The 144,179-nt window shown below is 39.5% G+C and overlaps 3 protein-coding genes and 1 long non-coding RNA gene across 7 annotated transcripts in view; 1 reads left to right on the top strand and 3 right to left on the bottom strand.

The window, feature by feature from the left end:
• The first annotated feature begins 20,334 nt into the window (after positions 1 to 20,334).
• LOC118766687 lies at positions 20,335 to 45,031 on the top strand. Its single transcript, XM_036510281.1, has 3 exons — positions 20,335 to 20,780; positions 29,589 to 29,729; positions 44,694 to 45,031. The coding sequence occupies exons 1-3, from the start codon at positions 20,735 to 20,737 to the stop codon at positions 44,939 to 44,941; spliced, it is 435 nt and encodes a 144-aa protein (XP_036366174.1). The 5' UTR covers positions 20,335 to 20,734; the 3' UTR covers positions 44,942 to 45,031.
• A 6,868-nt stretch (positions 45,032 to 51,899) lies between these two features.
• On the bottom strand, positions 51,900 to 52,826 carry LOC118766686. The gene is made up of 2 exons (XR_005002606.1): positions 52,369 to 52,826; positions 51,900 to 52,129 (listed from the first exon to the last, which is right to left on the bottom strand). It is a non-coding gene; the product is annotated as an uncharacterized LOC118766686 (long non-coding RNA).
• Positions 52,827 to 55,398: 2,572 nt separating this feature from the next.
• LOC115220847 (type 1 phosphatidylinositol 4,5-bisphosphate 4-phosphatase) lies at positions 55,399 to 115,352 on the bottom strand. The gene is made up of 8 exons (XM_029791026.2): positions 115,196 to 115,352; positions 70,393 to 70,595; positions 67,734 to 67,840; positions 63,708 to 63,804; positions 60,905 to 60,954; positions 59,733 to 59,823; positions 58,585 to 58,639; positions 55,399 to 55,775 (listed from the first exon to the last, which is right to left on the bottom strand). Exons 1-8 carry the CDS (start codon positions 115,296 to 115,298, stop codon positions 55,690 to 55,692), a joined length of 792 nt encoding a protein of 263 aa, XP_029646886.1. The 5' UTR covers positions 115,299 to 115,352; the 3' UTR covers positions 55,399 to 55,689.
• Positions 115,353 to 142,624: 27,272 nt separating this feature from the next.
• The window catches only part of LOC115220766 (pyruvate dehydrogenase (acetyl-transferring) kinase, mitochondrial), a 139,079-nt gene continuing 137,524 nt past the window's right edge, over positions 142,625 to 144,179 (bottom strand). For all 4 annotated transcript variants that reach the window (XM_036510280.1, XM_029790907.2, XM_036510279.1 and 1 more), the window contains exon 12: positions 142,625 to 144,179. This exon is cut by the window's right edge and continues 643 nt beyond it. The gene's annotated coding sequence lies outside the window, so the exon portion shown is untranslated.

Genomic DNA, 144,179 nt, shown 5'->3' with positions numbered 1-144,179 from the left:
GTAGATTTGATTGTGTACTTAACAAGTTTGCTCTCATAACTAAGTGGTTTCTTTTACTGTAACATCGAATTACCCAATGCCTGGTAAGGAAAACTGGATTGCTGGGAACTTTAAGGAAGACTGTCAGGTACATACATACAAAAAAAAGGTTGTGGTAAGAAGCTTGCTTTCCAATCTCATGATTCTGGGTTCAACCACTGCATGGCACCTTGGGATGGCCAAAGACTTGTAAGTGGATTTAATAGACAGAAACTAAGAGAAGCCTGTTGCAAATGCGTGTTTGTTCCCACCACATCTACTTGACAACTGGTGTGGGTGTCTTAATGTCCCCATAACTTAGCACTTCAGCAAAAGACACTGATAGAATAAGTACCAGACTTTTACGAAAAATATAGAGTCTCGTGACTACAGTGGTTGATGATTGTGGAAGTGTTGAAAGTGGAGACAGTGGAGATTTGCTGGTCATTTTGTCAGGATGACAGAATGGAGTGTTACATGGTGGGAATGCAGAGAATGATGGTGTTCAGCTGGATGAAGAGAATGAACATGCAGAGTGAGAAAGGTCTGGGTGATGTTGCAAGAGACAGAAATAAATGGAGTAGGAACAAGTCACGATTTGTCAACAGCATGAGTATGCCATGACACGAGAGAGTCACTGGGATTTGTTAAACATTCTTCGAGGCAATGCCCAAGTATGGCCACTGTCTAATGACTGAAACAAGTTGAAGATTAAAGATGACCAGCTACCCGCGGAAAAAATGCAATTTACCAATTGAAAATGATTTTTTTTTTTCTTTTTAATAATTATTGAAAACAACATACAAGATGAAGAGAACAATGCAATTGCAATTCATATTTTATTGGTTGTCGGCCCTGTTAGTTTTGCTAGAGCCTAATCCTGAGCCTATGGATTTTGTACCATTTAAATGCAAATCAAAAATTAAATTGACATTTCTATCAGTTACAAAAGTTATATCATTCCATCAACACGTGGACACTGGTTGCCCTCGTTCATACTTTAGATTTGAATTTTTATCACTTTTTATTTTGAACTCAACAAAGAAAGACTTGCTGTCGAAATATCATTTAACCAATAGCAATCACATCGTGCTCTTTGTCTTCTCTATTATTATTATTATTCTGCTATGGTCAAGTTTGCCTTTCATCCTTTCAGGGTCAGTAAATTAAGTACCATTTGAGTACTGGGGGTCAATGTAATCGACTGTTCCTCTACCCCCAAATTTCAGGTCTTATGCCTATAATAGAATGGATTATTATTTTGCCATTCATCCTTTTGGGGTTGATAAGTTAAGTGCCAGTGAAACACAGGGGTCAGTGTAGCCAACTCGTCCCCTCCCTTGAAATTTCAGACCTTGTGCCTTTAGTAAAAAGGGGTGTTATTAAAGCAGTAAACTAGCAAAATGCATGGCAGCATTATGCTCATCTTTGTGGTCTGAGTTCGAATTCTGCCATGGTCAACTTTTGCCTTTTATCCTTTTGGGGTCAATGAAACAAGTTTCGGTTGAGTGTTGGGATCACTATAATTGACTTACCTCCTCCTCCAAAATGTCAGGCCTTGTGCCTTACGGTAGAAAGGGTTATTTAAAAAATGTGTTTAGCATTGGTGTACATTGTTTACTTGTGCCAGTCATTTGAGTACGACCAAGCTGGGGCACCACCTTTAAAGAATTTTAGTCAAATGAGTACTTATTTTTTAAAAGCTGGTACTTATTCTATCAGTGTGTTTTGTTGAACTGCTAGGTCATGGGCACATAAAAACACCAGTTGTCAAAAAGTAGTGAGGTGCAAAAACACATATTGGGCCTTGTGGAGGCAAAATGGCCGGGTTCCTTTTGAGTGTTGGGTCTCACGGAGACAATGACCAAAACCTTTGCCATTGTGTCATGCTTGAGAAGACCCGCCAAGCCAAGCAAAATCACAATCATGGCATTAAGAAGGGCCTCCAGCTGTAGAAAACCAGACTGGAGTCTGGTGCAGCCTTCCAGCATGGACAACGGATGGTAAATGATGATGATGATGATGATAGCTACCTGGCTCAGTTGGTTGAGCATCAGACTTTAATAATTGTTGCAAACATGACCATGTGTTTATGGGTTCATTCTCACCCACCATGGGGACACTGTTGACTGGCGTCTTCTGCTACCATCACAGGTGGATCAATACTTTGTGAGAATAATTTGATTGGTGGAAACTGGAGGAAGCCTTGTGTGTGTTTGTTTTACCTCTTGTCTTGGTATCAAGTGTCAGTGTGATGCAAATGACCAAGTATATGGAACTATGTTCAGCCCTTCAGTTTGTGGTTCAAAAGATTAAGGAAAATATTAGAAATGATGATAGGGATGGGTTCATACTGGTTTGGTGAGCCTCATCCCCAGTGCAAGGTGCTTATCTTATGGATCTCAGAATGTAAGGTTGGATAAAGTGCCGCTAAGCATTTTGCTTGGTATGCTATAAATTCTACCAGTATGATCTTGAGCTCAGATTCACAGCCTCCCACTTCAGACCGTGGTTGGTGAAGAGATCATGCTGAGGCCTATAGGAGCAGCATCTAATCCATGCAAACGTGGAAGTGTCAAAAAATGACGATGTGTGTGTATTTATCTTTAATGACCTGTAATTTAGTTTCTTGAATAAAGATTGATAAAGTAACTTTCTTTTCTAAGCACCAGGGTCAGTATGATCAACTAAACCCTTAAATGTGCTGCCACAGTCCAGTGGCTGAAACCTGTTCAAAAATTGTTAAAACTATAGAAATAAGGTGGATAATGAAGATTGGAAAAGATTTCACAAATGATGTACTTGAGGTATGTATTTTTAAGATTTTATATTTTACAAGCTGTCCAACTAACTGCAATTTAAATTATCGTTACTATTGTGTTAACCCATTTTCCATGCTTATTGAGGCAGGTTTTCTTGGGCTGGATGCCCTTCCGAGTGCCAATCCTCACTTTTTTAAGTTGGTATTTCCCCATAGCCAAACATGCTTTGCAGAATATTGGAAATGAATGACACTGCTTGTATAACAGGAAAACACAGTGTGAAGATGGGGAGACAAGCATGCATACATACACAAATATTACAGGCTTCATTCAGTTTCCAGTTATCTAGTCCACTTATAAGGCTTTGGTTGCCAAGGATCAGATCAGTTTTCATTTATCATAAGCAAATTTCATACTCAAGATCTTTGGCGATATACAGTGAGATATATATAAGCAAGACTGTGGTCATGGCCGATGTTGCTGTCAGGTCAATGCATCCATGCCAGTGGCACATAAAAGTCACCCACAACACTTCTGAAGTGGTTGGCGTTAGGAAGGTCATCCAGCTGTAGAAACTTTACCAAATCAGATTGGAACCTGGAGCAGTTTACCAGTTTTCAGTCAAACCATCCAACCCATGCCAGCATGGAAAACAGTTGTTAAATGATGATACTAAAATATCTAATTTGAAACAAAGTTTATTTATTTATTTAACTCTTTAGCATTCAAACTGGCCAGATCTGGCCCCTTACACCAGCCCTGCATTGTCATTCAAAAAAGTCACCTCATACAATCTCTCAGTTAAAATAATGCACGGTTAAGACTAAGTTTTACTTTTGACAAAATAAGGTGAATGCTAAGGGGTTAACCCTTTCGTTACCAACCCGGTTCTGGCTCTTGAGTACAAATGTCTTGTTTTCATAAGTTCTGAATTAAAACCTTCCACCAAACCTTAGTCACAGTTTATATTCCTAACACTATCTGAATGATAACTAAGTTATTTTACTAAATTCTTTGTTATATTTAAAGTAATTGAAAGAAACACAGAGCATCTCAAAATAAATACAGTAATGAAAGGGTTAAAGCATTTTATTCAAACTTACAATTTTTGCAGATTCAATCAAGATTTTCTAAAGCAGTTTTACATCCTAAATTCAGGGTCTGCATCAGGCAGGTTTGTAACCCTTTAAAATGGAAGATAAGAAAGTTCATTTTCGGCACTTGATGCTTTGGGAACCAGACAAAAATTGCTGCAGCTTGGCTGAGATGTGTTACCCCACCCTCCATATTGCTCCTTCGGATTTCCACTTATTCAGGTCTCTGCATAATAGTCTTAATGGTAAACATTTCAATTCCTTGGATGGTATAACATGATACCTTGATGAATTCTTTGCTATGAAACCACCTCAAATCTAGGAAGAGGGTATTTTCAAGTTAAAGGAAAGATGGAGACACATTGTGCAACAAAATGGTTCATATTTGGTTGATTAAAAATGTAATCGCATGTATTTATTGACCTTTTTCTTTCCTTTAAAAATCGGCACGAACTTTCCGGACAACCCAGTACATGTTAACTTGGGTAGCATAGATACATGTGTGTGGACGTATGCATGTACAAATACATGGGTTTGTATGAGCTAGAAAATATGTGTATGGGTATGTGTGTATATATGTATGCATATGTGTTTGTGCATGTGTATATATATATCAGGGATGTGCCACCTAGGTAGGTTATGCCTGCCTTGAATAAAATAGATTAATAGCAACATTTTCCTCTCATGGTAAAATATGCACCAAATTCAATAAAATTATGAAGGTTTGTCTGATTACTATGCATTAAATGCAAAATATTTTATTTGTTTCTTTGTAGATTAGGTGGCCATAATTCGCCCCTACTTTTCAATCTCAGTATTTAAACTACGCATAGTACTGCTGTAGTGCACGAGCTGCGTACACTTCTACAACACCGTTTTCTTTACGTGTTATGAAAGCAGAAATAGATCTGCCTTTTACTCAGTTGTGTGCCGTGTTTTACTACATAAAGGTTGCCAACTGCCTACCCTGAGTAATTACTGACAGCACATGCATGATGTATGTGTGTATATATATATATATATTTCTCATTTCAGTCATTTGAATGTAGTTGTGCTGGGGCACTGCCTTTAGTTGAACAAATGGACCCCCAGGACATAGTACTTATTCTATTGGCCTTTTTTACCGAACCGCTAGGTTACAGGGACATAAACACACCAGCATTGGTTGTCGATGGTCGGGGGACCAACACAGACACACAAATGCATACATATACGACAGGCTTCTTTCAGTTTCCATCTACCAAATCTACTCACAAGGTTTTGGTTAACCCAAGGCTATAGTAGAAGACATTTGCCCAAGGTGTCATGCAGTGGGACTGAACCCAGAATCATGTGGTTGGGAAGCAAGGTTCTTACCACACAGCCACTGTGTATGTATATTTTTTGTTTGAGTTTATGTAGGGAAGTAAATATGTGAGCTAGCATGATCTCTCCCCCTCCTCCCCTCCCAAAATATAAATATAAAAAAGTACATTTCTATCAACAAACATTCCAGGTCTAACCTCTTTTTCTTTTCTATCTCCTCTGCTATCATACCCTTTTTATCACCTAATCTCAGCTTTAACAGAAAATTACTGAAGCTTCTCTTTATAAAATCAAGTTGATTCAGTGTTAAGAGAATTTGAATTATATTTTCCACCACAGGTCAACAATTCAAATGGAACTAACATGAGGACACTTGCAAGCCCTTCATAAATAAATCCTTGAACACCCCACCACCTCCCAACTTCACTCTCAGTCGTCTTGTTTTTACCATTCCTATTTTCTAGCATCTCTGATTCGTCAAGTCTCCTTCACTCTCGCACTTATTAACAAACCCCAACCCCACCCCAAGCATGCCCACAGCTCAACACAACCTGAAGAGCAATTTGACAACTGCCTCCCATAAATACGAGAAAGTTCTCCAGAAAAGTTAACAAAGAACTTACTAGATCAACAAACCAAACTGTGAAATAAAATTATCATCATCATTTAACGTCCGTTCTCCATGCTAGCATGGGTTGGACGGTTCAACTGGGGTCTGGGAAGCCAGAAGGCTTCATCAGGCCCAGTCAAATCTGGCAGTGTTTCTACAGCTGGATGCCCTTCCTAACGCCAACCATTCTGAGAGTGTAGTGGGTGCTTTTTACGTGCCACCTGCACGGGTACCAGGCGAGGCTGGCAAACGGCCACGATCGGATGGCGCTTTTTATGTGCCACCGGCACGGGGGCCAGGCGAGGATGGTAAAATTAAATTAATTAGAACTACCAGTGAAGTCGTTCTTTTCCCTTTTCAAATATACCCAACTGTACCAAGTATTTCACACATTTTCCAATACACACACGTGTGTGACATTGTGTTTGCCCCCACCTCAGTTTAACCGATGTTGGTTTGTTTACTTCCACCATTCGAGCGAACTCTTCAAGCCGCTGCTCCAGTATGGCTACAGTCCAATGACCGAAACAAGTAAAAGTAATATAGGCATTCTTTCGATATGAGTCCCATTTACGTCACGTGTATTTGTTTACATTTGAAGAAGAAAGACATCGTCACTTTCTGTAAAATTTTTTTTTTTTTTTACATATGTGGGGGGAAGGGTATCTTTTTTTTCTTCAGAAATGTAAATAAAACCCACGTGGGTTTATAAGTGACAGTTATGTTACTAGTAACGAATGATCGCCGTAATATATTGTACCCCGAGTCACAGGAGTGTGAAATGCTTAGCGGTATTTCGTCTGCCGCTACGTTCTGAGTTCAAATTCCGCCGAGGTCGACTTTGCTTTTCATCCTTTCGGGGTCGATTAAATAAGTACCAGTTACGCACTGGGTCGATGTAATCGACTTAATACCTATGTCTGTCCTTGTTTGTCCCCTCTGTTTAGCCCCTTGTGGGTAATAAAGAAATAGGTATGTGAGTCGGGATGAAAAGTGCTGCTAATTGCTCTCTGGCCTATAACAGCTGCAGTAAAGTTTCAACGCCAGACTATGATAGTTAAACAGTCAGCCATGTTGGTAAGGATGAGAGCTTTTCGTTGGGACAGGTTTAACGGCAAAATGTCAACTTAAGAGCACTTGATTTATCAGACCAAATAAATTGAATCAGATGGTAAACACCTGTCCAGTAAGGGGACCTAATTGTCAACGTGGTGTTTGCATAAACTTATCGTTAAGGAAACAAAGTGTAGACGTAATATAGATTTAAATGTCTCCCGTTGTTCTAAGGTCAACAGTAATTGGTAAACAACTTAGGTTTTTCTAATTAGTGCTACACCAAGTTAAATTAACTGTAAATATTTCTATCATGATAAAGGGAGATGACCCGAAACTATTGGACTTATCTCCCTTGAATCTCTCTCCCAAAACGGGAACGATTTCATTTTTATATTTGTCGACTAAGTTAATCGATCAGTCGCTTTATTTCGTCTCCGTCCTTTCATCGCTTTATGTGACCTTATCAATCATATGCCCTCTCTACCCCAGGTGACAGACGAACCTAGACGATTGATCGATCGACCAAATGATAAATCACAATTGATTGGGGGATTAATGATGATAATAAAGAATGAAATAGATCGAGTTTGCGATCTATTATAATTATTCTTCCAAGATACTACCAAACAGATATCATCTTCATCGTTTTTAACATCCATTTTCTCATGCTGATATGAATCAGATGGGTCTTATTAAAGTAGATTTTCTATGGCTAGGTGCCCTTCCTGTCGCTAAACCTCACCCGTTTCCAAACCAGATAATATTTCCCTATAGCCAGACATACTGGAAATGAATGACGTTCATTTAAAACAAGGTCAAGACAACGACTAAACATACATAAACATGAATTGTATGTGCCATACTGGGCCACATAAAAGGCACCCTTGCTGGTTCCATGTAAAGAAACACCCAGTACACTTTGTAAAGTGGTTGGTGTTATGAAGGGTATCTGGCTGTACAAAAGAGGTCAAATGAGACTTGAACACCTAGTACAGCTCTCCTGGCCCTTGCCAGCTCTAAACAAACCATCGAACCGTTGCTGGCATGGAAAATGGACGTTAATTGATGATGGTGGTGGTGATGATGATACAATGGGCTTCTTTCAGTTTCCTCTCTTCTAAATCCACTCACAGTGTTTTGATCAGTCTAGGGCTACAATAGAAGACACTTGCCCAATGTGCCACACACACACAGGCACTAAACTTGAAACCATATGGTTGGGGAGCAAACCTCTTAACCACACAAGCACATAATAATAATAAATGATGATGATAATAACAATAACAACGTTTATATATATATCATCATCTTTTAACATCTGTTTTCCATGCTGGCATGGGTTAGATGGTTTGAATGATAATTGGTAAGCTAGGTAGCTACTCAAGGTTCCAATCTGATTTGGCATGGTTTCTACTGCTGGATTCCCTTCCTAATGCCAACCACTCCAAGAGTGTAGTGGATGCTTTTTTATGTACCAGGTACACAGCACCAGCCACAACTAGGATCTCTGGTTTCACAGGTCTTCTCAAAGCATGGTATATCGCGAAAGATATATATATATATTCACAGTCCAGTCCAGTGTTTTAAATCTGGGTTTTGTCCCTGTTAATGGAGTTGGCTGGATCTACCTCAATGCCATAGCAACCAAGGTAGGCAGATGCAGCCCACCCCAACCTTTGGGCTGCCTGGTGCCCATTCTCCCTTGCCATCATGAGGATTTTTTTAGGCTGGAATTTCTATGGGGAGCATACCCTTGCTTACCTCCAACCTCAGTTTCTAGACATGAGTGGTCCTGAGACCAAGGCCTCGACCACAATTTTTAAGAAATGTGGTAGAAAACTAGCTCAGGAAGGCAGGGACACTACTCCCAGAGACCCCTTTCAGATCCCCCCTCCCATTGTTTTTAATTAATCAGGCACAATTTCATAGCTTAGAGATTCTGATGACGTACATATATATTTTTAGAATGACATTGCAGAATGTGTGAGAGGCAGGATCTGACTGGTTTGAACATAAAATATGGTCAGTTTAAATGCTAATCTGCCTCCAGACGCCTCTAAATTGATGTTCGTTCAAGCCTAGGACATTGTTTATTTATTTGAATATACTAGTTCCATCATGACCCGTGTTTGAATTGATTACAGGTCAGTTCACTGTGAGGAAAGGTTACTGAGAAAATATATCCAAAGAATCTCACCATTAATAGTTAAAAATTATTTTATTGTTAAAAAATTGTGACCTTTCCCTGTGGTGAATTGATGACGGTGAACTTACCAGACATGTTTTGAATTCTATGAACTTTGTGTGTGTTTTTTTTTATCTGTTGTTGTTTAACCCTGGGTCAGCTCTGTCTGAGCATTCCTGCAACAACTATTCTGTCTCTATAGAGCGGAGGCATGTGGGTCAGTGGTTAGGGAGTTGAACTCCGAATTGTAAGACTGAGGTTTCAATTTCTGGACCAAGTGATTCTTTGTGTTCTTGAGCAAAAAAGACTTCATTTCATGTTGCTCCAGTCTGCTCAGCATCTAAAAGTGAGTTTATCCTGCAGTGGACTAGCATCCTGTCCAGAGTGGGGTATTATATGCCACAGAAACCAAGGAACTGGCCCTGTGAGTCTATGTAACTGGGAGAGGATCTTTATCTTTTATACATCATTCTCTCTCTCTCTCTCTCTCTCTCTATATATATATATATATATATATATATATATATATATAGGCGCAGGAGTGGCTGTGTGGTAAGTAGCTTGTTTACCAACCACATGGTTCCGGGTTCAGTCCCATTGTGTGGCACCTTGGGCAAGTGTCTTCTACTATAGCCTCGGGCCGACCAAAGCCTTGTGAGTGGATTTGGTAGACGGAAACTGAAAGAAGCCCGTCGTATATATGTATATATATGTATGTTTGTGTGTCTGTGTTTGTCCCCCTAGCATTGCTTGACAACCGATGCTGGTCTGTTTATGTCCCCATCACTTAGCGGTTCAGCAAAAGAGACCGATAGAATAAGTACTGGGCTTACAAAGAATAAGTCCCGGGGTCGAGTTGCTCGATTAAAGGCGATGCACCAGCATGGCCGCAGTCAAAATGACTGAAACAAGTAAAAGAGAGAAAAAGGAGAAAGATATATATATATATATTTTACTCTTATTTGTTTCAGTCATTTAACTGCAGCCATGCTAAAGCACTATCTTTAGTCGAACAAATATACCCCAGGACTTATTCTTTGTAAGCCTAGTACTTATTCTATCAGTCTCTTTTGCCAAAAGTTATGGAGATGTAAACACACCAATATTGGTTGTCAAGCTATGGTGGGGGGACAAACACAGACATACACACACACACACGTATATATATATATATATTCGATGGACTTCTTTCTATTTTCATAAACCAAAACCATTCACAAAGCTTTGATCAGCCCAAGACTATAGTAGAAGAGACTTGCCCAAAGTGCCATGCAGTGGGACTGAACCCAGAACCATGTGGTTGGGAAGCAAGCTTCTTACCACACACTCACAGACACATCTGTATGATGTGCAGTGTTGTTGTGTAATTGTCTCAAATATTTTGACCATCATTGTCCTACCCATTGTGTCAGTTCAGTTCTATTTTGACCGTCATTGCTCTACCAATCTATTATTATTTTTCTACCTTTTCTGCCAGTCCACCGTCATTTTGTTTGTCATTTTTCCATTTATTATGTCAGTTATATCCAAAGATTCAGTTTAAATTAAAAACGAGCTAATTATTGTTTTAGTCCAACAGTATACGAAACAAATGAAAACCCGACAAACAGGTAATTCTGTATCATTGTTTGTGTATGTATGGTAAACGACTTGATCTAGTTGATCAGTTTGTCTACCTGGGAAGCACTATTAATAGATATAGCAATTTGGATGATGAAATTCCATATAGAATTAGGAAAGCAAGTGTTGCTTTCGGAAGGCTAGAAAAGCGCCTCTGGAGTTGGCGAGACATGCAGACAGACAAAGATAAAGGTGTACAAGGCATGTGTGCTCCCTTCTCTTCTCTATGCCTGCGAGACGTGGGTCACATATCGATACCACCTTAAACAACTGGAACGTTTCCATCAGATGTGTCTCAGACGGATCTATGGCATTCAGTGGAAAGACCGCATCAGTGATCTTGAAATATTGGAAGGCTCTCGGTGTGAGAGTATAGAAGCTCTTGTGTTAAAGCAAAGGCTCAGATGGAGTGGTCATCTGGTCAGGATGAAGGATTCAAGGATGCCAAAACAACTCTTTAATGGAGAGTTAGCTAAAGGAGAACGACCTCCACATAAACCAAAATTAAGGTATAAGGACTTGCTGAAGGCTTCCTTAAGAGACGCTTGCATCTCTCCTGACACATGGGAAGGCATAGCTATTGATCGTAGCAGGTGAAGAAGGATTGTGCATGAGGAGACAGCCACTTTTGAGGAAGTCTCGAGTTGCACATGAGAAAGTAAGGAGGGATGTCAGGAAGGGCATTGCTGTTACACTTCCTGATGGGACGGGTCTTCCTATGATGCTGACATGCAGTGTCTGTGCAAGACCCTGCCTCAGTAAAGCTGGACTCAAGAGTCATCTTCGTAGTCTTAAAGCGAGACAGATGAGTGACAACCTGGCCACTGGTGGTGGTGTAACACATCATACTAATCATATCTGTCGGGCTTGTGGAAGAGAGTGTAATTTGGCAGGAGGACTTAAACGACATGCAAAGGTACATGAAGCCCAGTTACAACTACAGCCGGCTATTACCTGTAAAGGTTTTAGTTGCCAATTCTGTACAAGACATTGTAAATCTTTAGCTGGGCTAAAAAGTCACATTCGATCACAGCACCAGTAACAGTTAAGCTTCATGCAATGGCCATACTCGATAACAAGGGGGCAGCCATAATAATGTATATATATATAGGTAATGTATGTGTATTTTGCATATGTGGGTAAAACCCAAAATATTGTTTTCACTGATTGTTATTGTTGGTTAGCCCTGAGATAGCTCAGAGTCAGCAGGCTTGTGATCACAAGCAGTTTAGCCATGACCATCACAGCTTTTTTTTATGGAATCTGTCTAATGTGATCTTGTTTTTTTATAAAAAGTATTTGATTTGATAAAGATTCATGTGGCTGCTATTTCTTGTAGGCTGAGTAATCCTGTTGAGGCATCCATTGTTATTAGTACTTTGTTGTTGTGAAGGATATATTTTTTTTACTTTTCTGCTATGGCTTGGTCAGAGACAGAGGAGTAACCATGGCATTTGCAGAGTCTTTGAGACTGGGGTAGGGTAGAGCCAGGAGAGTCCACAGCCCTCCAGATACAGTCCCTTAAAGGTTTTCAGCTCAGTTTCTGTTGTTAATGAGGGGAAAGGCAAAATGTAAGGGTTTTGCATATGTTCTGTGATGTGAGGATCAGAGGGTTGAGGTACTCTGAATTACTGGAGAGTGTACTACAGTGAGTTTCGATGTTGTTTGTGATAAGGGTACATGAAACAATAGTGAGACACTCTTAGTAATGCTGAAAAGAAAGAGGCAAAGAAAAACTGCTATGAGAGATTGTTGAATGACACAGATACAAGGGTGAGAACAGGCTTAATCAAAGCAGAATCAAAGATGAGAGTGGCCCTAACTGAAGCAGAATCAAAGGAAGGAATAGCCATTAAATTTGACAGCAGTGTGAATAAGAATGCAATTAAGGGTATGAAGACAATGAAGGCAGCTGGCTAATATTTCCTTCAAACTTTGCTTTTGTTATATTTATTCAAATCCCGAAGAATCCCCCTTGACACATGGCTCTGATGCTCCCCCACTACTCCTGCTTATGGACATAAATGCACATATTGTCAGCCACCAAGGGACATGCTCAGGTGGCTAAGGTCAAGCAAATGTATGATATTGAGCAGAATATTTGCTATAACAATATTCCTGCTTGAGCAACTTGGTGCTGAATCTGTGTGAAATGTGATGGAAAATAGGTCAGTTTCAAAACGTTGATGTCCGGGTCACAAAAGCAAAGTTTGAAAGGAATAGTAGTCATTTCCTTCGATTTCTAGAGAGAAGCAAATAGGAAATAACACTGACCAAAGACAAAAGAAATTAAAATTTTGTTAGTGTGATTGTTGAAATGCTGAAAATATAGTCACTCACATGGTCAGTGAAACATGACTGAGAGATATGATGACCGACATAGCAGTATCTTTGTCATGAAAGACAAAGATGAGGCATGAAAAACAGGAAACTAAACAGGCATCAAATTAATGGACCAGGTTAAATGATGACGACGATTATAATGATGTAATTAGTATCCAAGTGGCAAAATCAAATCAAATTACATTGAAATGGAAAATGTAGTTGTGATCCACGTACTGGTGGCACGTAAAAAGCACCATCCTAATGTGGCCGATGCCAGCGCTGCCTCGACTGGCTTCTGTGCTGGTGGCACGTAAAAAGCACCATCTGATCGTGGTCGATCCAGCCCCCTCTGGCCCCTATGCTGGTGGTATGTAAAAAAGCACCCACTACTCTCTCGGAGTGGTTGGTGTTAGGAAGGGCATCCAGCTCTAGAAACACTGCCAGATCAGACTGGAGCCTGGTGCAGCCTCCTGGCTTCCCAGACTGCGGTCAAACCATCCAACCCATGCCAGCATGGAAAACGGACGTTAAACGATGATGATGTGTGACATGAAAAACAAAGAATGAGGCAAAACTGAAGTACAAAATTAATATTGTGTTGAAAGAAAAATTGTCAATGTTTCTGACTGACTTCTCATTAAAACAGGAAATGGAAAAAAAAATCACTTTGGAAATGTAATATAAAGATTATTAATAGAGTAGTGTTTCAAACATAGGGAGTAAAGCGGTTTGAAAGACTTCAAGTGAGAGTAGTGATTGATAAACAAAACCTTTTTCAGTTTGTAGACATGGGAGTTTAACATCTGAAAACAACAGACAAGGGGGATAACTCTAATGAAATCAGTTGATTGAAATTTTTGGTCAAAACAGAGTGGAACAAATAGGTGAAAGCAGTAGACGTATTTTAGTCCTGTTAGAACTTCATCAGCAAAGTGTATTCTTTCTGTCTGTCTGTCTATCTTCCTATTTACCTATCTATCTTCCTATTTACCTATCTATCTTTCTATTTACCTATCTCTCTTTCTATTTACCTGTCTGTCTATCTACTGCTCTATCTGTTTATTTATATTTCTGTCTGTCAACCTGTTTGTCTTTCTGTCTACCTAGCTATCAATCTTTGTGTGTTTGTACGTATCATCACCATTTTCATGTCTACTTTCCATGCTTGGATGGACCAGATGGTGGAAGATTTTCTAAGACGTGATGTTCTTCATGGTGCCGACCCACACGGGTTTCCAACTTAAGTTAATATTTTCCCATGGCCAACACATTTTCAGTACCCTTTTCCAATGATGTAATCTTCCCATATTCCTCACTTTTAATCTAAATACATGCAGTGTCAGGCCAGATTGATTTAGTTCTGGGTGGTAGTTTCACGTGGGTGTCTACTTAAAACAGCACCACCCTACAATAAGTGAACACAATACACACAGGTGGTATATATTCAGATTTATCATTTATAAGTGCATTTAGTATCTAAAAAGAACTTTACATCCTGAGTTCAAATGCTGTCAGGGTAGACTTTGCCTTTCATCCTTTTGGGGTCAATGAAACAAAGAAACCAGTTAAACACGGGTTGATGTAATTGACTTACTTATTCCAGAAAAATTGCTGGCATTGTGCCAAAATTTGAAACCAATATTTAACTTTAAAAATGTGCAGGTGTATCTATCACTTCCACCATCCACCAGCCAGGCTTTTTTCTTTTTTCTTTTCTTTTTTTTCTCCACAGTAGTTCTATAAAAATTTTCCTCTGCCCTCTGCAGCAGGGGCTAGTGCTTGCCCACTTTGTGAAGCCCTGGTTTATATTGTCCCCAAATATTCAGCCAACTGATCTTATAGCATTTTCTCACTTGTATATAGTTATTGTAAAGTTATAAATATATATATATCATCATCATCATCATCATCATCATTTAGCGTCCGTTTTCCATGCTAGCATGGGTTGGACGGTTCTACTGGGGTCTGTGAAGCCAGAAGGCTTCATCAGGCCCAGTCAAATCTGGCAGTGTTTCTACGGCTGGATGCCCTTCCTAACGCCAACCACTCTGTGAGTGTAGTGGGTGCTTTTTACGTGCCACCCGCACTGGTGCCAGACAGAGCTGGCAAACGGCCACGAACGGATGGTGCTTTTTATGTGCCACCGGCACGAGGGTCAGGCGAGGCTGGCAACGGACACGAAACGGGGCGGTGCTGGCAACGGTCGCGAAACGGAAAGTTCTCTTACATGCCACCGGCACTGGTAACACATCTGCAATTTCCATTGATCGATTTCCATTGATCGATTTCGATTCTGATCCTCACTTGCCTCAATGGGTCTTCACAAGCAGAGTTTCGACATGCCACCGGCACTGGTAGCACATCCGCAATTTCCATTGATCGATTTCGATTCTGATCCTCACTTGCCTCAACACGTCTTCACAAGTAGAGTTTTGTGTCCCAAGAAGGGAAGGTATGCATACGTAGGCTGGCTCCATCCCATGTAGAAGGCCACGGGTTGTGGACTCACTTGTCCTGCCGGGTCTTCTCGCGCACAGCACACTTCCAGAGGTCTCGGTCTCTAGTCATTTCCTCAGTGAGACCTAAAGTTCGAAGGTCGTGCTTCACCACCTCGTCCCAGGTTTTCCTGGGTCTGCCTCTTCCACAGGTTCCCTCAACCGCTAGGGTGTGGCACTTTTTCACACAACTATCTTCATCCATTCTCGCCACATGACCATACCAGCGCAAACGTCTCTCTTGCACACCACAACTGATGCTTCTTAGGTTCAGCTTTTCTCTCAAGGTACTTACACTCTGCCAAGTGTGAGTACCGGCATTACACATCCATCGGAGCATACTGGCTTCATTTCTAGCGAGCTTACGCATATCCTCAGTAGTCACGGCCCATGTTTCACTGCCATGTAGCATGGCTGTTCGTACACACGCATCATACAGTCTGCCTTTCACTCTGTGCGAGAGGCCTTTTGTCACCAGCAGAGGTAAGAGCTCTCTGAACTTTGCCCAAGCTATTCTTACTCTAGCAGTTACACTTTCAGCACACCCGCCCCCGCTGCTGACTTGGTCACCTAGGTAACGGAAACTATCAACTATTTCTAGTTTTTCTCCCTGGAAAGTGACGGAAGTTGGTCTCAGAGCATTTTCAGTGTTTATTGTTCCTGAGCATCTGCCACATACAAAAACCATCTTCCTAGTTAGCCTTCCTTTGACATTGCTGCATCTCTTATGTGTCCATAGCTTACACTTGGTGCATCTTATAGAGTTTCTACCTACACCTTTTCTACAGATCGAGCAGGGCCATCTACCTGAAGGTTTTGTGATTTGTCTACCTTCCTACTGATTACGACTTTGGTTTTAGCTAGATTGACTCTGAGGCCCTTCGATTCTAATCCTTGTTTCCACACCTGAAACTTCTCCTCCAGTTCTGATAGCGACTCAGCAATTAGAGCAAGGTCATCAGCATAGAGGAGCTCCCAAGGGCATCCTGTCTTGAATTCCTCCGTTATTGCCTGGAGGACTATGATAAATAGGAGGGGGCTGAGTACTGAGCCTTGGTGGACCCCTACCTCTACCCGGAATTCTTCACTGTACTCATTTCCAACCCTCACCCTACTAGCGGCGTCCCTATACATGGCCCGCACAGCTCTCACTAACCATTCATCTATCCCTAGTTTTCTCATTGCCCACCAGATAAGGGATCGGGGGACCCTGTCGAAGGCTTTCTCCATGTCAACAAAAGCCAGGTACAGGGGCTTATCTTTGGCTAGGTATTTCTCCTGCAGCTGCCTTACCAGGAATATAGCATCAGTAGTACTTTTCCCTGGCACAAACCCAACTGCATCTCATCTAAACTAACTCTCTCTCTAATTAGTTGGGCTATGACCCTCTCCGTAACCTTCATCACCTGGTCCAACAGCTTGATACCTCTGTAGTTATTTGTATCTAGGGCATCACCTTTACCTTTGTAGCAGTTGACTATTATACTGCTACACCAGTCATTGGGTATGACCCCTTTGTGTATCACCTGATTAACTATATGGGTGACTAGGCTATAGCCGACACTACCAGACATTTTGAGCATCTCTGCAGTGATTCCTGATGGGCCTGGGGCTTTCCCTGTCTTCATGCTTCTAATTGCCTTAGCTACCACAGAACTATCAACTCGGATAGCTGGTCCCTCTGTTGGGTCAACATTCGGCAGACTCTCTTTATCCCATTCATTTTCTTCATTCAGCAACCTTTCATAGTGGCATCTCCAAACCTCTCTCTTCGCATCCTCATTTAGCGCAAGTGAACCATCTTCCATGCGAACACACTTCTCTCCTACCACATCACGATTCTCTCTCACACACTGTCTTGCAACACGAAACACCTCCAGTCTTTGGTCCTCACGGCGCAGAACATTGGCAAATCTTTTCTTATCTGCTTCCCCTCTGGCTAAATAAACCTGTCTCCTAGCTTCTCTTTTGGCAGTCTGATACAATTCCCTGCTACCCCCATTTTTCCAGACCTTCCAAGCCTGTCTCTTTTCTCTAATAGCCCTGTCTACAATATTGTTCCACCACCACGTTATTCTAGGTCGAGAGGGGACTTTGCACCAGCCACAGATCTGGTCAGTGGCTCTCAGCAGGTTGTTCCTTAGAAACGTCCAGCTGTCTTCTACCCCCTGTGATGCTCTATCCCCTTCTACTTCGTCAGAGGCTTCAATATATCTGAAATAGATATATGTATATCTGAAATATATATATATATATATATTATATATATATATATATATATATTATATATATATATATATATGTATATATCCTTAAATCCTTAAAAATGTTTCAGGCCAAAGGCTGCGGCCATGCTGGGGCACCACTGCTGAAATATATATATGTATATATCTGAAATATATATATATGTGTGTGTGTGTATGTATGTATATATATATATATATATGTGTGTGTGTGTATCTGAGATATATATATGTTTATTATATATATATATATATATTATTGTGTGTGTGTGTGTGTGTGTGTGTATATATATATATCACGTGACCGACCAGACCATCAGGTGTTGTTACACATCGCTGGTCACAATGCGTTCGCATTGTTTTAGCCTTTGACGCCACCCTGCAGGCTAAGCGAGCAGGCCAACAGAAGAAAGAGTGGGAGAAAGAGTACAGCAGGGATCACCACCATCCCCTGCCGGAGCCTTGTGGAGCTTTTAGGTGTTTTCGCTCAATAAACACTCACAACGCCCAGTCTGGGAATCGAAACCGCGAGTCCGCTGCCCTAACCACTGGGCCATATATATATATATATATCATGGCACTCTGTCAGTTTCGACAATGAGTGTTCTAGTTGATCCAATCAACGGAACAGCCCGCTCATGAAATTAACATGCAAGTGGCTGAGCATTCCTCAGACACATGTACCCTTACTGTAGTTCTTGGGGAGATTCAGAGTGTGACAAGACTGGCCCTTTGAAATACAGGTACACCAGAATCAGGAGGAAAGAGTACAGCAAGGTTCACCACCACCTGCTGGAGTGTTGTGGAGCTTTAGGTGCTTCTGCTGAGTTCACAACGCCCGGTCAGGGAATCAAAATCAGGATCCTACAACCACGAGTCTGCTACCCTAACCGCTGGGCCTTTACACCTCCTCTATATATATATATATATATACTAGCAGTATCGCCTGGCGTTGCTCGGGTTTGTAAGGGAAATAACTATATAAGCATTTTTAGAGAGTTATAGCCAAAAAATAGCAAAAAAATGCATTAAAAATGGAAAAAAAATTATGGTAAATTTTTCTTTAAATCGTTGACTCATCGTAGACATTTTCTGTTTTGGTGTCTTCAAGCCATGAAGTCGTTGTTCTAAAAGAACGCTGGTCTCCTTGACAACGCTTTACGACGTTGATTTCCTTACACTCCCTTCCCCACAGCTTCACGAGGGAGGAAAGAAGGGGGAGAAGCAATACAGGTGCAGGTGCGAGCATGGACGCCAACTCCGCCGCCATCGACACATGAAAAAATATGCATTAAAATGGAAAAAAATGATGTTAAATTATTTTTTAAATCGTAGACTCATCGTAGACGTGTGCTAATACCCAGACGGGCTCGATATGAATCACGACTATAAGATACCCGAATTTGGTTAAACTGCACCACAAAATGTGGGAGTAGTTAGAAATCTAAATCGTAGGAGACAGACACTCACACAACTACAGTTTTATATATATAGATATATATAATAATAAGGCGGCGAGCTGGCAGAACCGTTAGCACGCCGGACGAAATGCGTGGCCGTATTCCGTCTGTCGTTACGTTCCGAGTTCAAATTCCACCGAGGTCAACTTTGCCTTTCATCCTTTCGGGGTCTATAAATTAAGTACCAGTTACGCACTGGGGGTCAATGTAATCGACTTAATCCCTTTGTCTGTCCTTGTTTGTCCCCTCTGTGTCTAGCCCCTTGTGGGTAGTAAAGAAATATATATATAATAATAAAAGGGAGTAAATTCAAACTTACAGGGAAAAATTAGATTTAGAATTAAATCTAATTTCACGATATAAATATAAATTAAATTAGAGATAAAACCACTATTAGGCAAATCAAACAGTAAAAAACATAAAAATAAAATAAATGATGATGATGATGATGATGATAATATACAAAATATATAAAATTTAAAAATTTAAATTATTTAAAATTAAAATTATTAATTTATATTTATAAATTTTAATATTTTATTTATATATATATATATAACTATCAAAAAGTATTAAAAAGTTTAATATAAGATAAAAAGTAATAAATGATTTAAATTTTTAATTTTATATTTTATATATTTTGTATATTATATTAATTATTTTTATTTTTATATTTTGGTTTATGTTTTTCACTGTTTGATTTGCCTAATAGTGGTTTTATCTCTAATTTAATTTATGGCCTAGTGGTTAGGGCAGCGGACTCGCGGTCGCAGGATCGCGGTTTCGATTCCCAGACCGGGCGTTGTGTGTGTTTATTGAGTGAAAACACCTAAAAGCTCCACGAGGCTCCGGCAGGGGGTGATGATCCCTGCAGTACTCTTTCACCACAACTTTCTCTCACTCTTACTTCTGTTGGCCTGCTCGCTTAGCTAGTGGGATGGCGTCATTCGAAGACTAAAACAATGCGAACGCATTGTGACCAGCGATGTGTAACAACATCTGATGGTCTGGTCGGTCACATGATCACGTGATATATATATATATACACAGGCACACACACACACACACAGTTAGGTTCCTACATATTTCATTTATTTTATTCTTTTTATGAGAATCCTTTTTCTGAAAAGTTCACCTACTTTGACAGAAAATCTTTATTGATTCATCTCAACTGGATTTGAAACAACAGGAAAAACAACAATAATAATAATGAGAATAGCAAAAATAAACAAAGAAAAACAAAAGCAAAACCAAACCACGCCTGCAGAACAAGAACACACTTAAGAAACCTTATTCACACAGTAGTTAGACAGGTGTGTGTAAGCACAGGTTGGAATGCTGCTCTCAACTGGATTTCTTAGTCTCTATTGACACAGCAGTTGTCCAAAATACAAATAAAATCTTTTTTTAAACAAAAAAAGCTAACTTGTTTCTGCTTTCCTGTTTGTCTTTTCTACCCAACTTCAGTTAAAGCAGGGTCAGCGTTCTGTCAGGAGAACAAATTTTTATTCAAATTCTGACCACCAACAACATCAAGAGACTCTGGCATATACCGTTAACCATGGCTGTCGTCTTAACTTTCCTTCTTCTCATTCTGGCTTCAGCAGGTAAGACAAAACTTCTTCTTCTTCTTCACCTTTTTCTTCACCTTCTTCTTCTTTACCTTTTTCCTCCTTTTTCTTCTTTCCTTCTCCTTTTTCTTACCTCCTCCTCCACCTACTTCTTCTTCTTCACTTTTTTCACTTTACCTTCTTCTTTCCTTCTTTTTCACCTTTTTTCCTCCTTTTTCTTACCTCCTCCTCCACCTTCTTCTTCTTCTTCTTCTTCACCTTCTTCTTCTTCTTCTTCACCTTTTTCACCTTCTTCTTTACCTTCTTCTTTCTTCTTTTTCACCTTTTTTCCTCCTTTTTCTTCTTTCCTTCTCCTTTTTCTTACCTCCTCCACTTCTTCTTCACCTTCTTTTTCTTCACCTTCTTCTTTCCTTCTTTTTCACCTTCTTCTTTCCTCCTTTTTCTTACCTCCTCCTCCACCTTCTTCTTTTTCTTCACCTTCTTCTTTCCTTCTTTTTCACCTTCTTCTTTACCTTCTTTTTTTCACCTTTTTTCCTCCTTTTTCTTTTCTACCTCCTCCTCCACCTTCTTCTTCTTCACCTTTTTCACCTTCTTCTTTACCTTCTTCTTTCCTTCTTTTTCACCTTTTTTCCTCCTTTTTCTTCTTTCCTTCTCCTTTTTCTTACCTCCTCCTCCACCTGCTTCTTCTTCTTCTTCACCTTCTTCTTCTTCTTCTTCACCTTCTTCTTCTTCTTCTTCACCTTTTTCACCTTCTTCTTCTTCTTCTTCACCTTTTTCACCTTCTTCTTCTTTACCTTCTTCTTTCCTTCTTTTTCACCTTTTTTCCTCCTTTTTCTTCTTTCCTTCTCCTTTTTCTTACCTCCTCCTCCACCTTCTTCTTCTTCTTCACCTTTTTCACCTTCTTCTTCTTTACCTTCTTCTTTCCTTCTTTTTCACCTTTTTCCTCCTTTTTCTTCTTTCCTTCTCCTTTTTCTTACCTCCTCCACCTTCTTCTTCTTCTTCTTCTTCTTGCAAGTTGTCTCTTCACCAGTTTTAGCCAATTTGCACTTTATTGTCTGAACTGACCTGTTCCAAAAAGTTCTCCCCAAAACAACTTTACTTTTCTTCTGTATCAGGAATCAGTTCCTGATGTTTGCTCTCCTTCTATATCCTCAAAAACATCTTCTATTTAACAGAAACAATCTGTTCTGTTCAAAACCTTTGCATCTAGCATCATGTCTTTTCAGTTTGGCCTTTAATGCTGACACCCTTTCTGGCAATTCTTTGTGTACTGTTTGTTTTCCCTTTTCTTCTAACCTGTCTATTCAATTTTCTGATTACAACCTCATTCTTGAGCTCTCCTCTCATTCTTGAGCTCTCCTCTCATTCTTCAGCTCTCCTCTCATTCTCCAGCTCTCCTCTCATTCTCCAGCTCTCCTCTCATTCTCCAGCTCTCCCTCTATTCTCAGCTCTCTCTCATTCCCAGATCTCCTCTCATTCTTCAGCTCTCCTCTCATTCTCCAGCTCTCCTCTCATTCTCCAGCTCTCCTCTCATTCTTCAGCTCTCCTCTCATTCTTCAGCTCTCCTCTCATTCCCAGATCTCCTCTCATTTTCACCTCTCCTCTCATTCTTCAGCTCTCCTCTCATTCTTCAGCTCTCCTCTATTCTCCAGCTCTCCTCTCATCTCTCAGCTCTCCTCTCATTCTCCAGCTCTCCTCTCATTCTCCAGCTCTCCTCTCATTCTTCAGCTCTCCTCTCATTCTCCAGCTCTCCTCTCATTCTCCAGCTCTCCTCTCATTCTCCAGCTCTCCTCTCATTCTTCAGCTCTCCTCTCATTCTCCAGCTCTCCTCTCATTCTCCAGCTCTCCTCTCATTCTTCAGCTCTTCTCTCATTCTCCAGCTCTCCTCTCATTCTTCAGCTCTCCTCTCATTCTCCAGCTCTCCTCTCATTCTTCAGCTCTCCTCTCATTCTCCAGCTCTCCTCTCATTCTTCAGCTCTCCTCTCATTCTCCAGCTCTCCTCTCATTCTCCAGCTCTCCTCTCATTCTTCAGCTCTCCTCTCATTCTTCAGCTCTCCTCTCATTCTCCAGCTCTCCTCTCATTCTCCAGCTCTCCTCTCATTCTTCAGCTCTCCTCTCATTCTGCAGCTCTCCTCTCATTCTCCAGCTCTCCTCTCATTCTCCAGCTCTCCTCTCATTCTCCAGCTCTCCTCTCATTCTTCAACTCTCCTCTCATTCTTCAGCTCTCCTCTCATTCTCCAGCTCTCCTCTCATTCTCCAGCTCTCCTCTCATTATCCTATTCAGTTGTCGCAGTTCTTTCTGTGTCTTTTCCAACTTCATTCATATTCTCTTCCTCCAGTTTGGTTCGTTCTCTTCATTCCCCTTCTTTTCTTCAACAGTCTTTCACTTGTATTCTATTATGTCAGCTACAACATTAGCAACAGCAACAATGAGCTTGTTTCTCTCACTAATATTCACTATTTTAACCAAACTCAAAATGTCGTTTATTTTTCCTATGGCTCTCTTTACCTTTCCCCTGTCCATATATTTATAGCGAATCTTCCATGCATGAAGTGGATTCGATCCACCATAGCCAAATTTAAATTAACACTGCTACAGAACTTTTCCCACGATGGAACAGTGATTTTTCTCTGACAGCAGTTTTACATCTTCCAGATGCCTTTAGCTAGGCTGAAATAATGTCTTCACCACTTGACCCTTTCTGACCTCTTCTACTTCACCAAAAGCTAGAATAGAGACAACAAGAACACCAACTAAATCTATTGCTCTCAACGATATATCTGTCCTTCTAGATAGCTATGTAAGCCAGCACATCCCAAGCAATAATCAGTTAGTCACCAGCCAGGTGATGACTCAACCAAGTTTGTCACAGTTGTGAGGACTCAACGAAGTCTGGCTGACCAGCTAAAACATTGGTCAGAGGGAGAGATGAAGTTTACTGTCAGCAATGTCCCACAACCCTTCAGCTCTCACTAGCTCTAATTCTGTTCTCTTACAACATCATTCTATCTCTCTCTGTATGTACTACTAAACAATGAAGAGAACCCAAGCTCAAACATTCTACCGCATCTAACTTTCGCATGCTTTTGGATTTAACATAACCTGCCCGTCGAGGTGAGGTATTGTAACGTAATGGTAAATAAATATTTCCTTAAAACTTCATGCACTTTGTTCTCTCGCATCTTACAACATGCAAACATAATAACAAATTATTATCGTCACACCAACTGCCTCCACCAACATCATCATAACATTGTTGACCAATTAAAATAATAATAATAATAATAATAATAATAATAATAAACATTGTGTACAGTGCTCAGGTGCACTACAACTCATCTAAAGTGCATATATAATCAGGTGTAGTTTCGACGGATTTCGGGAAGCATGAGGGCCTTAAAGGATGCAGTGTCATGGCAGTCAACAACTGACTCAGGCAGTTTATTCCAATTAATTTCTACCATTACATATTTAACATTTGATGGTACTTCATTGCTCCCATCATCACACCTTGCAATATTTCTATAAAACTCCTCTTTACCATTCAAGTCATGTGCAACATTTACTCTCTCTTGTCCAACCAGATCATCTTCTCTATCTACTTCATCAACCTTCTCAGGCATATAATGATTTCCTTGTTTTTCATTGTCTTTATCTCTTACCCCCTTCGTTACCGTTTTCTGCCACTGTTGTTTCACACTCTTCTTGTTCATTTTAATTCTTCTCCAAATTTCTCCATCATCATCATTGTTCGACCGTGGTCGAGACAATGGAATTTACTATGTTACGCCAGACTTCACGGTCCATCATAGCATTACGGAGGTCCTGTTGCTGGATGCCTGCATCCCTGGAGATTACATCAGGGTAGGAGAGTGTGCGCCCTCTGGTATTGTCAGTAGATGGCTTCCAGAGGAGAAGAGTAGAAATTACTTCTTTTTCAGCTCTACAACAATGTCCAGCAAACTGGACTCTCCTACCTTTCACAAGAGATGACACAGGTGGTAATTTCCCATACCTCCAACCCTGCAATCAAAGCACTTATATGAATTGCCCTTGTTTGCTCCATCAATTGCTGGGCAGAAGCTTCAAAGACTCCCTTTTTATCCCATTTTTTCCTTTCATTCATTACATGAAACCCTTTTTTTACTTGGGTTACTTCAAAGCCATCATTTAATCTTAAGTCTTGTTTATCTCTTTCCCCTGTTACATTTTGCTCTTTCTGCACTTTTGACTTTGATTCTGGTCCTCATCAATGGCTTGATGACAACCTGCTGGAGCTTGATCCTTGCCTGCCATGTGTGCAACACCTTCCCTCTTCACAGTTCCAGTCCCATTCGTGCAGTTGTGATTGTAACTTGAATTTGACATCACTCATTGGGAGGTAGCATTTATAAGGTTGTACAATCACCAGTATTCTTATCATGACACCATCACTAATTGGGTTTCTGACCAAGGTTCAGAGTCCACACCTACCCTCATATACACTCAGTTGGATGGCCATTGACTCCCATGAATTCATCCATCCTTTGATGGGTCTTCTCTTTCTTCCTGCAAGGTATCCAACTACCACCTGCCTCACCAAGGTGTCCAGGGTGTCCAACTACCACCCTCCACAACAAGGTATCCAACTACCATCTTGCTCACCAAAGTGTCTTGGGTGTCCATCTACCACCCTTCTGAACAAAGTGTCCAGGGTGTCCATTACCACCCTCCTCACCAAGGTGTTCAGGGTATCCAACTACCACCCTGCTCACCATGGTGTTCGGGACATCCAATTACCACCCTGCTCATCAAAGTGTCCAGAGTGTCCAATTACCTGCCTCCTCACCAAGGAATTCAGGGTGTCCAACTACCACCCTGCTCACCAAACATGCCCAGTGGGTTTACTGGTTTAGATGCAGATTACCTGACCACTAGTATGTTTTTAAACCTAATTACAGCATATATTCACCAACACAGGAAGCTTGCAAGATATTCCCTCCAAACCAATGCATTATTATTAAGTGAGAGAACAGCTTATGCCAGAAAATTGACACTAAGGTACAAATATAACAAAGCCCAATATACCCATCATGACTATCCATCCAATCACAGCCATATGTGTGTGACATGCTGACCCTCATATCTAGATAAAAAGTGCATAATTTTGCAGGTGGGGGCTAGTTAGAAAATCCCTGAATAAGAGTTGTTTAATGATGATGAATAAAACACCCATATTTCCAGATATGAATTATTCAGACTCCAAAGAATTTCTCTCAACATATGGCTATGATGCTCCCCACTACTTCTGCTCATGATCAGAGATGCACATATCGTCAGCCACCAACGGACATGTCCAACCAGTTATGGTCAAGCAACTTACAAGCAAATTTGTGGTATTGAGTAGAATATTTGTTGTAGCCCATCTTTTACACCAAGACAAAACATGCATTTGTTAATACTCTCAATCAGAGAAGATCAGAAGCCATGAGAGCCACTGCCTGGTTTGGCATCAAAGCAATTATAATTATCGTTTGTCTCAGGTTCAGTCTTATTCCTGGTTGGGATTATGTGGATAGCAAGTTACTACCTATAACCTTGGGTATCCACAAGTTTTGAGCAGTCTTTCAAGTGCTTAGGATCCTCCTGATAATCCTTGCTGTCCCAACAGACAGACTTTCTCTAGGAGCTCTTCCGAACATTCTATTTCAATTTCCTTCAGCCATTTATTTATATCTTGGTTTACTGTTCCCAGTGCACCAATTATTATAGGCACAACCTTTACTCTTCATATCTTCCAAATTCTTCCAATTCCAAATTTTAAGAGACTATTTTTTTTTCCTTCCACTTTATGATCCTGGAATCAAACGGGCCTGATGGGTCGATAAGTAAGCAACTTTGCTTTTCCTTATCTACACTTGTTATATCTGGTCTATTATTTTCTAATTTCTTGTGCGTCTGAATAGCAAAGTCCCACAAAATCTTACATATCTCCGATTCTAGTGCTCCTTCAAATTGGTGATTCTACCATGTGTTTCCAGCTTCAAATCACCATTTCTGGCACAGTTTCCTGTGTAAAACTTTTGCAACCTGGTCATGCTTCTATTTCTTATATTCTTCCCATAGCAACTTGGAGCATTCTGCCACAATGTGTGTGCCACTGTCTCATTCCAAGTTCCACAGGCTCTACATTTTTCTGACATATTCTCTCCATATATATTTTTTCGCAAGTTGTTTGTTTTTATCGCTTGATCTTGGGTTGCTACAATTAGGCTCTCTGTTTCTTTTTATAATTGTCCCTTTTTTTAATGAAGCCCAGGATTTTGTTCCACATATGTCTTCAGTGACTCTCCAAAATTGGCCATCCAGAAGTCTCTCTTCAATCTTTCGGACTTGCTCTCTTTGTATTCGTTCTTCTCCTTTTCTCCTATTACGCTCTTCATCACCTGTTCTTTCTTAACACCTGTACATATTCTTCTACTGTTATTAAGCCTCTTCCACCCTGGCCTCTCCTCAAGTATAGCCTGTTGATATCAGATTTCGGATGGTAGGCTCAATACATCATCAACAACTTGCTAGTTTTCCTGTCAAGTTTCTTTATTTCGTTTCTGGTCTTCTATAATTCCAACTCTATATCTGATTAAGAGTACGGCTCTTGAATTTATTACTTCAATGAGATTTTTGGAATATTATTATTATTGAGTGAGAGAGCAGTGCATGCCATCAAAGTGACTTTGGAGTAAAATATACAAAGCCCAGTACACCTATCATGACTACACATCTGATAAGGGTACACCTGGCACATGCATCACAACTATATGTGCATAACATTGTGATCTCATATCAAGATAAGCAGTGCATGACCTTGGAGGTGGGCCCCTCTTATTTTTATTATTATTATCATTAGCAGTATTTCGACTGTCTTTATGTTCTGAGTTCAAATTCCATTGAGGTTGACTTTGCCTTTTATCCTATTGGGGTCGATTAAATAAGTACCACTTACACATTGGGGTCAATGTAATCGACTTAATCCCTTTGCCTGTCTTTATTTTAGCCCCTTATGGGCAATAAAGAAATAAATTATTATTATTATTATTATTATTATTATATTATTATTATTATTATTATTATTATTGAGGTATTGGCAATAAAATTGTAGAATTTTATGATTCTGCAAAGAAAGAGGCTTGGTTGGAAATGCCATTATGAAAGGCTTCCAAACATGGAGAATGAATAGGAGAAGGAAGGTCTGCCAAATGTTGACCCAACTGAGGGACCAGCTATCCGAATTGACAGTAGCTTAGCAGATAATACAATTAAGGACATGAAGACAGGGAAAGCCCCGGTCCATCAGGAATCTCCACTGAGATGCTTCAAATATCTGGTGGAATAGGATATGGCTTAGTTAATGAGGTTGTCCGTGAGAGAGTCATGCCCAATGATTGGTGTAGCAATATTACAATCAACTGCAAAGGTGACACCTTAGACAGGAATAATTACAGAGACATCAAACTGCTGGACCAGGTGATGAAAGTCACAGAAAGGGTCATAGCTCAATTAATTATAGAGTGAGTTAATGTAGATGAAATGCCAGGCAGGAGCACGACTGATGCTATATTCCTGGTGCAGCCATTCAGTTTAACAACCCTGTTCAAACTGCCCAAACTGCCCATTCATAAGGTAGAGGGTTCAATTCCTGGCATCACATTGTGCAAGTCACTTCATTCCACATCACTCCAATTCACTCAACTGGTAAAAAGGAGCTTTACCAGTAATTCGAAAGGACCAGCCTTTGTCACATTCTGTGTGACATTGAATCTCCCTGAGAACTATGTTAAGGGCATGCATGTCTGTGGAGTACTCAGCCACTTGCACATTAATTTCATGAGCAGACTGATCCCTTGATTGAATCAAGTGGTACACTTGTCATAACTCAGTTGAAGGGGTCATTGTAATTTGTATGCCACAGGAAAGAACCACCAAAGAGATTGCTCAAGCCAAACCAATCTGAAGGAGACCTAGAGGTAGATCAAAACCAAGACAGTCAGGTCAGATGTGTAGTGGGGTATACACCACTGCAGCACTTTGTTGTTTTTACCATTGGTAGGTACATTACCAGGTCCACCTAGGTGACCCAACAAACAGAGTCCTAGTTAGTCCCCCATCTCCACAAGATACAAAGGGGTGCTGAAAAGTTTCTGGCTTTGGGTAAAAGAAAATACAGGAGGATCAGTTAATTACGATTTTATTTCATGTACCCCACCCTCTCAGATTCACACACTTACTGCAGCGGTCCTTCAGTTTTTCTCAGCCCAGTAAAAGAACTTGGAAGGTTGGGCCCCCAACTAGGGCCTTTCACAAAACCCCTAAAGTCAAGAACTTTTCAGCTTCCACTCATACCTGCTCCTCCTCTGCCATGACCCTGTGGCATGAGGTCAACCAGAACAAGCCATCAGCCCAGCTGGATCCTCAGTGAAGGGAACATCATGGTAAGGAGGATCTAACTCAGAAAATCGAGCAACATGGCCAAGCAGTCTGAGCTGGTGCTTCCAGATCATACAAATGAGAAATTGGTCAGATAATATCCATTAGTCTTGGTTGGTCATGCTGGGAATTCAAACAAACTGTAATGACAGTTGCTTATGGTAGGACCCTATGATGAAGGTCCCTGAGGACTTTATCCCCAGACCCTCCCAGGTAAAGCAAGCAGAGTAGATGGATGGATGGATTACAATCAGATTTTAACTGTGGACAATCTTTTTGTTAATTCCTTAGCAATAGTAATAGTTGAAGCGGTTCCTCAAATCTTCTGCTAGTACTCGTGTGTGTGCATATTAATTTGTCTATGTTTACCTACTTTACAGAATGCCGTGAAATGTGTTATAACTGCCAGTACACGATCACCTCAACCAAACAAGGTATAGAGTGTAGCGATCACTTCAATGAAACATCTAAAATGTACCGATGTCAATATTCTTGTCTCATAAGAACTTTGAGAAACACAGGTAAGTTAAAAGGGATTCTCATTCATTTCATCTAATATAATAAATGCGAATGTCAGTGTATCACACTTTTTCAACTTTACTCCAAGAGGCTGCAGCTCAACATATCAATGGTATAATTAAATTATACCATATAGAAAAAAATTAGATATACAATAAAAACATATACCAATAATTAAGTAAATTATAAGATAATGAATAAAAATATATAATTGGTAAGTATATATATACCAATTGAATTGATAAAATGTTGGTTCTTCTCTAATTTACATACACACACACACACACACATATATATATATATATATTATATATATATATATATATATATATATATATACATATATATATAAAATTAGAAAAAAACACCTTTTATCAATTCAAAATGAACAATTAAATTACACCATCTAGAAAATTACATATAATAGAAATATTAAAATTAAAATAACAATAAAATGTCAAAGATTAAGTAAATTGCAAAAAATAATAATAAAAACGTATATAATATTTTAATTTTAATTTTTCTATTATATGTAATTTTCTAGATGGTGTAATTTAATTGTTCATTTTGAATTGATAAAAGGTGGTTTTTCTAATTTTTTATATATATATATTGTATTGTGTGAAATTTGATTTAGTATTTCTAAATTTAATTTTTTTTCCTTGTAAGTTTGGATTTTATTCCCTCAAATAATATTTATATATATATATATTATATATATATATATATATATATAAACTCACTCTTCCTTTTTCTGAGCTGAGATTTGAAAACCGAATCTAAGGAATCTCGTTTGTCTGATCCGCCACTGGCCAAACAGGTGTGAAAGAAATTTCTTTGTCCTGTCAAAAAGTGATGGATGGATTTTCCTATGATCTGAGCTGTGTCATTTAAGGTTCAAGTGGCCAGGAGGCAACCTACATAGCTAGAAATTACTTCTGTGGTATGTCTGTCCTAACTGTAATGACCATTATAAATAGAGTCAGACATACAACAGGGGGCAGATAACCATCCACCGGCAATCTGTCAAGGGACTGCAGATAGCCATCACCAGGCAAATGGTCAAGAGACAAGCAGACAGCCAGCAGTTAACTTCCGCCAATTGAGCAGCCAACATAAAACCACATATCCAACATGAATGACCAAACACATTAGCAGTCAAAGAACATAAACAGACACGACCGAATGACCAATGCACACCCAGACACAAAACAGGCCATGGTGGCCATGTATAAAGAGCACCCATTACACTTTTGGAGTGCTTGGCATTAGGAAGGGCATCCAGTTATAGAAACCATGCCAAGTCAGACTGGAACCCGGTAGTACAGCTCCCCAGCTTACCAGTTCCAACTTAACTGCCTGACTCATGCCAGCATGAAAAACGGATGCTAAATGATGATGATGATGATGAAGGGGGTTAGTCAATTAAGTTGACTACAATATTTGACTAGTAAATGTATTTTATCAACCTTTGGAGCAAAGTTGGCATTGGTTGGTTTTGAACTCAGAACATCAAAAGCCATGGCAAATGCTGCAAGGCTTTTTTTCTCAACACTAATGATCTTTCGTACCAGATTTCCATCCTTTAACCCTTTAGTATTTAAACTGGCCATATCCGGCCAAAATAGCTAATCTGTTTTATGTTCAAACTGACCAGATCCAGGCTCTCACACTTACCCTACAATGCTATTCTACATTAAGTAATTGCACCAGCAAGATCTTGAAGATATGAGATAATGCATGATTAATTCAAATCAATGGGAATCAATAGGCATTATGTTTGATAGAATAATCAGAACACTAAAGGGTTAATGGTATGGAAACCAAGAAGGGAGAAAAGAATAGATATACTATGGGAAGGAGAGAAAGCTGTAGAGGGAGAGAAAAAAAGAGACAGAATGAAATAGAGAGGGTCAGTGTGAGGGGGAGGAAAGTGGGAGAATACAAGGTACAGAACAGGAGCAGGATAAGATGACTGAGTGTGTTTGTATGTGTGTGTCTGTTAGTGTATGTGTGTATGTCTGTGTGTTTGTGTTTGTCTGTGTATATGTTTGCAAGTGTGTTTGTATGTGTCCTCTGTGTGTGTGTGTGTGCATGCATACGTGTGCAATAGTCTGTCTCCACCAACAGAGACAGTGTTTGCACTGGAAGGTTTCACTCACAATGGTGACCTCCTTATTGATTGAAATCCCATTTCTTTCTATGGACACAGTTTGGCTAAACATCACCAACTTAGATCATTGTTTAATAACAACAACCACATTAGGAAGATTCTTGAGGAGATCAAATACTTTGATGTTAAGGATTAGCTTATCCAGGACAATCTCCAAACTTAGTTGTCTGTCTGTCTGTCAGTCATCACCAGGTGTTGACTTAGGAAATTGCTGGAATATGTTGGTGCCTGGTGTCATAGGAAGGATGTCTGTCTTTGGTAGCAATTCCTTTTCTTATGGAATCTATGACTAAGGTGGAAGGGAGGGAGGGAGGTGGGGAATACTGGGATTAGGGGGCAATGAAGGGAAAGGAAGGGGTTGGGGAGAGACGACAGTGGAAGAGAGGGAAGTGTTTCAGGGAGTGAGTAGTATTGGGAAGAGTGATAGAGAGGTGAAGGGACACAGGAAAGGGGAGGTATTTTGGTGTGAGAGAGATGCTTTGAGGAGGAGTGATGGTAAAAGGAGGCTGGAGATGTGCAGCGTTGGCAAGCGGATGGGTGGGTGTGTGGGAGTGAAGTAAAGAATGTTTGAACTGAAGTGTTTGATCTAGAGCTTCTGTCAGAGCCCAATCCCTCCCACCTCCCCATATGTCTTTATTCTCAAAATACCATTGTTTGGTAGACAAATGTATGCCAGGGTCTGTCCCAACTTTGATGATGTTAACTTGTATACACATCAGTGAGCATACACAAGAGCTCTCACCAGCAACAGCATGTATACACAAGAGCTTTCACCAGCAACAGTGTGTATACACAAGAGCTCTCACCAGCAACAGCATGTATACACAAGACTTCTCACCAGCAACAGCATGTATACACAAGAGCTCTCACCAGCAACAGCATGTATACACAAGAGCTCTCACCAGCAACAGCGTGTATACACAAGAGCTCTCACCAGCAACAGCGTGTATACACAAGAGCTCTCACCAGCAACAGTGTGTATACACAAGAGCTCTCACCAGCAAGTGTGTATTCACACAAGAGCTCTCACCAGCAACAGCATGTATACACAAGACTTCTCACCAGCAACAGCATGTATACACAAGAACTCTCACCAGCAACAGCGTGTATACACAAGAGCTCTCACCAGCAACAGCATGTATACACAAGAACTCTCACCAGCAACAGCGTGTATACACAAGAGCTCTCACCAGCAACAGCATGTATACACAAGAGCTCTCACCAGCAACAGCATGTATACACAAGAACTCTCACCAGCAACAGCATGTATACACAAGAACTCTTACCAGCAACAGCGTGTATACACAAGAGCTCTCACCAGCAACAGCGTGTATACACAAGAGCTCTCACCAGCAACAGCGTGTATACACAAGACTTCTCACCAGCAACAGCATGTATACACAAGACTTCTCACCAGCAACAGCATGTATACACAAGAACTCTCACCAGCAACAGCGTGTATACACAAGAGCTCTCACCAGCAACAGCGTGTATACACAAGAGCTCTCACCAGCAACAGCATGTATACACAAGACTTCTCACCAGCAACAGCATGTATACACAAGAGCTCTCACCAGCAACAGCATGTATACACAAGACTTCTCACCAGCAACAGCATGTATACACAAGAGCTCTCACCAGCAACAGCATGTATACACAAGACTTCTCACCAGCAACAGCATGTATACACAAGAGCTCTCACCAGCAACAGCATGTATACACAAGAGCTCTCACCAGCAACAGCATGTATACACAAGACTTCTCACCAGCAACAGCATGTATACACAAGAACTCTCACCAGCAACAGCGTGTATACACAAGAGCTCTCACCAGCAACAGCATGTATACACAAGAGCTCTCACCAGCAACAGCATGTATACACAAGAACTCTCACCAGCAACAGCGTGTATACACAAGAGCTCTCACCAGCAACAGCGTGTATACACAAGAGCTCTCACCAGCAACAGTGTGTATACACAAGAGCTCTCACCAGCAACAGCAACAGCATGTATAACAAGAACTCTCACCAGCAACAGCATGTATACACAAGAACTCTCACCAGCAACAGTGTGTATACACAAGAGCTCTCACCAGCAACAGCATGTATACACAAGAACTCTCACCAGCAACAGCATGTATACACAAGAGCTCTCACCAGCAACAGCATGTATACACAAGACCTCTCACCAGCAACAGTGTGTATACACAAGAGCTCTCACCAGCAACAGCGTGTATACACAAGAGCTCTCACCAGCAACAGCATGTATACACAAGACTTCTCACCAGCAACAGCGTGTAACACAAGAGCTCTCACCAGCAACAGCATGTATACACAAGACTTCTCACCAGCAACAGCGTGTATACACAAGAACTCTCACCAGCAACAGCGTGTATACACAAGAGCTCTCACCAGCAACAGCATGTATACACAAGAGCTCTCACCAGCAACAGCGTGTATACACAAGAGCTCTCACCAGCAACAGCGTGTATACACAAGAGCTCTCACCAGCAACAGCGTGTATACACAAGACTTCTCACCAGCAACAGCATGTATACACAAGAGCTCTCACCAGCAACAGCATGTATACACAAGAGCTCTCACCAGCAACAGCGTGTATACACAAGAGCTCTCACCAGCAACAGCGTGTATACACAAGAGCTCTCACCAGCAACAGCATGTATACACAAGACTTCTCACCAGCAACAGCATGTATACACAAGAGCTCTCACCAGCAACAGCATGTATACACAAGACTTCTCACCAGCAACAGCATGTATACACAAGAGCTCTCACCAGCAACAGCATGTATACACAAGAGCTCTCACCAGCAACAGCATGTATACACAAGACTTCTCACCAGCAACAGCATGTATACACAAGAAGAACTCTCACCAGCAACAGCATGTATACACAAGCCTTCTCACCAGCAACAGCATGTATACACAAGAGCTCTCACCAGCAACAGCATGTATACACAAGAGCTCTCACCAGCAACAGCATGTATACACAAGACTTCTCACCAGCAACAGCATGTATACACAAGAACTCTCACCAGCAACAGCGTGTATACACAAGAGCTCTCACCAGCAACAGCATGTATACACAAGAGCTCTCACCAGCAACAGCATGTATACACAAGAACTCTCACCAGCAACAGCGTGTATACACAAGAGCTCTCACCAGCAACAGCGTGTATACACAAGAGCTCTCACCAGCAACAGTGTGTATACACAAGAGCTCTCACCAGCAACAGCATGTATACACAAGAACTCTCACAGCAACAGCATGTATACACAAGAACTCTCACCAGAACAGTGTGTATACACAAGAGCTCTCACCAGCAACAGCATGTATACACAAGAACTCTCACCAGCAACAGCATGTATACACAAGAGCTCTCACCAGCAACAGCATGTATACACAAGAACTCTCACCAGCAACAGTGTGTATACACAAGAGCTCTCACCAGCAACAGCGTGTATACACAAGAGCTCTCACCAGCAACAGCATGTATACACAAGACTTCTCACCAGCAACAGCGTGTATACACAAGAGCTCTCACCAGCAACAGCATGTATACACAAGACTTCTCACCAGCAACAGCGTGTATACACAAGAACTCTCACCAGCAACAGCGTGTATACACAAGAGCTCTCACCAGCAACAGCATGTATACACAAGAGCTCTCACCAGCAACAGCGTGTATACACAAGAGCTCTCACCAGCAACAGCGTGTATACACAAGAGCTCTCACCAGCAACAGCATGTATACACAAGACTTCTCACCAGCAACAGCATGTATACACAAGAGCTCTCACCAGCAACAGCATGTATACACAAGAGCTCTCACCAGCAACAGCATGTATACACAAGAACTCTCACCAGCAACAGCATGTATACACAAGAACTCTCACCAGCAACAGCGTGTATACACAAGAGCTCTCACCAGCAACAGCATGTATACACAAGACTTCTCACCAGCAACAGCGTGTATACACAAGAGCTCTCACCAGCAACAGCATGTATACACAAGACTTCTCACCAGCAACAGCATGTATACACAAGAGCTCTCACCAGCAACAGCATGTATACACAAGAGCTCTCACCAGCAACAGCATGTATACACAAGAGCTCTCACCAGCAACAGCATGTATACACAAGAACTCTCACCAGCAACAGCGTGTATACACAAGAGCTCTCACCAGCAACAGCGTGTATACACAAGAGCTCTCACCAGCAACAGCGTGTATACACAAGAGCTCTCACCAGCAACAGCATGTATACACAAGACTTCTCACCAGCAACAGCATGTATACACAAGAACTCTCACCAGCAACAGCGTGTATACACAAGAGCTCTCACCAGCAACAGCATGTATACACAAGACTTCTCACCAGCAACAGCATGTATACACAAGAACTCTCACCAGCAACAGCGTGTATACACAAGAGCTCTCACCAGCAACAGCATGTATACACAAGAGCTCTCACCAGCAACAGCATGTATACACAAGAACTCTCACCAGCAACAACATGTATACACAAGAGCTCTCACCAGCAACAGCATGTATACACAAGAACTCTCACCAGCAACAACATGTATACACAAGACTTCTCACCAGCAACAGCATGTATACACAAGAACTCTCACCAGCAACAGCGTGTATACACAAGAGCTCTCACCAGCAACAGCATGTATACACAAGAGCTCTCACCAGCAACAGCATGTATACACAAGAACTCTCACCAGCAACAGCGTGTATACACAAGAGCTCTCACCAGCAACAGCGTGTATACACAAGAGCTCTCACCAGCAACAGCATGTATACACAAGACTTCTCACCAGCAACAGCATGTATACACAAGAACTCTCACCAGCAACAGCGTGTATACACAAGAGCTCTCACCAGCAACAGCATGTATACACAAGAGCTCTCACCAGCAACAGCATGTATACACAAGAACTCTCACCAGCAACAGCATGTATACACAAGAACTCTCACAGCACAACAGCGTGTATACACAAGAGCTCTCACCAGCAACAGCGTGTATACACAAGAGCTCTCACCAGCAACAGCGTGTATACACAAGACTTCTCACCAGCAACAGCATGTATACACAAGACTTCTCACCAGCAACAGCATGTATACACAAGAGCTCTCACCAGCAACAGCGTGTATACACAAGAGCTCTCACCAGCAACAGCGTGTATACACAAGAGCTCTCACCAGCAACAGCATGTATACACAAGACTTCTCACCAGCAACAGCATGTATACACAAGAGCTCTCACCAGCAACAGCATGTATACACAAGACTTCTCACCAGCAACAGCATGTATACACAAGAGCTCTCACCAGCAACAGCAGGTATACACAAGAGCTCTCACCAGCAACAGCATGTATACACAAGACTTCTCACCAGCAACAGCATGTATACACAAGAACTCTCACCAGCAACAGCGTGTATACACAAGAGCTCTCACCAGCAACAGCATGTATACACAAGAGCTCTCACCAGCAACAGCATGTATACACAAGAACTCTCACCAGCAACAGCGTGTATACACAAGAGCTCTCACCAGCAACAGCGTGTATACACAAGAGCTCTCACCAGCAACAGTGTGTATACACAAGAGCTCTCACCAGCAACAGTGTGTATACACAAGAGCTCTCACCAGCAACAGCATGTATACACAAGAACTCTCACCAGCAACAGCATGTATACACAAGAACTCTCACCAGCAACAGTGTGTATACACAAGAGCTCTCACCAGCAACAGCATGTATACACAAGAACTCTCACCAGCAACAGCATGTATACACAAGAGCTCTCACCAGCAACAGCATGTATACACAAGAACTCTCACCAGCAACAGTGTGTATACATAAGAGCTCTCACCAGCAACAGCGTGTATACACAAGAGCTCTCACCAGCAACAGCATGTATACACAAGACTTCTCACCAGCAACAGCGTGTATACACAAGAGCTCTCACCAGCAACAGCATGTATACACAAGACTTCTCACCAGCAACAGCGTGTATACACAAGAACTCTCACCAGCAACAGCGTGTATACACAAGAGCTCTCACCAGCAACAGCATGTATACACAAGAGCTCTCACCCGCAACAGCGTGTATACACAAGAGCTCTCACCAGCAACAGCGTGTATACACAAGAGCTCTCACCAGCAACAGCGTGTATACACAAGAGCTCTCACCAGCAACAGCATGTATACACAAGAGCTCTCACCAGCAACAGCATGTATACACAAGAGCTCTCACCAGCAACAGCATGTATACACAAGACTTCTCACCAGCAACAGCATGTATACACAAGAACTCTCACCAGCAACAGCGTGTATACACAAGAGCTCTCACCAGCAACAGCATGTATACACAAGACTTCTCACCAGCAACAGCGTGTATACACAAGAGCTCTCACCAGCAACAGCATGTATACACAAGACTTCTCACCAGCAACAGCATGTATACACAAGAGCTCTCACCAGCAACAGCATGTATACACAAGAGCTCTCACCAGCAACAGCATGTATACACAAGACTTCTCACCAGCAACAGCATGTATACACAAGAACTCTCACCAGCAACAGCGTGTATACACAAGAGCTCTCACCAGCAACAGCGTGTATACACAAGAGCTCTCACCAGCAACAGCGTGTATACACAAGAGCTCTCACCAGCAACAGCATGTATACACAAGACTTCTCACCAGCAACAGCATGTATACACAAGAACTCTCACCAGCAACAGCGTGTATACACAAGAGCTCTCACCAGCAACAGCATGTATACACAAGACTTCTCACTAGCAACAGCATGTATACACAAGAACTCTCACCAGCAACAGCGTGTATACACAAGAGCTCTCACCAGCAACAGCATGTATACACAAGAGCTCTCACCAGCAACAGCATGTATACACAAGAACTCTCACCAGCAACAACATGTATACACAAGAGCTCTCACCAGCAACAGCATGTATACACAAGAACTCTCACCAGCAACAACATGTACACAAGACTTCTCACCAGCAACAGCATGTATACACAAGAACTCTCACCAGCAACAGCGTGTATACACAAGAGCTCTCACCAGCAACAGCATGTATACACAAGAGCTCTCACACCAGCAACAGCATGTATACACAAGAACTCTCACCAGCAACAGCGTGTATACACAAGAGCTCTCACCAGCAACAGCGTGTATACACAAGAGCTCTCACCAGCAACAGCATGTATACACAAGACTTCTCACCAGCAACAGCATGTATACACAAGAACTCTCACCAGCAACAGCGTGTATACACAAGAGCTCTCACCAGCAACAGCATGTATACACAAGACTTCTCACCAGCAACAGCGTGTATACACAAGAGCTCTCACCAGCAACAGCATGTATACTCAAGACTTCTCACCAGCAACAGCATGTATACACAAGAACTCTCACCAGCAACAGCGTGTATACACAAGAGCTCTCACCAGCAACAGCATGTATACACAAGAGCTCTCACCAGCAACAGCATGTATACACAAGAACTCTCACCAGCAACAACATGTATACACAAGAGCTCTCACCAGCAACAGCATGTATACACAAGAACTCTCACCAGCAACAGCATGTATACACAAGACTTCTCACCAGCAACAGCATGTATACACAAGAGCTCTCACCAGCAACAGCATGTATACACAAGAGCTCTCACCAGCAACAGCATGTATACACAAGAACTCTCACCAGCAACAACATGTATACACAAGACTTCTCACCAGCAACAGCATGTATACACAAGAGCACTCACCAGCAACAGCATGTATACACAAGAACTCTCACCAGCAACAGCGTGTATACACAAGAACTCTCACCAGCAACAACATGTATACACAAGAGCTCTCACCAGCAACAGTGTGTATACACAAGAGCACTCACCAGCAACAGCATGTATACACAAGAACTCTCACCAGCAACAGCGTGTATACACAAGAGCTCTCACCAGCAACAGTGTGTATACACAAGAGCTCTCACCAGCAACAGCATGTATACACAAGAGCACTCACCAGCAACAGCATGTATACACAAGACTTCTCACCAGCAACAGCATGTATACACAAGAGCTCTCACCAGCAACAGTGTGTATACACAAGAGCTCTCACCAGCAACAACATGTATACACAAGAGCTCTCACCAGCAACAGTGTGTATACACAAGAGCTCTCACCAGCAACAGTGTGTATACACAAGAGCTCTCACCAGCAACAGCATGTATACACAAGAGCACTCACCAGCAACAGTGTGTATACACAAGAGCTCTCACCAGCAACAGCATGTATACACAAGAGCTCTCACCAGCAACAGTGTGTATACACAAGAGCTCTCACCAGCAACAGCATGTATACACAAGAGCTCTCACCAGCAACAGTGTGTATACACAAGAGCTCTCACCAGCAACAGTGTGTATACACAAGAGCTCTCACCAGCAACAGTGTGTATACACAAGAGCTCTCACCAGCAACAGTGTGTATACACAAGAGCTCTCACCAGCAACAGCATGTATACACAAGAGCTCTCACCAGCAACAGTGTGTATACACAAGAGCTCTCACCAGCAACAGTGTGTATACACAAGACTTCTCTCCAGCAACAGCATGTATACACAAGAGCTCTCACCAGCAACAGCATGTATACACAAGAGCTCTCACCAGCAACAGCATGTATACACAAGAGCTTTCACCAGCAACAGTGTGTATACACAAGACTTCTCACCAGCAACAGCATGTATACACAAGAGCTCTCACCAGCAACAGTGTGTATACACAAGAGCTCTCACCAGCAACAACATGTATACACAAGAGCTCTCACCAGCAACAGCATGTATACACAAGAGCTCTCACCAGCAACAGTGTGTATACACAAGAGCTCTCACCAGCAACAGCATGTATACACAAGAGCTCTCACCAGCAACAACATGTATACACAAGAGCTCTCACCAGCAACAACATGTATACACAAGAGCTCTCACCAGCAACAGCATGTATACACAAGAGCTTTCACCAGCAACAGCATGTATACACAAGACTTCTCACCAGCAACAGCATGTATACACAAGAGCTCTCACCAGCAACAACATGTATACACAAGAGCTTTCACCAGCAACAGTGTGTATACACAAGAGCTCTCACCAGCAACAGCATGTATACACAAGACTTCTCACCAGCAACAGCATGTATACACAAGACTTCTCACCAGCAACAGCGTGTATACACAAGAGCTCCCACCAGCAACAGTGTGTATACACAAGAGCTCTCACCAGCAACAGCATGTATACACAAGAGCTCTCACCAGCAACAACATGTATACACAAGAGCTCTCACCAGCAACAGCATGTATACACAAGACTTCTCACCAGCAACAGCATGTATACACAAGACTTCTCACCAGCAACAGTGTGTATACACAAGAACTCTCACCAGCAACAGCGTGTATACACAAGAGCTCTCACCAGCAACAGCATGTATACACAAGAGCTCTCACCAGCAACAGTGTGTATACACAAGAGCTCTCACCAGCAACAACATGTATACACAAGACTTCTCACCAGCAACAGCATGTATACACAAGACTTCTCACCAGCAACAGCGTGTATACACAAGAGCTCCCACCAGCAACAGTGTGTATACACAAGAGCTCTCACCAGCAACAGCATGTATACACAAGAGCTCTCACCAGCAACAACATGTATACACAAGAGCTCTCACCAGCAACAGCATGTATACACAAGACTTCTCACCAGCAACAGCATGTATACACAAGACTTCTCACCAGCAACAGCGTGTATACACAAGAGCTCCCACCAGCAACAGCGTGTATACACAAGAGCTCTCACCAGCAACAGCATGTATACACAAGAGCTCTCACCAGCAACAACATGTATACACAAGAGCTCTCACCAGCAACAGCATGTATACACAAGACTTCTCACCAGCAACAGCATGTATACACAAGACTTCTCACCAGCAACAGTGTGTATACACAAGAGCTCTCACCAGCAACAACATGTATACACAAGAGCTCTCACCAGCAACAGCATGTATACACAAGAGCTCTCACCAGCAACAGCAGTATACACAAGAGCTCTCACCAGCAACCAGCGTATACACAAGAGCTCTCACCAGCAACAGTGTGTATACACAAGCTCTCACCAGCAACAACATGTATACACAAGAGCTCTCACCAGCAACAGCATGTATACACAAGAGCTCTCACCAGCAACAGTGTGTATACACAAGAGCTCTCACCAGCAACAACATGTATACACAAGAGCTCTCACCAGCAACAGCATGTATACACAAGAGCTCTCACCAGCAACAGTGTGTATACACAAGAGTTCTCACCAGCAACAACATGTATACACAAGAGCTCTCACCAGCAACAGCATGTATACACAAGAGCTCTCACCAGCAACAGTGTGTATACACAAGAGCTCTCACCAGCAACAGTATGTATACACAAGAGCTCTCACCAGCAACAGCATGTATACACAAGAGCTCTCACCAGCAACAACATGTATACACAAGAGCTCTCACCAGCAACAGCGTGTATACACAAGAGCTCTCACCAGCAACAGCATGTATACACAAGAGCTCTCACCAGCAACAGCGTGTATACACAAGAGCTCTCACCAGCAACAACATGTATACACAAGAGCTCTCACCAGCAACAGCGTGTATACACAAGAGCTCTCACCAGCAACAGCATGTATACACAAGAGCTCTCACCAGCAACAGCGTGTATACACAAGAGCTCTCACCAGCAACAGCGTGTATACACAAGAGCTCCCACCAGCAACAGCATGTATACACAAGAGCTCTCACCAGCAACAGCATGTATACACAAGAGCTCTCACCAGCAACAGCATGTATACACAAGAGCTCTCACCAGCAACAGCATGTATACACAAGACTTCTCACCAGCAACAGCGTGTATACACAAGAACTCTCACCAGCAACAGCGTGTATACACAAGAGCTCTCACCAGCAACAGCGTGTATACACAAGAGCTCTCACCAGAAACAGTGTGTATACACAAGAGCTCTCACCAGCAACAGTGTGTATACACAAGAGCTCTCACCAGCAACAGTGTGTATTCACACAAGAGCTCCCACCAGCAACAGCATGTATACACAAGAGCTCTCACCAGCAACAGCGTGTATACACAAGAGCTCTCACCAGCAACAGCATGTATACACAAGAGCTCTCACCAGCAACAGCATGTATACACAAGAGCTCTCACCAGCAACAGCATGTATACACAAGAGCTCTCACCAGCAACAGCGTGTATACACAAGAGCTCTCACCAGCAACAGCGTGTATACACAAGAACTCTCACCAGCAACAGCGTGTATACACAAGAGCTCTCACCAGCAACAGCGTGTATACACAAGAGCTCTCACCAGAAACAGCGTGTATACACAAGAGCTCTCACCAGCAACAGCATGTATACACAAGAGCTCTCACCAGCAACAGCATGTATACACAAGAGCTCTCACCAGCAACAGCATGTATACAGAAGAGCTCTCACCAGCAACAGCGTGTATACACAAGTGCTCTCACCAGCAACAGCATGTATACACAAGAGCTCTCACCAGCAACAGCATGTATACACAAGAACTCTCACCAGCAACAGCGTGTATACACAAGAGCTCTCACCAGCAACAGCATGTATACACAAGAGCTCTCACCAGCAACAGTGCATTATTATGAGCTCTCGCCAGTGACGGCGTGTATACACAAGTGCTCTCACCAACAAAAGAGTTATCAGTATATCTATATAGTGTAAAAATGTAATGCAAACATGTTTAAATATCACTATCTTTCCAAAGCCTGCACTATTTCACATGGGACTTCAGATCCTCCAGTTATTTTGGTGCACAAGTTGCTCCAGGTTGTTTGAATTTTAATCTCACAAGAGGCACAACTGAACATGCTATTTGTTCTGAGGTGTACAACCCCCTTAGTGCCTCCACCGTATTTTCTGCTGCTTAATCCCCACCCATCCTTTTCTTTGTTTCCTTGGCAACGTAGTTAGTGGGACGATTTCATCTTTTACCCTTTCAATGTATTTTTCTTTCTTCCTGTAAAAATATCCTAATACTAGCTGTTGAACCCAGCATTGCTTGCGTTTTCCAGGTTGAAGTTAAGCTCACTTCTGACCTTGTATTGAAATCATCTACGTTCCCCGTGCCTATTGTTACCCATCAATTTTGTTGAAATTTTACATGTAGAAAAATAACATTGTTATGAGAATTTCCATTCAAACACCCAATTGAGCTCACAGAAATCGATGCCAACTGAGCATTGAATTTTTGAAAGATTCCAGCCTTATTTGAAGTTCAGAACATGTGATCTACCTATGTGCCAAAAATCATTAAAATCGGTTGGATGGTGTGGGAGGAGTTAGAGTAGCCCCAAACACATACACACAGACAGACACTATTACACATTTATGTAGATAGATATACCTTCACAATGTTAAGAAAGAATCAACTTGTATGCCAAAAAATATGGCAAACACACAAAACTTCTCACAAACAAGAGTTATACACATGAGCTTTCTCTCTTAATCTCAGACTATAGTACAAGATTCTTGCACAAGATATCACACAGTGACAAATAAATCTAATAACTACATGGCACTAAAATAAACTGAACCATGCAGTTATACCTTATTCTTTTGCATAGCCATATCTACAGCTAAATATTTTCTTTTCTTTTCTCTAGTTACTAAAACAATAACATCAACCTTCCGTGGTTGCGCTGAACATGGAAAGAGTGGATGTGATGATATTAATGGCGTGACACAATGTTCTTACTCGTGCGATAAAGATTTATGCAACACCATGAGTATTGACGAACTTGAAGAGAAATATGGTGTGAAGGATGGAACAAATGTAATATATGGCAATAATTTCATAATTGTTATTGCTTTTCTTATTCTGAACTTTATCAGCTTTCTAAAACTATCTTAGTTCTTAACCCTCAGGTTACCATATTTCTGTTGAATACATTTCCTTTATTTCAATTCTTTTTAGAAAATAATAAAGATTTAAGTGAAATAACTTTGTTGTGATTAGTCTGGTGTTTGGGACATAACATGAAATTTTCATGGAACCTTTTAAATTTAGGTCCCTCTAACCCATTAGCATTTAAACCGGCCCAAATATTCTACTTATGTTCAAACCATCCAGATCTGGCCTCTCACTCATATCCTACAATGTCATTGTAAAAAATAAACAATCACATCATTGAAATCTCAAAACTTCAAGATTACTTCAGAATAATATGAATGAAAAAGCCTTACTTTTGACAGAATAATCTAAATGCTACAGTGTTAAAGGAAGTTAGTAACCTAGAAGCAGGACAGTTTCAAGCGTGCTATGGTCAAAATGGTTAATAACACACAAGGACGCTGCTCAATTCACTTCAAATTTATTTCATGAAATATCAAAATTTTCATTACACAACTGTGACTTGGTCAGTTTAGTGACAAAGTTTTCGCAGTTCATTATCTTTTCATCATCATTATTTCGCATGTTTTCCATGCCGACATAGGTTGGTTGCTTTGACAGGAGCTGGTAAGCCAGAGAGTTACACTAGTGTATGACACTTACACTCTGTCATACATGCACACTGACGTTGCACATACCAATGCAGTCGTCTCTTGCACACCACATCTGATGCCTCTTATGTCCAGCTTTCCTCCCAAGATGCTTACACTCTGTCATACATGCACACTGATGTTGCACATCCATCAAAGCATTGTATGACAAAAATCTTAGCACTTCATCAAATAAGTTTAACCCTTTTGCCATGGTTGTATCAAAATACACTCCCATTCTTTCAGTTAATTTGAAAAATAACAAACAATTTAGTAAAATAACTATGTCGTTATCAACCTGGTGTTTGGATTATAAATTTACAAGAAATTTTGACAGAAGGTTTTAATTTAGCTTCCTTTAAAGCAGAAAGTTTGTATCGTAGAACCATTAGCTGTTTCATGCAGGTTGGTATCAAAAGAATCAAGCCATCTGATTACATAGGATCAGGAGGCAAGGAAAAAACTTTGTATATTTGGAAACATTGAAGTGGAACCTAATAAGGCAACATAAGAGAAAATTTTATTAAATACAGGGAGAAAAGAATATACTATATCTAATGAGGAATTTAATTAAATAATTTTGTCAATATCAAACAGATGTTGGAGGCACAAATTAGCACAAAATTTTGATGGAAGGTTTTAATTTAGGTCAAAGGTTCTCAACCCATTTTGGCCAAACGCCCCTTTTTAATCCTTGGAGTAGAAAATATTTTTATTTTTCAATATATTATTTTGATATCAGCAAATCTTTATATTATATATAAAATTGAAGTTGTGTGTGTGAGACTCTGTCTCCTCCGATTTAGATTCCTAACTACTCCAACATTTTGCGGTGCAGTTTAACCAAAAGCGGGTATTTTATAGTTGTCATTCATATCGAGCCCTTCTGGGTATTAGCGCGTCTACGATGAGTCTACAATAAAAAAAAAAATTACCATCATTTTTCCGCATTTATAATGATTTTTGCTCGGGTTATATAAGGGAAGTAACTCTCTAAAAATGCTTATATAGTTATTTCCCTTACAAACCCGAGCAACGCCGGGCGATACTGCTAGTAATGATTAAAAAATAAAGGACGTCATTTTACATATGCGCTTGTACGCAATTGGGAGTACTTACAGATACTCGTTGTGGTGTTGGCAGTCGGGTTGTGGGATGTGATGAGTTATGTGAGGCTGGTGGAGAGGATGACAGATGGGGGCGGAAGTTAGAGCTTGCAGGGGCCGGCGGAAGACAGCAGGGTGCATTCATCGCAGGAAGCGGAAGAGGTCAAGCAGAACGCACGTGTGGTCATAGACGAGGAAGCGACAGGACGTGTCGAATTCGTAAGAGACAAGGCCTTTTGTATTTCTTTCTCCCCTTGCTTCTCCTTCTGTCGTCCTCTTCATCCATCACACTACACTCATATCGATTGAATACCTTACAATGTATGCCTACAAACTGAAAGGCAAAAAACAAAAACTCAAATAATAAAAGGTCTTACGAATGAAAGTTTGGCGACTGTGTTTATTTCCACTACTGAACACTTATGAGATCAACGTGTTGTTTTTGAAAGAGTGTTCTTTGTTACAAGTAAATTCAAACCTTTCTGATTTCCCTTCTCAAAACGCCTAGAGCTTTGTCAAATACATTCAAGAGAATGTATTTGATAGAAAGTGTTGAAATACATATGTATTTCAGATGAGTAGCAAATTGTGGAGGACGGTATTTGACGAAAAAGTTACAGATGTTTAAAAATTGAAAAACTGTTTTTAACCGTAAATTAGAAAATTACTATTTTTAAATCTCACAACGTGAGATTTTAACCAATAATAAAATTTCGTTGTGGCGAACGGAGTCAACTTTAAGGTTGCACCCTGAGACTCCTCTCCATCATTACAATTAAAGTTATTTTATTTTTAGCGGAGGTGTAGTTTTTAGCCAATGAGGTACTCTCTCTGTGGTTGTTCAATTTGCTATAAATAACAGCCAACTCTCCCTCATAGTAAGCTCTTGCTGGTATTAAGGAAAGGGGAAATGCATGCTCCTCTTCAAGATTACGATTAAAATTAATTTTGGCAAAACTATAGATTTCTACCCCCGACTTCAGATGATCATAACTTTCAGAAAAATAGATATTTTTTAATGAAATTTTCTACGAATATGTGTTATACCATGTAGATTCCGAATATACAAAGTTTTTTTTGGGGAAAGTATTTAAAAAGGGGGTATGGTGGGAAATTTCGGAAAATACATCGGAGCCCACTTCAATTGGTCTTAACTTCAAAGAAAATGGATATTTTTTAACGAAATTCTCTACAAATATATCTCGAACTATGTAGATTCCGAGAAGATATGAATTGCGGGGGGGGGGGGGGATTAGGGGTTATATTTTGAGAACCGTTTCTCGCTGTTTCGGACCACGTGGTCCATATTTGTTTCATTTTCTTTCTTTTTTTGTTCGTTTGGTGCATCCGTAGATTTCTACTGAAGCAACAAACAGGCAATGAAGGCAAATGAAGCCCTCACCAGAAAACACGTTGTGCTAAAAATAACAGCTAAAGGTCTGCTACACAGAAATATGCTATTAAGACGACTTATCTGTTACATACGATGTTTTTCTCTTTAAGTAAATTCCCAGGTAAACGATTCTAACTGAAAAGCAGAAGACCACCAGAGATTTGTGTGTAAATCTACGGATGCACAAACGCACAAAACGGAGAAAATGAAACAAATATGGACTTGTTCTGAAACAACCCCGAATGGGAAACAGTTCTCAAAAATGACCCCCCAAATTCCTATGTCTTTGGAATCTACATAGTCCGAGGTGTATTTGTACGGAATCCCATTAAAAGATATCCATTTTCTTGAAAGTTCAGAGGAATTGGACTCCGGTGAATTTTTCGAAACTCCTCACCACACCACCTCCTAAAACACTTCTCCCCAAAACACTTTGTATATTCGGAATCTACATAATATAACACATATTTGTAGAAAGTTTCATTGAAAAATATCCATTTTTCTGAAAGTTATGATCATCCAAAGTCGGTGGGGCAACTAAGTTTTTGTTTTTGGGGTTTCACTTTAGCGACACCAATTACACATGACACCAGAGAGTTACAGAAAATTGCTTGATGTCGCTAAAGTGGAAAATATTTGAAATATGTTTTTTCTAATTGACCAAATTGAGGGTCTTCCAGCACCCCGCCCCTCTAGAGCCCAAATCTCTTGACACCTCCAAAACGCCCTCCACCAAGTACCAGTTGAACACTAGGGTCGATTCAATTGAATTAGCCCCTCCCCTCAAAGCTGCTGGCCTTGTGCCAAAATTTGTAACCAATATCATAGAACCAGGGGCAGTTTCAAGAATGGTTGGTATCCAAGGGTACCTTTAGTGTTTAATGCTGCCTTTTCTTTTGATTATTTATGGTGGCAGTAATATTAATGTATCTCTTTTAATGGTTATTGTTTTGATTTTTCGTTCTCTTGGATTTATAAAGCCCTGCTGGTGTTAACCCACTCATAGTCTTATCCTCTTTTTAATGGAAATGGTGGATATTGTCACCAAAAGAGTTAAACCCTCTAACAGCAAGTGGCATTATACTCCGATCGTGTTATCCCTAGTAATAGGATTTTATACTCAGATAGTCAGGGGGGAGGCACAGCTAGGGTAGTGTCAGGGCGAGCATTAAAATTGCACCCCTCCACCCAATTTTTTTTTTAGATGGCTTAATTAGAAAATGATCTTGGCCAAAATTGTACCCCATACTTAAAGTGGTGTCCAGGGCATGTGCCCTGCTTGCCATACCCCAGCTACACCCCCTGCTGATAGCATTATCCCTCTTAGTGATGCTGCTGCTGTTGTATCATTGCTGATTGTTAACCCATTAATAAGCAAAGACAGCCATATTTTTACTAGTGTTAACCCATTTAATGGCAATAATGATGCTTAGTCTGAACACTTTCATAACAGTGGCCGTCTGCCAGCTCTGTCTGGCCCCCGTGTCGGTGGCACGTAAAAGCACCATCCGTTCGTGTCCGTTGCCAGCCTCGCCTGGCCCCCGTGCCGGTGACATGTAAAAGCACCATCCGTTCGTGGCCGTTTGCCAGCTCTGTCTGGCACCTGTGCAGGTGGCACGTAAAAAGCACCCACTACACTCTTGGAGTGGTTGGCGTTAGGAAGGGCATCCAGCTGTAGAAACACTGCCAGATCTGACTGGGCCTGACGAAGCCTTCCAGCTTCACAGACCCCAGTTGAACCGTCCAACCCATGCTAGCATGGACGCTAAATGATGATGATGATGATAAGCCTTGTGAGTGGATTTGGTAAAAGAAGCCCATCATATTTATGTGTGTGTGATGAAGTTGCATGGTTGTTGTAAATGAATGTGATTCATTTCCAATACTGTGTAAATATGCCTGGCCAAGGGGGAAAATATTACCTTGCTTGGAAATAGGTGAAGGTTGGTGACAGGAAGAGCATCCGACCATCGGAAGCAATCATGGAAAAGCAGATGTTAAAAATGATAATTGCTACACATCCTCATTGTCGAAACTGTCAAAGATCCATATACTTTGTGTCGGGTTCTTTAGGTGGCATCTGTCCGACTTGCAGAGAGAGAAGTAGAGGAGGATGTGGAGAAGGAAACTGAAGAGAAACGACTGAAGTCCATTGTTCAGTCACAATTCTATTACACAAAAAGTGGCGCTTTTTACATAGATGCTACATGTGGGATGTTTTCTATAAAAATACATAACTTCCCCCCCTTGTAAACCTTATTCATTTTGGTCTTACAAAGGTTTTTATTCCCGGCTTCTTAATGCTCATGACATTTGTTGTCCCTATAAAGTCCTGTGGTCTGTGACTGCTTTACAAGCAACAAGGTCAAGGTCAATCACTTTCAAGTCACATTCACACACAACTTTGTATCACAAGCGCAGGGGCTTTTTGATCTCTCAACACAGATCCCAAGTGACAGCACAGCAGATCTTTTGTGTGAATGACATCTCTTAGGTATTGAAGTAAACATGGAGTGCATGCCTGTCCTGTTAAGCAAGCTACTGTTTCAGACGTTTTCAAAACAAACAACTCCTATGAAACATATAAAGCTTATGTTTCCTGCAAAGAGCAGGTTTCCCATGACTTGCTGTCATATTCAGGGGGAAAACCAGGTGTTAAACAACTTGACCTTGGCACTGTTTATTCTCCTCTACTAAAGAAGTTTACTACATGGGTATAGAGGCATGACTCATTTCTATTGATGTATAGTTGTAATAATTACATAAGTGAAGGCACATAGCTTAGTGCTTAGAGCATCGGGCTCACAATCATGACATAGTAAGTTCAATTCCCAGGCCAGGCTGTGTATTGTGTTCTTGAGCAAGACACTATTTCATGTTGCTCCAGTTCACACAGCTGTAGAAATGAGCTGTGACATCACTAATGCCAAGCTGCCTTGGCCATTCCCTTAGACAGTATCAGTGGTGGGGAGAGGAGAGGCTGGTATGCATGAACAACTGCTGGTCTTCTATAAATAACCTTGCCTTGACACGTGTTCTGGAGGGGAACCTTCTAGGGGTATCCCATGGTTGTTATTGACCACAGAGAGATTTTACTTTGTGTAACAAATTGGTTTCAAATTTTGGCACAAGGCCAGCAATTTCAGCAATTACATGACCCTAGTGTTCAACTGGTACTTATTTTATCAAACCCCCCAAAAAGATGAAAGGCAAAAACTGAGCTCAGTGGAATTTGAACTTAGAACATAATGACATGAAATGCTTCAAAGCTACATATAAAGCTTACATATCTGCTCCACTCCCTTAAAATTTAGATTTCGTTGGCATTTTTAGCAGTATTAATTGCTAACGGTGAGTTGTACAGAAACAACTTATTGAAATGCTTTGTAATTCCAATAGAGAGAGAAAAAGTGTGTAACTTACAATGTCAAATTATTTTATCATATCGTTCACTTTTGTTCTCTGTACTAGCCACTTGTTGCTTAAAGCTTACAAACTTTGTACACTCAGACCCTGGATTGCATTGATACACACACATGCACGCAGAGGCATGCATGGCTAGAAAGGAAACTTGTGAAGCACACAGCTAGAGTTTAATAAAAAGTGTTGCAATCATATTGAATTTGTCATGGCCAAGCAATTGTAGCAGAACAGCCGTAGGCAGACAGACAGCAAAATAGAATAATTCTTAGAGATTTGTCTTAGATTCTGAAAAATATTTATACCAAAAGTTTAAAACAAAAAACCACAAATAACATTTTACATTGGACTTTATCAACGGAAACATTCAGAAAATATTTTTAAAAAATTAAAAAAAGATAAAGACAAAATTAATTAAGATATGTTTAATGAATGAATAGACAGACAATTAAAGATTCTGTTTGTATTCCAAACAAAGACATTTTTTTTTTTAAATATCTTTTTTATTTGAGTTGTTCTTTATTATGAATTGTATTTATTACAATATATTTATTTTCAAATTTTTTTTTTAATATATATATTTATTCCAACACTGCCTCAAAGATGGTGTGTAGAGACAGCAGAAACACCACACAACTGACTTTTTATATAAATATATATATATATAGGAAGAAGGAGTCACTTCTTCCTATAGATATATATATATATATATATAGGAGGCAGGGGAAGGGGGGCACTTCAGAGCCCCCTTTCTCTCATATACACACACACTTTTTCATATATATATATGTGTATATATATATATATATATAATATATATATAGGAGGCAGGGGAAGGGGGGCACTTCAGAGCCCCCTTTCTCTCATATACACACACACTTTTTCATATATATATGTGTATATATATATATATATATATATATATATATATATATATATATATATATAAAACAAGCCGGTAGAAGAAGTAAGCACTACTTCAGTTGTGTAGCAAACATTATTAAGAGTTCATTTGCGTCAATGCAAATATTTAGAGTTATCACAGATTTATGACAATGCAGAACTGAAGTTAATGATTGTGAGAAGAGAAAGAAAAGAGAATAAAAAGAGAGAGAGTTAGGGAGAGAGAGAGAAAAAAAGAGAAGGAAAGACAACATAATGATTTGGAGCCACTGATTTGGAATTCATCTTTTAGAGAAACCAGAGGAGAGAGAGAGAGAGAGAGAAAAAAAACACACACACAAAATAATAATGGTATTGGATTTTGGCACAAGGCCAGTAATTTCAGAAAAAGGGGTTAAATCAATTACATCAACCCCAGTACTCAACTGGTACATATTTTATCGACCCTGAAAGGTTGAGAGGCAAAGTTGGCCTTAGTGGAATTTGAACTCAGAACGTAAAAACAGACGAAATGCAACTAAGCATTCTGCCCAGCGTGCTAACAATTCTGCCAGCTCGCTACCTTACACAAAAAATATTAATAATACCAGACAAGATTGGAGGCTTGCATTAAATTCCTTAAATTAAATATCACAAAGTTTGAAAAGTTTAGAGTAATAATGATTTCAAATTTTTGCCACAAGGGTAGCTTGGGGTGGGGATTAAGTCAATGACATTGACCCCAGTGTTTCACTGGTACTTAATTTATCAACCCTGAAAGAATGAAAGGCAAAGTTAACCTCGGCAGAATTTGAACTCAGAATGAAGAGATGGGCGAAACACAAAGCATTCTGTCCAGAGTGTTAACGATTCTGCCAGCTTGCCACCTTCAAATAATAATAATAATAATAATAATAACATTGAGTTGTCATAAATTTGTTCATTTTTTGAATTGCTTCTCCATCTATTTTAATTCTTTCCAATGTTATTTGAAGTAACATGAAAACTATTTTTATCAGAGATTTAAGGGTCTTTTTGTAACTTTATTCTTCTACAACTTTCGTTTATCAGTTTTGAAGTTTGAATAAATTCAGTCTCTTTCCAGACATATGACGATGGAATGCCAAGCAGGAAATGAAAGGAACAAATTTATCTGACAGCCCAATTGTAGTAACTAGTGGTTAAAAAAACAAAAAACAAAACTAAGATACAACACAAATAATAATCAAACAGCGCCTCAACTACCCTAACTCCTTCACTTCTCTCCCTGACTCCTACATTAAATTAGTGAAATGTGATAGATTTTTTGCTTTGGTCCCTCTTTGTGGCCTAACAACTGTTTGAGGCAACATTTTACTAAGTATCATTAGTAGTAAAATTTAGCTACAACATTAAACTTTAGAAATAATAAACTTTCCATTTCAATTCCACAGAGGAGTGGGGTGAGGTGGCAATTAGTAATTTATTGGAAAAACAAATATAAAAACTCAACAACAAAAACAAAACAAATACTGCCCCCCCCCACCACTACCGCCCTCACTTTATTCCTAAATGCAGGACTATGTTTTATCAGAGAAGTATACAGGATGATATCCTATCCCCACAACATATTACAGCTAATTTTAAATGATCCTAGGATGAACAGCTAATTCAACACTGATTTTGAAATTGGTGTATAATAAAGCAGAGGGACAACGATGCTAAATATTAGTAAATATTGGTGGTTAAACCCAGTGCCCTACAAATCAATGTATAAAATAGGATAATGGATTAAATATAGGTGTTTAATCCTTTTAGTCTGTTATATCACCTGCTACCCTTCTTTATTAGGGAATTAGTTCACAAGACTATAAAACCGAGGGAGGAGAGAGAGAATATATATCCAGTAGCAGGAGCATTTCTACTGTATAACCTTAGGTAGCCAATAACTGTGGATCAGCGTTGCATAACATTTTACGTGTGTGTGTGTGTAATGTATGTATAAGGGAGATGAAACAGCTATTGTCTTCAAAAGACAAAAGATAATGTTTTCTACATAGAAGATAATAATTGAGGAAAAAAAGAAGCTTGTCTCTCAGTTTCCAGCAAACTAAGAAACAATATCGGCAATCAAATCTAATCAAGTGTAATAGAAAAACTTCAAAGAGCTGGAATGGCTACCAACAATTTGTTCCAAAGACAATCTCACATGAAAGCAAGGGAGAAAAAAAAAAAAAGATCAATTTATAGATTTGATTCATTTTAATTAAATTTCACAAACTAAAAAAATTAAAAGCTTCCATAGAAATGTTTAGAATTTTAATGTTATCTAAATTTTTCCTCATATTTTTTTTTTTATTGTTATTGACTCCTAGTAACTTTTAAAATCACTTCAACAATTAACAAGATTAAATTACTCATGGGGTGGGTGGGGAATAAATAAACCAATAATTTTAGTTTCCAAACTTTGAAGTTACTGAGTCAGCACAGGATCAAGAGAGACAGAGATAGAGAGAAAGGAAAGGCTTAATATATAATAAAAGAGGGTGGGGAGAACTTCACCAATGTTGAAGTATATATAAAGCATGTACCATTAATAGAGTTGGAGCAGATACTAAGTCAAATTAGTCTGTAGGTGGGAGTACAAGAAACAACGACAAACAGGCAAGTTCTTCCCAGTGGAATGAATGAATGACTAAGTCCACCTGAACTTTAAAGAATTGTGTTTGTGCCTCTTTAACAGATTATTCTAGGTCTAGGTTGGTGTCAGATGAAGAAGAGAAGACCAGTAGCAACGAAGAATGTAATATACTGGGAGACAGAGGAAAAGAAAGAGACAGAGACAGACAGACAGACAGAGTGACTACCTTTTGTGTAAATGGGAAAGGAAAACACCTACTCCACCACACCTGTCCCAGACTCCTAAATCACTGAAAGATGGTAAAGCATCTGAAACAAGCCGACAGCTACATAACGTATAATGTGGTCCTTGGCTGATGTCTGGCTCAGCAACTGAAAAGAAATGTCCTTTTTAGTATCCAAATCATGTTAAAACAAAAAGAAAGAAAGAAAAAAAAAAAGATGAACCATTCCTTCTTCTTGTTGTTGTTGTTGGGGTTTTTTTGTCGCCGTCAGCAATAATTTTATCATCAAACTGAAAGCTCAATTATTTTGTTTTTTCTTCGACTTCTTTGAAAGTTGTTTTTTGTTGTTAAACATACATATATGTATATGTATGGATATTTTTTTATATCATATATTTGTTGCTGTGCAAACAAGTTAAATGATAGCAGACACATCTGAGAGTGGCAGAGCTGAAGAACGGTTGACTGTTGGTTCCTACACAGGGCGTCGGATATGGCTGACTTTCATGGTTCCTAAACACAGAGCTCGCAGCAAGAAAAGAGCCGTCAAGATAAACGCCACTGAAAAAACAATACAAAAAAATTAAAACAATGTATTTGTATGCATGTGTGTGTGCATATATGTATGTATGTGTTTGTGTGTGTGCATATACATATGTGTTTGTGTGTGTGCATCATCATAGTTTAATGTCTGTTTTCCATGCTGGCATGGGTTGGATGGTTTGAGATGGAGCTGGCTAGAAGGGAAGCGTTTAGGCTCCAACTGTCTGTTGTGACATGGTTTCTATGGCTGGATGCCCCTCCTGATGTCAACCATTTTACAGAGTGTGCTGGGTGAACAGCGTGTCAGGTACTTTTTATGTGCCACTGGCAAGGGTGCGTTTACACAGCACTGACACCCAAAAGGACAACCCTGTTTTTGTGGAAGACAGCGATTTTACTTAGATTGACATGTCTCATCAAGTACAGCAAATCACCACACCTCCCAGTCCCTTGTCGTTTTCTCAGTGAGGCCCAACATCCAAAGATCCTTTCTCACCACTTCGTCCCATACCTTCCTGGGACAACCCCCTCCCACAGGTACCTTCCACAATTAGAGCTTGGCACTTCTTTATACAGCTGTCCTCATCCATACACACGTATATATGTATGTGTGTGCATACATGTATATATACATCATCATCATCATTTAACGTCCGTTTTCCGCGCTAGCACGGGTTGGACGGTTCGACCGGGGTCTGGGAAGCCAGGGGCTGCACCAGGCTCCAGTCTGATCTGGCAGAGTTTCTACAGCTGGATGCCCTTCCTAACGCCAACCACTCCGCAAGTGTAGTGGGTGCTTTTTACGTGCCACCTGCACAGGTGCCAGGGGGTCCGGCATCGGCCACGATCGGTTGGAGCTTTTAACGTGCCACCGGCACGGAAGCCAGCCAAGGCGGCGCTGGCATCAGCCACGTTCGGATGGTGCTTTTTATGTGCGTGTGTATTATTAGTTTGTCGTCGACAGTGACTAGGGATATCACATGGGAGAAGACAACAGGGCATTGTGCGTCCAGCTCTGCCAATCAGTTCGATGTGTGCTTGGATGGTTCTGCTGTAGGTCAGGCACTGGTGATCTGCTGGGAGTGAAGGGAAGGAGTTGGCTCTGGACTTGCGTGATTCATGTTTTCTTCTGTTTTATAAACAGAACAGGATTGCAAGTACACAAAGGAAAATGTCTGTATGTACACACACACACACACAAATAGGTGCAAGCATGGCTGTGTGGTTAAGAAGTTTACCTCTCAACAACATGGTTTCAGGTTCAGTCCCATTGCATAGCCACCTTGGGTAAATGACTCCTACTGTAACGCTGGGCCAAGCAAAGCCTTGAGTGAATTTGGTAGGTAGAAACTGAAGGAAGCTCATTGTATGTTACCATGTGTAGGCTGTTTTCACGGTTTTCACCGCCCAGTCAAAGGCTTTCTTAGATCAATGGATACAAAGTACAGTGGTTTACTTTTTTGCTAAGTACTTCTCCTGCAGTTGCCAAACTATAAAGAGAGCATCAGTAGAGCTTCTTGATTTTAGCCATTGAAAAATTTCCAATCCTCCAGAGGTAAATAAAAAGAAAGAGAAAAAAAAAGGTTCCTTTGCACTCATTTCTGACTCAAGCAGATCATTGTCATCTGCCTCAAGTTCCCTTTTCTTTGCTGCCATAGGTTAAGACAAGTTGTTGCAATCAAAGTCAGTTTTTATTTGGAGTTATGGCCCTCTATGATTGGTTGTAGACCTTGACTTGGTGTTAACAACAATTTTATATAGCATAATGGCTGTGTGGTTACAAAGCTGGATTTTTAACCATATAATCTCAGCTTCAGTCCCACTGCACGGCATCAAGTGTCTTCTATTATAGCCTCTGGCCAACCAAAATCTTGTGAGAGGATTTGGCAGACAAACTGGAAGAAACCTATCATAAATAGGTGTGTGTGTGTGTGTGTGTGTACCTTTGTTGTGACATCACATGGTGGCTGTAAACAAGTGTCACAATCCTACATGTAAGTTTGTTTATATCCAGCCTTCTGTGGGGAAAATATCACCTTGTTTGGAGACAGGCGAGGCATCTGGCAATTGAAAATCTGCATCAATAAATTCCATCTAACCTATTTAAGTATGGAAACGAGCACATTAAATGATGATAATGTCTTGAGAGACAGACAGACAGACAGGGTAAGAGGAATGAAAGGAGACTGATGTGTTTGCTGAGGAAAATGGGATGGCTCTGGAGTGCATCATTTGCAGGCAATGGAAGTGGGGAACATTGTCAGGGATGGGGGCTTTGTGGGATTAAAATGACCCAAGACACTTTCCCACTTGGCACATGGGTTTGCAATGCAGTGAACCTGGAAGAGTGGACGCGGATAGTTTTGGGAAGAGATTTGTCCAGTATGTGTGTGTGTATAACTGTACATGTGTGTACACACGCATGTGCATATGTGTGTGTGACAGTGAGTGACTGTGCATGCATGTGTGACTGCACATGCATGTTAGGAAGTGTGTGTGTGCGCATGCGTGTGCGACTGTGTTTGTGTGCATGCACGTGGTGTGTGTGGAGTTAGATGCGGCAAATATGGAGTTTTATATGTTTTCTATGGTAGTTTATATAATGGGAGTATAAGCCTGAAGAACTGTCATGGTTAAGGATTGAATCAAAGGAGACGGTGTGTGTGTGTATGTATGTATGTATGTGTGTATATATATATATATATATATATATATATATGGCTAATTTGTGAGTTGTTCTAATATCTTTGTTCTTAGATTTACATTATTAAAACCAAATGTGTTTTAGTTACCAACTGAAACTAGCAGGAAATTCTCTTTTACTCACCTGCCCAGGCAGCATATATTCCTTTGTTTTTCATAGCAAGCTGGTAAGTCATCACCTGCAAGAGAAGAGTATTAAAGAATACAGGCATCTGGCCATTTACAATCACACACAAACAGTCCTGGAAAGACTAACTAAAGAAGGCCCTTTATACACACACAAGGATAGAGACAACTGACTCTTTTACAAACACACACTAAAGACAATCTTTCATTTCAATTAACCTCACCATTAGAAATAATCAAAGATGATTTAATATTTGTACTGATATCTAGTTTCAATTTGTAATCATTAACAGGTGTTTTCTTTTCTGGATGTGCATAAAGTAACAGACAGGACTCTAACTAGGAATTTCGGTTCCTTAACCATGTTCAAGTCCAGTCTAGAATTATGTATTCATCCAGGAATGAAACAAACCCAAGAATAATCAAGGAATGAACGAGATGAAACAGTGTAAATATCAATATTAAAAGAAAAATTCTTGTTTCTAAAGATGAAGCAATTAAGTAGATAAATTTTAATGTGGAATATTTTGTTTCTGTATTTGGTTTGCAAGATCCTTGATGTGAATGTGTGTGTTGAAACAGAATTAGTCGTATCTGGGGAGGGTCATAATGCCAATAACACACACACATACACTAGTTCTAATTCATTTCTTTGGTTAAATAACTAACCAGTTGACAAATAACAATCAACTAATCGATTGTTCAATTAATCATTCAGCTAATCAAGTGTTTTTACCAAAGTTCTTTTGTCATCATTTGTGGCCTCTTCAACGACATGCCCTCCCTGCTCCAGATCAGTTTCAGGAATGGCTCTCAAAATCAAATTATGATTTGGTTTAGTTGTAAATTGAAAGTTTCATTATGCTGACAAGCACATACATGTTATTGGCATAATGAATCTCTCCTGGACACAACAAAAAAAAAAAAAAAACTACTTTTTGACACACTAGTTTGAATGTGAATCAAGAATCTTAAAAACCAAATCCAAAAACGAAATACAATTTAATTAACAGGGACTTGTCTCAGAAATTTTCTGAAATCAAGTTTTGAACAGTGAAATAGAAATCTGTAAAAGGGAAAACAACAAACATTGTTTGGAATGGTAAATGATTCTAATACAGAAGAGAGAAAATAAGGATTCCTTACTGTCAGTACTATGGCAGTTCCCAAGAGAATTACACCTAACGCTGTATAAACAATTGCTTTTTTCCGCACATACGAAGGTCCAACTGCTGAACTGAAAGATTACAGAAACACATGGGAAGATCAGAAACCATTGAAAAGGAGAGGAAATTCAGTAGAAAAAAGAACTGTACTGCAATAGTGTATGTATTATTCCTAGGGCTAAACTGACCCAGAGTAGCAGAACTTGTCAGGACACCGATATGGGTTAATTAGCATGATGATAAAGAAATTGCCTCTGTAAAAAAGGTCTCTCGTAAACGCCCCAGTGGACCCAGGAGAGATGAGACCCTTCAGCTCTACAGCTGCTCATCTAAGAGAAGGTAACTCTATTCAGATCCCACCTCCTGATAACTACTAGGCTCAAAACACTTGTTGCAATAGACCTATACAAGTCTGAAAGGCAAGCCAGTGGGACTGGTTCTGCACAAGCCATACCTGCTACAATAATCCTTTCTACTATAGGCACAAGGCCTGAAATTTGGGGGAAGGGGGGATAATTGATTGCATCAACCTCACTCTGTACTCAACTGGTACTTAATTTCATCTATGCTGAAGGCAGATGTCAATCTCAGCAGCATTTGAACTGAAGGCAGACAGACAAAATGCCATTAAGCATCTTGTCCAGTCGGCTAACAATTCTGCCAGCTTGCTCATTTTAATAATGGTCATCACACAGGTTGTTCAGGAAACCAAAATGCCAGCACCAGAAACTGTGATTTGCAGAAGCCTCATTCGTCAAAGTAACAAGGGAGTCCACCATATATTGTAGCTTTGCTGTATTATGATGTAGGCAGGATCCTGTAGTATGTTGCAGTACAGCACTGCATTGCGGTATAGTGTAGAATACTGTATTATGATGAAGGTAGGGTGTTGTGTTGCAGTAGAGTGTACAAACTTAAATGACAATAAATAAGATGATTGTCATTCAATAACAAAGGTTCAGTTATTTGATCAACTAAAATACCTGCTCATCAAATTAGCATATGAGTGGTTGAGTATCCCATACACTTGTGTACAAATATTAATTCTAAGACAAACTCTTTACTATGGTATTGACAATTCAGAGTTGCATGTGTGTATATATATATACACACACATGTATGTATAGATAGATAGATAAACTGAGTACTTACACTCGCCGACAATGTGGACATCGTACCAATGATGTTGATCGAACATTAAACTGCAACAAATTAATATTTCAAATTATTATTATTATTATTATTATTATTAGCTGGCACAGTGGATGTTCCACTGGCTTGATCAGAAGTAACCACCAAGTATTAAAGATCAACATTGCATTTTAAATGTTTTTATTCATAATTTTTATGTATACAACGTAGTATCAAAAAGTCCCCAGACTAGTTCCATAGCATGCCAACAGATGGCAGCACGCAATTGTGCGTGCAGTGAGAGCTAACAGTGACCTTTCATGAGGCAGTATGCTGAGTGACATCACTGTGTTTACTTTGCAAGTTGTGAAATTTGTGATGATGTGCATGTGGTAGCCTGAAATTTTGTCATGGAGAAGAATAGGAACCAATGTGAAATTCTGTGTTAAACGTGGGAAGTCTGCTACAAAGAACATTGAGCATGTTCCAGCAAAGAGGCAATGGGTCGCATGCAATGTTTCGAGTGGCACGGCCACTTCAAAAGTAGAAGAATGTCTCTGGAAGGCAATGAGTGATCTGGAAGATCTGCCATGAGCATCACCCTTGGAGCCGGACCATCAATCAAAAGTTCTACTGTGACATTTTGAAGTGTTTGAGGGAAAAACAACTGGATCAGCAAAAGCAACCAAATCTGTGGAGCAAAAAGAATTGGATTCTTCACAACAACAATGCACCCTGTCACTAATCTCTCCTTGCTTTTGAGATTCTCACTAATAACAACATGATAGCACTTCCCCACCTGCGGACTTCCATCTCTTCCCCAAGATAAAAATGCGGCCCAAAGGCCACCATTTTAACACCGTTAAGATCTAGACTGAATCACAGAATGTTCTCGACTCACTCACAAAAAACGACTTCCTGGCTGGATTCCAAAAGTGGCAGGAATGCTGGGACCAGTGTATTGCTGCATAAGGTGACTATTTCGAAGGAGATGATGTTAAAACTTACATAAGTTGCTTTTTATAAATATAATTAATCCTGAAACTTTTTGATACCACCTCAAATAGCTTTCTCTTTCTAACCAAGCCTCCAAAAATTCACTACACAAATACTTACACACACACACACACACACAGATTCAAAATGACAAAGAACATCCAACTTCTCCCAAAACCCAAGAAAAACTCAGCTCTAAATTTTACATACATATATAAAAATGTACAAATATTCTATAAAAATATACCATTCATGGTGAATCTCTCAAAAGAGATGAAAGCACTAGATAAATCATTTTTATCTAAATCCTAAATGCTGAACCATATGGAGGTGACAAAGGACCAAGATATGTTATGCATTGCTGTACTTGAGACGACACATCCACTACAACAGAACTGAGATCTTAAAACCAGAGTGCTAAGTAAAAAGCACCCAGTACACATTGTAAAGTGGTTGGTGTTAGGAAGAGCATCCAGCCATAGAAACCAAGCCAAAAGAGATTATGGAACTTGGTGCTCTCTCTGGCCTTGTCAGCTGGCCTGTCAAGCTGTCCAACCCATGCCAGCATGGAAAATGGACATTAACATATTGATGATGATGTACACCACTTCCAACACTCTATACATACATGAATATATATATACACACACACACAAATTATATATATAGTACCTAATAACATATATGCAACAAAATATACTGAACAAAGTTAACTGATTGAAACTATTGAAACGGAATATTTTACTTGTTTATAATTCTGAGGATAAACAAGGTTTTTCATAAAAGCAAGTTCTCTCCCTCAATTCCCACACATACGGATGCTAATGGCAGGCATGCACACATTACACATACCTCCACTCTCTCACATATATGCACACTCCCAATTTTGTTTCATTATCTAAGTTATGTAGAAGACCATGAAACAATGACAGCGACAATTAACCTCCTGGCACAGTGTGCCACCACATTATGTCAACTTAATGTGACAGTATACAACTACTTTATCGTACCACCACTACTGCATAAATCTGAGATATTTAGAAATATATTATTTCTATTTTTGTAATCAGTGAATGTATTTCACTAGAATTCTTATATGTTTGTAAAGGCTAGACAGGCATCTCCAAACTAGCAGGCCATGCTAGTCCAGACTGATGACAAGCAAAGACTCAGAAACTAGTCTCTGGTTGCAGGCTTAGCTGGGTGGGGGTGCTTATCTCCCCCTTGCAAACATAAGGACACAGGAAATGTGTCAAGACCGACAGGAAGCATTGCTGCTTCTTAGGGCTAAATAGCAATAGCATGATTCCCTTCATGGGACTGTCACATTAAGTTGACAGTATACAACTACTTTCTAAAACTTATATTTGAACTTTAGTCTCCTGAAAACTCATTTTGGTTGAAATTTTAATTAAAACCTGAACTTTTTAATATGGGTATTTAGGGTCTGGCAGGTACAGTATGTAACATGGAAACTGGGGTGGTATTTTTAGGTAAGAAAGGGGCAGTTTGTAACATGAAAACTAATAGTCCCATGTAGGCTGTAATTGGAAATGGTGAAGAGTTTAAGCCTTTAGCATTTAAACCGGCTGAATCAAGCCCAAATATTCTATCTACTGTATGTTCAAACTGGCCTGACCAAACCTTTCACACCTACTCTACTATGTCCTCCTAAAAATAAACAATCATCAAAATCTCAAAACTACAAGACAATGCAGAATTCATTCAAAACAATGTGGATACATAAGCATTACAGTTGACAAATTAATCTGAATGCTAACGGGTTAAATTCATGAAAAAAAAACAGAAAAAAAAGCTAAATAATTACCAAAAATGTTTTGGCACAATGTGCACACTCAATGTGACTGGTTCCAGGTGAATGCATCATAACTGTTGGAGCAGGACTGAGATTGATAATTCTTTTGCTACAATTGAAACAGAAATAGAACAGGTTACAGGTGTAAATGGCTGAGATGTCAAACACAGAATTGGTTAACTGGACAGGCATCAAGGTGAGTGAGAAGTCAGGAGGAAGATTTGTTTATTATTGTTGTTGTTTAGCCGTAGTTCATCCCCTAATCCAGCAAACTTTTGTGATCAAAGAATTCTACCTATTACCGTTCGACTTTTTTTTTGTAAAATATGTCTAGGACTACATTATTTTATGTAGCCTCACCATTTATAAGACAATAAGGTGTATTTGAAAGAGTTTTGATTGCTATTTCTAGCAGACTGAGTGAATATGTAGAGGCTCCCTGATTAATTTATTCTGGCCAGTTTGGTGATGGTGAAAGCAAATGCCAGGACTGAGCCAGAAGGGGAAAGTCAAGTGTAAGAGCTTTAAAGTTTGGCACAAGGCCAGCAATTTTAGGGAAGGGTAAGTTGATAAGATGGACCGCAGGGATCAACTAGCACTTATTTCATCAACACCAAAGGGCTGAAAGGCAAAATTGACCTTGGCAGAATTTGAACTCAGAACACAATGACATAAATGCTGCCAAGCATTAGCCTGGCATGCTAATGAATGTGGCAACTCGCCACCATATAGAAATATAGTAATTAATCTCTATATATTTAAAGCTGAGGTTGTCTGTGTATGGCAGGTTTGGTAGCCTTCAACTAACATTATCTCCTCCGAGACCTTGCCGTGCAAGTTGACCAAAATTGAGAGTATGATAGAAGAAGGCTTGCTCTTCCTTCCGTAGAAGAAAAAATTCAAATCGGACCATGTTAACACCAAAAATTATTTACATTAAAAAGGTGCTTTTTTTCTATGAAAATCCCTATTTTTGACGACTTTTTGACTGCTGTGTCGCCATTTTACGGTGTATTTCAACCAGAAAAATGTTTACTTAAAGAGAATAACAAGCTATATAATGAAAATTTTTACTTTTCAAAAATTCCAATTCTAAAGGATTGAAAAAAGGATTGAAAAAACCCGAGCAACGCTGGGCAATACTGCTAGTATTTTTATAAAGATCATTATTTAACATTCGTCTTCTATGCTGGAGTGGGTTGGACAGTTGAACAGGTCCCAATGAACTAAAGGATTATATTGGCTCCAATGTCTGTTTTGGTATGGTCTCTAAGACTGGACGCCTTTCCTAAAACCTGCTTTCTAAGACTGGATGCTTTTGGTTGTACATGTATTTTTATATACTCCTGCATATCAGAATGTGAAAGGCATTTGCTGCTGGATTTTGCCTTGGAAAAAACAGTCTCTCTTTACACTTTATGTATAAAACTCATTGGGTTGAATTCCAAGTGACATCAGCAGGAATCCAGACAATGTTCCAGGGAGATTTTTACCTCTTCTGTTAGCTGAAATGAAGGCAGAATGCTTTTCACAAAAAATAGCAAACAGGGTTTTTCAATGGTGTGTTACCAAAGGAGAATTAATATAGCACAAGCAGACGAAGCCGCCAACATTAATATGATAAAGTGTGGACTAACTTTTTGCACGCTCTTGCACATTCGAATGTGAGAGGCATTTGTTGTGGGATTTTGTCTTGGAGAAAAATCTCTGTCCACAGACACTGAGTATAAAAACATATCAAACCCAGGTTCAAGTTACATTAACAGGGAAATATGTACTATACAGGGTCTGGTCTAAAATATGTATCGTATGAATTCAATGAATGCTTTCCTGGCATTTGAGTGGTTGTTACATAAGCCTTTGCCAGTGCTGTACATCACAGGTGAAGACACATGGCTTAGTGGTTTGGGTATTCAGTTGATGATCATAAGGTCATGAGTTCAATTCTCAGCAGGGTATTGTGTCCTTGAGCAAGACACTTTATTTCACATTGCTCCAGTCCACTCAGCTGGCAAAAATGAGTTGTACTTGTAATTCAAAGGGTCAGCCTCATCGCATTCTGTATCATGCTGAATCTCCCTGAGAATTACGTTAAGGATACGCATGTCTGTGGAGCGCTCAGCCAGTTGCACGTTAATTTCATGAGTAGGCTGTTCCGTTGATTGGTTCAACTGGAACCCTCATCATCATAACTGACAGAGTACCTGTGTGTGTATCACATGTGATACAAAAGACATACTTTCCTAGCATTCATAATACACATTTCAAACCTAGGAGTAACTTGGGAGTTATGAAAGGAAGGCATTATATTAATGAGAATGTACGAAAGGGCTAATTAAAAGTTTTAAAAAAAGCATGGACATTTCGGAGAAATTTATGCTTTGGACAGGCAAAGAGTTAATGACTCAAGAATAGCTGAAAGGCAAACATTAGGGGACATAACTAAATAAGCCCCAAGATATATTTTATTTGGTCTTCCTGCTGTTTCACTACATTATGAGGAATAAGGTGCCAAGCAGCAGAACTGAACTTGGAACCAGGTAACTAGGAAGATTTCTTAACACACAGACAGCATGCACACACACACACACACACACATTATTATAACATAGGGACAAAGTTGTACACTTAAAAGGATAGAGTCCCCTATATTGCTCTAAGGACTTAACAAGTATCGTAAATCCTTGAGTATAGTCCGCCCTTGAGTATAATACGCAGGGGATTTTTAGGGAGCTGTACCTCTGAAAAGCATAAACCTTGTGTATAATACGCACCCCTTCTCTAACTTGAGCCAAGGAGGTCTATATAACGTCCTTGGTTTGTAAAACTGTATATGGTAACATCCTTTATTATTATTGTATATATAACATAATGCAAACGTGTAGCTTTTTTGTGCATTTTGTTTGCAGAAAATAAAGAAATAACAGTAATAACGTTTAATAAATGTTGCTTTCTGCAAGTTATGGATGATTCTTTTATGACTTCATTGCTTTCAGGCTTAGCTTAAGGTATTTCCGCGCCCGACATCACAAAATGCGTCTGAATAAACATTGCCGGACAGCAAATAGAGACTCCGACGTTGCTTTGAAAATAATTTTCATTTTTAACCTCGTATATAGTACGCACTAGGGATTTTGACCTTTAAATTTTGGGGAAAAAATGGTGTTATGGTACATATTTCGTTGCTCCTGGTAGGACAGGTGAAGTCAGCTTGGGTGGGAGTTATAATCAGAATTTCAAATGGATACAAAACCACAAGGTATTTTGTCTACTGTTCTATTGATTCTACCAGATTATAATAACCCTTTTTACCATAGGCACAAAGGCCTGGAATTTTGTGGAGAGAGGGATAATCAATTACATTGATCCAATACTCAACGGGTGCTTATTTTATGAACCCTAAAAAGATGAAAGGCAAAGTATACCTTGACAGAATTTGAACTCAGAATGGAACCATGGGCAAAATGCTTAACTGCATTTTGCCCGGCATGCTAACAATTCTACCAGCTCACCACCTTAATAATAATAATAATCTTTTCTACAATAGGCATAAGGCCTGAAATTTGGAGAAAAGGTGATAGCCAATTACATCAGCCCCAGTATTCAACTGATACTTAATTAATTGACCCTGAAAGGATAGAGGGCAAAATTGACCTTGGTGAAATTTGAACTCAGAATATAACGATGGGCAAAATACTGCTAAGCATTTTGTCCAGCATGGCAATGATTCTGCTAGCTTGCTACCTTAATAATAATAATAATAATAATAATAATTTTAGCACAAGGCCAGCGATTTTAGCAGAAGGGGATAATTGATTACATTGACCCCTGCCCTTGACTGGTACTTTATTTTACTAACCCCAAAAGGATGAAAGGCAAAGTTGACATCAGCAGGGTTTTGGATGAAGAACTAATCACATCTTGAGTTTAAAAGAAGGGGAAACGGAAAATAGAATGAAGAAAGCAGAAGGAGGAAAGAGAGTAAAGACAGTGGGGAAAAGATTGAAGGGGGAGAAGGTAAAAAGGAGACTTTCTTACCAATCTGGTCGAGGGCAAGCAATTCTTTGAGAAGCTCCCTTGCAGATGAGGAGACAATGACATGGGCACCGGACATATTTCTTCCCAGGAGGAGCTGCTTTGATTGGCTACAAATAGTGTTAATTTGCATACATCTTAGACATTTAGAATCATTCTACATCTCCAAAAACACAGATTTTTTAACATATAACTTTCACAAACAATGAACTCCATAGCATATTCTGGTTGACTGAAAATATATATATTAAGGGTATTACTATACATAAATGCCTCCGCAGATCATATGATTTCATAATTAGTGCACAAATCATATGAAATCATATAATCTGTGGCTGAATCTGTTTTTAAAAGGCTCGCTTTGAGAGTTGCATTCCCTCGCGTTCGGTGCAATGGGTTTATTATGGTAGTTTTGACTTTAAGAGTGCCTCGTAGTATGAGGCATTTATGTATAGTAAGGCCCTTGATATAAATAAATATATTTAAAGAGAATAATTAATAATTTTTTCCCTTTTGAGATTTTTCACGCTAACTACTTGATAAATTCTTTTAAAGATTTTATCCCGTTTTTAAATTGTGTGTGTGTGTGTGTATATATATATATATAAATACATATACATACATAAACAGAAAGAGAGAGTTATATTGGAGTAAAAACCAACCAGTGAAGTTATAATTCTTCAGACAACAGAGTTAGATTCTTCATTGCCTTCTCAGATTTTGGGATACAAAGTCAATATTAGAATAGCAGAAACCATTAGATGTAAACCATTTTATTACACACACACACACAGGTGCAATTGTCAGGGGGGAGAAACTTGCTTCTCAACCATGTGGTTTCAGTTTCAGTCCCACTGTGTGGCACCTTGGGTAAATGTCTTCAACTACTGTCCTGGACCAATTAAAGCCTTGCAAGTGGATTTAGTAAAACAGAAACTGAAAGAAACTTGTCATAAAATATATATATCTTATCTTTTATTAGTTTTAGTCATTAGACTGCAGCCCTGCTGGGGCACCACCTTTGAGTATTTCTTTGTTGAATGGCTTGGCCCCATGACTTGTTTTTTTAAGCCTGGTACTTACTCTATTGGTCTCTTTTGCCAAACTGCTAAGTTACAGACACACACATCAGCACTGGTTGTCAAGAAGAGGCAGAGAATAAAGACACACAGACACACACACACATTCATATACGAAGGGGTTCTTTCAGTTTGCATCTACCAAATCCACTCAAGGCTTTGGTCAGAAAGAGGCTGTGGAAGAAGGCACTTGCCCAAGGTGCCATGCAGTAGGTCTGAACCTAGAACCATATGGCTGGGAAGCAAATTTCTTACCACACAGCCCCACCCACACACTTATATATAACTTACTTGCTTGTATTTTCTTTCATCTTTTAACCAGGAAGAAGGTGATGAAGCTGAGGCCTGGTCTGAATCCTTACCACAGAGTGGACTCCACAAAATGCATTGAAGGGGCCAGGTGATGATGTCAGACTGGGCATCAAATTATGCCAACCACCCAAGTAGAGCCAGGACAGGATTTGAACTCAGAAGGTTAAGAGTCCAAACAAATACTACAAGGTTTATTGTATGACATACAGTTCCGACCAATCCACTGCTCTGGATTATGGATTATTACCCTTCTTTTTCTTAATCAGCTCTAAAAAAATGGAAGGCAAAGTTGACCTTCAAAGGTTCTGACTCAACGAGTCAAAACAAATATTGTGAAACATTCTATCTTGATGTTCTAAGAACTCTCCAATACACTTCCTAAGGAATATTATGATAGAACTCGTGAAGGCACATGGTTTAGCAACTAGGGTATTTGGCTCATGATCGCAAGGTCAGGAGTTCAATAGCCAGCAATGCACTGTATCCTTGAGCAAGGAACTTTATTTCACATGACTCCAGTCCATTCAGATGGCAAAAGTAAGTCATACTGGTATTTCAAAGGGCCAGCTTTATCACATTCTGTGTCATGCCGAATCTCTTGGAGAACTACGTTAAGGGTAAACATCTATGGAGTACTCAGCCACTTGCACGTTAATTTCACGAGCAGGCTTTTATGTTGATCGAATCAGCTGGAACAACAATTGTCATCGTAGCAAGACACAATGAGAGTAAAGTGTAGAATATGGTATGGTCTGGAGGAAATGGAACAGCTCAGGCGAATGGTACAATCCAAGGAAGACAACGAACCACTCATGACAAAACATGACAGTAAAAGGTGAAGACCCCCTTTGGTTTTGAATGACCATGAGATTGTACCTAGAAAGTTTCCCTCTGCACAAGGTTGTTTATAGAAGACCAGCAGTCGCCCATGCATACCAGCCTGCCCCTCTCCATGCTACCAATGCTGTCCAAAGGAAAGGCAAAGGGGCCGATACAGCCTGGCACCAGTGACATTACATTATTTCTAAAGCTGAGTGAACTGAAACAACAGGAAATAAAGTGTCTTGCTCAAGAACTCAAGACACAGCCTGGTCTGAGAATCGAACTCACTACCTCATGATTGTGAGCCTAATGTTTTAACCACTGAGCCACGTGCATAGAACTAATACAGTCCAGAGAAAACAATACAGTTCAATGAAGATAGTGAAAGTGCTACAGCAAGACAAAACACGATGATGAGGAAATGTGGGAAAATGAGAATTTGTACTTACCGTGGCTTCGTGACAAACACTACATTTGACAACATGTTGGTGAAGTTTGCCTTCTATATTTATCATTGCCTGGCAAACCTTGCAGTTGATCATCGGTATACCACCCTGGGGTGTTGGGGTGTAAGGAAGAGGAAGTTCATTAGAAGAAAGAGGAGGAACCAGTTGAGAAGATGAAGATGATGATGATGTTGTTTCTGACCTCCCTGTTGGGGAAAAAAAGAACAAAAACATTTAAAAACAGGTTTGGTTATTTGAAATGGAACAGAATAACAGGAAGACTAGTTACCTCCATGAACAAAAGGTGCATATATAATGGTAGTAGGAGCAGATGAGCCTATCAAGAGGTGTAGGTTCAGACCACAGAGGGGAGACATATTTTATAATTCTGTAATAATATAGCTGGAAGATGACCGTTTAACTCCACGTAATGTTGGTTTCAAACTTTGATGTAAGGTTAGTAATTTTGTGGGTAGAATAAATTGATTACATCGACCCCCCCCCCCCAAGAATCCACTTCCGTTTTTTTTTCTTCACTTGTCTGGTTGATTCCGATAACGAACGAGACTCCGGCCTGCTAACTAGCGCGTCGATTAGTGCTTTTCCGGTAGTCATTTGACTGCAGCCAGGATTTATTCTTTGTAGGCCTGGTACTTATTGTATCGGTTTCTTTTGCCAAACTGCTAAGTTACAGGGATGTAAACACACCAACATTGGTTGTCAAGCGATGGTGAGAAGACAAACACAGATACACAAACATATATATATATATTATACATGACGGGCTTCTTTCAGTTTCTTTCAACCAAATCTGCTCATAAGGCTTTGGTTGATCTGAGGCTATAGTAGACACTTGCCCAAGGTGCCATGCAGTGGGACTGAACCATGTGGTTGGGAAGCAAGCTACTTACCACACAGCTACTCCTGCACCTATAACTACTCCTGAGACATTTTTTTTCTCAACCCCTAAAAGGAAGAATGGCAAAGTTGACCATAGTGAAATTTGAAATCAAAATATATACTTTATCTCTATATAATAGCTGATGTAAATGTTGATTGATTCATAGATTTCTCTAGTCAAACTTTACATTATATGGCAAGTGGGGAGAGAAAGAGAGTTAACATAAAAGGTACTGGATGACTGCACATACTAGGCTTAGTGGTAGGCAATGAGTAAAAGGAACACTACAGCCATACGAGTGCACACAAACACAAAGAATCATTGAGATAGAGGAGTTAAATTATAATTATTGTCTGTAGGTCATATTTCCTGATATTACCCAGGGTGGCAAAAGTATACTTCCAGAATTACTCTTCATATGACGGTTAGTGTTGTATTATATACACATAGGTACAGGCTGTGTGGTTAGTATGCTTCCAAACCACATAGCTCTGGGTTCAGTCCCACTGCATGGTACCCTGGACAAGTGTCTTCTATAACCTCAAGCTGACCGAAGCCTTGAGTGGATTTGGTAGACAGAAACTGAAAGAAGCCTATTGTGTGTGTGTGTGTGTGTGTGTGTGTAAGTCTGCATGGCCTAGTGGTTAATGCGTTACACTCACAATCAAAAGATCATGGTTTCGATTCTAGAACTGGGATCTGCATTGGGTTCTTGAGCAAAACACTTCGTTTCAAGTTGCGCTGCAATCACTTTAACATTTGATGTGTGACACATCTTTCACCTGAACAGGTGATGTCAATTTGATGGAGAGTCTGAGCTAACATACACCACAAATATTTGATCACTATAAACAAATCAACTGAGCAGGCTGTTCAACAAGAAATTACAGAAACATTATCTGTCATATACAACAGGAGAGCTCACCACACACTGGCCCCCGTGCCGGTGGCACGTAAAAGCACCATCCGCTCGCGTCCGTTGCCAGCCTCGCTTGGCCCCCGTGCCGGTGGCACGTAAAAGCACCATCCGTTCATGTCCGTTGCCAGCTCTGTCTGGCACCTGTGCGGGTGGCACGTAAAAGCACCAACTGTTCATGTCCGTTGCCAGCCTTGTCTGGCCCCTGTGCCGGTGGCACGTAAAAGCACCATCCGTTCGTGGCCGTTTGCCAGCTCCGTCTCGCACCTGTGCGGGTGGCACGTAAAAAGCACCCACTACACTTATGGAGTGGTTGGCGTTAGGAAGGGCATCCAGCCGTAGAAACACTGCCAGATCAGACTGGGCCTGATGCAGCCTTCTGGCTTCACAGACCCCAGTTGAACCGTCCAACCCATGCTAGCATGGAAAGCGGACGCTAAATGATGATGATGATATATATATATGGATGTGGATACAAACATATGTATATAGGTACACACATATGGGTACAGGACGTCATAAAACGTAAACAACATGAAATACGAGAATAAAGTTGGATACGCAAAGAATGAGAGAAACAAATGGAAACGGTTCTCCTTCCACTCTTTATTTCAAGCAAGGATCTTTGCGTACCCAACTTTATTTTCGTGTTTCATGTTTATGTTTTATGACGGCCTGTACCCATGTATGCATACTTATATACATATATATGTATGTATTTATGTACACATATGCATGTATATATATATATATATATATATATATGCATATATATATATATATATATTATTTATATTATTATTTGATTGAACGCCATGCAACTTTTTTCCAATTAAGTTTATCCACACACACACACACATATATATATTATATATATATATATATATATATATATATATATATATATATATATTTACGTGCCACCATCCGAATCGTGGCCGAAGCCAGTGCCGCCTCGACTGGCTTCCGTGCCGGTGGCACGTAAAATGCACCAATCCGACCGTGGCCGTTGCCAGCCTCGCCTGGCACCTGTGCGGGTGGCATGTAAAAAGCACCCACTACACTCACGGAGTGGTTGGCGTTAGGAAGGGCATCCAGTTGTAGAAACATTGCCAGATCAGACTGGAGCCTGGTGCAGCCTTCTGGCTTCCTAGATCCCTGGTCGAACCGTCCAACCCATGCTAGCATGGAGAACAAACGTTAAACGATGATGATATATATCTATATATATATATATAATATATATATATATATATATATATATATATATATATATAGGGGATAGCTGTAAAACAACATTCAGTGAAAAAGGAAGATGAACTATAAAAAAATAAAGTGGACAGGTATGAGAATCATTGCTCTAAACTAACAAAAAGGTAAAAAGAATTCCCCTGGATAAGCTGCTAGTCCCTTATACATGACACTTCCTCACAGTTACGTAAACTAAACTAATGGGTAATTGATGTGTTGTAAACTGAAACAACATAGCAGAACCTCTCTCTCTCTCTCTCTCTCTCTCTCTCACACACACACACACATAAACTCATAAAACATTAATAACATTCCCAAAGTGCAAATTTTATTAATTAAAATATTTTATTAACAATGGTGCTTTGATTTTATTTTCATTTCATTCACAATAAGTAGTGATTCATTTAGTTCATTAATGACCATTTTTTAAATTTTATTAACAAATGAATTTCATTAAGAAGAGTAATTTATAAATTTCATTAACGACAATAATTCACTAATTTCATTAACGATAGTCATATAATTAATGACAGTAATTTATTAATATAATTAACAACAGTACTATTGTTTTCATTTCATTTAATAGTATTCTAATTAATGGTATGAGATACACTTTTCTCATACCCCAAAAACCTCAAAGACCTTGGGTCCTTTTTGCAAAGTTGCCCCCACCCCACCCCACCCCACCCCATAAGCTTTGACCCTTTAGATTACTCAGTCAGATCTAATGCTTATTTATTCACACCATTTTGAATTAATCATGCATTATCTCATAGCTTCAAAACTTCTATGACGTGATTGTTTATTTTTAGAGTGAGATTGTAAGATAGGTGTGAGAGGTCAGATCTGGCTGGTCTGAACAGAGAACAAGAAGAACATTAAGGCCGGACATGGCCAGTTTAAATGCTAAGAAGTTAAGGCACTAAAACATTTTCCCCACTCCTTCAATACACATGACTGATTCTAGGGATTCTTTAATATACCCATACATTTTTTACACCATCAAATATGGCAATAATATTTTTCATTTCATTAACAGCAGTTTTATATCATCATCATCATTTAACGTCCGTTCTCCATGCTAGCATGGGTTGGATGGTTCGACCGGGGATCTGGGAAGCCAGAAGGCTGCACCAGGCTCCAGTCTTATCTGGCAATGTTTCTACAATGTTTCTATATATTTAGCTGAATTAATAAAAAGCAATTTACTGCCAACATACAGACATCAATAGTTTTCTGAGCTTGTTAGGCAAAGCAGGCAGAACAGAGCCCATGATCCTACGTGGCTGAGGTTCAGTTTGAACATCAACAGCATTTTAATGTCCACCTTTTCCTTGTTTGCAACAGAGTGGGTGGGATGTGTTACCTCATTGCAGTTGTGGTGGGCAGGATGTGTTTACAGGATGGAGAGCAACAGGCTCTCAAAGGCAGTTTTCTATGCTGAACTGTGTCAGAGCAGACGGAGCCATGGTCAGCCAGGGGTTGTGATACAGGGATGTACAAGAGATATAAGGACTCCAGCATCTCCCCAGACACCTGGGAGGAGAAGGCCTTGTGGCACAATAAATGGCACTGATTGTTGAAGCTCAAAATTTTACCCAATCAATAGAAACAACACAGAGAATGCAAAAGAGCCCATGAGAGATGTCACTTCTCCGCTGCATCAAGTAGGTTCATTTGCAGCAGATGTCATCACTGCTGCAGATCAAGAGGGGGCCTGGTAGCCTACATACAAGCCGGCCAGAGACAATTTCTGAACAGGAACAGTCAACATCGACCTACAACGGATAACCAAAGAAGCAGCAGATATGAATATAAACATATATGCAACCAGTTCACTTCAAAAAACACCAAATGGACAGACCCTGATGGAAATACACTGACAATGTTGCAATCTGCATCAATGTGCAGCTGCTGCAGTGGAGACGTGTGTAGGGCATTGTAATATGCTGCATATTAACTGTAAAATAAAAACAGTGGATGTACAAGTCTCCATACTCATTATATATATATATATATATATATATATATATATATATATATATATATATATATATATATATACACATATATATGTATATATATAGTGGAGGCACAATGGCCCGGCGGTTAGGGCAGTGGACTTGTGGTTGTTTCGATTCCCAGACCAGGCATGGTGAGTGTTTATTAAACAAAAACACTATGGCAGGGGGTGGTGGTGAACTTTCTCTCGCTCTTTCTTCCTGTTTCTGTTGTACCTGTATTTCAAAGGGCCAGCCTCGTCACACTCTGTGTCATGCTAAATCTCCCCAAGAACTACATTAAGGGTACACATATCTGTGGAGTGCTCAGCCACTTGCATGTTAATTTCTCGAGCAGGCTGTTTCATTAATTGGATCAACTGTAACCCTCATCATCATAACCGATGGAGTGCCATGCATGCATGCATATATATATATATATATATATATATATATATATATATATATATATCCATGCTAGCATGGAAAACGGACGCTAAACGATGATGATGATGATGATATATATATATATATTATATATATATATATATCAGTTGGTTAGAGCACCAGTCTAGTAAATTGAAGGTCAAAAACTCGAATTTCTTTGGGGACTCAGCTGCCTTCTTTTCTAATATATATATAATTTTCCAATGCTGAACTCCATTAGGGCACACAAAGCCATGGTGGCCAGAGGTTGTGCTACAAGGAAGTGCTGAAGAGACCTATGAAGAACTCTAGCAACCCTGCTGATCCGTGGAAAGAAGGGGCCCTGCAGTATAATGAGTGACACCAACCGCTGAAGCTCGTAATTCCAGCCATTGAAGAGAAACAACAGAGAGAATACAAAAGAGCACATGAGAGACATCACTTCTCTGCTGCATCAAGAAGGTTTACCTGCAGCAGATGTCATCGCTGCTGCTGATCAAGATCAGGCCTCGTAGTCCACCTGCGAGTTTGCCAAAGACAATTATTGAACAAGAACAGTCAACATCGACTTATGATGGACAGCCAAAGAATTTACTGCCAACACACAGACATCACTAGTTTTCCGAGCTTCAAGTATTTTCTCCTGTGATTTATTAGAATGAGTTGTCATCTATTTGATAACTCTGTATTTTGCTTTTAATGTGAAGCAAAGAAGGTGGGGCAGAGCCCACACTTCTCCTATACCGATGTGGTTGATGTTCAGTTTGAACATCATTATCATTTTAATGTCTATCTTTCCTTATATAGGGCAGACAGGATATGTTGAGGCAGATTTTCTATGGCTGGGTGCTCTGCCTGTTGCCAACCCTCATCCACTTCCCAGTAAAATAATTTTCCGTGGCTCGGCATGTTTTCATGGAAGAACGGAAACAAAGGATACTGCTTATATGACAGAAACACTCATGATGTCAAGATAACTTACACCTACATACAGAGGCTTCTTTCAGTTTCCATCTACCAAATCCACTCACAAGGCTTTGGTTGGCCCAGGTTTATAGAAGACAGTTGCCCAAGGTGCCACACATTGGGACTGAACCCAGAATGAAGGGCTAGAAAGGATGCTTCTAAACCACACAGCTAAACCTGTAGCTAAAAGGATAAAATATAGATGTGGCCGTGTGGTAAGAAGTTTGCTTCCTAACAACATGGTTCTAGGTTCAGTTCTACTGCATAGTACCTTGGGCAAATGTCTTCTACTATAGCCTTGCGCTGACCAAAAGCTTGTGAATGGATTTGGTAGACTGAAACTGAAAGAAGCCCATCATGTGTGTGTGTGTTTGTCCCCTACAACTGCTTGACAACCGGTGCTGGTGCGCTTATGTTCCCGTAATTTACCAGTTTGCCAAAAGAGACCAACAGGATAAGTACCAGGCTTAGAAAGTACTGGGGTCAAGCCATTCAACTAAAAATTCTTCAAGTCGGTGCCCCAGCATGACCACAGTCTAATGACTGAAACAAGTAAAAGATAAAAGATACAATTGTAGAGGACCACTGTTGTGGAGAGTGTGGGATGAGCCTTGAGGTTCAAAATCTGGGAGAGGGAGAGAGAAAGAGAGAGGAGCTTCAGATGGGAGGCTCCTAGTGTATGAAGTATACAGCTAGTCGGTTTAGAGAGAGAGAGAGGAGCAGCAAGAGAAGAAGTAGTGTGTCTGTGAGCCAGTGATTGAAATCTATAGAATGGTTTTCTTTTGGATTCACTCCAGAATGCTAGAGTGTGAAGAACAAGTAGGAGCAGCCCACAGATGTGGGCAGAACTCTGCTGTGAACATCACTTAAATTTTGTTGAAGATTTAGCATCTGATCAGAACCAAAGTGATTCCTGATTATAAACAAGAAATAACAGGCATGGCTGTGTGGTTAAGAGGTTTGCTTCCCAACCACATGGTTCCAGGTTCAGACCCACTGCATGGCACGTTGGCCAAGAGTCTTCTACTAAAGACCTGAGCCAACTCAGTTGTTGAGTGGATTTAGTAGAGGGAAACTGAAAGAAGATAATCATGCATGTGTGCATATGTGTGTGTGTGTGCATGTGTGCTGTTAAGGTCATAAGCATTTAGAAACTTCGAGACATGAAAATAAGCTGAAGTCAAAACAGATAAAGTGACAAATAGCCATTATCTGGAGCTTTATCTACTCTGAGTCTCACTGTAAAAACAATTTTAAATATATATCTTTTATCTTTTACTTGTTTCAGTCGACTGTGGCCATGCTGGGGCACCAGCTTGAAACATTTTTAGTCAAAAAAAATCGACCCTAGTTGCCAAGCCATGAAGTGGGGATCACAGACACATACGTGTGTATATGTGGAGTCACAATGGTCCAGTGTCTAGGGCAGCAGACTCGCGGTTGTGGGATCGTGGTTTCGATTTCCAGACTGGGCACTGTGAGCAAAAACACCTAAAGCTCCACGAGGCAACAGCAGGGGTGGTGGTGAACCTTGCTGTACTCTTCTTCCTGCTTCTGTTGCACTTGTATTTCAAAAGGGCCAGCCTTATCACACTCTGTGTCACACTGAATCCACCCCCCGAGAACTATATTAAGGGTACATGTGTCTGTGGAGTGCTCAGCCACTTACACATTAATTTCACGAGCAGGCTGTTCCGCTGATCGGATCAACAGGAACCCTCATCATCGTAACTGACAGAGTGTCACAATGTGTGCCTGTGTATAGACTGTTGACTTCTATCAGTTTCTGTCTATCAAACCCACTCACAAAGTTTTGGTCAGCCCAAGGCTATAAAAGACATACAAGGTACCATGCAATGGGCCTGAACCCAGAACCATGTGGTTGGAAAGCAAGCTTCTTACAAAACAGCCATATATCATATATATATACACACACACACACTGACTCTCATGCCAGTGGCACATAAAAGCATCCACTACACTCTTGAAGTGGTTGGTGTTAGGAATGGCATCCAGCTGTAGAAACTTTGCCAGATCAGACTGAAGCCTGGTGCAGCCTTCTGAAGGGATCCTTATATATAGCCAAGGGAAATAACCCATTCATTTTCCTAAATTATTTGGTAAAAATGAAATAGGATATGCTTATTTCTTAGTATTTGAATGGTTAGAGTTATTTTAGCAATTTATCCAGTACAACCCTTAAACAAGTAAATACTATTTTCCTGAACAATAGATCCACTTATTTCGGTTAGTGACTTATTCACGAATATACAAACACTAGCACCCCTGAGGGTAATATTCTCTGAGAATGCACAAAAGCCCTTTTTCAGAGTTATTTACTTTGAACTGTTATTATCTCACATCTGATTAACCTGTTATTATGTAACATGTTTCACGATTTTAGTACACATACCTTATTAGTATTTCCTCAAAAGTTCTACATATTCTGGAAACACAATGAAGCCCATTTTGGGGCTACTTTATTTAATTCTTACTATCAAGTAACTAATTTCATGTTATTACATAACTGACTTCACAATTTGGGTATTCATAACTTATTGAGAATTCTTAAAAACAAAATCCTGTGTAAGACAGTTTGGTATTCTCTGTAATTGCACAAAAACCGTTTTAAGGGCTACATACTTTGTATTGTTGCTATTGGATTAGTGAAACAATTATGAAAACGAAACCAAAGGATAAGCCCTGCTTTCCCAGGAATTACTAGGTACATCAGCTAGTATATATATATATATATATATATATATATATATATATAGAGAGAGAGAGAGAGAGAGAGAGACAGAGAGAGAATGTGTGTGTGTGTGTGTTTATGACTGCTTGTCTTGACATCACATGATAGTTGTAAATGATTATCACTGTCAGACAAGCAGTGTCATTTATTTCCAACATTCTGCAAAAAACATTTTCCAGCCATGAGGAGATATTAACTTGCTTTGAAAACAGGTGAAGGTTTGCAACAGGGAGAGCATCCATCTGCCTCAATGAACGCTGTCCAACCCATGCCAGCATAGAAAAGTGGACGTTAAAACGACGACGATGATGATGGTTTTTAAGATTTTGTGACACCCATTTCGATTGTGAAACTCTGCTTCATATATTTGGCCAGATATTATATTTAGTACAACAAAAGGCTAAAGACAGGTTAGAGCACATCAGTAAGCTATTCTACTTTACATGAGATATGAAATGATAAGTAAACTTTGCCATTTTACTGTTGTCAACTGCATCGGCAGTTCTAATTTCTGTATTATTATTATTATTATTATTAATGTTGTTTACTCTGCTGCAGTTAATCTGTTGGCTTTATATAATAGCTTTCTCACTCTGAAAACATATTTAGCAAGTAAACAATGAGCTCCTATATGGTCTGCTAGAAATAACAGCCAAATCTTTCACAAACTACACCTTACTGTCTTGAAGGAGGACACATTGGATAATGTCTTCTATATATACAAAGCAGCTACAGCATTTCTGCCCTCTACATGTAGCAGTTACAGTTCCCCTACCCCATGACATGTAGCAGTTATGGACCCATCCCATGCCTACATGTTATACTGAACACAGAAAGGGGGAGAATGGATTAACTTTTTCAAAAGATGTTATTTCATGGCATACATATGATCACTGCAATGGTCAGCTTCTTGTGGTGCGAGCCCTTGCATCTACACTGGACAGCTTAGCGTGATGTTAGCAGCCCTCAGTTACACCAGGATCGTTTCATATGGTGTTAGGCCCTCACAGCTACACCAGAACAATTTAACGTGGTGTTAGGGCTAACTACCATGAGGTGTTCCTATATAGCTGCAAGGGCTAACAGCCACACAAGAACATCCTCAAACACTGTTAGCCCTGGTAGCAAGAACAGCCCAATATTAATTTCAAGAGTTATTGGATCATGACATGTAGGTGTCAAGTGATTAAGATATTGGTGTATTCTTACAACTAATGAAGATTTAATTAATCAACCAATCAATCAGTTAAGTTGTATGATAGAGTGAAATGATTGCATAGATCGACATTATCAACAGTGCACTTTCTTATATTTAGGACTGAGCACAATGTTGATCTCTACTTCCTCATTGTACCTACTTAAAGCCAGAGACCTAAGTGTACGTACACTGCTATATATATATACATATAAAATACAAAATGGGACAAGAATGCAAAACATCCGGACAGCTAGGCGATACGAAAAGGGACAACAAAACATCCAGCTAGACGATACAAAGAAAACAAGAACGGGTCATTCGGAGTTTTCTTTCCTCAGTCAAGTACCAGATTATTTTTGCAATTTCAGCTGATTATTCTTGAGATTGCTCCAATCTGGCCAGCCCCAAGGAAAAATTAAGCTAAGAACATTAGATTCCTTGAGAGAAAGTAGTGAATGTATACAAAAACAAGGAAGGAAAAAAAATGGACAATGTTACACGAATACAAAAAAAATAACAACAGGGCATAACAGGTGCCTTTCGATTAAGGACAAATTAAATTGAGCTCGCGTAAAGCAATAAACTGTATGTCCACCTAATACCTAATCACCCCTAGCTGACCTGGCTAACAACAGTTATATTTACTTGTGTATAAGTCACACAATTTTTTTATTTGATTTTCACTGAAAAAACTGGGGTGTGACTTACATGGGGCAAAGCTAAAACTATTAAAGGAAAAAAATTTGTACCAAGATTTAACACTAAATTAGGGGCGCGATTTATATGATTAAACATAGTAAGTTCCAAAGGAAAGTGTTGGGTGCAGTACCAGTGAAAAACTCAACCCATTTAAGCCAGTAGACCAACGCTGTTATTAACAAGGCCTGTAGAGACTTCTTAAAATAACTACAACTTCTCCCACTCAATCATATCATTTGCGAATTCATGTAACTTAATGAGCTAGAAATTTGTTTAATTGCTTGCACAGTTGTGTGTGTAGTTGAAAATATATGTAAATATGAATTGCTCCCTAAACAAACATCTATTTGTTAATGAATTACTGGATAATTTTTTTATTTGGCTAACGAATCAACTGGCTAGAGCAACACCATTGCAGTTATTTAGTTTAGCATGTACATCCATGCACACATTATACGTTTTCCATGCTAGTGTAGTAAATAAACATTACCAACCACATATATACTTAATGTATATATGCACTGTGCAACCGTGCATTTGCTGGTAGGCTGTTATTGGTGTGATGGGAAATAATATCATCTCAAAGTGTTCAAATACTGTCCACATATATACACCTCCTGCCCCTCAACATGTAGCTTCCATACAGTCTCCATTGGCTAATTCCATTCACAAGGCATCAGTCATAAGGCGCTTGCCCAATGTGCAGCACAGCAGAACAGAACCTGAAAGCAAATGATTACAAAGCAATCTCCCCATCCACACAGCTGTGCCTGTGTATTATACATATTGTGCGAGAGAGAGAGAGAGACAGACAGACAGATAGACAAAGAGGAGGGGAAGTAACTGCACTCAGAAGTTTTGTTCTTACAACTGTCATTGTTTTGTGGCCTTACCTACAAAATAGAAAACGAGGCAACAGTAAAGAGAGCAGATAAGATTCTACATATCTGTAAACCATTGGGTTGAAATTGACAAGCCAGCCCCATGTCATTTCAAGGTAGAGGTAAACACTACCAACACCAACCCCAACACCTGTTCTGAAAGGGTTCACAATCAATAAGGGTTTAGTTTAAGCTTCAATCTATTAGATAGATGAGGGGGGGGAAACATCCCCACAAAAGATGGTCTTTCTCTCTTTGTAAAATGCCAATGTACCCCCAGCCACATTCCAAGATTGTCTTGAAGATTAAAAGTGATAGTTGACGTAAACAACGATAAAGCAGAAATCAGTGATTTGTTCACAGCTACAACATTGATTTCTGTCTTGTGATCAATAACTGATAGATTGATACCTTATTCACCCAGCAGTTTCACCTTTGCAGCTTGGTTTCGGTTGTTATTGCAGTTCCAGGTCAGCGCTGGTTGAGCAAACTTTTTGTCACGCAAATAATCGACCAACCAATTAGGTGTGACCCACATAATTGTTGCTCTAGATATGCCATGCCACCGTTTATCAGCTGACGACCATACCACAGATACTGACAAAAGAGGGGGCCGTGGGAGTCAGGAGATGTTTTGCTCTCTTCAGTGTCCAGTTTAGCTACGTAAGATTGTTGTTTAGCCCCACATCAATCCTGACTGAACAGATAAACTAATGATTAAAATCCATTCCAACCATGCCATACTCTGTCCTATGTTAGTCCAACACTGTTTATTTATAACTTGCTTCCTTGATAACTTCAGCAATTATATATAAAATAGGTTGTGTGTGTGTGTGTGTGTACCACCATCATCATTTAACATCCATCTTCCATGCTGGCATGAATTAGATGCTTTGACAGGAGCTGGTAAGCCAGAGGAATGTGCTGAACTTCATTGTCTGCTTTGGCATGGCTTTTACAGCTGTATGTTCTTCCTAATGCTTACCACTTTACACTGGATTTTTTTATATATACATATATATATATATATATATACATATATTGTAGTATTTCGGGATGGTCTCTTTTTTTTTTTTTTCCACACACAAACACACACACACTATACATATTTTTTCTTCATTCATTTGTTACTGTTCTTATTTTAATATTTTAGCTTATTGTCCGGAAATCTTTCGCCACACGTCTGTGACCTCTTCAACATTTTTTGTTTTCATGTGTGTTCTTGCTCCACTTATTCCATTCTGCCCGCTGAAGAGGTCAGATATGTGATGAAAGCTTTCCAGACAATGCTCAGGATTTAAAATATTAAAATAAGAACAGTAATAAACAAGCGAATAAAAAATATTATAAAAAATATATAGGGCATGTGTTTATCTGGGGGGGGGAAAAAAATGACCATCCTGAAATACAATATCCGTTTCAACACATGATTTCACATCAGGAATCTTACAAAACAATGTGCTTAATGACCACTTGAGAACCCAGTTTCTACAAAAACTGTTCGCCGGAAGCTGCACAAAGCTGGAATTCATGGGAGGGCTACAATCAGAAAACCACTACTTTCAAAAACAAATGTTGCAAAGCATTTAGAGTGGAGTAAAAACCTATAGAATTGGTCCCTAGAACAGTGGAAGAATGTTATTTTCTCGGACAAGTCATCCTTTACCTTATTTCCAAACACCAGCTAAGTATACGTGTGGAGACAGCCAAAAGAAGCATTTGATCCAAACTACTTTCTTCCAACAGTTAAATATGGAGGAAGATCTGGGGAGGATCTGGGATGATCCTATGGTTGCGGAACTGTTTCTGGAGGGAAACGCAATCTTTCAGGATGATAATGCACTAATTCACACAGTTAAAGTTGTTACTGAATGGCACAAGGAACATTCTAGTAAAGTTGAAAATCTTATCTGGCCATCACAGACCCCAAATCTTAATATTATTAAGCATTTATGGTGCATTTTAGAAAAACAAGTAAGGAGTCGATATCCTCCACCATCATCACTACAAGAACTGGAGATTGTTTTAGCTGAAGAATGGACAAAAATTCTTTTGGAAATAATTCAAACTTTGTACGAGTCCATACCTCATAGAATTCAAGCTGTAATTACTGCCAAAGGCAGTCCAACCCCATATTAAAATAAATTTGTTTGAAATTTTAAGGTGTTTCCATTATTTTGTCCAACCCCTGTATTAGGTCATCCCATAAATGTGTTTTTTTTTCAATTGCATGAACTAAAAGTCGGAGGGAGACAGGATAAACCACCTGCATCAACTTGCTATAAAAGCAGGTAGTAATTTTACCTTGTGCTTATTCTTAGCACAAGTTTTGAAGAGTGCAGTTTGATTTTATCAGTTGTTTTTGGAAAGCTATAATGGAAGTGACAAAAGAGCATATTCATGCATATTTTGCCTTATGAGTTAAATAAAAGCAACAACACAACGGAAAGTGTGAGGAATATTATTGTAGCATATGGGAATTGGACAATAAGCAGAAGCCAGTGTCAACAGTGGTTCTAGAAATTCTGAGCCGGAAACTACAGCCTAAAAGACAAGCCTTGTCCTGGAAGATCCATAGAGCTCAACAAGGATGTCCTGCAAACCCTGGTGGAACAAAATTCCATTGTAACTGGAGGAACTAGCAGAGAAGCTTGGATTTGGTCATTCAACCATTCGTCAGCACCAGTGCTAGAAGATAAATGATTGTCTTTGGTTTCAAGACGAAAGGTGTTCTTCCATCAGGATAATGCTTGGCCACATACAGCAAAGATGACATTCCAAAGGCTGGAGTGATTTCAATGAGAAATGATGCTCCACCCACCATATTTGCCAGACATTGCCCTATCTGATTATCATTTATTCCACTGTCTTCAAAATCATTTGGATGGAAAAAATATGAATTCTTTAGACAAGGTAAGAACTGTATCAGAGGAATATTTTTCATCACCGACAAGTGAATTTTGGAAAAGGGGCCTTGCAACTCTACTAGATAGATTGAAGAGCATTGTAGAAAATGAAGGAGAGTATATTTTAGATTAAAAAAAGAACTGTTTATCTTAATTTTGAGAAATTAAAGAAGTGTAAAAGAAACTGCATTATTTATGGAATGATCCAATATATTATTTGATAAACACAATACATATTTCTCTCACCAGATGGAGTACTTTTATCTTACCATCATGGAACAATGCACTATATATATATATATATATATATGTTGTGTTCTTTAGCAAGGCACTTTATTTCACGTTGCTCCAGTTCACTCAGCTGTAGAAATGAGTTGCGACGTCACTGGTGCCAAGCTGTATCGACCTTTGTCTTTCCCTTGGATAACACTGGTGGCGTGGAGAGGGGAGGCTGGTATGCATGGGCGACTGCTGGTCTTCCATAAACAACCTTGCCCGGACTTGTGTCTAGGAGGGTAACTTTCTAGGTGCAATCCCATGGTCATTCATGACCGAAGGGGGTCTTTACCCTTTTTATATATATACACACACACCATTGTTGTTTTAATGTCTACATTTCTTTGCTCACATGAGTCAGATGAAATTTGTAAAGGTAGATTTTCTATGCACAAATGCCCTTCCTGTTACCAAACCCTCACTTGTTTACAAGCAAAGAAATATTTCCCCCTAATTCTTTAAATATGAACTGTAGATTGACAGGACTTGTTTTCAAGTGAAGATTGCAAACAAGTGCTAAGAGCCACATGACAGTGGCACATGTTTACAATTAGCATGCAATACCTAGACAAGGAGACACACACAAGCTTTTTTCAGTTTCCATCCAGCAAATACACTCACAAGGCTTTCATTGGCTTGTGGCTATGAAAAAAGTACTTGGTCAAGGCGCTGTACAGTGAGACTGAAACACTAGACCGGAAAGTTGTGCACTGAACTTCTTGACCACACACAGAGCATTTATGTAGTTTATTCAGACAGGAGAAAAAGAACTCAATACATAATACAGCAAAGTATTTATATTATTTTACTTTTACATCAGTTACTCTAAGGCCTAGAATTCTGTGCCAGAGTAGCATTTATCCAGATGGACAAGGGCTTTGGCATGAAACTAAGCCCATGAGCCACTTATACAGCTTCTTGAAAACCGGGTGGTGGGGTTCATAAATCCACTCAACTCATGGCTTTAGGTTCAGTCCCCTATGTGGCACCTTGAGAAGCGTCTTCTATAGTCCTGGGCCAACCAATGTTTTGTGAGAAAATTTAGTGGATGGAAACTGAAAGAAGCTTGCGTGTGTATGTGTGCGCGTGAATGTTTATAACCTAGCTAAGTTATAGCTATAAACAATGACAGTTCTTGACATTTCCTATTAACATGTCATCTGCAAGTTCTGCACTTTTAAATTACTCTGGAATTAGAAAAAAATCCTTTGTTTGGAAAACTTATAATGGGAGGATTGGCAACAGGAAGAGCATCCTACTGCAATTACTTCCCATTTCAACCATAAGAAAAACCTGTGGAACAAAACAAACACTATCATTTCACCAGTTCTGTTTACATTAGCTTTTCTATGAAGTAATCATGCAGGCTTCTCAAACATGCCCACACACAATCTTCATTAGTGTCCGTATTGTTTCTAATTAAATAATACAGATCATTACATTGCCTATCTGAAAGGTATATATTGTTTTAGATGTCAGACAAACACAGCTAAATAAATTACTGTCTCTAATTAATTTATTCACCACCACCATCACTCCCCACGTTCATAGTTCCTGGTCAAACTTCATTAATCAACATGTTCAAAGCTTTACATTCTGCCAACCCATTTGGTACCAACTTGTCAGAAACTATCTCTGATTCTAGGATACATAAAAAAAAAACCCCCAAAACACCCTATCCATTTTGATACCAACCCACCTGAGAATGCCCTTGGTTTTGTGATATAAAACTTTCTGGTTTAACCCTTTCGTTACTGTATTTACTTTGAGATGCTCTGTGTTTCTTTCATTACTTAAATATAACAAAGAATTTAGTAAAATAACTTAGTTACCATTCAGTTAGTGTTAGAAAAATAAGGTTTGGTGAAAGATTTTAATTCAAAACTTATGAAAACAAGACATTTGTATTCAGAGCCAGAGGTGGTTTCAGCTGGGTTGGTAAGGAAAGGGTTAAAGTGATCTAAATTCATGCTTTCCATCAAAATTTCAAGCTAAATTCAGCCCTTTTGTTACCAACCCATCCGATCTGCGCTTGGTTCTATGAAGCTTTTCATTTTAGAGTGATTTGAATAAAATCTTGCCATCAAAGCTTAACACTTGTCATTAAGCTGTGCCTTTGCAACAAAAAACTGAATTGGATTGGATTGATCATGTTCAGTCTGCTGCAGGTTCTTTCTCTCCACCAATCATGGCCTGATGTGGAGGCCATGAATGTGAGCTCAGGATCATACGGGGTCGGACGAGCCTACTCTGCCACACTGGCCGACATGGTTTGGCAGAAGGGATGTAATTAAAAATACTCTTACCCAGGAGTAATTAAGCCAATTACATCAGCCCTAGAGCAACTGGTGCTTGTTTTATTGACCCCGAGAGGATGAAAGGCAAAGTCAGCCTCAGTGGAACTTGAACTCAGAACATAAAGATGGACGAAATACTGCTATGCATTTTACCCATCATGCTAATGATTCTGCTAGCTCGCATTACCAGATTCTTGATTATTTTCAAAATTAATTTACACAAAGGCTGTACATCTCAACAGAAACATGGTAACTAAAGAGTTAACGAGATCTAAATGAAAACTTCCAATCAAAATTTTATGTAAATTTACATTCCAAACACCAGTTTAATGACAAAGTTACTTTAGTAAATTATTAAATATTTTCAAAATTAATTGAAACAAAAGCAGTGCAGTTAAACTAATATGGTAACAAAAAAAGGGATTCAAGTGTTCATATTTAAATTAGAATCTGTCATAATTTTATGTGAAAACCTTTCGTTATGTTTCCAAACTCTCGATAACAACAAATTTTGTCTGTTCTCCTTTATGTCTATTCTACCAGGTTAGCATGGGTTACATGAATTACATTATCAAGGCATTCGCTTATAGCTGGATTCCTTCTTGTTAATTCTTACCTATTTTTCAAGCAAGGTTTAGGGTCTTTGAAGACACAAAGCCAATAGTTGATTTGTTGACAATGGAAATTATAATCACACTGTCATTTGTAGCTCAGGTTTTTCATAAGCACAAATGCAAGCAAACACACACACAGAGAACATCGAGTCACAGAAACTATGTCAAAGCAGAAAGTAGAGTTTGGTGCAGTCTTCCAACTTGCCAGTTTCTGTCAAACTATCAAACCCGTACCATTTAACATCTGTTTTCCATGCTGGTAAGGAAAACGGATGCTAAATGATGAGGATGATATTTCTGTCAACTGAAATAGCAGCAGAATGTTGGAAACGTTGGCTCTGGGGTCGAAAAAATTTTAAACTGTGTTAAATTTGGAATGTCCTTCATTGTAAAATATTCATCTGCAGAAAACAGTTTCTTTGGAATTGATATAATGTACTCATTAATCAATTAAGGGAGTCATTAGAAAAGGCCATAATGGATTGACATGTGTGCATTTGCTATGTGTGTGTGTATATATATATATATATATATATATACACTTTGACTTGTTTCAGTGATTTTGACTGTGACCAAGCTGGAGCACCACCTCGAAGGGTTTTTAGTTGAATGAATCAATCCCAGTACTTCTTTTTAAAAAAAACTTGGTACTAATCCTGCCAGTCTCATTTTGCTGAACTGCTAAGTTATGGGGATGTAAACACATCAACACCAGTTGTCAAGCAGTGATGGGGGGGGGACACAAACACAGAGTCAGAGAGACACACACATAGATATATACATACATACATATATATATATATATACATTTACCAAATCCACTCACAAGGTTTTGGTTGGACCGAGGTTATAGAAGACACTTGCCTAAGGTACCATGCAGTGGGACTGAACCTGGAACCAAGTGGTTGGGAAGCAAGCTACTTACCACACAACCACCCCTGCACCTCATCATTATCGCTTAATGTCCACTTTCAATGCTGGCATGGGTTGGATGGATTGAAATGGAGCTGGTTAGCAGGAAGCTGCCCAGACTCCAGTTGTCTTTCTTGACGTGGTATCTATGGCTGGATACCCTTCCTAATGCCAACAACTTAACAAGCTGGGTGCCTTTTATGTGCCACCTGCAAAGGCGCTTTTGAAGTGGCACCAGCACCTGAAAGGACAAACCTGTATATGTAGGACACAGCAATTCCACTTAGCTTGATGTGTCTTAGCAAGTACAGCAAATACCCACATCTCCCTGGTCCTTCCCTGATTGAAGCCCAGCATCCAAAAATCCTTTCTCACCCCTTTGTCCTTTGTATTCCTGGATCTACTCCTTCCAGAGGTACCCTCCACAATTAGAGCTTGGCACTTCTTTATACAGCTGTCCCCATCCATATATATATATTCCACTCAGAAGGCTCTTATTGAACTGGGATTATTAAGCACAGGGGCACTGAACCCTAAATCAGGTTGTTGAGAAGTAAACTCCTTAATCACAGAGTCATCCTTCTAAATTCTTGGTTATTCTCTAAATAAAAAGAAGCACGTAAACATTGCATTTCATCAGAACTATAGACAAAATCATGAAGAGGTTAATGGTAGTATTATGGTACAATGGCTGTGGAATGAGGGTACTGCACCACAGAATCACAGCAGTCACTCACAAGTAAGTAGGACTTGGTAGCATGTACCACACTTTCACCAATTGTTTGAGGTGACTGTGTAATTGTAGTCAGACAGAGACAACATCTCAGCCCTTGTAACTTTGATCCAAGCAGAATATCCAGGGTGTGCCAACTGAGAGAAAGAGAGATGGGGGTGGAAGGGAGGGTGGGAGAGAGAGAGAGGAGGCTACATTAACCCTTTTGTTACCAACCCGTCTGAAACCGGCTTTGGCTCTGAGTACAAATGTCTTGTTTTCATAAGTTCTGAATTAAAATCTTACACCAAACCTTAGTCACAATTTATGTTCCTAACACTAGCTGAATGATAACTAAGTTATTTTACTAAATTCTTTTTTATATTTAAAAGTAAGTGAAATAAACACAGAACATCTCAAAATAAATGCGGTAACGAAAGGGTTAACACTTGGTTGGTATACATTTTTTTCCAACAGAGTATATTGGAGAAACATGAAATGAGGTGCCTTGCTCAAGGACACAATGAGACTCCCTGGTCCAGGAATTGAACTGATGACCCTATGATCGCGAGACCAACATTCTAATTACTAAGCGACACACCTCCACACTGGGTTACAGACTACAAGCTATATGGTTAGTAATTTAAATCTCATTGTTACTTTATACTGCTATGATCCTAGTTAAGGAACCCAACTACTTTTCTGTTAAGCCAGGTTAACAGGAAACAGTTAGCAGTAGGAAGAATATGAGGAGTTCAGTGTAATACACAGTTCAGTGTAATACATCAGGTAACAAAACGGGGAAAAGGAATAAAGCTTGTTTGCCTCAGTCAACCTGGCTGACAAAAGTTGTTAGTGATAGGGATGACTAGATATTCACCTGATAAAAAGAAGAAAACAACCTACAATAGTTTGAGAAGACTGAAATACTTAAAACACCTACTAATTTAACCCCAGGACAACGGTCTCTTTATCAAGCAACTAGGTTGCACTGGCGGTAATCATTTTAAGTTAAGTTAATTTTTTGGCTCAAAAAGCAAAAAGCAAGGCCATGTAGAGAGACATGGAGTTATGTACAGGGAGGGTGTTCATGCAAAGAGTTCAGGCCATTTCTGGTCAAGAGAGACTTTGAACCGAGCGGTCGTCGGCATCTTCACTATCTCGTCCGGCAGCTTATTCCACAGATCCGCAACCCGGACGGAGAAAGCCCCTCTCCTTCGATTGAGATGAAATCGTCGCAGATAGAGCTTTTCGGAGTGACCCCGCAGCCGAGAACGGTTTGGCATATACTTACAACAACCATTAACCAGTTTACACAAGTGATTCATTCAGTTGGCTGTGCATGGCAATGGTAATCAGATCGATTGAGGTCAGCACTCAGTGGAAGATAACATTCAACGCATATTTATGTCAACTGCTTTAGTGCAAGTTCTGCATATTTACCTAACCTATATCTCTGTGCAGGACACTCGATCAGTATTATTCCTGAATAAGATCACTTGGCAACACAAGTCAGATCAACTTCACGTATCTACAATCACGTGAATTCAAAACAGGATACCACAAACAATGGCATATCACATTGTGAACAATGGTATCTAGTTTCCTTACATTTCCTTTTTGCTTTACATACTGTGCATCTCTTTGAAGCATTTGTCTTCTTAGCAGTGGGGTAGGGGGAACATTCGTGGAAAATGTCTGGCATGGGGATGTCCACGCGTTCTGTACTTTAGCAGGTTTGATGCTTCTATCATTTCATGGAAAAATAGATTCCTGAATGTCAATCCATCCCCCACACCACCAAGCATCTGCCAATTCAAATGTAAGTTCACGACACACATGTCAACTATATACAAGAAAATTTTTTTGTACCATTTCTCAAATTTTCTCATCAGTTTGTGTGTCGTCACCAGCTGATCTGAGCGAGCGATCCTGCCCATCCCTTCATTGTATGAAACAACTACACTCACTTTCATTATGGCATTACTGTCCACATCTTGTTTCCTAGAATCCTTCATGCTAGCAGACTTCAACATGCAGACGTTTTTCTTGTCACGCCATACTAGAGTGACAAAGCCACTATCAGTGCATCGGTAAGCTGTTTCCCCCTTTCAGAGTTTTATCTTGTGAAGATCGAGCTGCATATTTTCCTGTGTGCCCTCGCAGTCCCACAGGCGTTAGTCCTCCACGCCTGCGACTGCAGGAAGACCAGTTGGACAGGAAAACCAGTTGTCCATATGAATACTGTAGCCTTTGTCCAGCATGACATCAGTTGACGCTATAGTAGACGCTGGAAGACCCAGTCTGTCCGGACCAGTATAAATTTTGTAATTCCACGTGTACCCACAAGCTCTGCCAGTTGACTGGCATACTTTATAAATCCTGACTTTGAAGCAGGCACGTCTGGTTGGGTTGCACTGTTTGAATCAGAGCCTTCCCTTGAATTTCTACAAACTCTCGTCCATACTAATGTCCTGTGCAGGGACATACACCGTTCCGAAATTTTCAGCCACTTTATTAACGCTAGGACATTTTGTGCAGCCTGTCATCCTGCTTCTCACCCGAGTTGAAATGTAGATTTCGAAGAAGCGCCAAAAATTTGTCATGTGGTATCATTTCTGGAAAGAAAGGTGTCAATGTGGCTGGATCCCAATTCCAATATGATGCCATAGTCAGTTTCTTCACGATGCCCATCAGTATCAGCAGGGCAAGCAGAACATTGATTTTGTCCCTTGTGGTTAGAAACCAATCACTGCCATGCTGGGGATGGTTTTCAGCATAGTCATTCATTTTGTCTGCTATATATTGGAACATTTCAGTCGTCAAAAACTCGTGGAAGATTTCCAATGGTGAACGTCCCGTGTTCAAGGCTTGCCTTTATGCCAGGCATATAAGTAGACCCATGCCGTTGGATAAAATTGTCTCTTGCTTGCCACACGACATTCTATTGTCCAGGGCCATTCACTGCTGCCTGCCTGTACCTTTGATTCACTGGAATATCATCATCACTATCGGAATCATCTGATTCTGAACTAGGAAAATACTCACTCTCCGAGTCATCATCCAAACTGGAAGAAACAACTAGTGATATGGTGTAGCTTGGTGTGATGACCATGAATTCGACAATGAAGTTGATGGAGCCAGAGTGGTAGGATGCGAAGACGAAGTTGACAGAGCCAGAGAGGCAGGACCACCTAATTGGCCTATCAGTTGGTAGATGGACCAGTACTAACTCAGGTTCTAAGCCAGGCAGTGTATGATTAAGTCAGCTGATTTAAAGCAAGTACATGGTGTGCGTAAATTTACATCAACCATTTAAAAAGGGTTAATAGTCATGAAAGAAGTTTCAAGCTAAGCTCTGTAAGACTTATCCATTTTTGCTTGGATGACAACATTAACCGCCTGGTCAAACCAAAGAGTTCTTCTGTCACTTGAAACCACACTGAGTTGCCTGCAATTAATCAATAGTGTGTGTAGCTTAGAAATCAGAGAATTGCTCCAGATAAGGTCTGCACTGAGAAGTCATAGCTCTGGTATACTTACCAGCATATAGCTAGAATGTCTGAGGAAGGAATCTCAGGAAAGATTTTATGGACAATGCCGATGAGTAGGAAACCTTGAGTAAATATTATGACTGAGAATGGTTAGATAATAACCACAGCATCAATTGGTTTTGCTTGGGAATCCAGCAGAAGTATTTGCTGATGGTTACTTCCGATAGGATCCTCTGAAGGGAATGTCCGAGAACTGCATCCCTCCCCCTCCACAAGAATAAGTGGGTGATGGAGATGGATGGATAGATAAATGGAGGGAGAATTTTTTCCAAACCTATACTTGGTCATATACAATTGTTGTAAAGCTTCAGAGCATCACTGGAAATATTTCATAGACCTGCAGACACATTACACTTAAAACTAAGCATCAAATCCTCGCCACCATTGTAATATCTCTATTTCTCTGACAGAATGAGTCAGAAACTGTTGCAGCATAACTCAAGTGGTCATTCAACCCTTTTGGTTTCAGTTTCGCCAAGCCACTTCAACTAAAGTCTTTCGTTTTAGACTACTAGTCACCAAATTACAATCACTTTTAACTGACTCACAAGCTAACAAGAGAACATCTACTTGGTCACTCAACCTGCTAGAAATAGCAGCCAACTCTTCCTTAACCCTTTTGCATTTAAACCAGCTGTATCCAACCCAAATATGCTACTTGTTTGTAAGTTCTAACCAGCCAGATCCAGCCTATTACATCTACACTTCAATGTCATTCTAAAAATAAACTATCACATCATCATAATTTTGAATCTACAAGATAACGAGTGATTAATTAAAAACAATGTGAATGAAAAAGCATTACATTTGACAGAGTAATCTGAATGCGGAAAGATTAAACTACAGCCTTTCATCTTTAAAAAGGATTGGTTAAATTATTGTATTTAATTCTTTTCTTTCCATATTTCTGTTGAAATACGGTGCTTTTGTTTCAATTCTGTCATCATTCAGCTGGTATCTGAAACATTAACATGAAATTTTAATGGAAGGTTTCAATTTAGATCACTTTAACCCTTTCTTTACTGTATTTTATTTTGAGATGCTCTGTGTTTCTTTCAATTACTTTAAATACAACAAAGAATTTACTAAAATAACTTAGTTATCATTCAGCTAGTGTCAGGAACATAAGTTGTGACCAAGGTGTGGTGGAAGATTTTAATTCAAAACTTATGAAAACAAGACTTTTGTACTCAGAGCCAGTTTCAGCCAGGTTGCTAATGAAAGGGTTAAAGTAGGAAATGTGTATCACAGAACTCAGACCAGCCTCAAATGGGTTAAGAAAAGAAAAGGCCAAGATTTGAATGTCTTTGGCCATGGGTCTTCCATGTCATTGCTGATCATGAGCTAAGCAACTTTTAACCCAGCATACATCAGCCATTTCTATTCCACATCAACACAAATCTAGTTGTCTTTCCTAACATATATATCAACCAATAACTTCTATTCAGAAGATGAATAAAGAATGTATTCTTTAACTGCTACATCATGAATAGATCTTGTACAAACAGTCAGCTGAGATTTAAATAGTCATGTTACACACAGCATAGCATCTGCAATAACTTATTTAAAGCTAACATTTCTTCAGCCAACATAACATTAAGGTGGTGGTGGTGCAGTGTGTTAATAAAGATTTTATTCTACGTAATTAAATTTCAACAGAGGTACAGGTGTGGCTGTGTGGTTGAGCTTGTTCTCCAAACATATGGTTTTGGGATTCAATCCTACTGGGTGGCAACTTGGACAAGTGCTTTCTACTATAGTACCAGGCTGACCAAAGCCTTGTGAGTGGATTTGGTTGAAAGAAACTGTGTGTGTGTGTGCATGTCCCTGTGTTGACATCATGCAATAATTGGAAATGAACATCATCATCATCATATGAGCGATGTTGTTTGTTTCCTGCCTTCCATGGTGAAATATTTACCTTGACTGGAAACAGGTGAGGGCTGGCAACAGGGAGGACATCCAAATCTTCCTCAACAAATTTCGTCTGACCCATGCAAGCATGGAAAAGAGGACATTAAAATGATGGTGATGATGAGAAAGGAAAGAGGGACACTAGTCAGATGATTTCAGGATTAATCTAAAAATTCAGATCTCAGAAACAGGTTTTCTGCCAGGCTCTATGGCAGGGCCCCAAAAGCCATACCTGCCCTATTTACATGGCAGCAGATGACATTATATTGACTGCCTCCCACAAATTTCCCAAATATGGTAGCACAACAAAACCAATCCTTTTGCCCTTTAGAAATCAAACTAGTTATATCCAACCAAAATATTCTACATGTTTTATGTTCAAACCATCCAGAGCTGGCCTCTCACACCTACTCTACAATGTCGTTCCAAAAACAAGCAATCACATCTTGGAAATCTCAAAACTGAGATAATTCATGATGAATTTAAAACAATGTGAATAAATAAGAATTACATTTGACAGAGTAATCTGAATGCTAAAGGGTTAAACCAGTCATGTCCAGCAAATATCCTGTTTTATGTTCAAACCAGCCAGATCTAGCCTTTCACACATCATCATCGTTTAACGTCCATTTTCCATGCTAGCAAGGGTTGGACAGTTCAACTGGGGTCTGGGAAGCCATAAGGTTGCACCAGGCCCAGTCTGATCTGGCAATGTTTCTACAGCTGGATGCCCTTCCTAATGCCAACCACTCCGAGAGTGTAGTGGGTGCTTTTTATGTGCCACCTGCACAGGTGCCAGACGAGGCTGGCAAAACGGCCACGATTGGGTGGTGCTTTTTACATGCCACCAGCACGGGGGCCAGACGAGGCTGGCAACGGCCACAATTGGATGGTGCTTTTTACGTGCCACAGCTACAATTTCCATTGATGTTGAACGATTTTGATTTTGATTTTTGATTTTCACTTGCCTCAACAGGTCTTCACAAGTAGGGTTTGTGTCACAAGAAGGAAAGGTATGCATAAGTGGGCTGGCTATGTCCCAGGTAGAGGCCATGGGTTATGGTCTCACTTGTCCTGCCGGGTCTTCCCACACACAGCATACTTCCAAAGGTCTCAAAAAAATTGCCCCCAGTATTTGCTCCTAAAGTTTGGTGCTTATTCTATCAGTATCCTTTGCTGAACCACTAAGTTACAGGGACACAAACAAACCAATACCAACGGTCAGAGCAGAGGACAAACATACGGGCATGATAGAAGTAAATAGACACCCCATAAAACATTGATTTATATTTATTTTAACTTGAAAAGGTTTATATTTCTTATTAATTAACATTTTTATGTTTCAGGTTCTATATGTGACTGTTTAATCGTTCCACATACAAAAGAAGCCTTGAAACAGTCTGAATTTCAAAGAGGCCATATTGTGGGTCAATTTGAAGGTGGACTTAGCATAAAAATCACAGAAAACCTTGAAATCCCACTTTCTACAGTTAATAGTGTGATTGTGCAATTCACCAAAGAGGGGAAGGAGTCCACATTACCTCACCCAGATCAACCAGAGCCCTCTGACAGAAGATTGAACATCTCTGGAGCATAATGGACAGGACACTTTGTAAAAAGGACAAGAAAGCATGCTCAAAGATTACAGTATGAAACTTGGCAGGAAATTCAAGAGAATATTCATCATCTGACGAGTAATATGCCTAATAGGGTCCTTGCAACGAAAAATGCAAAGAGCACATCTACTAAATATTAGATATTCACATTATAGCAAAAAATAACTTGAATGTATAATTTCAGATTTAAATAATTTTTAACAATAATAAGGGTGTCTATTTACTCGTCATGTCTGTGTACACACACACACACACACACACACACATTATGGGCTTCCACACAGTTTCTGCCTACCAAATTCATTCTCAAGGAATGGATTAGCTTGGAGTATAGTAGAAGACACTTGCCCAAGGTGCTGGGAGATGGGACTGAACCAAAAACCGCATAGTTGCAAAGTGAAATTTTTTGCCAGTGCCGCCTGACTAGCACCCATGTTGGTGGTATGTAAAAAGCACCATTCAAGCGTAGTCGATGCCAGTACTGCCTGACTGGCCCTCATGCTGGTGGCACATAAAAAGCACCCACTACACTCTCAGCGGTTGGCATTAGAAAGGGCATCCAGCTCTAGAAACTTTGCCAAATCAGATTGGAGCCTGGTACAGCTTTCTGGCTTGCCAGTTTTCAATCAAACCGTCCATACCAGCAGCGAAAGTGGACATTAAACAATGATGATGATGACAGCCATATAAATCAAATGTGAATATAATCCTAGTGATGAAAGAAGAAGTATTTTTGTTCTTGAAATACAAACAAGTTGATGTAGCACCATAGTAATTCCTGAAACATATCTTTTTTTTGTTTTATAATGCCATTAAATCAGCAATGATTTCTTTTTCTTCATGAGTAACCATTTGTGGACCATCTTTCATTGGAGTCAATATTTTCAGACATTCTTTAGTCAGAGGAGTAGGGAGTGGTCAGAATTTATAAAATTACATGTGATGGACATCATCTATAGAGTTGATCTTCATTAATGTCTCATGCAAGAACTGACAACTAAGCTTGCTGACAAACCATGTGGTCTTCACTCCAGTCTCTCTCTCTGGTATTTTGGCCAAGTGTCTTCTATAATAACCCCAAGCTGACAAATACCTTCAGTGGATTTGGTAGACGAAAAATAAAAGAAGTCTATCGTAATATATATGCTATGCGGTTTGTGCCTGATGACTATGCAGAGATATTACACATGTCATAATTCATTATTTGGCATGTTCGCAGTAACAAGAAACTATTAATAGCATATAAAACATGTATCTATCAAATAATATTTATCTCTCACCAGAACAGTACATTGTATGTGTGTATGTGTGTAACGAGTAGGATGGTGGCTGTCAGTTTTTCGAAATTTCCATTGATGTCAATATGGGACAAAATATGTAACTAATGATGTTAATAAACTGTTTTTATTATATACTGTCCCCCTTTTGTTATCTGTACTAGCTGTATATGTGCTTGAAGCTTACTAACTTCCTATACCAGGATCTTTGAATAGTACAAACCTATTACCATATATATATCATCATCGTCGTCGTTTAACGTCCGTTTTCCATGCTAGCATGGGTTGGACGGTTTGACCGGGGATCTGAGAAGCCAGAAGGCTGCAATAGGCTCCAGTCTTATCTGGCAATGTTTCTACGGCTGGATGCCCTTCCTAACGCCAACCACTCCATGAGTGTAGTGGGTGCTTTTTACGTGCCACCTGCACAGGTGCCAGGCAAGGCTGGCAACGGCCACGATCGAATTGGTGCAACTGTTGCATGTCCAAATTTGGTCAAATGCATTTTTCTCAATATTTATTTTTGCTTGCAATAGCCGGTTCTTTTGGTCAAACTATCGTATCTCCAGCTGCTTCAGATGCTAAGATATCAAAAGTTGTCAAAGTGTAAGTACAACAGTTTTGCTATAGAATGACGAAACTGTTTTTTACGTTGTTCTGGAAAAGTAATATTTTAGACTTACAACACTTCTACATAATAGCAACTATATATATATATATATATATAGGAATAAAATCCTCATCATTTAAACATCTGCTTTTCCATGCAGATGAGAATTGGGGCAAATGGCTGGATGCCTTCCTAGTGTGTGTGCATGCGTGCATGCATGAGTATGTATTTCCCTCATTTCCACATGTGTTTCCTGGTTATAAACAATGGTCTCATTGATGATTTGATTCTTTTTGCAATCCTTGAAAGCATGGCTGGAATTCTCAGCATACCATGACATTACTCTTTTACTTGTTTCAGTCATTTGACTGTGGCCATGCTGGAGCACCGCCTTTAGTCGAGCAAATCAACCTCGGGACTTATTCTTTGTAAGCCCAGTACTTATTCTATTGGTCTCTTTTGCCGAACCGCTATGTGACGGGGACGTAAACACACCAGCATCGGTTGTCAAGCAATGCTAGAGGGACAAACACAGACACACAAACATATACACACACATACATATATATATATATATATATATACACACATATATACGGCAGGCTTCTTTCAGTTTCTGTCTACCAAATCCACTCACAAGGCTTTGGTCAGCCCGATGCTATAGCAGAAGACATTTGCCCAAGATGCCATGCAGTAGGACTGAACCCGGAACCATATGGTTGGTAAGCAAGCTACTTACCACACAGCCACTCCGTGCAATTTTTGTAAACAAAAAATTAATTCATAGTGTTGCTCGTATCTAGTCCTCCATGTAAACAAGTCCAGACTGTTTGCTGTTCAATAGGCTTGAAGATTATTATCTTGCTTGGAAACCAGGGTGGGCACAACAAGAAGGGCATTTGTAGAAAACCCAGTCCCAAAATACCATTTAATGATCCACGAATTTTTGGTGTCACACAAAAAAGCACTGGTGATGGTGCCACATTAAAAGCACCAAGTACACTCTGTAAAGTGGTTAGTGCTAGGAAGGGCTTCCGACTGTAGAAACCATGCCAAAACAGATTATGGAACCCAGTGTGGAACCTGGCCTTGCCAGTTTGTCAAACTGTCCAACTCATGACAGAATGGAAAATGGATGTTGATGATAATGATCATCATCATGAACAATAACCCGTCGATTTCTGATGCTTTACAATCATCATCATCATCGTTTAACGTCCGTTCTCCATGCTAGCATGGGTTGGACGGTTCAACCGGGGATCTGGGAAGCCAGAAGGCTGCACCAGGCTCCAGTCTTATCTGGCAATGTTTCTACAGCTGGATGCCCTTCCTAATGCCAACCACTCTGTGAGTGTAGTGGGTGCTTTTTACGTGCCACCCGCACAGGTGCCAGGCATGGCTGGCAACGGCCACGGTCGGATTGGTTCATTTTACGTGCCACCAGCACGGAAGCCAGTCGAGGCGGCACTGGCTTCGGCCACAATTCGGATTGTGATTTTTACAATGAAATAGATAAATCTAATGTCATCAAAGAATTAGTCACTAGAAAAATATCATGGCAGCCAATTTCCGAACAATAATACCAAACTTAGTCATTAAACTAAAATTAATAAGAAAAAAAAAATACCTACTAATATGAAATATGTGCAGTAACCTCAGATTCTGTTTTGTGCAAGAATAGAGACAATTATAACAAGCAATGTTTTAATTAACACAACACAGCTCGTTAGACTTCACAAATTATAACACCAGTGACTGCAACAAAAATTAATGAATAGCAACAATTTCCATTTGGAATGTTCATGTACAAAACATTAACACTGTTTTAATGTCCATTTGTAATTAGTCGTGTAGCTCCTCTACAATAAGAAATCTTTTCTGCTCTGGCTTGGTCCCTTCCATCATACTTTAACCCCTCATCTCTTAGCATAAAGCTGCCTGCCCCCACACATACATCAACTTCAGGGTTCAGTAATTTCAAGTTGAATGGTGACCTCACTGGTGCTGGTAGGAAAAAAAAACCCTACCCTGTACACTCTGAAAAGCAGTTGGCATTAGAAAGGCATTCATCCATAGAAATCAAGCCAAAGCAGACACCAGAGGATGGTGCAGTTTCTGGACCTACTGGATCCTGTCAAACCATCCAATCAACACTATCATGGAACATGGACAGTAAAAGATGATTTTCCATGTGTGCATGGGTTGGGTGAAGTTTGTTGAAGATTTTCAGTAACTGGATGTTGTTCCTGTCATCAGCCATTTCCAAGCAATGTAATATATTTTGAATAATTTCTTATAGTCTGATGCGTTGTCACGGAAGACCGGTCATAAAAGAGAACTTGTTTGATGGTGACGCTCATTACGACCATCACACAATGTCAAGACAAGGTGATACAAACATACACGCACAAACACACACACACAGAGCTTCTTTTCGTTTCCACTTATAAGGTGCTGGTCTGCCCAAAGATATGGTAGACGAGACTGGCCCATGATGTCATGCAGCGAGATTGAACCTGAAACCCAAAGCAAGCAGTTGGGAAGCAAACTCCTTAACCACACAACCATCATAAACCAGCAACACACATACACAAACCCAACATTGTTTTAATAAAGCAGTCAGAACTGATGAAGGTGTTTGCCTGTCTGTCTGCATGGGAGTGTCTTAGGGAGAACACCAACACACATTCACCAGACAATGTAAGCAAGAGGCGCTGTCCTTATTTAGAACAGCACCAACATTAAAATTGCAATGATAAAAGTTCTTACTATGAAGGCCACCAAAATTAATATCGAATTACAATTAGTTAATTAAGAGTTATCAAAAATCATGTTAAATATAGTCATATATATATATATATATATATATGAGAGAAAACTAGTCACTGGAGCTTGTTTTCTTTTTTTGTTTTAATGCATGAATGAAAAATTTTTAAAATTCAACAGATTTCTATGATGCACAAAAGTGAAAAAACCACTTGAGCTATTAAATACTTGAGTGTCAAGTATTTAACAAATTGAAAGTCCATTTCATATTCCTACAAAGAGGTATCACATCCACAGACCACTTACATAACAAGTGGGGACTGTTGTGGGGAGGAAGGTCCCCTAAGAAGTCACCCAATCTTTTATGAATTTTTATGATCCGAGCCAAAAAAGAATTAGCATCCATGACCCATAAAGGTTCATGGCTGCCAATCTTCCTTCTTTACAGGGTCTCCAAGACTGGATTGGTAGTGGGGGTAGGAAGAAACCATCTCTCAAAAACTGTCCTTAGACCAGAGTCACTGCGCTCCCCAAAACAATCAAATGTTTGCAACAGAATGGACCCTACAAAAAGGATTGGTGAGAGTGTTAAATGAAATCAGCCAAGATTAAGGATTACTACTTCATCTGACAGGCTTCCACATAGTTCCTTGTCTGGATTCACCCACGGGACATGGATCAATATAAGATTATGAGAATTAGCATCCATGACCCATAAAGGTTCATGGCTGCCAATCTTCCTTCTTTACAGGGTCTCCAAGACTGGATTGGTAGTGGGGGTAGGAAGAAACCAACTCTCAAAAACTGTCCTTAGACCAGAGTCACTGCGCTCCCCAAATGTTTGCAACAGAATGGACCCTACAAAAAGGATTGGTGAGAGTGTTAAATGAGATCAGCCAAGATTAAGGATTACTACTTCATCTGACTGGCTTCCACATAGTTCCTTGTCTGGATTCACCCACAGGACATGGATCAATATAAGATTATGATAGGAAAAAAACTTGCCTAACATACTGCTGTGCTGCGGGACTAAACCAGAACTCCATGAGACTGTAAAACAAACCTATTTATCAAACAACCACGATAACTATGCACACAAGGTAAGCCTAGCTGTACAATAACAATGGATGGTCATGTTTGGAACACTTATAAGTGTACAACTGATTACTCGGAACTGTTCAGTGACTAATCCCCTCCAAATGGAACATTCCTTGAGAAGATAAAGATTTGGAGAATCAGGAGTTAAATCTGGAGATGCAGCCAAGACTGACCTGGGTAGACACCAATATAAACACACTGGAAATAATAACGGTAATATGCACTGGAATATAAAAGAGGCAGAATTTGTTAGTGCAGAAAATGGTATCCCTCAAAGACCGTTTGCCAATATACAAGGTCTGATCAGTAAGTGTCTGGGCTGTTGCCATAGTAATGAAGTCAAAGCACGCAGAGTGAAGCCGTTTGGTACAGATTGACCTTGGACTCTGCTGTGCATGCGAACTAAGTTTTAACATTCTAGCTCACTTCTGCCATTTACAGTAGTGCTTGGAGGGAACGTGTGTAGTAATGAGAAACAATACCAGTCACAAGGGTACTATGATGTATCACTAAACAAAATGCACCACTTGCTGCTCCTTGGAGCTGGATGGGCCCATGCTAACCCCAACTCACAAGCATTTCCATCTCATTCACCTCTCCTTCTCTCTTCACTTGTCTGCAACCCCATCAAGTCCCTCACTAATAACTACATCCAGTCCTTCCTCCCCAGGACATCAGCCCTCTAGAATTTCCTCCTGGTTCATGGCTTTCCCACAACTGTTGACTTACAAATATTCAAGAAGAATATTAATAGCTCAGTTCTCACATGTCTAGAGGGACCTCTGAAGGACATGAGAATTGCTTTCCTTCAGACCCTGCAAGTAATATTTAAAAAAAAAAAACCTCTAGCCATAGACAACTGTGTTGTATCTGTACTGTACCCAAGTCTCCCAACACTTTTACAACAGCCCAGTCCACCTAACTGTAAGTAGATACCACAGGATGATAGTGTTTACCACTCCAAATGATAGCAGCTCTGAAATTGTGTAGAGATTTTGTTAGGTGGTTGTTGTTTGGATCCAGGTCAACCCTGACTGATGACATGATCAGGCACATCCCAACCACGACGATCCTATTCTCCAAGCCTATGTTGAATTCCTCGTGTTTGTCCATTGGACTTCATATCGAACCCTGAAATATGACAACACTGTTGCATCAATTCTCTGCAATAAGTTCGACTCTCAAGACTTCTAAGGTGACTTGGCTATACTCTACATTAGCTTCTGGAGGAAGTCATTCACAATGTGGTCACCTCAGCTGCCCTCCCAGGCTGGCACAAATGAGCTAAAGGACAATTGAAGATGTGATTGGTAACAGTAAAAGCAGACATGGAAGCACAATCAGGTCCCAGTATCTATGATCTTTGGCAGTAGAACCAAGAGTGGGTATCCATTACAGCCTTTATTGCAGCCAACTATCAGATGTAGTCAGCATTTGTGAAGGACATGGTAAACTCATTAGTTGAAACCATCTCAGGTGAATGCTGCCACAAGCACAAGTATTGTCCAAGGTAATAGTGTGAACACTTGACCAGATTGATCAATATGTCCTCTTTTTCTAAGATGGTAGGACATTTTACATTGCTGTCAGGAATCTTAGGACTAACAGGGCAAGTTACCTGGTTTCTAAAGTGCATAAATGACTGGGGTAGCACCATTCCTCTTGAATAGGATCATAGTCCATTCCAGGGTCACTCATTTATAGTGGACTGGAGAAATGTGAAATGTAGGATTTTGCCCAAGAACACAGTGCATCACTTAGTCTGGGAATTGGCACTATAATCTTGTGAGTGTAACACTGTAACCCAGCATTTCTCAACCGGGGTTCCACAAAAGGTTCCATGGGGTTCTGTGAGAAAGAGTGAGATAAGCTAATGCTAATTTCATGATTATAATATTACTATTCATGCACAACACATTATTGGTTATTGTAATATAGACATCGTCCTATCTAACCTATGTTATCAAAAAAATATTACAACCATTGGGAATATATTTAGTGATATCTATAATTTATGGACATCACACACATATATATATATATATATATATATATATGATATTTACCATGTGAACTATGATGAGAAAGATATGGTATATAATTTTTTATACTATTTTTTTGTGCAGGGGTTGAGATATGCAATTTAAGGGTTACGCAAGGGTAAAAAGGTTAAGAAACACTGCCCTAACCATTAAGATGTAAGGTTTGAATTTTATCTTTTTAAATAACCTTGAGATAGAAGCACCGTGTCCATGATCTTTTTACAAGACATATGTCTAATGGAAGGCAGGAAATATTCTCAGACCAGACACCTAACCCAATTCTCCTAAAAACACTGAAGGGTTTAGTTGGTGGTTAAAATGGTAAAGGATTAAATCAATTGCAAACAACAAAGACACAAGAGCTGACTCTACAACGAATTTCCGTGATTTCTGCTTATCTAGTTTCACTCACAAGGCTTTGGGCAACATGAGGCTGCAGTAGAAGACAAAGCAAAAAAAATTACTGTACTAAGCATAGTTCTTAATTATAACACACAGCCATGAGTGGAGTCCATAAACTGAGAGAGAATTGAGCACTATTTTTAGCAGGTGGAACAACCATATAGAAATGCAATTTGAATATTTTCGTGGGTATTGTTTGAAGGGAGAGAAAATTCAAGTGCATTTGCAAACAATGAACAATATGAGGGTAACACCAGTGACACTTCTAACCATTGGGGGTTAGGGAACTCTCACCTAAGAGGCTTAAAGTTAAAGGCAGATATGAGCCTGCTTTACTTGACACCTCTCACAATATCGTGTGTGTGTGTTGTATATATGTATAGTGTGTGTAATCCGCTAAATTAAAAACAAACAAAAACCTGTAACTTAACTCCAATTTGAAAGGAAAAGGAAAATTTGGCGGGGGAGAAGGATTGTAACAAGCCTTAAATGTAAAAAAGGGCCACTGAGTGACATGAAAGTGTTTAACAAATAATGAAGCTAGTGTGAGGTATGGTGATGGACAGAGGGGTGGGATGAGACAGACAGGAAGGTAGGTTTGTACTACAATATCACAGGCTGAATTGAAAAGACTTCTTTAGTTAAATAAAACAGGACAAAGACTAATTAATAAATTAATAATTAAACAAACAGCAACAACAATATTTTTTTCAAATTTCGGCACAACTGGTACTTATCATATCGACCCAGAAAGGATGAAAGGTAAAGTAGACACCGGCGGAATTTGAGCTCAAAACGTAACTCTGCCAACTCGCTACTTTAATAACAAATTCTGTTTTTAATATAGGCAAAAGGGTTGAAATTTTGGTGAAGAAAGCTTGTCGATTTCATCGAACCCCAAACTTTATTTTATCGAGGGATGAAAGGCAAAGTTGACCTCAGCAAGATTTTAATTCAAAACGCAAAAAGAGCCGAGAGAAATGCTAAACATTTTTGTTCGACGCTCTACGAGTTCTATCAAATAATTTCTTTTATTGACCAGAAGGGCCCCGGACATTGGAGACAATATAAAAGAACGAAATACACCCCCCCACACACACACACGAAGAAAGGGGTTTACATCGACAGATACACGAATATAACAAAAGATAACAACTGAACTTAAACTACACAATCGACATTCGTAATTTTAATAATCCCGTGTGTGATTAAGTTGTTTGTGGGTGACGTAGAAGAAGGTGGGGTAGATAAGAGGGGCTCGAGAAGACAGCAGGCCTCTTTCGCACGTCTTGTCTTTGGTGGCTTACACTATTGTAATGATGATGATGGAGATGATTGAGAATCATGTGAGCGATAAGACGATATCCTAATCCCGAATGGAATAGAAATGAGACAGAGAGAGGAGGAGGAGGAGATAAATAGACACGCCGACACAGACAGAGAGAGGTGGGGGGAGGGTTTGATGTGTGAATGAAAGGAGGGGAGAGAGAGATAGGAGACAGATGCTTGTAGTGGAATAGCATTATTATAGTGAGATAAAAAAATAATAATAAAATAAACAGTAGCAGTAACAAACAAGACATTCCATTAGACCCCCTTGAACAATAAATTGAATAATTGTGTCTGAAGCGATATACAAAGAATGCGACAATAGAAACACAAAAATATGCCCTTCCTTTATATCTATATATCTATATCTATATATATAAAACTGTAGTTGTGTGAGTGTCTGTCCCCTTCGATTTAGATTCCTAACTACTCCCACATTTTGCGGTGCAGTTTAACCAAATTCGGGTATCTTATAGTCGTGATTAATATCGAGCCCGTCTGGCTATAAGTGCACGTCTACGAATAGTCAACGATTTAAAAAATAATTTAACATCATTTTTTATTCCATTTTAATGCATAATTTTTCGTGTGTCGATGGCGGCGGAGTTGGCGTCCACGCTCACACCTGCACCTGTGTTTGCTTCTCCCCCTTCTTCCCTCCCTCGTGAAGCTGTGGGGAAGGGAGTTTAAGGAAATCAACGTCGTAATGCGTTGTCAAGGAGACCAGCGTTCTTTTAGAACAACGACTTCATGGCTTCAAGACACCAAAACAGAAATGGCTAAGAAAGCCCGAATTGGCATCTATAAAGGAAGTAACTCTCTAAAAATGCTTATATAGTTATTTCCCTTACAAACCCGAGCAACGCCGGGCGATACTGCTAGTATTTATATACAAGGGTAGTGCAGGATATTTCAGTATGGTAAAATAAAAGTAAACACACACACGCAGAGAAATGAGATATTACACAAAATATAAACAGTATATTGTTTACACATACACACGTTTACGTTATATATATATTTGAAAGCCCCCTTGTTTTTCTAAACTGGATCAGGATAGCCGTCAAAACCTCGATCGACCCTTTTGTCCCGAGAAAATGCAGTCTCCTTGCTCCAGTCGAAAATGATGCGATTATGACAATAATTAACAGAAATGTGAGAACTGAATAAAATCGCCTCCAGCTGACCTGAGTGGGACCGAATATAGAGAAGTTATGGAGCAGGTCTTAGCCATTTATGCGTGTGTGTGTGTGTGTGTGTGTGTCTGTGTGTGGAAGCGTATATAATTCCATTGACATTTCCGATGTTTTTAGAAATATCAAATCGTCCCTAGTAATTGTCTGGTATTTTATTTTATTGACTCGAGAAAGATGGAATTCGACAGGATTAGAACTCAGAATGTAAAAAAAAAAAATGTCACACACACACACACCCATAAATATATATAAGAAGGCAATCCAACGGATGTACCACTGATTCTTCCAGAGCACCGCCAAATAATAACAAAAAGGAAACGACGAAGTCTGCGCTTAATGATAGCAGAGTAAACAGAGTTAATTGAAAAATCAATGCCGAGACTCGGTAAAGATGATATATTAAGGAAGTGAAGGTCGAGAGAGGCAGAGAGGGGCCGAATAGATTCTGTGAACTGGAAGAATTGGTAGAGCATCAAAAGAGAAGCCTTGCAGTATTTCTTCCGGTTCTCCTACGTTCTAAGTTCAAATTTCGCCAAGGTCAACATCGATCCCTACAGGGTCGATGGTGTCTGTCGGCCAGCCTCCTTTCCTAAAAACTGCAGGCTTTAGCCGAAACCAGAAATCATGACGATGACGATTAATAGTAGTAGTAGTAGTATGCCAAATGCATACCCTTTGGTCGAATGGTTATGGTCACCTCGCTGTCGCAAGGTCCCGCGTTCGATCCCAATTCGTAGAAACTTGGGAAAATGTCATTCCCTATAACTTGCGGGTGAAATCAAGTGGACTTGAGCACTACAGAATCCCGTCAAGTGGATTGTACCAATTATTCCAAGATACAGCCATATCACACCGCCACGCTGATTCTACCTGAGAGTTTCGTTAAAAGGTAGATATACACGTGTCTGCAGAATGCTTGTCCACACACGTTAATTCAAGGGGGAGTAATTCGAATAAACTGAATCCTCCTCGTCAAACGACGGAGATCCACTGCCATCATTAGCCAGGAACAGGACAGAAACTATCGAAGAATAAATTTAGTCCTATGAAAACTAAACTGTCATCGTTTAGCCCTCGGTCAGACCTATATCAGTATTGACGATCCTGTTCTTGTTCAGGCCTAGAATATTGCATACCGCTTGGTTTACTATTTTTAGGTCAAGTGACCACGGTTATTATTAAGTCCCAGGTCAGAGCTGATTCAGCAGATTTATGATCAAAGATATTTCAGTGGTGATCATCCCGTCTTAATGTCTATCATGGATAACTAGTATCCAATATGCCCTTTAAGACGTAAGGGTATGATTTGAGAGAGATTAGGCTGCTATTTCTAGCCAACCTTTTGGCTAAGTAGGTAGAGCCTTCTCTCCTAGGCTTGCGATAGCGGCCTAATTCAGAACAACAAAAAAATAAGTAAATAAAGTTCATAAAAGAAAATAAATAATCTGTGTCACGAGGAGATTTCTGATACGTGACGCCCAGAGCAGGGCAGCATGATGTAAGTGCCTTCTTGTATAACATTACGAAATGAAACAACAGCCGGATATAGACAACAAACTTTCATCTTTGGACACATTAAAATAAACAAGCAGTCCCTGCTGTTTAGCCCTGTGTCAAATCTGCTTTAGTAGACTTATGATTAAATAGCATTCTAGTCGCGATCATCTCGTCTTATCTAATGCACCAGAGCCATCTTAAGGAATGGGCATACTGGGCGGTTACCCGGAAGCCTCAGGGGTCCAGGAGCTCAATTTCGATCTATGAATGCTGTGGCTTACTGTCGATACCGAGTACCCATACTGCTATGGCAGCCCTGCAATGCGACTTCTTTCTTTAACTTGAGGGAGATGTGACTATTTTCTAGCAGGGTAACAACTGCACAATATTTTCTTGTGTTGGAGAAGTATTGAGGTCGGTGCAATCAGCTCTTTCCTCCTACACATAAATGCGTAGTTAAGAAACCATTGAGAATATTTAATTAAAACAGAGTTCCCTGCAAGCATGATCACACGATGGACTTTCAGATCCTGGTTGAAAACAACTCGCATTACTTATGCTAATAAAATAAAGACAAAAACGTCATGCGAACAACGAAGAATTTCTACGTCGTCATTTGACCTGCTAAATACTAGAAATGATAGCTAAATCTCCCTTGAATTGCACGCTCCTGACTTACTGAAGGAAGGGCACGTACGGTAAAAGCCGTGAGAGTCACGCCTGGAATAAATTCAATAATAGGATTGATCTAAAGCTAAACAACAGCAACGGCAAACAAAGTGGCAATTCCTCTAACACAACCTCTCTGTTCTTTGTTTCCGTAACGGAATTTTCTTTGGGGTAAACACCGAGAAACTAAACATTAGGGAATAAGTCGAGAAATGCAGGTTCGGGAGAGGGCAAAGTGGGACAAGGGAAGGAAATGTATCGTTTGCTGAAACCGTTTTATTGCTCTTGGCTTTTGTTATGTTTTTAAAAGAGGTGTCCCAGGATATTTCGACTTTTCCAAGAATGAGTCATTCCATCGGTAATGCTAAGTGGATTGAGTGTGTAGGTGAATGGAATAAACCAGACACATACAAATACATTACCGAGTGTGGCCGAAGAGATAAATAAATACATGACCGAGACGTTTAAGGGAGCTGCTTAGAGAGGATCATTTAATTTGCTAGAAATAGTAGCCAAATAGGCACATACAGACTGGGTCTGGAGCTTGGCTGAGGTGTTGGACGAGGAGCCCTCTCCCTTACAGGTTGCCTACTTGCCTGCTGCATGGAAGGGTTTTAATTGCTGTCACGAAGGGGAGAAATTCATCAGGTGTCATTTCCTGCTCTGCTGTCATAATATGAAATATTAAACGAAAAAGTAATAAATACATAAAAAACAGCGGGCGTCAGTGTGCGAAATTTTGGGGTCAACTGCGAAAAGAACTGCTTGCTTAATGACAAAGCAAAAAACAAACGTTTGATAACACTCCATTCCGAAAACAAAAGGAGCTTCGACAGGACCATGACAAAACAATGTTTCGTAGAGTAAATGGTATTTCTAGTTTAAGACCTGATTAATCCATTATCGGGTTTAAATCATATTGATAGAGAATACGAGGTAACAACGGAACAGTTCCGGTATAGCAGAAATAACAGTCAAATCTCTCTTAAACACAATACTGTCTAGGAAAGGAAGGACACAATGCATAATGATGTAGTCCTTAGATATGGTAGCTTGAGGAGAAGCGGTCACATCTGGAACATCTTTAATCAAGGATGACTTGGATCTAAACAACAACATCCCTGAGTGACGAAGTTGCAGGAGAAAACACCTCGAGATAGTGTTTTTAGTTATAGCCTCAGGTCAACCCTGCTCGAGTAGAGTCGACCTAAAATCAAAAATATTCCATCCGTGGAAGGACTACGCTATCCAATACGTCCTTATGTAAAATAGTATGGTGTTATTTGAGGGAGATTTGGTTGCTATTTGTAGCAAGGCCACAGGATTCCGGGAAGCGTAAAAGTAACATGTGTCTTTTTAACAAAGAGACAATAAGAAATTTTAATGAAAGTTTACCACAGAAATGGCGGGGAGATGAAGGGTCGGTGTCTATGCCAAATTAAGGAATTCAGAATCGACATTGGGTGATGGTCCCGTAGACATCACATTTGTCTTCATTGTTTACAGACACGAGTTCAATCTCAATACAGATTTTAGATTTTATCTCTCATTACAAATAAGTAGCAATAATATGTAGGGATTCGATCCAATCGATTATGCGTGTCAGACAGATACGAGCCATCAAAAAGGCTCCTTCGTAGTCACTTGACCTGCTAGAAATAGCTGCCAAATACCTCATTTCAAATATCTTACTCATATATTAAAAAGGACAGACACATTGCGTATTATAGTTCTAAATACATTATCTCCGGGGGAAAACAGGATGGTCATGGCTAGAATGCTTTTCATCATAAGTTTTTTCAGAGAGGGCTGGCTTGGGGATTAAACGACATCATCGTCTGTGTTTCTATTTAGTAAATCGATCGATACACCAAGTTCTGATTACAAATGCTATCTAGGGACGGGAGTGGGTGGAAATTATTATTTATTTATTGTCCTTCATCGTTTCGTCAGGAGGTGGGTGGATTACTGGGACAGCATCACTAAAACAATGTTGGATCGTTCTGCCCTATATTTTTTAAAGACATAAAAAAAAAATCGATATCCAGGAATTTGGTGTGGAGACGCGAGTTCTCTATCTAAAGTGAACATCGTTGGATGATAATGAAAGAGAGAGAGAGAGGAGCAGCGACTGATGCAAAGATCCCGACCGTTTCTGTAGAAAACACTAGAAAACGAAAGTGGTCTGCGATATTAAAAAAAAAATACCAGAAAATTTAAACACTTGAAATCTGCGACTCGTACACAGAGAAAGCAACAGCATGTGCCATTCTTCCGCATCACCTTTCATTTAAAAAAATGTATTTTGAAAGCAAATTAGGGTTTCATTTGATTTCTTTTAATTTACGTGCATTTTTAATAAACTAAATGGTATGAAAATATAACATTAACATTCCTGGAGCAATGCTTCATAGACAGACTCTACACAGCAAATAGTTTCAGACATTCAAACTTACATGTCCGTTCACATTATTTATAAAATATGCTGTATTTGAGAAAATAGATATTGGCGATTGTGAAAGATGAGAGGAGATTGTTATTTAACCATAATTTCAACAATTATACAATTATATTTCTGCGCGAGTGCGTGGTAGAGAGGCAGAGGTGTATATACATATAGGGAGAGAGAGGAGGAAAGTGAAAGAATGAGGCCATGTTTTGTTGTTATAAAGGTAAAAAAACGAAACAATGGTTGAATTTCGTTGCCTATATAAAACAACTGAATGGTTTGTGTTGTTAATTAGTTAACAAGGAGCAGTTTGACCCAAAAGGGGCCACTCACTCAATTCTCCTTGTCCTCACTCTCTCTTTCTTTCTCTCTGAATAAGTCCACTCCAGAGAAAAGGCATGACTATCTCTTTCATTCCATGTTGAGTATTTAAATCAATATGTGTGGATGTGTGTGCGCAATTTATTTCAAAATATAATACAATTCTGTTGAAAGGTTAGATGGGACATCATTTAATCCCTGTGTATAGTTATTCTCTTATTTGTACAACCTTTCTTCCTACTAACTAAACTATACACACAGCAGACACGACACACATTACCTATCCTTATTGTGTGTATATGTATATATATGCACAATCTCATACACATACATTACGTGTGTGTGTGTGTGTAGATATACAGAATGTGTATATATGTAATCTATATTCATATCAACTGAACAAATAATGATGACAGCAATGAAATTAAATACTTTTCAGGCGAAAATAGTGATATTTGAACGTAAATAAAATGGTTTAGCTTGATGTATATTTGAATTGTGATTACTGAAATTTGACTTTAAAAAAAACCCCCGAAAATCTGCGAATGTATAATGTATGTACACCAAATTGATATGAATTCTTCATCACATTCGTGTTATTGATTATTAATGTTTAAAATATTAGAAAATTTAAAAAGCAGTAATAATGTTATAGCAGAGCTGTCATTTCCATTTATATAGGAGATATAGTCACACACACACACAGGCAATATATAACATAGATTTATATACACATGCAAATATGAATTATACATATACATGTAGCGTACCCGTCCATATACTCACTATATCTCTCTCTCTCTATATATATATATATATATACACACACATACACACGCGTATATATATATATATATATATATATATATACACATGCACACACGTATATACCTATATATACACATACAAACACACACACGCGTATATATATCTACATATACACATACATACACACGTATATATATCTATATACACACATACGTACACACACGCGTATATATATGTACATATACACATACATACGCACACACGCGTATATATATCTACATATACACATACATACGCACACGCGTACATATATATCTATATAGACACATACATTGTGGTGTACCTGAGCACTGTATACAATAATTTCATTATTATTATATACACACAGACACACACACATCCCCTTAACATCATCAATTACAAACAAAAAATTTCACGATAGTAATTGACAGCACACGCATATAAAGATATACACATGTATTGAGTGCTACTTTTGTTCGTTCAGCCAGTGTTAATATATATTACTTGTGGTCGGTGACGAAGTTTTAAGAGCTTCGTCGAGCAAAGAACGAAACGAAAATGTAAATAACAACAAAATAATAATAATAATAATAACTGAAAATCGTTTGGAATAAACCGAAAAGCGGCAAAGATAAACGAAATTAATTAAAACCATTCATTTTTAGTTGTGGTCCAAAAAGAATAATTCAACGGCTAAAACAATTAATTATACACTCGTTTCAATATGACAATCTGTAATATTTAATTAGAAACAATTCACACAGTCAGGGTAACTATGCGATATATATACACATACATTATATATATATATATATATAAAATGTATGTGTGTATATATATATAAAATGTGTGTATATATATATATATATATAAATGTATGTGTGTATATATATATATAAAATGTGTGTGTATATATATATATACAACATACACACACACATATATATATATATATACATATACACATACATATATATAATGTATGTGTGTATATATATATATATATATATACACACACACACATATATATATATACATATACACATACATATATATATAATGTATGTGTATATATATATATATACACACACACATATATATAATGTATGTGTATATATATATATATACACACACACACATATATATATATATATAAAATGCGTGTATATATATATATACATATACACACACATATATATATAATGTATGTGTATATATATATATATATATACACACATTTTATATATATATATATATATATATATATAATGTATGTGTATATATGAATGAATGCGTATGTATGGTTAGTTGATAAACATGCTAATAATATAAAAAAAAAGATTAGACGAAGATGTACTACTACTATTATTATTACTCTAATATATCCCATCTTATTTATTTGTGAATCTATCGACCAGAATTCTTTCGAAGAGATTTGAGGCCAATTAAAGAGAAATAAAATCGCGCAGACACAACAGAAGGGAAAAAATAAATAAAACCCAGAATGGAAGATACAAAGAAACAAATAATAAAATAATAATAAAGCAAACGAAAGGTTTTTGGAACTAACCTGGGACATTATCTTGGTAAGGCGAAGGTGTCTGTGGGGATGGGTCGTTTGCTCTGCTATTAAGGAGCAAAGGTGCCCGTTCGCTCTGTTGCCCGTCCGCCATAATCAAACCCTCGCATGTGGCGCTACACCAACAGAATTATCTCCTCCTGCCATACGAATTACTCACGTGATTTAACACCGCTCACTCACTCTTCTCTATCTGTGTGCGTATATACATGTATGTATATTTATGTATGTGTGTGTATATATACACACACACACACACACACACACATATATATTACTCTTTTACTTGTTTCAGTCATTTGACTGCGGCCATGCTGGAGCACCGCCTTTAATCGAGCAACTCGACCCCGGGACTTATTCTTTGTAAGCCCAGTACTTATTCTATTGGTCTCTTTTGCCGAACCGCTAAGTAACGGGGACGTAAACACACTAGCATCGGTTGTCAAGCAATGCTAGGGGGACAAACACACAAACATACACGCACATACATATATATACATATATACGACGGGCTTCTTTCAGTTTCCGTCTACCAAATCCACTCACAAGGATTTGGTCGGTCCGAGGCTATAGCAGAAGACACTTGCCCAAGGTGCCACGCAGTGGGACTGAACCCGGAACCATGTGGTTGGTAGACAAGCTACTTACCACACAGCCATATATATATCACATATATGTTTGTATATGTAGTCTGCAGCGATTTACGTTCAAGCTATCATACAACTCCTTGTGTTTATACTCTCTCTCTCTCTCTCTCTCTCTCTCTCTCTCTCTCTCTCTCTCTCCCCTCCCTCTCTCCCTCTCTCTTCTTGATTTACTTCAGTCTAACGTTTCCAGCTGACCTTTTTCCCCAGGGTCGGCAATATAAAGTACCAGTCAAGTCCCATCTTCTATTCTGAGCTTGTAAATTAAAGACACAGTCTTGGTTTGGTACACCATATCAAATATTCAAAGGTGCACTGAAAGTAACCTTAAAAGACTGTAAGATCACCCCAAATTCAAGGGAGGATCTTGCTTGAGACAGGTCTGCATAGAGATGGCTCCAAGGTGATTAAATCGTTACAAATATCTATAACAGAAACCAGAAGGGAGGCCCACAAACCACAACCCTGGTAAAAATAAGTATTAATGCATGGTCTCTGACAAATACTTCTCTAACAGAACAAAACTTCTCAGCCACACTGAACTCACAAATGAACAATTAGCAGCAATCCTCTTCTGTTTCACCCCCACTTCTTCGTCATTCATTTATCTTTTAACATCCATCTTCCATGATGGTTTGTATTGGATGGTTGACAGGATCTGACAGGTCCAAGGATAGCATCATTCTCCAATGTCTGTTTTCGCATGGTTTCTCTGGCTGTATGCTTATCCTAACTCCAACTACTTTACAGAATGTACCAGAGAATGTACCGGCCCTAGTGAGATTGCCATGTAATTCACAAGATGAAGATCCTCTTCAACTGAGAAGGGTTACAGTAGAGAGGAAGGTTGCTTTATACTAGAAGATGAAAGAAGGGGTTAGAACAGGTTCCTTGCTACAGAGGAACTGCATGGCTTTTTATTTATATTTATTATTATTATTATTATTGCTCGTCTGGCCCCCGTGCCATCCGATCGTGGCCATTTGCCAGCCTTGTCTGGCACCTGTGCAGGTGGCACGTAAAAAACACCCACTACACTCACGGAAGTGCATCCAGTTGTAGAAACACTGCCAGATCAGACTGGGCCTGGCGCGGCCTTCTGGCTTCCCAGACCCCAGTTGAACCGTCCAACCCATGCTAGCATGGAAAACGGACATTAAATGGATGATGATGATGATGATGATGACGACGACGACTCAAGGCTTGTCTTATTCCAAGAAGACTTTATCTGAGTTGCAGGTTACTCCCTCTATCCTTAGATATCTATATGATTTCAATGAGCCATCAAGCGCTCAAAACCTTTCTGATGATATTTTCTGTTCCTAAAAAGCAAACTTTCAGTTGAGGCTCTACAAGATATTCCATTCCAATCTCCTTTATCCATTTATCTATTTCATCATTCATAGTCCCTAATGCATCAATTACTACAGGTACAATCTTTACAGATTTCATGTTCCCAAATTGTTATAATCTCAAATTTTAGGGGATTGTTCTTTTTCAACTCTTCATCTGCTTTCTTCACAATCCTAGTATCAAATGGACATGGTGGATCAATTAGTAAGCAAATTCTATTTCCCTTGTCTGTTACTGTTGTATCTTGCTTTTTATGCACCATCATCTTATCCATTTGAATGGGAAAATCCCACAAAATCTTGCATGTTTCCGACTCAAGTACTCTTTCTATTTAGTGATTGCATCATATACTTCCTGCTTCAAACTCATTATTTTCACAAAGCTTCCATTGAAAAACATTTACCACTTGATCATTCCTCCATTTTTCCCATTCTCCTTGGACTTAATTGAGGCATTCTGCAACAACATGTGCCATTGTTTCATCCCAAATTCCACAAACTCTACATTTTACCAACACATTCTCTCCATACACATTTTTTCACAAATTTTTAGTTTGCAGTGCATGATCTTGAGCAGCTATAAAAAGGCTCTCTGTTTCTTTTTTCAATTGCCTTTCTTTGAGCCAAACAGGATTTTGTTCCACATTCATCCTCAATGGCTTTCCAAAACTGACCAGACAATGATTTCTCTTCATTCTGTTTAAAATGCTTTCTTTGAATTCCATTTTTATCATTTCTCCTTTTCCAGTCTTGATCACATGTTCTTTATTCACTGCCTTTAGCAAGTTTCCTGTAAATAATTAAGTAAGCTATTTCATTCCATCCACTCACACTGTTCCACATTAGTTTAGCTTCTTCCATCCTGGTCTCTCTTCAAGTGCAACCAGTTGATATCATCTTTTGAATGCTAAGCTCCAAACATAGTCAACAGCTTTCTAGTTTTTCTGTCACATCTGCATTTCATCTTTTGCCCAGTTCACAATTCCAACTCCACATCTGATTACCAGCACCACTCCTGCATTTATTGTTTCAATAACATTTCTTGAATTCAACCTTGACTATAATATTAGGTTGTCAAATATAAAATTTGTAGAAAAGAAAAAAAGTTTTATTCATCAAAGTATGCACCCATATCATCAATACACATCTGCCATTTCAGCAGTAGCTTGTCCAGCCCAGAACTGTAAAAACCTGGCAATCTAGAGTCAATAAAATCTTGGAAGGCCTGTTTTACAACATCATCAGAATTGAATTTTTTTCCTATCAAAAAGTTATCCAGATTCTGGATGAAGTGGTAGACAGTGGAAGCAAGATCAGGTGAGTATAGTGGATGATGAAGAACTTCCAACTCTAACTCCTGTAGTTTCGCCTAAGTCATTTTTGTGATGTGTGATCTGGCGTTGTCTTGCAATAAAAAAGGAGTGGATCCTTTGACTAATCTAGGCTATTTTTTGTAAGTTTCTGCATCATTTGGTCCAGTTGGCTGCAGGTTTAATGATGAGCCAGGTTTAATGAAATCATAATGGATCACACCTGCGCCAGACCACCAAACACACACTATCGGCTTCTTTTAATGGATTTTGCTTTTTGGACTGTGTTTTGGTGGCTCATCTTTGTCCAACCATTGTGCTGAACGTTTACAGTTATTGTATTGGATCCATTTCTTATCACATATTACAATTCAATTCAAAATTGATTCATTTTTATGACAAGAAAGTAGCATAATGCAAGCTTCCAAACGTTGCTGTTTCTGATTTCTATTGAGTTCATGTAGAACCCACTTAGCCAACATTTTCACTTTACTGATTTGAACTAGGTGAGTCAATATTGTTTGCTTGCTAACATCAAACAACACTGATAATTCACAGGCACTTTGAGATGGATCTGACTCGACGGTGGCTTTCAGTTTATCATTATCCACCTTTGTTCTGGTCAGTTGCATTGTTCATTTGTGATGTCAAAATTACCAGAAAGAAATTTTGCAAACCAATTTGATACTGTCTGCCGTGTAATAACATTATAATGAAATATTCCATTAATATTCTGAGCTGCCTGTGATGCTGTATTTCCAAGAAAGAACTCATATTTCAAAACTGTACAAATTTCCAACTTATCCATCTCTAAACAAAAATACCAAAAAACAATTTATAAGTACTTTATAAAGTGCAAAATGAGTTAGAGTAAAGAAATAGATGTGTCAACTTTCTAACAAAAAATAAAGATTGTCAAAATATAATAATGGCACAAAATGAGCAGCTGTCAAAGTTTACCATACACCTTACTACAAATTTCATACTTACTCCCCTTGTCTATCCCCTACTTGCAATTTATTTCATCTCTTCATGTTTTGTTTCATCTGCCTGTATTCCCAAATACTTATACCACTGTCCTTTCTCAAGTGATTTTGTTGTTTGCCCATTTGACATTTCGACTCCCTGTCTGCCTTCAAATCTTCTCTGTTTCATTATCAAAACAGTGCACAGTTCCAGCCCAGGTTCCATACCTATGTCATTTGAGAAAATGTAAATGGTATGCACAAGGCTTTCCAGTTACTTCTCATTTTTTTGCATAAAGCTTTAAGTCATCCATGAACAGGAGATGACTTATCTGACTACATCCTTTTCCCATTATTATTAAGGTGGTGATCAGGCAGAATCGTTTGCACACCATGCCTAAGCAATATTCTGAGTTCAAATTCTACAAAGGTTGACTTTACAAAATCTGAAACCATTATTATTATTATTATTATTATTATTATTATTATTATTATTAGTAGTAGTAGTAGTAGTAGTAGTAGTAGTAGCAGCAGCAGAAGCAGCAGCAGCAGACAACAAAGAAGGCAGTGGGTTGGCGTAATCCTGAAAGTGTCAAGCGAAATGCTTTTCATTTTTGAATTCAAAAGCTGCTGAGCTGAACTTTGTCTTTCATCTTTCTAGAATCAATGAAAGATAGCAGAAAATGAGTTCTGGCAACGACGATATTGACTTACCATTCTTCCTCTCAGAAACTGCTGGTTTAAATGGGGTGAACTGGCAGAATCATTCAGGTTCCAAACAGACTGCTTTGTAGCATTTCTGGCTCTCTACATTCTGAGTTCAAATCTTGCTTAGGTCAACATTGCCCTTCATCCTTTTGGATCAATATAATAGAGTACCAGTTATGTATTGGGGTCGATGTAATCAACTACTCCACACCCACAAAAAAATTTTCAGACCTTGTGCCTATTGAAGAAGGGATTATTATTATTATTATTATTATTATTATTATTATTATTATCATTATTATTATTATCATCATTATTATTATTATTATTATTGTGATGAGCTGGCAGAATTGTTAACAGCATTTCATCCATCTTCATGTTCTTAGTTCAAATCCCACTGAGGTCAATTTTGCCTTTCATCCTTGTGGGGCTGACAAAATAAGTAGCAGTTGAACACTGGGGTCGATGTAATCAACTAGTTGCCCTCTCCTAAGATTTCAGACCTTGGGCCTTTAGCCGACTACTACTACTACTGGGAACAGTGGAGGGACAGAACTAGTTGAGTACTTAGTTATGTTGCTTTCTGTTTATAGTTCAAATCTTCCAGTATTTTGAAACTTGTTCCCAATTGCTCGTGGGTAACAAACCATGGATAACAGACAAATGCGTACTGACTGTATTCCTCCATTTTTAACCTTTTTTGAAACCATCGGGTTTTTAAAATGTTCAGTTATGGAAGGAAACAACAAGTATTAACCCTTAATTTATTAAAATAGCATTGTTCTTTTTTAGCAGATTTTTGGAACATAAATTAACAAGAAATTTTAAAGGGAAACTTTGATTTAGATTATTTTAAAATAGATATTTTATTCCATGGAACCAAAGAACTCGGATGAGTTGATATTAATAGAATAAAATTTTCTTCATCCTTTTGACACCAATTCTCAAAACACAGCCGTCAGTTCCATGGTACACACTTTCCATTTTGAAGTGATCTAATTAAAACCATCCATTAAAATTTCATGTTAATTCATATTCCAAACATCAGTTTAATTAAGACAGTAATATTTTAATAAATTCTTAATTATTTTCAATATTAATTGAGACAAAGGCAGTGTATTTTAACAGAAATATCGTTATAAAGTGTTTTAAAAAAGACGGATGAACTCATTGCTCTTTGCTACAGAGAAATACATTTGCACTCAAGCTACCTAAACATCTTGGAAATATCCATCTCAGCTCAGAAACTCACCACATACCTGTTATACCTGCTGGTCATAAGCGTCACACAACTGTGCCACAACACAAGTGGAAACATTTGCTCAACGGTCTTAATCAAGAGTCTAGGAGAAAGCTGATTCTAACATCACTTTTCTTGAGCCATGCCTGCAGGCATTAGCAACCATGGCCCTCCATGCCAAAATCTGAAAAATTATTTTTCCAGGGTAAAATACAGCAGTAGCTTCCCATTGCTTTCTGCCTGTTTATTTACAATCTAATCTGCTAGTCTCCTGCTCTCATGAGGTTACCCTTGAAACACAAGGCCTTGTTGACCCTTTAGCAGGAGAACTGGTTCATAATGTCACAGTATGTCCATACATAAAAGCACGTGGCTTAGTGATTAGGGTATTCAGCTCATGGAAGAAGTGGTAGACAGTGGAAGCAAGATCAGGTGAGTATAGTGGATGATGGAGAACTTCCAACTCCAACTCCTGTAGTTTTGCCAAAGTCATTTTTGTGATGTGTGATCTGGCGTTGTCTTGCAATAAAAAAGGAGTGGATCCTTTGACTAACCTGGGTTATTTTTTTGTAAGTTTCTGCATCATTTGGTCCAGTGGGCTACAGTATACTTTGGGTGTGATTGATGAGCATCGTGAGTTCAATTCCTGGTAGCATGTTATGTCTGAGCAAGACACTTTATTTCATGTTACTCTGGCCGACTCAGATGGCAGAAGTGAGCAGTACCTATATTCCAAAGGGCCTGCCTTATCACATTCTGTGTCATGCTGAATTTCCTTGTGGAGTACTCAGCCACTTGTATGTTAATTTCATGAGCAGACTGTTCTGCTGATTGGATCAATAGGAATGCTCATCGTTATTCTGCAACAGAATGCCAGTTAATGTCCACACCCTGGCGATCCTGTATGACAAATGTTAAGAGGCTATCCCTCCTCTAAGTTCTGTATGCCTTAGCCACAGGACTATCTTATGCAGTTTGAACCATAACTGTGGCTGTTAATAGACACCACAGCACTGACTTTGGGGTAGTTGTGATTAAGGGGAAACCCCACACTCCTCAAAACTCCTGGATTTCCCAAGCTGGGGACTCCCCCACCAAAGGCAGTTTAAGGTCTTTTCCAGAGAACAGATTCTGATATTCTTTTATTCTTTTATTTGTTTCAGTCATTAGACTGTGGCCATGCTGGTGCACCACATTGAGGAGTTTTCAAATGTATTGACCCAGTACTTATTTTATCACTCTCTTTTGCTGAATTGCTAAGTTACAGAGATGTAAACAAACCAACTCCAATTGTGTAGTAGTGGAGGACAAACACAAACGCAAAGACTCTCTCTCTCTCACACACACATACACACAAACACATACATGCATGCATACACACACACACACACACACGCACACACACATATATATATATATACATATGACAGGCTTCTTTCAGTTTCCGTCTACCAAATCCACTCACAAGGCTTTGTTTGGTCTGAGGCTATAGTAGAAGACACTTGTCCAAGGTGCCATGCAGTGGGACTGAACCCGGAACCATGTGGTTGGGAAGCAGGCTTCTTACTGCACAGCCATGCCTGCGCCTATATATTATATACATATACATACATACATATATATATATATATATAAAAAATACAAACTGGGACAAGAACCCAAAACATTAGAAGACGATACAAAAAACACAGACGGGACATTCTAAGCCTTCAATCTTCAGTCAAGATATATATTGTGTGTGTGGTGTGTGTGTGTGTGTATAAACTCCAGAGAAAGTGAATTACAGAATAGCAAGCTGTATCTACAGCATAGCCTAGTGGTAAGAGTGTTGAACTTGTGATTATAAGGTTATGATTTCAATTCCTGTACCGGGCAACACATTGCTTTCTTGAGCAAAACACTTCATTTTATACAGTTCTATATTTTATGTTGTGCCAGTCCATTGAACAGAAAATGCATACCAAGAACAGCTAGGGGTTAAATCTACAATGGACTGACATCCCATTTAGGGGACAAAGGGGTTGCATTGTAGTCATGGTCAATTTTTATTCAATGAAAATCAGAATAAACTCTGGCCTGAGGAGCCTGCAGACCCGTGACAGAGTTAAGGTTTCAGGCATTTTAACTGTTTTACATAAATTTACTGTTATTTTCCTTTCTATATTTATATAGAAGCCAACAGTAATTATCCTGTAACTAGTGGTGGTGGTGATGATGATGATGATGATGATAGTGGGTGCAATGGCAGTGCTGGTGGTGGTGGTGGTGGTGGTGGTGGTGGTGATGGTGGTGATGATGATGAGGATGATGACTATGATGACAACGATGATGATGATGATGATGATGATAGTGGGGGCAATGGCAGTGCTGGTGGTATTGGTGATGGTGGTGATGATGATGAGGATGATAACGATGATGATGATGATGATGATGATGATGATGATAGTGGGGGCAATGGCAGTGTTGGTGGTGTCAGTGATGGTAATGATGATGATGATGATGATAGCGGTGAGAATAATGATCTTATGGTGCCGATTGTAATGATGATGATGATGATGATGATGATGAAGACAGTGGTGGTAGTGATAGGGATGGTGATGGTGAAAGTGGTTGCGTTGACAATAATGATAAATTGCGGTGATTACATCAATGCTGCTATTGCTGCTACTGTTGCTGCTGCTGCTGCTGATGATGATGATGATAAGGATGATGATGATGATGGTAATGGTGGTGATGGTGGTAGCGATGACGACAATGAAGATTGCAAGAAGCAACTCCACCCCTCACACACACCCACTGCTATTTCATTTCACTGAACACCATAAACCAAACAACCTGTTTACATAAAACTCAGCTGACCGAAATAATATATGTGCCGCCGGTTTGATAATCCAACAATCTGGCGGCTGCAAAAGGTGACACCATTATATCTAACAATGAAGGCTCTGCCCTTCTGCTAACAAATAAACTCGATGCTGACTTGATGCTAAACCATATTGTTTTGCAAAAGAGTAAAGTCCAACAGACTCTGAGGAATCCGACAAAGATCTGTTTTGGTTATAAATAGCTGAAGTTATGTAAAGTTCTCGCGTGGCTGGGTGGTTAACTACTTTGCTTCGTAACTCTATGGATTTTGGTTCCATTCCTCTGTGTGACATATTGGGTGTGTGTTTTCTATTACAACTGCTATCACTTGTAAAGGTGCGTGGCTTAGTGGTTAGGGGCATTCGCTCATAATCGTAAGGTCGTGAGTTCAATTCCTGGTGGCTCATTGTGTCCTTGAGCAAGACACTTTATTTCATGTTGCTCCAGTCCACTCAGCTGGCAAAAATGAGTTGTACCTGTATTTCAAAGGGTCAGCCTTGTCACACTCCATGGCTGAACACTCCACAGATACATGTACCCTTAATGTAGTTCTTGGTGAGATTCAGCGTGACACTGCATGTGACAAGGCTGGTCCTTTGAAATACAGGTACAACAGAAACTGAAAGAAAGAGCGAGAGAAAGTTGTGGTGAAAGAGTACAGCAGGGGTCATCACTACCCCACTGCCGGAGCCTCGTGGAGCTTTAAGTGTTTTCACTCAATAAATACTAACAACGCCTGGTCTGGGAATTGAAACTGCAATCCTACGACCACAAATCCACTGCCCTAACCATTGGACCATTGTACCTTCACAGTAGTAATAGTAGGAGCACTCTGTCGGTTGCGATGACGAGGGTCCCAGCTGATACGATCAACGGAACAGCTTGCTCGTGAAATTAACGTACAAGAGGCTGAGCATTCCACAAACACGTGTACCCTGAACATAGTTCTCAGGGAGATGTATGTATGTATGTAAGTATGTATGTATGTATGTATGTGTGTGTGTATGTATGTATGTATATGCGTGTGTGTATGCATGTATGTATATAAGTATGTATATATGTTTGTATATATGCATGCTTTAGTTATTTTTGACAAAGCTGTGGAAAGCAGCTCTTCTATAAGAAAGACAGTCTGACAGAAAACTTGCAGCCAGAAATAGTTACCAGTCATCATACCATGTTTGTCAATGGAATCTACAATGGAGACCAAGAAAGTGGTAAAAGTTTTGTACAAGCTTTGTTCAGGAGTAAAGATTATTTGCCAACATAACATGGCAGTCCTGGTTTAGGATGAATGTTGCTGCAATTTAGTCCCAGGAGACATCATCTCCAGCTGGCTATACGACACGATCTATGTCCTTATATTTTCAAACAAAGTACTCCAAAGTACTGTTGCTGAATATCTCTTATTGTGAAATTTACAAATAGTAATTTTCCAAGTTTTGGTCCCTTGATTCAAATGACATACAGACATCTCACCATCATTTCATTTTTTGATCTGTTTTGAATTTTATACATATATTTTTATACATACATACAGACATCATCTTCATCATCATCACTATCATCATCATCACTATCATCATCACCAATTAATGACCATATTCTGTGCAGGCATGGGTTGGATAGTCTCACAGGATCCAGTGAGCCAGAGGACTGTATTGAGCTCCAATGTTAGGTTTGGCAAGGTTTCTATTGATGGATGCCTTTTCTAAAGCCAAATCCCTTTATGGCATACACTCTGTACTGTTTTTTTTTAGTCAGGTCATCAAGTAACCTGCAAGACAAGACCCCTGCCCACTCTTGATTGATTTGGGATACAGTATCAAGGAAAGTGGTTTTGTGCGAAGAGTCGAGAGGTTGAGTTATGATAAAAGGAGATCAGGAAGAGTTGTCATGAAGAAGAGAGGACACATGAGAAATCAGAGAGGGGAAAGAATGGGGCTGGTTGTTCAGTGCAATTCAACACAAACTGGGACTTGTCTTGTAATTCCTATTCCTCAAGTCCCAGCCTGAGCAGAATTTAGATTATGGCAAATAAGGGCAGCACTGAACAACTAGCCTCACATTTTGTCGTTCCTGGCTTCTCGGCCACTGGTAAGGCAGTTAAGTGAACAGGGGCTGTATTAAGGATGCAAAGATATGACAAGGGTCATCTCTATATCCTCACTGTGCTCTGAAGTAAAGGGTAACATTGATCGTATTGGATATTGTATTTCAGCCTCCAAAAACCGGACATTGATGACATTTGAGTTACTTTCACGGGATCTGTTGTAAAACCAGTCTCTGCATGTATCATAAACATGCATATATATATTCCAACCCATGCTAGCTCGTCCAACCCATGCTAGCATGGAAAACGGACGCTAAACGATGATGATGATGATATATATATATTATATATAATATATATATATATATATATACACATATATATACATACAAACATATATATATATATATATATAATATATATATATATATATATATATAATATATATATATATCGACTGGCCTCCGTGCTGTGGGCACGTAACAAACACCATCCGATCGTGGCCGTTCGCCAGCCTCATCTGGCACCTGTGTCGGTGGCACATAAAAACACCATCCGAAGACCCGGCAAGACTAGTCAGGCCATAACCCGTGGCCCCTACCTGGGACGTAGTCAGTCCACCTGTGCATACCTTCCTTCTTGTGACACTTGTGAAGACCTGTTGAGGCAAGTGAAAATCAAATCAATCAAAACAAATCAAAATAGATGAACATCAATGAATTTGTATCTTTGTGGTACCAGTGCCGGTGGCACACAAGAAAATCATCCGAACGTGGCCGTAGCCAGTACCGCATAGACTGGCCTCCGTGCTTTGGGGACGTAACAAACACCATCCATCGTGGCCGTCCGCCAGCCTCATCAGGCACCTGTGTCGTGGCACATAAAAACACCATCCGAGCGTGGCCGTCTGCCAGCCTCGTCTGGCACCTGTGTCGTGGCACATAAAAACACCATCCGAGCGTGGCCGTTCGCCAGCCTCGTCTGGCACCTGTGTCGGTGGCACATAAATCACCCACTACACTCTCGGAGTGGTTTGGCGTTAGGAAGGGCATCCAGCTGTAGAAACACTGCCAGATCTGACTGGCCTGGTGCAGCCTTCGGGCTCCCCAGACCCCAGTTGAACCGTCCAACCCATGCTAGCATGGAAAACGGACGCTAATGATGATGATGATGATGATGATATATACCAGAGGGCGCACACTCTCCTACCCTGATGTAATCTCCAGGGATACAGGCATCCAGCAACAGGACCACCGTAATGCCATGATGGACCGTGAAGTCTGGCGTAGCATGGTAAATTCCATTGTCTCGACCACGGTCGAACAATGATGAATGATGATGATATATATATATATATATATATAATATATTTATATATATATATATATATGATAGCACATGGTTGTTGACTGTCCTGCATTTATCTGTCCTTTGCCAGGTTTTATTATTCACCCAAGATATATAACCTAAATATAGACAGCTAGACAGAGAGAGTGAGAGAGAGTGTGTGTGTGTGTGTGAGAGAGAGAGAGAGAGAGAGAGAGAGAGAGAGAGAGAGAGAGGCTTGCAGGCAGACAGACAGAGAGTTAGATATAAATATATAATACTGAAGTTTGTCTGAGGAAGGTGTCATCATTAAGCCTGCTGTAGTAGGTGAAATGAATTAAATATTTCAGCCAATTAAGAGTCAGCTACGATGTATCTTCATAATAATGTCTTCATTGACACCTGAAAATAGGCTCTTTGTTTAGTCAGGCCTTAGGCATAGCCAGGTACAGCAGATGATCTCTGCTCTCTCTCTCCCCTCTTTCATTCATTCCCCCCACCTCTCTTTCTCTCTCCCTCCCATCCTCCTCTCCTTCCATCTCTCTCCCTCCCATCCTCCTCTCCTTCCATCTCTCTCTTCTCTGCTCTATTATTTATCCTATACAAACACGCAGATACATGCATATGTCCGCACATACCTACAAGCATACATATATAAAGATATATATATATATGTATGTATATATGTATACATACGCATATAACGATATCTATGCATGCATATATCCATATATATATATATATATATATATATATATATATATATAATATATATATATATATGTATGTATGTATGTAAGTATGTATGTATGTATGTATTCTTTTGTTCTTTTATGTTTCAGCCCCAAGGCTGTGGCCATGCTGAGGCATCACCAGTGAAAGTATGTGCCTCCCCATCAGGGAATCAAACCCCAGTCTCCTGCATGACAGGTGGGGATACTTACACTATACTACTGCACACATATTTGTGTGCATGAGTTTTTTGCTCTCTTATATATATATATATACACATACATATATACATACATACATATATATATATATATATATATACACACATACATATACATATACATACGCATATATACATGTGTGGTGTGTGTGTGTGAGTTCGCTTCCTGCACCAGGCTGCATGTTGTGTTCTTGAGCAAGACACTTTATTTTCACATTGCTTCAGTTCACTCAGCTGTAGAAATGAGTTGTGACATCAGTAGTGCCACGCCACATCAGCCTTTGTCTTTTGCTCGGACAATAACATCGGTGATGTGGAGAAAAAAGACTGGTATGCATGGTTCATTGCTGGTCTTCCACAAACAACCTTGCCTGGACTTGTGTCTCGGAGGATAACTTTCTAGGTGCTATCCCATGGTTATTCATGACCAAAGGGGGTCTTTACAAAATAATGCTGCTACACCAGTTGTCGGGTATGGCTCCCTTGTGGACAACCTGATTAACTATAAGGGTGGCCAGGTCATATCTAATTACAGGAATAGTGTTGGTGAATTTTAGGGAGCCTGGAATGTTTGAAGGATGCAGTGTCCTGCCAGCTAGCAATTAAAGTGGATACTTTATTCCATGTTTTCACTATTCTGAATATCATGGATACTCTGCTGTTTTTTTATTTTATAAGCATGCCTACAGGTGGTAGAGATACTGAATTCAAAAATGGGTCAAAGTTGTTGGAAAGAGGGTGGATAATCTTGTGGGTTTTGACTGAGTCAGAAGCTAAACATTGAAACAACCCTTTAGCATGCAAACTGAAATATTCTTCCTGTTATATGCTCAAATGGATTGATAGAATACCATAGAAAATGCCTAGTGGTATTCAGTTCCATCCTTTTACAAGCCTGGGTGAGTACAGAAGGGTTACTCTTTTACTCTTTTACTCTTTTACTTGTTTCAGTCATTTGACTGCGGCCATGCTGGAGCACTGCCTTTAGTCGAGCAACTCGACCCCAGGACTTATTCTTTTTGTAGGCCCAGTACTTATTCTATCGGTCTCTTTTTGCCGAACCGCTAAGTGACGGGGACGTAAACACACCAGCATCGGTTGTCAAGCAATGCTAGGGGAACAAACACAGACACACAAACACACACACATATATATATATACATATATACGACGGGCTTCTTTCAGTTTCCGTCTACCAAATCCACTCACAAGGCATTGGTCGGCCCGGGGCTATAGCAGAAGACACTCGCCCAAGATGCCACGCAGTGGGACTGAACCCAGAACCATGTCGTTGGTTAGCAAGCTACTTACCACACAGCCACTCCTGCGCCTGGGTTGGCTAAGTTTTTTTAAAGTTAATTAAAAAGAAGTGCAAGTGGGGCGGGGAAGGACAGTTTGATTAAACCCTTTCGCATACAAACCAGCCCAAGTATTTTACTTGTTTTCTGGTAAAACTGGCCAGATCCAGCCTCTTACACCTACTCTACAATGTAATTCTAAAAATATTCAATCACATCATTGAAATCTCAAAACCATAAGATAATGCAGGATTAATTCAAAACAATGCAAAATAATAAATATTAAATTTGACAGAGTGATCTGAATGCCAAAGGGTCAATCATGTCAATTCTCAGAAAAACAAGATGTTGAGAATGTGACAAGTGACCGATGGAGGGCAGGACATATTGGGCACTGTGATCTTTGGTTCCTTGCAAATTGGAACAAAGCAGGAAAGCCATGGGTGGAATGTGTTTACTCATAGATCGACTTGATTAGGCTGACCTGGGGTTAAACAACAACAGCAACAACAACAATATTAATGACAGCACTTGTTGTTATGGTTACTAATATATTAAATGCAATAATAACCAAACTATACAAATAAACTTTTAAATAAAAACAGGACATAATAGTAATTAATTAATTAATTGAAATGTGATAATTAGTAGGATTGTTTGTTGACCTGATTCAAATTTTAAATTAGGTCGTTACTCTTTATTGGGTCATTACTCAGATTATAAAAATGGCAGGTGGTGGGGTGTGGGGTGGGGATGCAGCGAGGATGGGACAGAGCTGCTGCTACCACTACCGCCGCCACCACCTACTCCTCCTCCTTCCCCTCAATCATTACCATTGCCATACCACTATTTACCTAAAAATTAGGGTTGAATAGTTACCACTAATACCACCACTGTCATCGTCGTCATCATTATCACAGTCCCTATCGCCACAACCACCACCACCACTATCCTCCTCCTCCTCCTCCTCCTCATCGTCATTGACACACACACACACACACATCATCATCATCACTATAGCTAGTGTATATTCCCCACCTCTCCTTAACTCTTCAACTTCTAACAATAATCACAACTGGTCAGCAACAGATTGGATAATCCCAACAGGATAAACACACCAGCATCGTTTGTCAAGCAATGCTAGGGGAACAAACACAGACACACAAACATACACATATATATATACATATATACGACAGGCTTCTTTCAGTTTCCATCTACCAAATCCACTCACAAGGCATTGGTTGGCCCGAGGCTGTAGCAGAAGACACTTGCCCAAGATGCTACGCAGTGGGACTAAACCCGGAACCATGTGGTTGGTTAGCAAGCTACTTACCACACAGCCACTCCTGCGCCATCATCATTTAACATTCATTGTCCATGTTGACATGGGTTGGATGGTTTGATCAGGGCTGCATCAGATTCCAGTCTAATTGATTGTATGTGTCCTTTTTCCATTTGCAAAATAAAACATCAATCGAATATTGGGTTCAATATACTCTGCCCCCCCCCCCCCCATCAATCAGTAAGGCTGATTGGCCATTGATGGTTAGCTATGATGGCTATCTGCACTAGTGAGTGGATAGATAAATAAATCTTTTTTAATCTCCTTAAGAAGTATTTCCCCTTAAACCATACATACCTGTATAACATTTATAAAAAATATTGTTACACCTTCAGTTTTTAATTACTGTAATATTATCGTTTGGAGCCCCTGGCTGTTAATTGGAAAGCATGGAGGTCTGTGTATGATGTCAGAGCTGAACACAGGAGACTGTGTGAAGAGGCGAGAAGACATTATCATCAACCCTCTACAGCTGTTGTTCTGGAGTCACTTTCAGTGCCCTTAGTACCACAGGATCTGCCTATCTTGTATCAGTCTTGCCAACCACATGTGGCCCCATGACAAAAGAATGTGCTGGCGGTGGAGGAGGGCGAATGTCTCGGCTCAATGCTGTCACCACCTTTGATGGGCTGTCATAAGTAAGTAAGCTAAATTTGATCATAATCTTGTTGATCGTAACCAGGTACAAGAATGGCTGTGTGGTAAAGAAGTTTGCTTCTCAATTACATGAGTTCAGGTTCAATCTCACTGTACCACACTTTGGGCAAGTGTCTTCTGCTCTAGCCCCAAGCCAGCCAGGGTCTATAGTAGATGGAAACTGAAAGAAGCCTATTGTATGTACATACATATTTGTGCATGTGTGTGTTCGTCCTGTTGTCTTGACATTAAATGATGGCTGTAGACAAGTGTCACTGTCATACCAGCAGTGTTGTTTGCTTCCAGTCTTTCATGAAAATATGTCCAGTCATAGAAAAATATTAGCTTGCTTGGAAGTACACAATATAGATAAATAAACAAATATATATATATGTATGTGTGTGTGTGTGCAGGAGAGGCTGTGTAGTAAGAAGCTTGCTTCCCAACCACATGGTTCCAGGTTCAGTTCCACTGCATGTCACCTTGGGCAAGTGTTTTCTACTGTAGCCTCAGGACGACCTAAGCCTTGTGAGTGGATTTCGTAGACGGAAACTGAAAGAAGCCTGTCATGTGTATATATATATATGTATATATATATATGTACATATATCTGTCTGTATGAGTTAGAGGTTAAGCAACCATTTAAAGGATATTAAATATCAATATACTACTGGATGTGTACCTAAGTATTTATAGCCAAGTGCTTACTATTGCAATTGAATATTAGGTATGGGTGGGGGTAGATTTACTTAGGATTTTATCTGCCTTATATATTTATATGTATGTGTGTATTTGTGTGTCTCTGTTTGTCCCCCCACCATCACTTGACAACCGATGCTGGTGTGTTTACGTCCTAATAAGTTAGCGGTTCGGCAAAACAGACCGATAGAATAAGTATTAGGCTTACAAAGAATAAGTCCTGGGGTCGATTTGTTTGACTAAAGGCAGAGCTCCAGCCTGGCTGCAGTCAAATGACCAAAACAAGTAAAAGAATAAAAGAATATACAATCATCATCATCATCATTTAACGTCCATCTTCCATGCATGCATGGGTAGGACGGGTCACAGGCACTGGCCAGGTAGAAAAACTACCCTATGCTACTCTGCTTGTTTTGGCAAGGTTTTTATGGCAGGATGCCCTTCCTAATATCAACCAATTTACAGGGTGTGCTGGGTGCTTTTTACATGGCACCTGTACAGGCAAGGATAGTTTTGGCAAGATTTTTACAGCTGGAGGCCCTTCCAAATGCCAACCACTTTACAGTGTAGATTGGATGCTTTTTACGTGGCACCACCAAAACCTTAGTCATAATTTATGTTCCTAACACTAGCTGAATGATAACTAAGTTATTTTACTAAATTTTTTGTTATATTTAAAACTGAAAGAAACACAGAGCATCTCAACAGAAATATGGTAACAAAAGGGTTAACAAATGATTAATTTAACCCTTTTGTTACCAATCTGGCTGAAACCGGCTCTGGCTCTGCAGTACAAATGTCTTGTTTTCATAAGTTTTGAATTAAAATCTTCCACTAAACCTTAGTCACAATTTATGTTCTTAACACTAGCTTAATGATAACTAAGTTAATTTACTAAATTCTTTGTTATATTTAAAGTAACTGAAAGAATCACAGAGCATCTCAAAATAAATACAGTAACAAAAGGGTTAAAGGAAATATTTTTGAATATCTATATAGAAGCTCCTATTTGTTATGTCAGCTACAACTTAATGTTACCAACTGGCAATAACAGTTTTTGGGGTTGTACCGAGCTGTGCTGATATAATGTAGGATAACTATAATAATAATATTTAATGCATTGCTACATGCATAACAATGCATTAGAATATCTATGAATTCCATCCATGGATTATTATTATTATTATTATTATTAGCACTCTCAACTCACCTGTGCTTGTGCCATGTAAAAAGCACTTTGTCCACCCTGCTGAGTGGTTGGTGTAAGGAAGGGCATCCAACTGTAAAAATCCTGCCAAAACAATCACAGAAGTTTGGTACAGGCTTTGGCCTGGCCAGCTCTTGTGGTACCGTCCCACAATTTATATATATAGTAATAATAATGATAATCATCATCATCATCGCTTAGCATCCGTCTTCCGTGCTCGCATGGGTGGGACGGTACCACCAAAGCCTGTACCAAACTTCTGTGACTGTTTTGGCAGGATTTTTACAGTTGGATACCCTTCCTATATATATAGAGTCTTCAGTTGATGTTACACTAAGTATTTCAATCTTACTCTCTCTACAGGTTTTGTAATCTTGCCATCTGATTTCTGATGTGCTATGTAAGTTTTGTAGAATATACACACACACACACATAAAACTTGAAGTTGCACGGAGGTGAATCAGACTGTTTTAGATAATAATATACGTGACTCCTACTAGACGTGCAGAGTGCCTCTTTCTTTCGCTTGTCCACTTATACACACACACACACACACTCTTTAACCTGTTTCAGCTCCAAAGCTGCGGCCATGCTGGGGCACCACATTTGGCTGTGCTACACCTTCATTATTTGAAACCTCCTCTGATGTGTGGCATTTGGTGAATGAGGGAGTTTGATGCTGCTGCCCTCATCTGGGTTTCCTACCATGAGATAGGTTCATCTGGAACCCTTGACAGGAGGAGATCCAGCTTTGTTCTGAAGACACCTACATCCACACCCATGCAGGTCTCTCAGGCATTTTGGAAGGATCCCTTGAAACCCAAGTTGTTGCAGTATCTCATCCCGTATATATATGCTTATAATCTAGTAGCTCTGTGTCAGCAAGACTTGAAAAAATATAGAAAAAAGTGAAAAGGGTACAGTGAACTTGCTGTGAGGAGTGGAATATCCAATGTTTCAGATTCAATCCTTCATTAGGGGGCAGGGAAAAAGAGGAAACAGTCAAACAGATTTACATTATTTACATTTGATGGATATTTGTCCTCATCTTGTTTGTTAACACGTTTTGGCTGATATATCCTCCATCCTTCTTCAGGAGTCTTGGGGAAATTTTGAACCTGGGTTCTCATTCCTAAGGTATTTTTCGATGTTATTATTATTATTGTTATTATTATTCAGGTAACTGCCTGGAATCGAACTTGGAATCTTGGGGTTAGTAGCCCGCGCTCTTAACCACTATGCCATATGCCCATAGAACTGTAAAGTCAAACAGAATTTACATCCTCTCAGCTTGAAAAACTGGCTGAAACTGATTTTTTTTCTCTGCCCCCTGATGAAGGACTGAATCCCGAACATTGGATATTCCACTCCTCACAGCAAGTTCACTGTACCCCTTTCGCTTTTTTCTATATATGTATATATATTGCTGTCATATGATAGGTAACTTTGGAAGTATGCTTTTGCCACCCTGGGTAATATCAGGGTATCTGACATACATATCTTTTATCTATTTGCTTCAGTCATTTGATTGTGGCACCACCTTGAAGAATTTCAGTTGAACAAATTGACTGCAGGACTTACTTTTTTTAAGCTTGGTACGGATTCTATTGGCCTTATTGCTGAACCACAAACAAACTAACACAAGTTGTCAAGCAGTGGCGGGGGACAAACACCGACACAAAAACATATATAAGAGGGAGTGCTGAAAAGTTCCTGGCTTTAAGGGTGTCACGAAAGGCTTGGTTGGAGGCCCAGCCTTCCAAGTTCTTTTACAAGGATTAGAAAAACTGAAGGACCGCTGCAATAAGTGTGTGAATCTGAGAAGGGAATATATTGAATAAAATCTTCCTGTTTCTTCTTTTACCCAAAGCTAGGAACTTTCAGCAGCTCCTCATATATAAGGCATATATATATATATAGAAAATTGTAAAAAGTAAAAAACTACAGAAGGCTTGTTTTAAAAGGTTAAAGAATATATATTTGAGTCAATATGTCTGAAGAATATTATAAATTTTTTTCTTACAATGACATAGTTTAGAAGAAATAAGAAATTTGAAAAGCTGAACGCGAAACCGGTCATTTCTTCTAAACTATGTCATTGTAAGAAAAAAATTTATAATATTCTTCAGACATATTGACTCAAATATATATTTTTTAACCTTTTAAAACAAGCCTTCTGTAGTTTTTTCACTTTTTACTATTTTCTATATATTCAACCACGTGCTTTCACAAACCAACTTTCTCATCTATATATATATATATACACACACAGGGTGTTCAAAAAGTCTCTGCAGTGAATTTTTTCCATCCTGTACTTTACAATGGCACTACTTCAAGATCTTTTCAGAGAACAGATTATTTCGAAGGGACTTTGGCCACTAAGATCACCTGATTTAACACCGCTAGACTTTTTTTTCTGTGGAATAAAGTAAAGGATCAGTGTACAAGAATTGCTCAAAAACCATTAAATACTTACTGCAGAGAAATTTTTTGAACACCGTATATAATATGGGCTTCTTTCAGTTTCCTTCTACCAAATCTACTCACAAGGCTTTGCTCAGTAGAAAGCACTTGCCCAAGGTGCCATGCAGTTGGACTGAACCAGGAACCATGTGGTTGGTAAGCACCTTAAAATAAAATTAAATCTAATTTATCATTTTGTTTTTGTCTTACGCCTGCTGTATGGGTTTATGGTGTGGGGTGTCAGGGGTGTTTAGGGTGTAGTTCTTTCCTGTGGGGGAAGAGAGGAACAGACAGGAAAATATGGTAGGTGTGTGTGTTCGTATGCATGTTTTTTTTATGCGTGAGTTTGTGCATGTGTATGGTTGTGTTCCTGTGTCCTTGTGTGTGTGTGTGGCTGTACTTATTTGTGTGTGTGTGTGTGCCTGAGCTTGAATATGTGCATGCACATGCTTATGTATGTGTGTGTGTGGTTGTGGTCTTGAGCATGTATGTACATATCTGACCATACTACCCATTTACCTACCTACCTATTTATCTATCTACCACCCTCCCCACCTACCTAACATAAACACCTAGCTAACTACCTACCCATCTGTCTATGTATATATCCATGTACCTGCTTACCTACCTGTCCACACAGATGCACACCTTATGGGTGGTATCAGTGGCATTGAGGTATCTCTACCTCCTACATGTATTTCCTATTCAGTAGGGGTAATGTTTCATTTATGAGGTCATACTCTAATATTTGTTTAAGTGATAGACCCCTTGAGTGTTTGGACAAAATATAGATGTTAATTCACCCCAGCATGTTGCCATGTTGGTTTCGGCATGCAGAGAACATATGGACAACTGTTTCCCATCATTATACTCTCCCCAGTGTTTGTTTAGTCTTTCCACTAGACTCACAGATGTCTCCCCAATGTATGCAGTGTTCCTGTCCTTACAAACCTCTTCCATGTAACTTATGCTGTAAAATGTGTTCCTACTTTTACAGTCGATCCTGGTGTTTAAGTTACATACCACACAGTTCCTACCTGTGCATGTGGCATTGTCAAAGGGTTATGTCCTAAATAACTACAATCTGATGGACTTCCTTGGTTTCCCAACAATCTTAATGTTAAGTTTGATGTCCTTCATAGCCTCCCTAAAACTACAGGTGAACTCCCCACGGAGTGTGGCCTCTACAAACATCACTCCTTGATATTTATCAGCCTTATACCATGTGTTCACCCTGCTTTCCCACAAATCCTCTGTATACTCTTCCGGTGTTTACTTTGGTATCTAGGACAGGTTCCACTGGCATCATTACTCAAACCCTATCTTTCTGCTCATATCCAGAGAACTGCATATCTTCTTGTTTCATAGGGTTCACACAGGAGGGATACACTGTTCATTATCCTAAGTTTGCTAATTTTCACATTGTGTGGCAAAGCTTTGTACTCTTGCAGAATGGTAGGATTCCTGGAAACCAAGGTTGGGAAATTCTGCATTAGACAGTGTAGTCCAAGACATTCACATTTTTTAAGAAAATCTTTTATTTGTTTCAGTCAAAGAGATTGACCCAAGTACTTATATTTTTTTCAAGTATGGTACTTTTGCTAAACTAAGTTATAGGGATGTAAACAAACCAACACTGGTTGTAAAGGGTGGGGGACAGACATAAACACACACATATATATATACTAGCTTAGAAGCTGCCCTATCAGGAGGCTTTTAAGCTACTGACCCTAAATGGGAAGATCTGCAAACAGATCTCATTTTGGAGAATTTGTTACAATTGCTTCCTCCAAAGTCATATCCCAATGATGACCATAGTTGTTGCTAAAAACCACGTAAAAAAAAAACACCAAAAATAATTGCTGGATTTTGCAATTAATTTTGATTATTCCCAAAATTTATTTCCAAGTTATAAAAATTGTTATTGTACAAAAAAATTTGTCGTTAAAAATCATGTACAAAAATTGCCAAAAACAATGGCAATAATGAAAACTTGGGAATTCAAAATTTCAGGATTGCGGGTCTGGATTCGGTCCAGAAAGTTTTTAACTTACTCGTGGAGTCGGCCTAATTCCAAAATGGTATATGTTGGGCTACGGCCTCTAGGAGTAAAGTTGAAAAAGTGTGACACACAGACATTTGTATTTATTATATTAGACAATGGGTTTCCACCTTGTTTCTGTTTACCAAATTCACAGATTGCTGCAACATGAAACTGAACCCAAAACACTGTGGTAGCAAAGCAAGCTTCTTAATCACATGGCCAAGCCTGTGCCTAACATAAAACTGGAAAGCCTTGGATCATGGGTCTAGCCCAATCAGGACTGACCCAGGGCTAAACAACAACAACAAAGGCAACATAACAAAACAACAAAATAAATTTAAACAGACAAAAATATAATATTGATTTTATTCTGTTTTCTAGTATTGATTTAATTTTTTTTTCTTTTTTTTTAAACCATTTTTTTTTTATATTTTGATAGTCATTTTGTGTGAAGACAAATCAGTTGATGACATGAAAATAATAATTAATAAATTAATAATAATAATAATAATAGTAATAATTATTTGTAGTGTAGGCACAGAGCCACAAATTCAGGGCGGGAGTGGGGGGGAGAGCTAGTTGATTAAATCAACCCCAGTACTTGACTGGTACTTTATTTTATTGACTCCTTCCGGATGGATGAAAGGAGAAGTTGTCATCAGTGGGATTTGAACTCGAAATGCCACTAAGCATTACACCCAACTCCCAAGCAATTTTGCCAGCTCACCTCCTTCTTAATAATAATAATAATAATAATAATAATCCTTTCTACTATAGGCTCAAGGCCTGAAATTTTTGGGGAAGGGGGCCAGTCTAATCAACTGGCCCCCTTCCCAGCATGCAACTAGTACTTAATTCATTGACCCCGAAAGGATGAAAGGCAAAGTTGACCTCAGCAGAATTTGAACTCAAAACGTAGTGAGAGATGAAATACTGCCAAGCATTTTGCCCGGCGTGCTAACGATTCTGCCAGCACACTGCCTTCTTAATGATGTTTCTAGTGTAGGCACAAGGCCATGGATTTGATGGGGAGAGAGGCTTACTCGATAAAAATCACACCCCTGCACTCCACTTCAATACTTGACTGGTACTTTATTTTATTGATCCCATCCGGAAGGATGAAAGGCAAAGTCGACCTCAGTGAGGATTTGAACTCAGAATGTAAAGAGCTGGATGAAATGCCTTCCAGCATTTGATCCAACGCCATAACAATTCAGCCAAACTGCCACCCTAAGTACTATCAATAATAATAATAGCAATGATGATGATGATGATGATTGTAATAATGATAATGATAATAATAATAATAATAATAATAATAAACCATAGAAATTCATCTGTTTCGACTACGCATCAACACCGGTTGTGCACCAAGGGGGCGCTAGTGATGCACAAAAATACCACCATTTCAAACAATCAACTAGTTCAACTAGATTTTTGACAAACTTGAAATAAATGTCTAATTATTTCGACCAAGGGTAGATTAGAGTGTTGGGGGTGGAGGCGGGACAGGGTTAGTAAGTGAAGGTGTGGAGGAGGAGGAGGCTGTCTGCTTGTTAATTGTGTGTGTGTGGTTTGTTAGAGAAGGGTCTGATAATTGGTTATGGCAACGAGGAATCCAGATGATAAATGGCATCACAGCAGCAGTGGGTTTGTATGTTTGACCACAGGGACTATTACCTGAAATTGTATATATGTGTGTGTATAATAATATGTATCTATTTATATGGAGTTAAATACGTGTCCAGTCAAAGAGTGACCAATGGTTTCACACCCACGAAATGCTGGTCAGACTCCAATGATGAGTCATCAGTAAAGCTATGTGCCTTAAGGATGTGAAACCATTGGTCACACTATGACTAGACACGGATTTAGCTTCTTCACATTACTTCTTGAACTTTTAGAGTAGGTTTCTTTTTGGATATATGATCCACTGACGATATATGTATATGTATATATATATATATATATATATATATAACAGTTGCAGCATGGAAGGTATTTATAAGCCATTTAAGAAACACAAACACCGTTAGATTCACTTCAACATTTAAATTTAATTTACCAGAATTTTGTCAGTGAACAGGTCGCGATCTCAAATCGATGAAAATATTTTGGCAAATTAAATTTAAATGTTGAAGTGAATCTAACGGTTTTTGTGTGTTTTTAAATGGCTTATAAACACCTTCCACACTGCAATTGTTTTCGTTCCAGCACATGATCTCAGATCAGGTCACTTGCTATGCAAGTACATCACCGTAATATATATATATATACACACACACACACATATATATACATGGTTGGCCAAAAGTCAGCTGACAGTAAATCAAAACCATTTAATTCCAAGGTTTATTTATGTTTAACAACTGAATGAATTTAATAAAGGCATCTAAATATGAAACATGAAAATTGTTCAAACTGAAGTCCTTCTTGAGTGACACATTTTTCAATTCGAGTCAATAAAGAATTACAGATGGCATTTATGGAATTTTGATTTACTGTTGGGTGACTTTTGGCCAACCATGTAGGTGCATATATATATATATATATATATATATACACACACATACACACAAATGCCCATACATGCATATACTTACATACACACATATTTATACAAATACACACACACATATATATATATGAGTGTGTGTGTATATAGATATATATCTACACATATATACACATACATACCTATACATGAATACGTACATGCCTGTGCATACACACACACACACACACACATAAACAAACACTCATATGGAAGAGAGTAGATTCCATTTCTCAGGTTGCAGGTCTTTAGGAGTGTTGGCCATATTCTATGCAATATCTTTAAACAATGGCAAGTGAGGGCATGAAGATGGAGGGCAAACCAAGATAGGGACGAACAGACATTGATGTCTGTGCTTGGTGTGGAACTGTCTGATGCCATTAACACCACTGATGGAAATAAGACAAAAGTAGCAAAGACTCAAGGGATTCTGTGGAGCCCCCTTATTCATTTTGGAGCAGCCAATATTGCTGGTAGAAAGGAAAAGGAAAGTGAGAGATGCTTATGGAGGTGGCAGGGTCTGAACTGGAAATGAAAGATGTTGATAGGTTCAGAGCAGAGGACACAGGCGGGACTGGAATATGTAGAAAACCAATGAGTATCCACCAGAATAAAAGGAGCAGAAAGAGTATTGTAGCCAGAGAGAAGCTTATATGACTAAATCACTGGGGTTTGGAAGCTGACAGAAGAGAGAGAGAGAGCTGACTAGAAGAATCTATTTTTGGAGATACTGTGGAAATGGAGCCAGCTGGGTCGTGGTTCCTTCTAAGATGACTGTCTGATGTGCTCCCATCCTTGGCCAATCTTCAAACAGTGGAGGTTGTAGTGATACTATTAACTGCCATCTGTATGGAGACTAAGAGACTAAACACCACTGAGACATTTTCTGGCAGAATGCAATTCATGTCTTGCAGGATATTCTTTCTGGTATAACCAAGTCTTGAAGATGTTTACTAATGTGCCAAAGCATCATCATCATCATCATCATCATTGCTGTCAGGGCAATTGACACTGAGCTGTACCCTCTGTTTACACACAAGGCAAGTGGAAGTGTAACAAAAGAAAAGCCAGATTCTCTGAATGGTGCTAATAAGTGGAAGGTAAAGTGGGATTTGGAAGAGGTGTTCATAAGCCCAGGCCCTACCTATTATGGCAATAACAAAGCAATGCTCCAACCTTATCATTTGGTCCATCTTAACCAAAGGAATTCTCGATTTTGAGTTAATTGTACCATTGGAAGTCAATAGGGAGTGGGTGTACACACATGTGCGTGTGTGTATCCATCTATATATATATATATATATATATATATATATAGTCTTATACTAGTTTTAATCACTGGACTGTGGTCATGCTGGAACACCACCTTCAAGGGCATAGTTGAGATTACATTGACTATTATAATGACCTTGAGAAGAGGGTAAAGCAGACCTAGGTGGGATTTGAACTCAGAATGTAAAGGTACATAACTGAATATCACGAGTCGTTTTCATTGATGCTCTACTGATTCTGTTATATATCTGCCATATTTTATTTTATGACAAGAGAAATTCCTCTCCTTCAGTTTGAGGAGTGACGGATCTGGTGATAGAAACAGAGGCATCCGTGAATCTTGAGACCAAAATGGGTTTACACAAGGCACGGTGGCTCATCCCCCGTCTCCCTTGCTCCTCAGCTGAAAAATTGGGTCCAGAACATCCTGGACCCAGAATGCAGCTTAAGAAGATTGTTTCTTTATGCAAACTGAGTTACTATTGGCTCATCAGGACCAAACATTATAAAAGGTCCTCGCCGTTTCCCACCAGCGTGGCCCACTTTCTTGCTCTTAACAAGAACCTCCATCAAGTGAGTTTGTATTTACTAGTCAAGCATAGTCCTGCTCATTTGGGATATGACCTAGTGATCAACTGCTTGCATCATGTAAACAGTGATCTTAGATATGTGCTCCAACAATTGGTCAGTCCTGTGACCATGCTTAGCCAGCATAGTCAACAGTGAGCATAGTTTCACCATTGAGTGACTCCACTATTGGAAAATAAAGCTTCGGTCAGGCTGATAGGATCTGCAACCCTGCTAAGTACCGTCTCCATTGTTCAATACAATGATCCTAAAGTATTGATACTAATCAATCAATCTATAATTTAGGCATGTCCACAGAGGCACAACATTCTACCAAGAAGCCCATATTTTTTACATTTCTTTCTTAATTCCTTGCAAAAATGATGGAAAGGATTCATTATTAATGACTTTTGAAAAAAAATTTGGACTTGGGGAAGTGAAGCTGCTACCTGTAGGAGGAGCAGTTGGAAGACTTTCACCGCTTTCAATGACTTCATAATGAGGTCAAATTTACTGACCTCTGACACAGTTGTTACCTCAACATCCTAAAGGACCTTGAACATACAATCCAGATTTTGAACTCAGATACCAAATTGGACCAACCCTGCAGAAAATACTATTTAACAATATATGGACATATACAGCCATGCAGATAGACATATAAACACTTACACATCCACACACATCTCTCTACTTCTTTCTCTCTCTTATATATATATATATGAAGAAAGATTTTTTTTAAATCAAAAATTTTTAATTATATCAAAAATTAACTTAAAATAACAAAATGGTAAGAACCCTTTGGAAGGTTCATGCCATCCTGGATTTTTTAAAAAAGAGTTTTATGTAATTAATAATTTTTAATTTAAGCAAATCTTGCTTCAAATATTGTGACTGTATAAAGAATTCTTTGCAAATCCTTTTATAAAATGTGTGTGTGCATGTGTGTATGTGTGTGTGTGTATATATATATATATATATATTTAGACACACACACACCCACCTACATGGTGGATCTGATTTTGTGAAAGACCTCACCATTAACAGCTTACAACCAGCAATATCCCTTTACAAAATTGCACATAAGCCATGAACCATCAAAATTCAAAATAATGCTGCCACAACAGCACAAAAGACGCCATTTTACAAGGGCCAATACATTTGTGCCTGTAGATGGCCCCTTGACACCTGATGCCAAGACCCACACTTTGGATAGGAACTTTCTCTGCACTCAACAACAGAATTGGAGTAAATTCTTAGCTGGTGAGATACAGGCTTTCAAAAGCCAAGTGTGCAGACACCTCAAGTTACTCTTGCTGTTGGAATTGAACCAGGGACTGGCTCATTAGAAACCTACTGACTAGTAATGTTATTGTTCTCAAATGTACAATATATATATAAGGAAAAAAAAAACATTTATCAACAGCAAGAGTGAAGGAGGAGGAGGGGTAGGAGGAAAAGAAGGAGGAGGTAAA

The sequence above is a fragment of the Octopus sinensis genome, linkage group LG17 (genome assembly GCF_006345805.1).
Source record: "Octopus sinensis linkage group LG17, ASM634580v1, whole genome shotgun sequence".
Classification (NCBI taxonomy): domain Eukaryota; kingdom Metazoa; phylum Mollusca; class Cephalopoda; order Octopoda; family Octopodidae; genus Octopus; species Octopus sinensis.
The sequence above is the reverse complement of the archived record's forward strand: the minus strand, read 5'-3'. Positions and strand labels throughout refer to the sequence as shown.

Bases quoted from the DNA above. Each gene is read 5' to 3' on its own strand.
- LOC115220847 (XM_029791026.2), bottom strand. From the start codon at position 115,298: ATGGCGGACGGGCAACAGAGCGAACGGGCACCTTTGCTCCTTAATAGC. The intron at 60,955-63,707 runs GTAATTATTTAG...AATTTGTTGCAG, and splicing joins ATTGTGCCAAAACATTTTTG to TTTAATGTTCGATCAACATC. The intron at 58,640-59,732 runs GTAAGGAATCCT...CTTCTCTTGCAG, and splicing joins GAACTGCCATAGTACTGACA to GTGATGACTTACCAGCTTGC.
- LOC118766687 (XM_036510281.1), top strand. From the start codon at position 20,735: ATGGCTGTCGTCTTAACTTTCCTTCTTCTCATTCTGGCTTCAGCAG. The intron at 20,781-29,588 runs GTAAGACAAAAC...CCTACTTTACAG, and splicing joins TCTCATTCTGGCTTCAGCAG to AATGCCGTGAAATGTGTTAT. The intron at 29,730-44,693 runs GTAAGTTAAAAG...TCTTTTCTCTAG, and splicing joins AAGAACTTTGAGAAACACAG to TTACTAAAACAATAACATCA.